Source organism: Amblyomma mixtum, chromosome 1, assembly GCF_055824585.1.
Source record: "Amblyomma mixtum isolate Tamu chromosome 1, ASM5582458v1, whole genome shotgun sequence".
Classification (NCBI taxonomy): domain Eukaryota; kingdom Metazoa; phylum Arthropoda; class Arachnida; order Ixodida; family Ixodidae; genus Amblyomma; species Amblyomma mixtum.
This window is the reverse complement of record NC_143012.1, coordinates 159,769,820-159,886,451: the sequence shown is the minus strand read 5'-3', so window position 1 is coordinate 159,886,451 and position 116,632 is coordinate 159,769,820. Positions and strand designations below refer to the sequence as shown.

The following is a 116,632-nucleotide window of genomic DNA, read 5'->3' as shown; positions in this document are numbered from 1 at the left end:
TGATACGGTCATGCTGACCGAAACTTGGTATACTGAACATAACAATGTATTCAAGCTTCCTTTGTACGACTCACACTTTATCAATCCCACGAACAGTCGCGGTGGTGGCGTACTATTGATGGCAAAAAAACATTTTCAATCCGACGTGCTGCATCAATTTTCTTTTGTCAACCCTGATTATGAAGTCATTTCTCTTATCATCGAAAGGAAGGTTGTGGCGGTTATCTATCACCCCCCAAACGAAAACTTAAAATCTGTTTTTGCCTTTCTCGAATTTTTCTTATCTTTTATAAGCGAAAACAAATACGATGTCATTTCAGGTGGTGACTTCAATATCAACTTCCTTGTAGATAAGCCCACAAAAATTGAATTTGAAAATCAATTGAATTCCTTCGCTCTTCAGAACTTGATTTCCAATCCTACACGTGTTACAGTGCAGTCTGAATCACTAATTGACCTATTTATAACCAATACGCACATGCCTGTCCTGAACGCAGGTGTAATAAATACAGATATCAGTGACCACCGCGCCACTTTTATGTGCATTCCGAAAAGTAAATTTCCTAATAGAAAAGTGACAACTAAATTATTTCGGGATATTTCAACAAAAAAAAACTGAATGCTTTCAAAGCCCAATTGAGGCTTTGGCGCGTCCGCGTCTTGTATTGTTTCTTTGGTGTGAATAAAGTATTTATTATTATTATTATTATTATTAAAGAGGAAGTTCATAGTCACGATTGGAGCGACGTCCTCAAGGAAACAGCTGCCAAAAGGGCTTATGCTTTGTTTTTAGCGGCTTTTTTACGTATATACAAGTGTTTTCCTTATAAACATGCGGAGAAACGTAAGAACATTACGAAGCCATGGATCACACCTGAATGGCTGAAGAAAATTCGTAAAAAGGATAGGCTTTACAATAAGTTTAAAAAAAAACACGAGACCCTGACCTATTTAAAGCGTTTAAACTGTTTCGAAATAAACTGACGACGGAAATATGGAGAGCGCGCGATCAATATTTTTGTGAGAAGTTTTGCTCTATGAATAAGTCAGATGAATTATGGAGGAAACTGAATCCACTGCTGGGCAGGTCTTCAGGTTGAAGCCCAATAACAGCAATTCAGAATGGGGGTAAGAAATTGACAGGCATTGACTTAGCTAATGCATTTAACAAACACTTTACAGATTTAACTAGTAATTTCGTCGATTAAAATACTCTTGATACTCGAAGCGAGAAATCTATGTTCTTAACGCCAATATCAGTCAGAAGTGATATCGGGTTTCATGGGCTTAAATAACAGTAAAAGTGCTGACGCAGACGACATTGAAACTCAGGAGCACAGAAACTCAGGAGCACAGCAATAAAACCAGTAAAGTATGTGATATAAGACATAGCAGGGTGCTTAACTCAAATATATAACCTTTGCTTATCTCAAGGAGTATTTCCGAAGCAAATGCAGCTTGCCAAAGTGAGTGTACTGCACAAGAAAGGAAGTAAGAATGAATTTACAAATTTAGACCCGTGTCAATACTACCAGTTTTTTCGAAAGGATTTGAAAAAATGATTCTCTTTAGAATAACGAATTTTAGTGAAAAATTTAATATTCTTCACAACGCGCAGTGCGGCTTCAGAGAACACAGATCAACAGAAATGGCACTGCTGGAGCAAAAGGAATTTCTTCTAGAATCTCTCGAAAACAAAGAAGTAGCCCTTGGGGTATACGTCGATTTCACAAAAGCTTTTGATTACTTAAATCACTCTATCCTACTGCGAAAAGTTGAAATGTACGGCTTCCGTGGAACTGTGCTATCGTTTTTGACATCCTACCTAAATGATCGAAATCAGTACGTATATTTAAATGGCTACTCATCCCATGCATTGCCCATTTCTGCAGGCGTGCCTCAAGGGAGTATTCTTGGCCCGTTTCTTTTTAACTTGTACCTAAATGACATCGTAAGCATCGATCCTACAGCGAAATTTCTAAGTTACGCGGATGATGTGACACTGTTGTTCACTGCAGCTAGCCCAGATGAGGTCATCACTAGAGCGAACAAAACTCTTCAGAAATTAGACATATGGGCTCAACTGAACCAATTAAAAATAAATGTTAGTAAAATAAAGGCTGTCCTATACCTTGCGAAGAATAAAGATATTAGCATTGACAGAGACATTAAGTTGAACAACTCAAAGATGGAGATAGTAAACACATTTAAAATACTTCCAGTGTATTTCAGTGAAAATATGACGTGGGACAATCACGTGAACCACGTTATGTCAAAAAGTGGGAGTAACGTACGCATCGTGGGAGTAACGTACGCAAACAGATATAGTCTACCTCCAAAGGTTAAACTTTTATTGTACAATGCACTACACATACAATACAAATAAACTATTGCCAACTAGTCTGGGAGAATAAAACCAAAGGAAATTTGCAAAAAATCCTGACATTGCAGAAAAAAAAAATGTTAAGAAATATTGAAAACGTGCCCAGAAGTCACTCTTCCCGCCTTTTGTTCTCGAAGCATTGTATAATGAAAATAGACAGCCTATACTTGCACGGCTTGTGTTCACGTTATAGGATTGAAATAAAAAAAAACACCCATTGTCTATTACGACTGGCATATCTTTGTAAAAGGACACTACCTTATGAGTATAGAAGCACACAGCCTTGGTTAGTAAAAAAGGGGAAAGACCGATTATGGACGACAAATGATAAACAGAATGCTACCACACTTGTTAAATATCTTTTATAGAAACGGTATTACTCACGAGTTAACTTCAAAAAGAGAACTGAAATTACTGTTCATAGACAACAATCTGTTCATATGATGGTGTATTCCTCAAATCCTGCATATGTACGCTGTATCCTTCCTTCAGAAACGCTTCTGTTCATGCGCATTGTTTTTCTTCGTCGTTTTCCTTTACTTATGTAACGTTCTTTTCTGTGTCAGACTTTTTCCGGCATGTACTTTCGGTTATCACCGGTGTGTCATGCAGTTCAATTATAATTATTTTCTTTATTTTCCTTGTACAAGCTGATCTGACTTTGTAAACAAAGTATTTCTGTATTATGATTTGTGCTGTTCTTATGCCGCTCTGAAATTATTTTATTTTATTTTTATCTTCTCCTCTCTTCTTTTGTTTATCGAATTTTTGTACTCTGGGGAGCTGGGAACTAGTCAAACTGAATTTTCAGCTTTTTTTCCCGCACTCCCTCACTTCATGAGGGAAATAAAGAATTTATTATTTATTACATATTGTTATTTATTTAAAGCAAATTCAGCGGCTGCACCGACGGGCGGGTGCGGTGGTACCGTCAAAATGTGCATAAGGGCAATGGAAATTCGTCACAGATGCAACGAACAACTCTGGCCACACCACTAGGTTACAGCGAACGAGCAGGCGCGGTACACTACCACGAAGTTGATGAGGTCACGCAGATGAAAGAGCGCCTGTCAACCTTCACTACATCATCATCATCATCACTAGTGCGACTACACCCACTGCAGGGCAAAGGCCTCTCCCATGTCTCTCCAATTAACCCTGTCATTTGTCAGTTGCTGCCACTGTATCCCCGCAAACTTCTTAATCTCCTCCACCCACCTAACTTTCTGCCGTCCCCTGCTACGTTTGCTTTCTCTTGGAATCCACTCCGTTACCCTTAAGGACCAGCGGTTACCTTCCCTTCGCATTACATTCCCTGCGAAGGTTAATGAAGGTTAATGTCATTAACTTTCACTACATCTCCCCGGAAAGATCATGGCGACCCAGATATGCAATTAAAAGGCGGCACTGCCGTCCGCAGTGCTAACCGGAAAGTCCGGCGTCCGGTAACATAGCAAATGTTAAAGTTAATATGATAACGATATGTTATAACTCTTTATTGAAACAGTAGGTAACCGCCGGTCAAGCCCGCGTCGATGGCCTACAAGGGCAATCATTGCCTACGCGTTCGCGAGCTGGGCAAGGCATCCTAATTGGAAAAGGTGTGGTGCGTGCGAGACAGCGGCACCGTCTAAGGTGAAGCTATACTGACCACGACCGTGGATGAACTGACAGCAGTGTTGTGAGAATATTGAAATTCTTGTTGCCCATTCTGGTCACGTGCTGTGCATAGGCCGCCGAGTCGGTTCCATCTTTTCCGCTGCTACCACGTGTAGGAATCGGCATACAGCGAACAGTTCAACTGATTCACTCTGCGCCGCAAGCACTGCACTACATCTGTGGCTTTATTGGCCCAGGAACGACAGATGAAGCTCGAAAAGACACCTGAGCAGACGAATGCATATTTCTGGCAGCTTCGTTGATCCATGGAAGGCCAGAGGCTTCCTCTGTTTACTACGCTCCTGCGGACCACAATATCTCAGAAGCGCGTGCTCTGATGCAGACGTTGAACGCCAAGTCCGACCACTCCCGTACTGCCAGGAATCTTATTTATGTGGCCGACCAACCACCAATGCAGTGGACACTTCAACGATGATTAGTTATACCCCGCCGCTAAATTTTACAGTTGGCAGGAAGGGTCCCGACAAGGAATAAATGGCCGCCCTCTACAACCTGGAAATGGCCGCGGCAGGCTCTGCTTTGCACTACTAAGCGCGCATAACGCAGTTTTATAAGAAATAAACGCCACTTTTAGCGGCCCAGCTATACTTGGCTGTTATACGAAGAATCGACTTGCAACGCACATCAGATTTAACAAAAGGAGCCTCGTGACTGTCATGTTCGTTATAAGTGGGCTCGAAGTGAGTTTCAATCAGCCGCAAAAACCTTTTTCACGCTTCAAACGTGGACTTTCCGTGTTAGGCCGTATACCTTCGCGCCAAGGAGACGTTTATGGCTTGGTCACTGAATTTCTACCTTTGCGAGCAACGAGAAGCCATTGAGCAATAAAATGATATTATTGTCGTGATTCTGTGCTCTTTTGGGACATGCTTAAGCAGTCTCTTAAAAACCCATTGGCATCATGCGTTTCATTATAACATTTATGTCTCCGTTGAAAAACTCCAGAATTCCGTGCGAACTTTATGTTTTCATAGAACTGTTTAGCGTGTGGGAAACTCGCACGATGGATGAACACGCACAAGTCACTGCTCAGACTACAGTGCACTATAGCACGGGAGGAATATGCTGCGCAAGTTGAGCTTCCTGTCTGGTCCTTCTTTGACGTGTTTACCGTCTGAAATTTTCATGTGTGGGCGGGAAAAGGGAGTCATGGCGGCGTGAGGCCTTTTGACGAGACCGCCGATTTAGACGCAGTCAAGTAAGGCATGAGGAGTGTCAGAGAGGTTCAAAATATTGTATGCAACAACTGTAAAAAGAAGCCTCGAAGATAGCCCAGTAGCATATACCATCTGTAAACAGAGCTTTTCTGTTGCGCCGCCACTGCTACGAATCTCTTTTAGTCGTCATTTTCGAATCTCTTTTAGTCGCCTCCTTTCCCAAAACTAGCTGCGCAGTGTGTGTGTGTAGGGGGGGGGGGGGGGAGGGGGGCTGTACGTTTAGCCTCCATTCTTAATGCACACTCTGTTTGTTGCACATCCGGGTACTCAAAGGAAAAAATGCACCTTCAACAACTTTCACTCACCTCCCCAACCCCCATCACCCACCTGTATCCGTTTTAGTCGGGACGGATTCTATCATTCTACATATTTCAGTGCTTTAATTCTGGCATACGTCCGTTCATACTGTTAGGTGTGGAGTTAAATTTTCTCTCATGAAAGAAACTTTAACTACGAAGACAAACTTGGGGCGCACTTAAGCTCAGCTTAAGGGTATGACGCTCTAGCTTTCTACACTTCAATGAGGTTCTACATTTCAATGAGGTTCCCCTTATGCAACCTACACAGTATTCTTGGTAATCATAGGTAATATTACCGCCATCGTAAAAATTATTACACATTTTTGTCAGAATTAACGGATGACGCAAACAAGTGACCCTAATTAATCAAGTGTTCCTATAATGTAATACAGCCGTTGTGCTGTGTGAAGTGCGCGTAGAAGGCCTGCACTTATCTCCTTCGACGAAAGTTCCTCAGAGCTGCTAAAGCAGCGACCCGGTTACCTCAGGTTTGCTGTTCGATTACACTTCATCCCACTTTTAACTTTCCAGCAAAACTGCTGTTCTATCTCACATCATTATGAATAGTGTATTCACCAATCAGCATTTTTCAGTCACGGCAGCACACAAGTAGGCTGTTACCGTAGAGCAGGTTATGAAGCCAACGCGTTCATAAAGTGAGACGACGAAAACTTCAACAGCCTATTGAATGAGTGCATATTTATTTAGTGCACATGCATCCTCTCGAGCTGTCAATTCGAATACAATAATGAAGCTTTCCTTTATTTTTGATCAGAAGAGTAGCAATGGCTTCGCCATCAAATTACACGTGGCAGCAACGTGTTTTAACCTGTTGAAGCTGCGATCATTCCTTCCTTTCTGTCTACTGTTAACTCTCAAACGACTTTTGAAGAAACCTTAGTGGTTGAAGGAAGAGAGGATACCAAAATTACATATTTCCAGCTACATCATACAAAACGCATAGCAAACACGAATGCCACATAAACAAACATCGCCTCATAAAGATGAGAAATGAGGTTTAAATGAAATGTTATAGTTACACGTGGCACTCACTAGCCCACTGCTTTTTTTTTCGGTGAGACCTACTGCAGGTGCTTTACACTCCAGATCGCGATGTTCGTTGCATTTACAAAACATTCATGTTTACTTTCGACTTTGTCTGACGCTTTTTTATAACCTATTTCAGTTACGAGCGCTTTGTTAGACAATAAACATGGTTCCTAGAGTGCGCCCTTCATTTCTGTCGCTGGTCACATTTTTAGGGCTCTGGTGCATTGCTTGTAGTGCCACAAAACTAGCTCGAAAAACAGTACTTGAAGTGAGACAATGCCTGACTCAAGCTATGAGCACCAGCTGCGGCGTGCCTGTGCTCGACAGCTGTGCAGCGGCGGTCGTACTTATCACGAAAGATGCGAGGACAATAACTGCCGACGCTAGAAAAACAGCTCTTCACCGCGACAAAATTAGCAATGAGTGGTCTCTGTGCCGTCACCTGTTTATCTTTCATTTGGTTCGGAGCCCGACTTACTGCAAGTTGTCCGCACCTCACAGCCTAGGACGGCGCAGTGCTGAAAACTAAGCACTCCGTTATTAACCCTGACACATGGAGAAATTTAGTACCAATTTCAAGTAGCATTCACCTTCAGTGTCATTCGCTCCGTCTTGTAGGGTCAAATTTTAGTACCATTCGGCGCAGAAAGCAGTCAGCGTAAATGGATAGGGTGAACTCACTCTATTCGGATTGAACAGCTTTCATCCCTTGCACTTGTGCAGTCGGCTTTACTCTCCAACCGTAAATCTACATTGTAGCTCCGTGCCTTCAGTTAGGGAATAAAATGGGGAACAGTGTGGGTGCGGCTTAGCCTCAGCAGCTGTGGGCTTGCGGTGTGTGGACACACGTGCCGTGTAGTAGGCTTTCGGAAGAGAGGGGGGGGAGGGAAGGCTTTGATCGCCTTCCTCTCCGAATGGAGGACTTTGTTGAAACAGACGCGTTCTGCTCTTTCGGTGCAGGTCTACGGGGAGATAGGTGGGCATCTGCGTGGGCTTAGAAGACACCATCTGTTCACTGTGTATACCCCCCGCAGTTCTTGCTGCTCAATGAAACGCCGGTTGTGCAGAGTTCCGCCTCGCGAAACTGTTAACGAGCGTGGGAATGAACCCGTAAGTCTATACTGAACTACATATTTCCACTTACAGGTAAGTAAATAAGTAGGTGAACTTTTATGAATAAATTCAGGGGAATGTTTATTGGGTCTTGTGGATGGAGTGCGCATTCAAGGGCTCCACTGGCTCGAGCTGGCAGGACCGCGCATCCAAACTGACATAATTCTACTCGACATAAGTGGCCTTAGACTTTCGTATCTCATAGACAATTAAAACCACAGAAAATAATCACTCTCCTTGAAGAAAGCGTTCGTCGAATTCTTAACCAGAACCTCACATGAGGTGGAGAGTTGGGGCGAGTGGAGGGTGCTGGTGGTGGACTAGGGAAAGGAGTCGCTGGGAAGTTTTACCCAACGGGTGATCAAAGGGTTCATGGAAAAAAGAATGAGTTTACTGAACGATAATCACAACGACACTTGAAGAACGCAAGAAATCTCATGATCGAGTGCAAAAGTTCAGTCCGCTCATATCTGCCCAACCCTTCAAAATACCTTAATCTCCAACCATCGACATTTCCACTACTAAAGGTATTTGAATTGGAGCCTCTTCTGAGCAGCTGAGATATATGCCAGCATCACTGGTGAAGTTGAGTCGTCTGAAGGTGACCATGCGCTACCCTTCCTAAAGCAAGAAATTTTTCACTAGATAATCGGTCGGGCTTTCATCTTTGCTAGCCATTCTAGAAACAGAAAGATGTGTGCTAGGAGGCAACGGGTGTGCTTGGGTGGTAAATGTTACTAAGAAATGAGGCAGTCCAGTGCAAGTCAGTCAATAAGATTTGCAGCCCCTCTCAGAGTGAGTAGCAAACTCAACAGGCAAAGTTGTAGGGTTTGGGGCTAAATGCACCCTCAAGCGCATTAACAACGCCACCGTGTTCAATTTGAAACTTGGGAAAGGCCGCACAAGCTTTGATGTTGCGCATATATTTGCGTTTGCGATATTGGCTTATCTTATTATCGCGATCTCGTAAGGTAGGATCTTTCGTGCCCTCTAACTTCTCGCTCTCTATCACGAGAGTGAAACAGTGAACCTTGACATTGTCCAAGCATGTTCTTGGGCTCGCCGGAACGTTAGATAAATTCTGAATATTTTGTCCGTAGTTGTGACATGTTAATAAATGGCTCAGCTACTGGGCACTGAGGGCGATGTAGCAACTGCCATGAATCACGAATCAAGCGCCACATGCCACGCCTTACGTAATGCTCAAGTCATAGAAGTTATCGCCTTAGCGATCGTTGCAGAGCTCTTGGTTTCTTCTTTTTCATTAAGGCTACGTTTTTCGCGCTGTTCAACAATCAATCGTAAACAACTTATTGAGTTTTCTGTTGTGTAAATGCATTGGAAGTTTTGCCCCACGTCTCTTTTGTTAACTCAGGAGTTTCTGCGCCTTCTTGCTGTAAGAACCGAGAAAAATGACCTACGCGGTACTAACGAGCTAGAATTAGATCTTGAGAACATTCCACGGTAGGATAACCAGGAGTTTCTCTCATCACAGTTGAATTTCTCTGCACCAAAAACACAGCCACGACAGTCGATGGCAACGGGTTGGCCGGTCGCAAGGCGTGTATATTTACTGCCGAGTTAGCGGAAGACCCTCTTCGACTCATGGTAACTGTCTCTAAACAACGCTTACCAGGAGACGAAATTATTGAGGTTTCGGAGCCCGCGCAAGAAGTCTGGAAAGCAGTTCATCATCATCATCATCAGCCTCACTACGCCAACTGCAGGGCAAAGGCCCCTGCCGTGTCTCTCCAATTAAGCCTGTCCTTCGTCAGTTGCAGCCAGCGTATCCCCGAAATTTTCCTAATCTCATCCGCCCACCTACCTTTCTGCCGCTCCCTGCTACGCTTGCCTTCTCTTGGAATCAACTCCGTTACCAATAAGGACCCGCGGTTATCTTGTCTTCGCAGTGCATGCCCTGCCCAAGCCCATTTCTTCTCCTTGATTTCAACCAGGTTATCGTTAACCCGCATTTGCTCTCTCACCAACTCCGCCCGCCTCCGATCTCTTAACGTTACAGCTATCATTTTTGTTTCCTTTGTTCCTTGCGTTGTCCTTACCTTAAGCTGAACCCTCTTCGTTCGTCTCCGGGTTTCTGTCCTATAGGTGAGTAGCGGTAGTGTGTAGTTTTTGTAAAGTAATTAAGGAAACCTAAGCGTGTCACTATAAGCACCCCGCATGACGCGGTAATGTGTGGTACCTAAAACAATGCAATTTTATTTTTCCTTCCTTTTTGATAACACTGCACCGAAAGATTAAAGCCATGAATGAATTGAGAATTTCTCTAAGGGTCTTTTCAATTCCTAGTCATCTACCTGCAAGCCAATAAGTATTAGCTGCTAGCGAAATTGTGCTCGCAAGTAAATTTCTCAACCCTATTTATGCATTCTGCCATCCAATGGAGTTCTTAAACTTCAGGGAGAATAAAACATCCACGACCATGCTGAGCATCGAACTGACACGTTTATTGCGGTGGTTGCACACTGTGCAGTAGTCCTTAATACGATACTTACTAACATGCGCCATTTGTAAAGGAGCGCTATGGTGCTACAGTTTGACAGAACAAATCTAGAATCCATCCTGCATTACAACGAGGCATACCACTTCAAACTCAGATAATCCTTACATTATTCCTTCCTACGTAACTGTTGATGGAAGAACGTGAGCAGACATGTCTGGAGCGTTCGAGCTGTTTTCGGCGGGGCAAAACATGAAATTTCATTCCTTGTAGATGTTTGTATACCTAGCCATCGCACTCAGACCCCTCTTCCATAGCTCCAAGAATGATAAAGGCACAAGGGCAGTCAAAGAACAAAGCAACAGCGATAAGATTTCACGCCATGTTCTACGCAGTACACTACTCGCGCGATCATAGCAAGCGGGCTTGCCTCTGTACACGCGAGCCCGACGAGCCCGGAAGACAAAAACGGAGCATGCGCAGTAGGCCAGTCGGTGAGCTTTATAAGCGGGAAGCACGCTAGTCACAAGCGCTTTTTGCAGAGTGACGCGGCTTTCGCTGTGCGGAGTGGCTTCAACCAATAAAGGCGCGTTGTCGGTGGGCACGAGTATGGACTAGAGCAAACACCGGAAAGCGGCCTTCTCAAAGCATAGGGCAGCGATGTTCCGCCGGCAGCAGCCACATTGCCTACTCAACCACTTGTCTGGGTGAGTAACCGCTAAACCTACCAACCCAAAGCATGGATCTGTCGCGCTGACTGGAATGTACTGCAGGTGCGGGATTGCTTTTCCACAGAACGGCCTTGTTTTATCTTTCCGTAATGCCGCTTCCGCTCTGCTGTCCAGAAGAGATCATTGTTTTCCAGTGTACTGCGTTATTCGCCCAGTCATATTCCAGCTGTCCTAAACCTTTCGTTCACCAAATCGCAGAAGCACGTGCTCTGTAAAAAACTCGACTTTGGCATCTTTCTTTTTTCTGCCTTAGTACCTAAGTCCTCATTCCATCAAATTTCGTGGTGTGTGTACGCCTCCGCCTGTGCCTACGTTTTTTATGCGCGTTTGTTGGAGAAGCCTTCTCATTAAGGCAGCTCCATGTTGTGTCTGCAACGCCGGCTGCCTAATATATGAAATGCATGTCTCAGCTACAAGCCTGCACCTACATCATTCTTCACCAATGTTCGTGCTTCAGAAGCTCCACACACTTCAGCTATTTTACCTTAAATCTCTTCAATCTCCGCTTAGCACCACTCTCTCATACTCTCCTGAAGCCTCCAGCTGCCAAATGCCCACGCAGCATCCGAAATGAAAAGCACCGGCAAAAGACATTTCAAACTTGCTATAAGCAACCTGTCATTCCCAGACGGCTCTGAAATTGTTCCACATCGCGCCAAATATGTGCTACTGTAAGCCGCGTTGGTTGGTCGCGATAAACGCGATACCACATTCTGAACGATTAGAGGCTCGCCTTTGCCCGATAACCATTCCTTTTCTAGGGGCTCTCTGACGCACTCCACGTGTCGCGCAAAGCCGCGCCTCGTTTACGACTTTATTGGCTCTTTTTCATTACACTCGCTTGAGTTCGTCGAACCACTCTGGACATCGGAGAACTTCATCGAAGCTCTCTGCCCACATGGCCTTTACAGATAAACACAAACGAACGGCACATACCAATGTTGGCTTAACGGCGCTGCTATGACGGGACTAGCCTTTTTCCATAGTGAAGGCGGGCCCGTGGCTAGCACCAAGAAAGGAGCGCGTACCACGCTTTAGGAAAGGTACCTGTTGACAATCGCCTGCGTCGGAACGGACCCGGCCTCCCTTCCAATCCCCTTGTCGGTGGCTTCATCTGAGGTGCGAGAACGCTAACGTGTGCCAATTCCCTCCTTCTTTTGTGGCATTCCAGAAATATTTCCCCTATCTGAAGCGCCGCGGCCTGCACCGCCTGACGGCAGCTTCACCCCACCGCAGCCATTGGTGTTAAAGTAACTAATTAGGCAAAGTATCTGGCTCCCGCAAGATTCACGTCTGCAAACAAGCGGACAACCGTATAGGTATCGGTGAAATGAAATGCACGCCGCCAACAGGAAGTGCGTCAGGCATCTGGGACTGTAGTAACTCCATATCAGAGGCAAGGGCAGCCGGCAGCCCAATTAACACAGCTGCATAAGAATTTCATTGGTTTATCGAAGCCTGAGCCGGGCCGCAGAGAATGACTGCTCCAATTTCTTACTAAGAAAACGAACGTGTGAAAAAAGCAAAGACGTCAAAATATGTGGTTACAAAAAATAGTGTTTTGGAGCCGTGCAAGATTCAGCGCATTCCTTTCCAAGTTTCGTTCTTCTCACGCACACCGCCACATGAGCAAAGCTGAACAAAGTTATCCCAGCACCTTTGCCTTAATATTAACGAACTCGACGAGGTTTTAAATTATGTCCTTTATTACGTGTCTTTCTCACGGTGGTTTAGCTGTCTTCAAGGACTCTCGTTTAAATGGCTAGGAAATTCAAGCGGCGTTTTCCTCTCTCGAAAACTCTCTAAAACTCTAAAACTCTAACCATCTAAATCTCTAAAACTCAGACCATAGTACTCAGCTACAAACCTGTTTTCACGCATTTCTGCTATAGTTTCATGTTTGCCTTCTTTATTGTTCCCATCGCACGCAGAACAAGACGAAAATTATCTCGTTCTAAGTTATTTCTCTTCGTTAAATAACCCGAGGTATTCAAAATTCTTTCAAAGAGCTACACTGCAGAGAACTTCCAACCAGTTGGTTTTTTTTTTTTTGCAAGCGAAACTCTTACCCATTAGCCAAACTTTTATTTTTCATTTACTGCGGCCATGTAGCAATTTAAGAAGCAATATAAACGCAACAGCAAGGCAGAATCAAAGCATGCGCATTCCTGCGATTTCTCAGCAAGAACGTGTTTCAAAAATCGTTAAACTCTTTTGGGAAACGGCAGTGTATATTTTGCGAGCTCCGTTGCCCTTTCCAAAAAAATTGGGCACGATAAAAAGATGAGGTCTGCCCAGAATTCATAGAATAACCGCCAAAGCCATTATTCAGCAAAGCTGGCATGGATTTGTACAAGGGGAAGAGGACGTCCTCCAGACAGGGCGGTGAAATGTATCAGGTAACAAGAGTCCCTTGAGGGTTGCAAACGTCGCACAGTCAGCCGTGGAGTTCAGTGCCGCGTTGACGAGATGTGAAGAGCAGGAGACGAAGACGGATATTCGGGAAAACTGTACGCCGTAGGATGCTCGTAAATTCACCATGCTGGCGGAATTGATTAGTGTGAACGGAAAGTCAAAGCGTGTTGATACCCTATCCAGACGGTCAGCACGATACCGCGAGCGGTGGTCCCGGCAAAAAAAAAGGCAGCGAAGCCCAGTGGCCGAACTAGTTCGACAAAGACAGGCTAAGCCAGGCCCCTAAACATGCTTGAAATAAGCAGACCAACGCCAAGTAGCTAGACTCGAAAAGAGAGCCGCATCGAAGCAGGTATACGAGCCTGTGTCAGGTTGTTGGTCGGATACGCAAAATTTCTCTAAATATTCTTGTTCCTTTGCTAATGCTGTTGTTGCATGAATGCACCAGACCGACTTTACCTTTTGCCGACTTTGTTCTAAGCAGCTTTCAATGAATAATGCGCTAAGCCTGAAAGCTTAGCTCTATTTTTTTTATTTTTGCGTCTCTTTCTCCCTTCTTTGGGTTCTGAAATACGTCTTTTGAACACGTTTCAGGATGATCGCGGCCCTTGTCGCCTGCCTGGCGCTGTCGAGTTTTTGTGCTGACGGTAAGCGTCCGCACATCATCTTCATCTTGGCGGACAATATAGCAAGTAACATCTATCCACACTTTTCGCTCTCCGCCAAATCGAAGAACTGAAAGCTATCGCTTTCCCGGTAGCACCCTCTAGAGCCAACCCGTATTTATTTGCCGCATGCGGGCACTCTCTAGACATGCTTCTGTAACATAATGCAGAGGAATAAACGAGATGTGGTAAGCAATGTGGACGTGCATGAGAAACTGCATATACTCTTTGTACGACGCAAGGAACAAGGAACAAGCAGTGAAGTAGTCATGTTGTAACATCAGTGGACGTAATACCGTTATAAGGGTACACTTACAAGGCTTGCTTTCAGTGTCAAAAGGTTAGGAACTCCAGGTGGCCGACATTTCCGGAGCCCTTAACTTCGGCGTCTCTCATAGCCTGAGTACCTTTGGGACGTTAAGCCCCATAAACCAAAACCAACCAACTATATTAGGAACATTGTGTATGCATAACGATTCACAAAGTATGACCAAGAGGCAATTCCCTTCACCTCTATACCTTTGGCATGCGCTATGCGTGTCGTTTCTCGCTGCGGCAGTTGTCGTTTAAGCAAGCCTCGCGAAATGGTGCACACGTCTAGGACTATCCAGAGCGTCCAAACGGCACAATGAGCTTCTCAGCCCAACGCAAAAATGTTGCAATTAGTAGAACAACCTTTCAAACTTCGGAACGTTGTCGGAGTGTAGAGTACACAAGTCTCCTCCGTCCGGAGACGGACCTCGAGAGTGCCTTTATAAAATTCTATGGCAACGCCGATCATATTTTTTCGTGCATATGGGGTCGAACGCAGGAATAAGAACAAAAAGATCCCTGATACTTCGCCGTCTTACTAAGGCTAGTGATCAGCAGTAATTGCGAGAGTTATAGCTCTATCGCACTCCCTGTGGTGGAAACTCTCCTCCATGACGGCAGCTAGATGCGATAGGCTCTACGTACCAGGAAACTGTGAACTGTAGGCCTACAGTTTTCGAGTTAAACAAACTGGCATATATTTCAGAGATATGCAGTGATCTATCAAAACATTTAAAAACCAGTTCAGAGCGTTGTGATTTCTAGAGTATTTTACTTTGATGCAATTTATCGAGGGCCTTCAAAAATTTTAAGAGAATATCTACCAGCCCAGGCACAACATTTATACCCAGCAAATCATGCACATTTTGAACAAACTGTGCAACCATGGAAAAGATTTATGAATCCATTAGGAGACGACAACAGTTTATTATCAGCTAAAAAATCATGAACGTAACGTGCAACAGCGTGCTCTAACAGTTTACAACCAGTACTTGTAATTCAAACTTTGCGATAATTATTTACAAAAAGCCAGTCACCTTTTTTATGAATTTTTGCAGCACGTGCACTGCACCAGTCAGCTGCTCTCTCTCTCTCTCTTGGGAGTCGACAAGTTGAACATATCGCTCAGAAAGCCCGAAACCTGCTTGGCATGACGTCTGTTAAATAAATGCACTTGTAATCGATTAGGTCCTGATGAATTCTTAGCATTCGGATTAAATGGCGCGGCATTGATACCTCGCGAATAATTAAGAGTGTTTTCGTTCGGGCTACCAGCGAATACCGGTAGCTATGTTCATTCTAGCAAAATATATTTTATATATACGAATACAAAATCTACTATTCCGCTTTCGTCACTTATAACTACATAAATAAAGTTTATTTTGTAGCTTACGCTACACCAAGTACTTTCAGGGTGAGTCCCAACAAACTCTACTAGTGTTCTGCTCATCAAATTTTGTCTGTCGTGTTTTGACCATGTTAGTGTTTTTTAGCCTTCGAAACGTCTTAGCTCATGAACGGTGAATGACCTTGATAGCTGTAGATTATTCGTTCTATATGCTGTAATTACACCTTTTCTGCTTGTGCGCATGCAGAAGATTTGTGCTCGGGCGCAACCCGGCGCAACGTCTTAGCAAAAATAACGCTACAACAAGGTTTGCTCTCATTATTACACTAGAGCCCTTAGGGCACCCCAAAAAATCAAAGGGTCCACTAAGGTGAGGTAAACGGTTCTCCTTACGGTGCAAAACTTTTGAGCTTAACGGAGAGTCAGAAGTGCTGCAATACACAGCAAGGAAGCAAACCCCGCTGCCTGGTTTCTTTTTGGCAAAGACTCTACGTCTTAAGAGATAAGGATGGCAGTGGCCTTGCCCATATGTAATATGGCCCAAGTAGATGAATTGTATACATCTCAATAGTAGCCAGAGTATTTTGCATGTCAATCATAATGCAAGGGGTGCGATAGAATACGACAGTGGATTGCGAAACAAGAAGCAAGCAAACTCTTACACTCCAAGAGAAGAACGAAAGAGGTGGGAGGCGATTAGGTGCAGGCGTATTTGTTGAATGGTTGTTAAAAAATGCGCTATACATGTCATCACCCTTCTGAACGCGTTGCATCGCGACCTCAAGCAGAGGAGAATATCTGAAAAAACACTAACGCCATTACCATCTTATTCCATAAGAAGTCGGACTTGCAAAATGAGATCGAGCAGACTATATTGTTTACAGGCATTCGCTAATCGCATGAGATGAACCTTGGACTTCAGTGCAAGAAAGAAGCAGGCTGGCTCTCCGAAAGGCTGCTCCACAACAAATCGTATTCATTACACCAATCAGGTGACAAATACATGCGCACAAAATAAACAACCTTTAAATACAGATTGTCCCAGCTAACTTTAACCAGGGTTTAAAAATATGTCGCGCTACTCAAAGACCGCGTGACTAAATGCATGGTGCCGGATACTGTATGAAGGCAGTCACACTATATTTTTATTTTCTGCTTAGTTGCATAATTAGTCGAATTCGTTAACCAAATTAACAAGCAATGAAGGGAGGCAATAAATTTTAATGAGAAAGTGTTTGAACGGTCCGCAAAACGTCTGATTGAACTGTTTCTAACTTTCCATTTATTGCGTATTAACTTTTCGCTCACTGCAGATATAACAAATCACATAATCAAATACCGAAAATGAAACCAGAAATCAGGAAGGGAGTCACCATCCGCCAAAAATTAAAGGAGTCACCATCTGTCAGGTATTATTCACTGCGTGCTAACAGGAGGAATTCAGAGCGCTAAATAGCCGTCAGTATAGAATAAAAGCTAATAAAGAATACATTAGCTATCTCATTGCCGTTTTCGGTGGCGTAAATGCACAAAATTAAACAGTGAATATCTTGTATAGAATGCACAGTTAATTCGCGTATGCTATGAATAGCACAAAAAAGCGCAGGCATAGCAGCTTTTAGCAGTTAAAATTGTGCGACAAAAGCTTGGGCACTTTTCACCTACTTCGCGAAGCTGCGATTCTTGCGCAGCGCATGTTTTATTGTCCCCAGGCTTTGTTAAATGCGGAATGTTTACTTTGTAGAGTATCTGAAAAATGAAATTCGAAATGTGTCACTAAGCCAATACCTTCTTTTAGGGTTTCTAGCTTTGAAGCTTTGACACTAGAGAGCGATCTGTGTTGACACCAAGCCTCACCTTCATTACCTTCTTCCGTGGCGCCTCCGATGGCCGCGTGAGTTCTGCCACGAGCTACCCGAAGTGTCCCCTGCTGTTCAGGCATCTGATGCGATGCGGCGTCGCTTATACTTAATGGCCGAGAACGCGGTTTGGGCTTGGTTAAGATATCGTGAGCGCCAGTAGAATATCCTAGAAACAGCGTCAGGCTTAAGCTTGGGTAGCTCACGTCGCAGCGACACAAAACTCACATTCACTACCAAATCGTCGAGCGCAACGATATCCGTGGGATCAAAATGCTGCTCACAACCGTTCATGCTACGAATCGAAAGAGGGGCCACAAACTTTTGTTCCGTTGTATGGAGCAACTCCTATTCTCTTGAAGTTTACTGTCAGACAGGAAATGAAAAAGGCAGATCTTTCCGTCATTACTCCTGCAGCCAGAGCGACAGCCCGTTATACAAGCCGCAGGCATTTTTCATTGACAGCGGCGGCTTGTTCACAAAAACACACACAAGAATTCAAAGACTTCCAAGCAGCCCATAGGCTAGGGTCATCAGCCTAGTTAAATTTCTTTTTGTAGATTTGCGTTCTAAGACACCCTGATCTAGCCTCAAAGAGTACGGCACTGCCTCTTGAGTTGTTACAGAACAATTCCTTCCTGATCTGCCTTTTCTTATTTCGGCAATTATCACACCATGTGGGTCGCACTTTGCCAAGTTTAGCTGGGGAACCCGTCTTTACCTATGGTGACCCCGCTGTTGATTAAGTGGGTTAATGTTAATATTTTGAAGCTGCAAGGTTCCTATAACAGAGCTACAAGGGCTAACTCAGACCGCTTTTCTGCATCCAGTCCACATCGGTTCCTTGTAGGAACCTGAGGACACATGCAGCAAAAATTTAGGCTCTAAGTGAGAAAAACCTCCTCATGTCCAAATAATGCTGCCCAAACTAAACTTCTGTGGGTCCTTCATCGGCCGTGGCAGGGCTTGAAAACAGGCACCCGCGCCTGCTTCCCAAATCGGTTCTTTGTAGTTATTTGAAGGCAGGTACAAAATAAATAAATCTACCCGTGAAAAACATTTCCAAGCCCCATAGAGACTCCTTACACAAAACTGTTATAGATCCCACGTATGCGGGGGCGGGGCTGCAAAAGACGCGTGCCCTCATGATGCCTAGATCGGCCTTTTCAGGGATTTGAGGGCTGATGAAACACGAATACGGGCTCTTCGTAAGAGAACAAGCGCCAAGCCCAAATGGGGCTGCCAATGCAAATATGCTGTCTGCCCCACATAGGCTGTAACATGTAACATGCATGCCTCCTTTCATTTCGCAAACAGGTATTATAAAGGCTTATCGCTGCCCTTATAGATCATTTGTGCCAAAATTTTGAGAATCTCTACTCAATCACAAAAATTACTAGGTTATAACTATTTCCGTTTAAACCCCTGTTTCTCCATCCTTGTATCTTGCATACTTACTGGTTAGTTTCATGGTTCTTTTTTACGCCACTGTGAGTCAGCGTTCTTTGTGTATAAGTATTTAAATACCTTAGCTGCCCGCCTGTTATAGCTCAATTTCCTAAACCGGAGCTTCCCATGTTCCGAACGATGCCCTGCGCATGCCCTCCTGTAGCGCCTCGCTAGTGGTTCTGGCATCGGCACCTAGCACTACTCTTTGAACAGCTCTTTTATTTCTAATCTGGATGAAAATTCTGCCTTCGGCAGAAAACCGCATTCCCGAAAGTGCCGACACCATTATTCGTTTTCAAATACCTCTCAGTAATTGTTATTTGTTGTGCCCTATAATGCCCTGTGTATCATTATCTTCAGCAGACTGTTCGTACTTTTCTGTGTAGATCTGTCGTTCATTTACTCATACCCCGTGATATTTGTAATAAGTGACTCTGGGTATTTAATGGCGCTGTATTGTGAGCACCTGCGAAATAATAACGTTGAGAATCACCAGACCTAAATTAGTTGCACTAACACTGAAATGTAGAGAGTCTCCTTCTGCTCCACAATAATTAACCAGTTTTCTAATCTTCCTGGCTACCTGCTGTGTTACATCGTCCGCATGCTTTAAACAGGGAAACACCTTCTGTATGGCCTGTCCGTCTAATCTGCACTGGATATTATAAAATAGATTACTTTAATGTAATGTTACTTTCATATTTATCATACAAAGCATGAGCAGCAGCGGTAACAGATGACAACCTTGCCTTAATTCATTGTGTGTCGCGACAGTTTACGTAAGTGTTATCCCTTCCCATGTAATTTCAAGTTTTTTATGTCGGTATATTTCATGTAGGAAGCAAATTATCTCTTGAACGATACTTCCATCTTTTAGTATGCTCCACAGGAGGTCCCTGCTCACACCGTGGTATGCACGGCTTATATCCAGGAAGGCTAAGTGAAGAGATTCGTTTTCCGCCTTAGCTATTTCTGTGCATTGGTTAAGCGCTAACAGGCTATCATCTAGGCGCCTACCGCTTCTGATCCAGTTCTTAAGTTCTTACAGTATATTATAACTTTCTACCCACAACTTCATTTTTAATTTCACCGCCTACCTCGCCACGCTGTATATAAAAGATATTATTGCAATCGTTGTGAAAGATTTTAAGACTAGTCAGTTAAGACTGGTCAGCTCCAAGCTGCTCTCTGTTATGCTGTGCTGTGCTGATCCCACACTGGGTATTGCCCTATTATAGCTTCTAAATGATTTAACTATACCGTACTGTACTTGACAGCGTCGTCTCCTCGACTGTGCCAGCACTGCCGCGCCGCTGTTTTAAGCCAGCGCACCAAGCTCTGCCTTAGAGATGCGGAGAAGTTTCATGACTTAGGTACTGCTTTAGCGCTAAATCGACTTACATATGATTCAAAGCCCTCCCCGACATAGCGGCCCTTTCGGAACAATACACTGCGCCAACAGTCCAAAAGCGTGCAGTGAGGATAGTATAAGCGCAGAATATTTTCTCCTGCTTTAATAAATACCTTGTAACCGATTCTTAGAGAGCGAACTAAACCCCTCATGTGGAGTGTGAGTTGGCTGAATATTTGCATTTTAAGGTTCCAGTGCGAGGTGATCATCTGCCACCCTAATGTGTCGAAAATCGTTTCAGAAGCATAAATCGAAGGATTTTCGTAGGTCTTTACTCAGATTGTGCCTGTCGAAGTGAACTGTCGTTGATTTGCAATGTACTATCAGCAAGAAATGAAACGCGAACCAGACAACTGAGCCAAGGACAGCAAAATAAAAAGCTGTGAGCCACGGGAAGCTGACTAAAAGCTCAGGTTATTTGAAATATCGAAAGCGCTAACAGTCTTCTTGAGAAATGTTAACCAATATCGCTTGCAGTTTCTCTCTAGGAGCTAATATGTTGGTGTTTTTGTGTTGCCACCTCAATTTTCCTGCTCGCGTTTCATTCGTTGCTGATAGTACACGCCGAGATAAGGAACTGACGCTTTGTGCATAAATTTCAGTGCTCTTTCTCGGGAGTTAACATTGAAGTTTATTTCGCGTGACGTATGGGAGACAGTCTTATGTCTGGTAGTGAAAGGGGAGTTGCATGATGCTTATATATCTTCAACGAGCTAGGTGTTATCCTTTTTACTCCTTTAATTGGTCCTCTCAGAAAATGTAAAATCAACATAAGAGAAAGAGATAGGAAGCCCAGATCAGCAATGCTTTGCATGGCTTAGAATCAATTAAAGATAAATTAAAAGGATCTAAATGCGAAAACAATAAAATTATTCAAAGGGAAGACTATACGAGTAAGGGAAACAAAACTAAAGGAAGCGAAAACCAAAAAGACAGCACACTGAAAGTCACAGTCACAGGTAGACAGTCAGAGCACAGGCTGCGTCTGGGGAAGTGGGGGGGGGGGAAGTGGGATTAAAAGACGAGACGTAAACGGACCCGAAACGGCTTATGGAGTAGTCGACCAGCGGTGAAGAGCTGGAGAGGAGAAGCTGCCGAAGGGACGTTGTCGTGGTGGACGTGAAAGGAGACGACGGGTCTCAAAAGGTGACATCCGGACGGAGGAAGTCAGAATGCCAATCAGATTGGTGCGAAATTTGTCGGCCCATTTCAGACCATAATGAAAACGCACAGATTATCCCTTCTACGTAACAGCCACACTGATGCATGTATGTTCTCCCTGCTGCACACTCAGGGATGGGCAGACACCTCTCTCTTCGGCGCCTGCCAGATACCAACACCAAACCTGGACGCCTTGGCTGCAACTGGAGCTCTGTTCAGCCAGTACTACACGCTGCCGACATGCACGCCGTCGAGGGCCGCTATCCTCACAGGGCTCTACCCAATAAGGCTCGGTGAGTGTGCGTCCTCATCGGCCCATTGCTGAGCTACTTCAATTCAATTTATTAATCCCGATACAAGAATGTATACTTGGGTCACTGACCACGTCGAAAAAGGGGGTTAGTTGATGTTTCGGAACCACTACAGGTTCCTTGTTCACAATGAATAACCGGCTGAATAAGATGCAGCGTATGTAGCTTTGACCAGTTGACGTAATGATTTTGCGTAAGCCGGGTGAAGATTTCTTTTGGTTCTGCTGATAGTGTTCGGCGTCGATAGTATTATCAGGGACTCCAAGTGGAGCCGCACTGATCGGTTTCTTTCTGTAGTAACAATTTCTACGTCAGCCAAAGCGATCTATGCAACATTCTACTATGCCACTACCTGAGCAGACGGGATTCCGTCAAACCCTGGATTACAACCCAGATACTACTGAGTGTTATTGCAGAAGGCGGCGATAAAAATGCTTAACATAAGAAAGAAAACTAGGAAACGCCGAAAAAAGAAAACAAAACTTTAAGTTATTAGTGTTTATTTCTTTATTTTATTTCACTATACTGCAGGCCAGATTGGCCCGCACTATTCTGCAGGCCAGATTGGCCCAGGCAAGAGGGGCATTCAATGCAATCATAGCAAACAATAATGTTTATGATCCATTGCATTTCACGCAAAGATTGCAAAAAGTATGAAAGGAGAACATTCAAAATTACGCAATAAAAAGCACCACAGCACGACAGTACAGAAGTTCTAGGAAGGTCTAACTCAGGAAATATTTTTGATAATCCCGAAAAACATTCAGGAAGCGCGTTCCAGTCGGAAATAGTTTGTGGGAAGAAACTGTGCTTGTATGCGTTTGTTTTGGCAAAAAGAGGCTGTAAAGAGAGTTCCTTGGTATGACGGGTCTTTCTAGTGCTGCAATGGCTGAGAAATTAAGAAATTATTCCGAGTTTACCTGTCACAATTTTATGAGTAAGGGAACTGTGGTTGATTTTTTAGCGCACATGTAGCAGCAGAGTTTTATCATCGTCCGTAAGTTTTGCTGGAGAGTCGGATCATCCGTATTCATTGAAAACAAAACGCACCACCTTTCTTTGAAACAGTTCGGGTTGATAAATAACTTCTGATATCATATAGCAGAAGTGTATTCAAGTTTTGAATTGTTAAAAGTATCACATACCATTAACTTTATATTACTAGGAGTGTGTTTCACGTGCGTCTTATTTATTTTTATTTATTTTATTTATTATACCCTCAGGGCCATTACGGCATTACAGAGGGGAGTGGTTACAAAAAATGAAATTTAACAAACAGGAGTTAGGTTGGTTGGTTGGTTTATGGGTTTTAACGTCCTAAAGCGACAAAGGCTTAATTAAACAGGCAAAGTACACACATGACTACTACACATACATTGTTATCTAAGGCGTTCAGGGAAAGAAAAAAAAACAACAACACAGTATAAAATACATCCTAGTTAAACAATGTTAGCTATGACATTCTTGAATAAATGATGATCGGTGATGGAGGGCCGTCGAAGAAGGAAGGTGGTTCCACTCATTCGATGTGCGTGGTAGGAATGACTGAAAAAAAGTTTTTGATCTACAGAAAGGGATGCCAACCTTATGAATGTGATCTAGTCTTAATGATACGTACTGAGTGGGTGAGATAAGTTCGGTATGAAACTGCGGGTGATAGAATAACTTGTGAAATAGGGAAAGGCGAAAAATTTTGCGACGTGATGATAAGGATGGTAAGTTAAGGCTAGATTTCATGGCACTGATGCTTGCTGTTCTGGTATAGTTAGAAAGAATGAAGCGAGTAGAGTTATTCTGAACCATTTCCAAAGCTGGTGTTAGGTTTGTTAGGCCGGGATCCCAAATTGACGCGGCGTATTCGAGTTTGGGCCGTATTAAAGTTTTGTAAAGGAGTAATTTTAATGAGGATGGTGCTTTAGAAAAATTGCATTGTAAGTAGCCAAGCATTCGATTAGCATGGGATATTATATGCGCGATGTGAACGGCCCATGTTAGATCAGAGGTGATGTGAAGGCCAAGATACTTGTAAGTAGTTAACGGATCTAAAGGTGCGTTATTAAGAGTATACACAGGAAGTTCATTAGCATTTCTTGACACACGCATAAATTTACACTTGTTAACATTTAATTCCATGAACCATAACTTACACCATGCAGAAACAGCGTTAAGGTCTGATTGTAGTCTGGTTGCATCGTCATCACAAGTTATTTCGGTGAAAATTACACAGTCATCAGCAAAAAAGTGAATGTGGGAGGAGACGCAGTAAGGGAAGTCGTTAATATAAATGAGAAATAAAAGGGGCCCAAGCACAAAGCCTTGAGGTACACCCGAGTGAACTGGACAGTGCTGCGAGGTTACGTCATTAACTGAGACAAACTGTGAGCGGTTAGTCAGGAAAACCTCAAGCCAGTACAGAATTTTGTTATCAAGGTTTAGTTGATGCAATTTATAGATTAATAAACTATGACACACCTTATCAAATGCTTTGGAAAAATCTAAAAATATTAAGTCAGCTTCTGAGGAGTGATCAAGTATTAGGTGCAGTTTATGCGTGAACGAGACTAGTTGGGTTTCACAAATAGTATGTTTTGCGAAAGCCGTGCTGAAATTGTGAAAAAAATGAGTTCGCTTCTAAAAAGTTGGCAATCTGAGAAAAGAGGATATGTTCAAAAATTTTGCATGGTATACTGGTTAAGGAAATGGGCCGATAGTTAAGTGGGCAATGTTTCGTACCTGATTTGTGGAGTGGAATCACCTTCCCAACTTTCCATTCAGCAGGCACTGAACCTTTGTCAAGTGATTGCTGAAAAATCATTGAAAGTATAACGGAACAATATGAGTTAGTGTTTTTCAGAAACTTTGGATTAATTAGGTCACAGCCAGGAGCAGATGAAAGTTTCAGTGATGTGATTACTTTTTCTACGCCGACTGGTTCAATGGTTAAAGGGTACATTACAGCAAAGTCGTAAGAGTGTGTAGTTGGATTAGTGGCATGGGTGGGTTTCGAAAAGTTGCTTGTAGAAACCTCATTAAAGATGGATGCAGAATCGGTAGGTGAAATGGCGTTTTCAGCGTCATCGACTAGAGTTATCATGTCGTAATTCTTTGGTTTAATGGTGCACCAAAACTTTTTCGTGTCAGTAGATAGCATAGATGGCAATGTGATTTTTAAAAAGTTATCTCTTGCAGCCCTAAGGGCTGTGATGTAGTCGTCAGATGCACGTTTGTAAGCTGCCCATTTTTCAGTGTTAGCAGACGTTTTAGCTGATCTATATAAGCGTTTTTTTGTTAGAAAAGCGCTTTATATGAGTGTTGTACCAGGGAGAAGCAGAGCTTCGTAAACGCGGCCGAGAAGATTTCAGAAATGTGAGCGCTCCAAGTTAGTCTGTTAGTAAGAGTGACTCCAAGGTATTTATAACAGGGAACCTCGCGAATATTACTGTTCAAAAGGTGATACTGGTAAGAGCTCACATTTTTCTTCCAAGTAATCCGCAGAAACACAGTCTTGTCTATATTAGGGTTCATATTCCATTTTTCACACCATATTTTTATCATGGGTTCTCGAAGCGTCTGGAGGTCTGCTACTGATATGTTTTCTTTTTGCCAACTACGCATTCATCTGCGAACAGTGTTAGAGATACTGGAGGAGAAATTTGATCTATTAGATTTGTAAGATTATTTATATGTATTCAGAAAAGTAATGGTCCTAACACGCTTTCCTGAGGGCCTCCGGAAGTGACAGCAAGTGTTTTAGAATAGGCAGCGTTTACCTCGACAAACTGAGTTTTGTTTCTCAGATAAGCTTTGATCCCCTCGACAAAATACGATGTAAGTCCAATCGGCTGCAATTTATAATTAAGTTTGGAATGCGGTAGCCTGTCGAAGGCTCCCGCCATATCCAGAAACAAATTCATAGCCTTTGACTATGGATCCGCTCAGCTTGGTTTATTGAAGATGTACCTGTTATGGCCATAAATAAATAATAATTATAATATATGGCCTACCTGCCCTGAATTACCCATGATGCTAAAGAAGTCAGCAACAGTTGCAACTAACTGTGTAATAGTAGACATGTCCTTCCTGAATCCATGCTGAGCCGGTGGTAAAATACACCTGTCATTTAAGAAACCGTTACTGAAGCCAGATGCGATATGTTCTAACAGTTTACAAGATGCAGAAAGAATTGAGACCGGATGATAATTAGACACCGTCAGTTTATTCCGTTTTTTTGTGAATGGGAACAACACGAGCCTTCGTCCAGTCATTCTGCTAACCACTTGTACGCAAGGAGAGTGAAAAACGCCTACCTAGATGCTCAGAAAGTTCAGACGCATACCGTTAAAAAAAAGAAACATTTGGAATGAAGTCCGCACCGTGGTCTTTCGAGATGTTTATCCTGAACAGTTAAGATAAAACTCCATCAGCGGAAATGAGATGAATCCCATCAGTGGCAACTGCTCGCTCCGGTACTGAAAGAGCCCTATCAGAGGTGAAGACACTTTGAAAATACTGATTAAATAGTTCTGTGATTTCCTCGGACACAGAAACTAGTCTCCCACCTTCACCCTTTATTTCTCGCAAGGTTTCCTTATTTTGACAAGATGACGCCAGAATTTGACGCCAGTAGAAATTCTAGGCTGTCAATTTGTTGACGATATTTCCGGCGTTTAAGGACAGCACGCGTAATTCCTCCATGCGGCTGGGTAACGGCATTCTCTCACAGCTAGCGCTGCGTCTGAGAGGCTCTGGAACAAGTGTATTTGATGCATCATCCCACACGTAATATTTGTCATCAATTTTGAGTTTATCATGCGTAATAAAAACTCGCTTGCTACTATGTTTTTCGTTTTTTGCACTTTTAGAAACCAATTCTCTTTGCAAAACAAAACCAACCCCTATAATTAGCCTTCATTAACACTCAGAGGAAATCTCAGAAGTCATGGAAGTATTGCCGAATGAGGGTGTAGAACAGTATTATTGAAAATACTTAAAGGTAACTATAACGTATGTACAGCTGCCATAGTCCTCCATAAAGTAAGCAATAAAATTCCAATAGGGAAAGGTGCCAGGAAGGGAGTCACGATCTCGCCAGCGCTATTCACTGCCTCTTTAGAGGAGGTATTCCGAGGCGTCGATTGGAACAGTTAGAGATAAGAGTTAAAATAGAAGACCTCAGCAATCAGCAGTTCGATGATGGCACTGCCTTGCTAAGTAACTGAGGAGATTAACTGGAAAACACGATCAATGAGTTAGACAGGCGCAGCAGAAAGGTAGGTGTGAAAATTCACATGCAGAAAACCAAAGTAATGTTCAACAGTTTCCCAAGGGAACAGCACTTTACAACTGGTAGAGAGCTGCTGGAAGTGGTAAGGAAATACGTGTACTTAAGACAGGTAATTACCGCTGATCCGGATCATGAGAGGGGAATAACTGGAAGAGTAACCATCGGGTAGATAGCATATGCCGGGTTGTGTCAGATCATGATGGCAGTTTAACAAGATCCTTTAAGAGAAAAGGATACAACAGCTGTATATTGCCGGTACTCACCTATGGGGCAAAAGCTATGAGGCTAACGAAAAGTGTTCGGCTTAGGTTAAGCACAACGCAACGAGCTATGGAAAGGAAAGTGATAGGTGCAACGTTAAGAGATCGAAAGAGGGAAGAGTGGATGCAAATAAAGAAACGATTATTTGAAAAAATTCTGCAGCTTAAAGAAACAAACAAACAATTGCACCCGAAGAAATCGACAAGTCCATTAGCCAGTAAATCATGAAATGGCAGATGGCCACATGGCCATCCTGCCTGAGATTTTCGCCTGAGGTTTTCGCGTGCCTGAGATTTTCGCGTGCTATTATGTTTGGCAGAATACAAAGACCTATCGCTTCGTAACAACCCAGGATTTCATGCACTACAGAACAATAAAGAAATATAGAAACGCACGGAGGCAAAAGCATTTTTTGCTCTGAGCGGCGTAATTTAATCGTTTCCCTCCGACTGAAAACAGCGGCGCGCTCCGTTTAGAAACGTTTCTGTGGACTAAGACTCGTCACATCGTTGTGCATTTTTAAAATTATGTGACAACAGAAAGGACACTTTCCTTATAGAAAGGTGAAAAGCTTATAACTACTTTTTAGTGAACATTACTTCAGTTGCTCTCACTCTCATCACAAATTTCATTCCACAGGGGCGAAGTCAACTTAGTTGACGTGGTTTAAAACTGGGGCCTGGTAAACTTGTTTTCAACTAGAAATGCTACGTATGCGTTCCGAGCTCTGGAAGCGCTCGCTTTGTAGCCTCACGCGGCAAACATAATACTAGCCACGTCGCTCCACTGTCCGCGTAACGCTAGGAAAGGCTGGCGGGTAGCGGTCGTTTTATTCTTTCTTTTCAGTACCTTTCGGTAACTTTACAAGTCCGCTTAGCAGACGACGCCCACTGTCATCTGTGGCAGACACGTTTCCATTGCCCACCAGCGCTCTAAATGGAACAGCTTTCCCGCATGGCCAGAGAACACTTTTTTGTTAAGTGCATTTTCTGTTTCTGTTTCCAGTGTTGCCTACCTGCGCGCCGAGAAGTCGTAGTCTTTCTATCCTCTAAAAACATCCTCCCGGTACGCATACAGTAGCACTGATCTGAAAATAGCACAGGCTCTGTGTCATTTTTTAGCACTCAGTGTTGGTGTATTTTCATGGCCCTGTATCTTCATTCCTGTCTTTGGCGATTTTTTTCCGAGCAAAACATGGCCCTAGCAGTAAAATCCCTGGTTCTCTTTTGCTACTGAGACAACGGAATTTTTACGCTTGTTCTCCACATTTTCGACCTCACATTAAGGATGCAGTCGACTAGTATACCATGCTACTTTTCCAACATTCTGAACTTCATTCTTACCACCTGTGCTGATTGTGAATCTCTTCTGTGGTATTTATCCTTTAATTCTTTATTAACGCTCATGTGTGCGAGTTCAGTAAAGCAGTGAAGAACCCACGCAATAATAGAAGAGCTAACTTCAATGCCCAGGTACACAGCTTTTAGTTTTATCGAATTTTTATTTCATAATTTTTCCATAGTTTTCTTTTGAAAAGTGACATTGAAACCTTTTTTTATGCGATGTTCAAGCATTCTTCCATGAGCAATACTAGAGTTGGTACTAGGACGAGGAAACCGTGACATTATAGCGCCCGGAGACGCTATAAAGCGCAGGCGCTGAGATCGGCGTTACCAGCTCGTGATAGAGGAAAATAAAGATGGACAGCGCGTGCTGGAAGCGCTCGCCCGGCACGGGCTGTTCGGAACTAGAAGCTTGCCACGCTTGTCATCTTGCTCTGGTGCTCCGCTGCGACCCCGCAATACCTTCAACGCCTACAGGACTGCCTTCAGCATCTGCACCCAGTGCCGCCTCACTCACCTGCCCATCAAGTCTTCGTGCACCTGGACCTTGCTTCCTCGACGCATGTTTTTCTCGGGCGAGACGCTGTACATGCGCCTCTTACCCCCTCATACGACGGCCCGTACCGCGTCCTCAACTGGACGGCAAAGTCAGCGACAATCCTGCTCAATGGTCGTGAAGAGGTCGTCTCTCTCGATCGACTCAAACCCGCGTACCTCGAGACAGGTCCCCAGGAGCTCCCCTCAAATGTTGCCGACCCACCTGCAGACCAGCTTGCCGCCGTGGCTACTCCATCTCTGCTCCGTCGGCCCCAGCTTGCCGCCGTGGCTACTCCATCTCTGCTCCGTCGGCCCGTACATTTCGCCGTTCCGTATAGGCGGGGGGGGGGGGGGGGGGCGTATAGCGCCCGCTGACACTATAAAGCGCAGGCGCTGAGATCGGCGTTACCAGCCCGCGATAGAGGAGAATAAAGATGGGCACGGCGTGCTCGGAGCGCACGCCCGGCACGGGCTGTTCGGGACTAGAAGCCTGCCACGCTGGTCATCTTGCTCTGGTGCTCTGCTGCCACCTGGCAAATATTCAACAATATAAAAGACGCGTAGACCGTAATAAAAAAAAAACGTTCTTTCTGTTCTTTTACACTTCCAGCAAGTGATAGGCGTTAGCCCGGTACGAAATAGTGTGAGAAGCTCCAGGGGCACTGATAAAACAAACTAAATTCCACTTGTTTATTGCACTAGCGTCTGTATGAAACCAAGTCCTGAAAAATAGTGGTGCGCAGTTAACCCGTCGATTGATCAGGTCATAATGATAGAAGGTCGGTCTTATTTGCAATACATGCGTGTCATTGAGCGACCGTGTATAACAATGCCGTCCGATAATTTCGCTCCCCGCTACAGTAATCTACAGCAACTTCCTGAAGACGCCCAGAATAATCCTTTTTCGTTTTAAGCGCATTTTAGTCAGTCGAGAAAATCCTTTAAGCAAGCAATTGGCGCAATGGTATTTGGTACTGCTTGGATAATAGAGAGTGTGGTTGCGCTGCGAGAATTCGGTGATAAAACTAAAGCTGCAAAACACAGACGCTTATCTCTCATCAGCACTTCTAAGTTATTGAAGCATGAAATTGTTTAGCGTTCATTTACCTTTTATCCTTTTTAAGTGTTCTCAGGTAGCAAAACTTCAGCTATTTGCAAACTAAAAATGCCTGCTTTTAAAGTATCTCTCTGACTCCGTGTTTGAAATATTTTATGAATTTTTATCATTTTCTACGATCTTTTGCAAGACCACGAAAGGATCCCGATATATACCAGACCGGGTTAGCCAATATGTCTGTTTCGAGGGTGCATGCGCCGTGGCACTCTGCGGGAGGCTCGTAGGATGATGCAGAAAAAACGACCTGTAAAGCTTAGCCCTTCCACTTTATCCTTGTGCACACTCCTTCGATGTCAGAGAACAAGCGCACTCTCTGCAATTTCTGCTTGCTGTCGCCTGCCAAACTAAAGCAGCGCTGACCTTCCAAACAGCTACGTTTTCCTCTTGCTCCACTAAAAGCGCCACTAAAAGAGAGGAATGAGCTCGACGATTACGTAAGAATTGTATCGCTGCTTTCAGAAGGAAGTCTAGCAAGACACGGGTATCCAGAAATTTTATCGCGCTGCAAACAATATACTCACGAGGTCGGCTCATATCTCCTGCAGGTCTCATATCCAGCAATCAGCGCAGCTCTTTTGGTGTCTTGCAGCTTTAAGTATGAACAAAAATTTGTTAACACCATTGTTTTATGCAACGACGTGGTGTATTTCGGCAAAGCCTACTTCACAAAGATTAAGTTACGTTGCCGATTGATTCCCTGTCTTCCTGCACAGTTTTCTTTGAGTATATATTGTATTTTGCAAAATTCGTTATAAAGGCATATTTTTTAAACTACTGCGAAGTTTTGAAGTCTAAAGTCCAGGAGAAAACAGGTTTCCAGATTATGAAGATTTTGGTAGGCCAGCCCAGTTACAAGGAACGTCCATAGATGACGCTAGCTGCCCAGCGTTGGAATTAGCCTGGAACGAAATGTGCAACTTGCTAGGATGCAAGGAACACCGTCGCGCGGCCGAACAGTTTGGAAAAATGACCTAATCAAGGACGCTCCACCACGGTAGCCTTCTGGTCACTGTCAAGAAAGCCTATAACCGCGGGAACTCGCCCCTTTTACTTCTATGCCATATACTCAACGCGCACGTCAGTAAAGTGTATACTAGTGTTGCATGTTTGATGAACAAAAGACTGTCGCCCAGTGAATTTTTTTCCCGCTGTTTCACAAAACCGGACTTTACCTTCACCCCGGCCGCTGCAAGAGATTACAAGGACGCTAAGATAAAAAAAAGGAACTGCATGTGTCCGCTTTGAATATTTTCTTTAAACCTTACAAGTTTCATTCGCCCCGGCAGGAAAGTAGTTTAAATCGCAGATGTAGGCCACAAAAGCACTTTACGATACTCGGGTTCATGCATTGTTCCGAAAGAGATTGAACGTACGCGCGCCACTTAGCAAACTTTTGCATGCTCTTTCACGCACGCTTGCTTTGTGCAGGTCTTCAGCATAATGTTATGTATGTCGCTGAGGAGGGCGGCATGAACGCCACCGTTCTGACCATGGCTCAGCATCTGAGCAAGCTTGGGTACCACACGTACGCTGTGGGGAAAGTAAGTTCATGTCCCTTATGCACATCAGCATTTCGATATTTACCATCTTTCTGCAGACGACGGCCGAATGGGCGACAATGACCAGTATAAGTGAACGTTTGTCAATCGGTGAGTTCCATCAGCAAGGATGGTAGTTCACGGCATATGTATCTGGCATGAAAGTAAGAAAAAGCACTACGGACTCAATCTTCAGTCCCTGGCTTTGTGGCGAAGCACGGTGTTGTTACACAGAATAAAAACTGGACAAACCATTACTAACATACGTCATATATTCGGGAGTTTAAGGAAGGAATATAGCGCATCCAAACAAAGGGAGAAAAGAAATAATAGGATTCTGTAAAACGATGGCAACAAACGTGTGTTCCTAATTCACCTGCTACAGAAATGTATACGGCAAAACATTATATCTTTCAGGGTGTATGCAGTGTCAAGTAGGAGTTTTTGAAAACTTGGAAGTGGGTGCTTGTAAACAGACCGTTTCACGCAAAGCACCGTAGCCTAAATTCAGCAGACAGTGTTGAACCGTGCTCATCCGCTACTAAATTTCATTACGCACATTACACGTATTGCGTACGCTTCTGCAACATGTGCAGTCTTTGTCAAAAGTAACCAGGCTGCACGGTTTGCTTCTCAGTCGTATAGTAAAGCTATTATGCGAGCCCTCAAGCTCTAAATCTCTGTATGGTAAGGAGAACCCCTGCCCTCACCTTCACAGGAGTTCTTGATCTTTAGAGAAGACGTGAGGGGTCTACTGTACGAATGAGAAGCAAACCATGCAGCCTGGCTACTTTTGACAAAGACTGTACATCAGTATCACGGAGGACATAAACCTCTCTGTCGTAAAAGCTAAAGGTGCCGGTGATAATAGGAATCGCTTCTTGAGTTGTACCCTTGGAGACGTTGTGATTGCCCTGCCTACAGTGCCGAAAGGCAGTCTCTCAGCCATGCGCTGGAGTATAGATCCACGCCCACTGATGGAAACGATTCTCGGCCACTCGCCGCGGCGATCGTCGGCGGTGAATGCCTTCAAGGCACTGCTGCGCTTCTTGTGAACTTCTGGCCTGCATGATAGGCATGACTTTAACGAACGCTGGCTTTTCATAGTAACTTCAGTTTTCTGCTACTCTCTTTTCTTTTACATTTTTTTATCCTCTCGCCCCTTTCCCCCCATGTAGGGTAGCAAACCGATTATTCTTCCGGTTAACCTCCCTGCCTTTCCTCTTCTACCTCCTCCTTCTGGTTTGGAAAACTGATGGTATATCGATTATCAAGAAAGTGCTGTCGTGTCGGAAGTATCTTTGTTTCTTGTTCGAAGTAGATTGTTTACGCGGCTATAAAATAACCATTACTTTAATGAATAAAAAATTTGCAGTCTAGTTATACAATGTACAGCGGTGCCGTAAATGCAAACATCAGGAGCTCATTCAATCAATCAATCAATCAATCAATCAATAACTCAGTCAATCAATCAATCACTCAGTCAATCAATCAATAAAATTAATATCCTTTCCTTCATAGCTTCTTTCATCATTGTCCAACGTTTACACAAATCACATTGTGCCTAGATCACCTGCAGAACAAATAGAGTGGCTTTAGTAGCAGTCCTGGTGAACAAATAATTTGACGACGTTAAATTGTTACCATCAGACTGGCTAGTAGTGCTAGAACTTATCGAATCTATGGAAAACATCGGGGATTGTTCCATCTTCATGGTTTTCCTTGGCTTCAATTACTGTTGCCGTCTTCTTTATGAGCAACGCAGCAAGCCCCTGATTGCCGAAGGCTTTTGTGCTTGAACACTTAACGAGGGTCTAGGATTTAACTCTACTGATGTCACGGATACACCCTAGGCGATTTTTGGTCGTTCCTGTATTAAGGACGACCATTGCCTCCCGGAAAGGACGGTTGTTGTCGGTTGCTGGAAAGGACGGTTGCTGGAATAAGCATCCCTGTATGGATCTGATCGGTTAAGTGCTTCTAGCTATCTCCCAATGAGACGAACCGAGAGAGAAGAATTTTGGCCCCCGTTGTTCAGTTAATTGCTGCTGTTTTTGAGAGGACGTAAGTGACATGCGTTGATGCTTTATCTGTTGCTAATTAAATTGTGGCCTGCGTTTTTGTAATAGATTTGCGCACGCAGACGCAACAAGAGAGGAAAAACGGCACAAGATGTTCATGAAAAAAGCCCTGTCGCCCTCCGTGCGAATGATAGACTCTGCTGAAAGGAAGGTCTATAGACATCACATGGAATGACATGTTGGGATGCTGAGATGCGTACACGACGCTTTTCGGAACGTTGACAGGATGGATTGCTTTATTACACATTAAAGACAGGTGCAATTGCCTTTCTTTGCTGCAGTATTGCGAATTCCACAGTGTAATGGCTACTCGGTGCCAATGGGCCTATATCTGACACCCCCTCCCCCCTTGCCAGGAAAGGAACCTAAGAATTTAAGAAATGTAACGTTCAACTGCCAGTTACTCAACAGTGGTCGCATATTCTTCTCCAAAAATGCCAGCGAGTACCGATTAATAATTGCGCGGCCGCGAAGAGCTTTGCGTCAGTACAAGCACTGCTGCAAAACTATTTTGTGCGTGGCACGCCATTACAATCGCTACGTCTATGCTATCAGGCTTCCAAAGCATTCTGGAAAAGCATGGGACGCTTATGTAATCGCACGTTTGGAGAAAACAGCAACAATATTAATACAACACAATCATCTTGCATGCCCTATCTGTAAAACATCTCTTCGGCCACCTGTTCTATATCTTTTAGTCTACTGGATTATATTATTTCAGGGACTCGGTGACAAAGAGAAAAAAGTGGGGGTGGTCTAGGCTGTAGTATGCTCGACAGCTAACCAAAGAGTGAAAGGTTCGGTCGCTATTTTGGCTATTTTGGCCTGTGTACCCTTTGCTTGTTATGGACGAAGGTATGCACCGAGACTGGAGACTGGAGACTGGAGACTGGAGACTGGAGACTGGAGACTGGAGACTGGAGACTGGAGACTGGAGACTGGAGACTGGAGACTGGAGACTGGAGACTGGAGACTGGAGACTGGAGACTGGAGACTGGAGACTGGAGACTGGAGACTGGAGACTGGAGACTGGAGACTGGAGACTGGAGACTGGAGACTGGAGACTGGAGACTGGAGACTGGAGACTGGAGACTGGAGACTGGAGACTGGAGACTGGAGACTGGAGACTGGAGACTGGAGACTGGAGACTGGAGACTGGAGACTGGAGACTGGAGACTGGAGACTGGAGACTGGAGACTGGAGACTGGAGACTGGAGACTGGAGACTGGAGACTGGAGACTGGAGACTGGAGACTGGAGACTGGAGACTGGAGACTGGAGACTGGAGACTGGAGACTGGAGACTGGAGACTGGAGACTGGAGACTGGAGACTGGAGACTGGAGACTGGAGACTGGAGACTGGAGACTGGAGACTGGAGACTGGAGACTGGAGACTGGAGACTGGAGACTGGAGACTGGAGACTGGAGACTGGAGACTGGAGACTGGAGACTGGAGACTGGAGACTGGAGACTGGAGACTGGAGACTGGAGACTGGAGACTGGAGACTGGAGACTGGAGACTGGAGACTGGAGACTGGAGACTGGAGACTGGAGACTGGAGACTGGAGACTGGAGACTGGAGACTGGAGACTGGAGACTGGAGACTGGAGACTGGAGACTGGAGACTGGAGACTGGAGACTGGAGACTGGAGACTGGAGACTGGAGACTGGAGACTGGAGACTGGAGACTGGAGACTGGAGACTGGAGACTGGAGACTGGAGACTGGAGACTGGAGACTGGAGACTGGAGACTGGAGACTGGAGACTGGAGACTGGAGACTGGAGACTGGAGACTGGAGACTGGAGACTGGAGACTGGAGACTGGAGACTGGAGACTGGAGACTGGAGACTGGAGACTGGAGACTGGAGACTGGAGACTGGAGACTGGAGACTGGAGACTGGAGACTGGAGACTGGAGACTGGAGACTGGAGACTGGAGACTGGAGACTGGAGACTGGAGACTGGAGACTGGAGACTGGAGACTGGAGACTGGAGACTGGAGACTGGAGACTGGAGACTGGAGACTGGAGACTGGAGACTGGAGACTGGAGACTGGAGACTGGAGACTGGAGACTGGAGACTGGAGACTGGAGACTGGAGACTGGAGACTGGAGACTGGAGACTGGAGACTGGAGACTGGAGACTGGAGACTGGAGACTGGAGACTGGAGACTGGAGACTGGAGACTGGAGACTGGAGACTGGAGACTGGAGACTGGAGACTGGAGACTGGAGACTGGAGACTGGAGACTGGAGACTGGAGACTGGAGACTGGAGACTGGAGACTGGAGACTGGAGACTGGAGACTGGAGACTGGAGACTGGAGACTGGAGACTGGAGACTGGAGACTGGAGACTGGAGACTGGAGACTGGAGACTGGAGACTGGAGACTGGAGACTGGAGACTGGAGACTGGAGACTGGAGACTGGAGACTGGAGACTGGAGACTGGAGACTGGAGACTGGAGACTGGAGACTGGAGACTGGAGACTGGAGACTGGAGACTGGAGACTGGAGACTGGAGACTGGAGAGACTGGAGACTGGAGACTGGAGACTGGAGACTGGAGACTGGAGACTGGAGACTGGAGACTGGAGACTGGAGACTGGAGACTGGAGACTGGAGACTGGAGACTGGAGACTGGAGACTGGAGACTGGAGACTGGAGACTGGAGACTGGAGACTGGAGACTGGAGACTGGAGACTGGAGACTGGAGACTGGAGACTGGAGACTGGAGACTGGAGACTGGAGACTGGAGACTGGAGACTGGAGACTGGAGACTGGAGACTGGAGACTGGAGACTGGAGACTGGAGACTGGAGACTGGAGACTGGAGACTGGAGACTGGAGACTGGAGACTGGAGACTGGAGACTGGAGACTGGAGACTGGAGACTGGAGACTGGAGACTGGAGACTGGAGACTGGAGACTGGAGACTGGAGACTGGAGACTGGAGACTGGAGACTGGAGACTGGAGACTGGAGACTGGAGACTGGAGACTGGAGACTGGAGACTGGAGACTGGAGACTGGAGACTGGAGACTGGAGACTGGAGACTGGAGACTGGAGACTGGAGACTGGAGACTGGAGACTGGAGACTGGAGACTGGAGACTGGAGACTGGAGACTGGAGACTGGAGACTGGAGACTGGAGACTGGAGACTGGAGACTGGAGACTGGAGACTGGAGACTGGAGACTGGAGACTGGAGACTGGAGACTGGAGACTGGAGACTGGAGACTGGAGACTGGAGACTGGAGACTGGAGACTGGAGACTGGAGACTGGAGACTGGAGACTGGAGACTGGAGACTGGAGACTGGAGACTGGAGACTGGAGACTGGAGACTGGAGACTGGAGACTGGAGACTGGAGACTGGAGACTGGAGACTGGAGACTGGAGACTGGAGACTGGAGACTGGAGACTGGAGACTGGAGACTGGAGACTGGAGACTGGAGACTGGAGACTGGAGACTGGAGACTGGAGACTGGAGACTGGAGACTGGAGACTGGAGACTGGAGACTGGAGACTGGAGACTGGAGACTGGAGACTGGAGACTGGAGACTGGAGACTGGAGACTGGAGACTGGAGACTGGAGACTGGAGACTGGAGACTGGAGACTGGAGACTGGAGACTGGAGACTGGAGACTGGAGACTGGAGACTGGAGACTGGAGACTGGAGACTGGAGACTGGAGACTGGAGACTGGAGACTGGAGACTGGAGACTGGAGACTGGAGACTGGAGACTGGAGACTGGAGACTGGAGACTGGAGACTGGAGACTGGAGACTGGAGACTGGAGACTGGAGACTGGAGACTGGAGACTGGAGACTGGAGACTGGAGACTGGAGACTGGAGACTGGAGACTGGAGACTGGAGACTGGAGACTGGAGACTGGAGACTGGAGACTGGAGACTGGAGACTGGAGACTGGAGACTGGAGACTGGAGACTGGAGACTGGAGACTGGAGACTGGAGACTGGAGACTGGAGACTGGAGACTGGAGACTGGAGACTGGAGACTGGAGACTGGAGACTGGAGACTGGAGACTGGAGACTGGAGACTGGAGACTGGAGACTGGAGACTGGAGACTGGAGACTGGAGACTGGAGACTGGAGACTGGAGACTGGAGACTGGAGACTGGAGACTGGAGACTGGAGACTGGAGACTGGAGACTGGAGACTGGAGACTGGAGACTGGAGACTGGAGACTGGAGACTGGAGACTGGAGACTGGAGACTGGAGACTGGAGACTGGAGACTGGAGACTGGAGACTGGAGACTGGAGACTGGAGACTGGAGACTGGAGACTGGAGACTGGAGACTGGAGACTGGAGACTGGAGACTGGAGACTGGAGACTGGAGACTGGAGACTGGAGACTGGAGACTGGAGACTGGAGACTGGAGACTGGAGACTGGAGACTGGAGACTGGAGACTGGAGACTGGAGACTGGAGACTGGAGACTGGAGACTGGAGACTGGAGACTGGAGACTGGAGACTGGAGACTGGAGACTGGAGACTGGAGACTGGAGACTGGAGACTGGAGACTGGAGACTGGAGACTGGAGACTGGAGACTGGAGACTGGAGACTGGAGACTGGAGACTGGAGACTGGAGACTGGAGACTGGAGACTGGAGACTGGAGACTGGAGACTGGAGACTGGAGACTGGAGACTGGAGACTGGAGACTGGAGACTGGAGACTGGAGACTGGAGACTGGAGACTGGAGACTGGAGACTGGAGACTGGAGACTGGAGACTGGAGACTGGAGACTGGAGACTGGAGACTGGAGACTGGAGACTGGAGACTGGAGACTGGAGACTGGAGACTGGAGACTGGAGACTGGAGACTGGAGACTGGAGACTGGAGACTGGAGACTGGAGACTGGAGACTGGAGACTGGAGACTGGAGACTGGAGACTGGAGACTGGAGACTGGAGACTGGAGACTGGAGACTGGAGACTGGAGACTGGAGACTGGAGACTGGAGACTGGAGACTGGAGACTGGAGACTGGAGACTGGAGACTGGAGACTGGAGACTGGAGACTGGAGACTGGAGACTGGAGACTGGAGACTGGAGACTGGAGACTGGAGACTGGAGACTGGAGACTGGAGACTGGAGACTGGAGACTGGAGACTGGAGACTGGAGACTGGAGACTGGAGACTGGAGACTGGAGACTGGAGACTGGAGACTGGAGACTGGAGACTGGAGACTGGAGACTGGAGACTGGAGACTGGAGACTGGAGACTGGAGACTGGAGACTGGAGACTGGAGACTGGAGACTGGAGACTGGAGACTGGAGACTGGAGACTGGAGACTGGAGACTGGAGACTGGAGACTGGAGACTGGAGACTGGAGACTGGAGACTGGAGACTGGAGACTGGAGACTGGAGACTGGAGACTGGAGACTGGAGACTGGAGACTGGAGACTGGAGACTGGAGACTGGAGACTGGAGACTGGAGACTGGAGACTGGAGACTGGAGACTGGAGACTGGAGACTGGAGACTGGAGACTGGAGACTGGAGACTGGAGACTGGAGACTGGAGACTGGAGACTGGAGACTGGAGACTGGAGACTGGAGACTGGAGACTGGAGACTGGAGACTGGAGACTGGAGACTGGAGACTGGAGACTGGAGACTGGAGACTGGAGACTGGAGACTGGAGACTGGAGACTGGAGACTGGAGACTGGAGACTGGAGACTGGAGACTGGAGACTGGAGACTGGAGACTGGAGACTGGAGACTGGAGACTGGAGACTGGAGACTGGAGACTGGAGACTGGAGACTGGAGACTGGAGACTGGAGACTGGAGACTGGAGACTGGAGACTGGAGACTGGAGACTGGAGACTGGAGACTGGAGACTGGAGACTGGAGACTGGAGACTGGAGACTGGAGACTGGAGACTGGAGACTGGAGACTGGAGACTGGAGACTGGAGACTGGAGACTGGAGACTGGAGACTGGAGACTGGAGACTGGAGACTGGAGACTGGAGACTGGAGACTGGAGACTGGAGACTGGAGACTGGAGACTGGAGACTGGAGACTGGAGACTGGAGACTGGAGACTGGAGACTGGAGACTGGAGACTGGAGACTGGAGACTGGAGACTGGAGACTGGAGACTGGAGACTGGAGACTGGAGACTGGAGACTGGAGACTGGAGACTGGAGACTGGAGACTGGAGACTGGAGACTGGAGACTGGAGACTGGAGACTGGAGACTGGAGACTGGAGACTGGAGACTGGAGACTGGAGACTGGAGACTGGAGACTGGAGACTGGAGACTGGAGACTGGAGACTGGAGACTGGAGACTGGAGACTGGAGACTGGAGACTGGAGACTGGAGACTGGAGACTGGAGACTGGAGACTGGAGACTGGAGACTGGAGACTGGAGACTGGAGACTGGAGACTGGAGACTGGAGACTGGAGACTGGAGACTGGAGACTGGAGACTGGAGACTGGAGACTGGAGACTGGAGACTGGAGACTGGAGACTGGAGACTGGAGACTGGAGACTGGAGACTGGAGACTGGAGACTGGAGACTGGAGACTGGAGACTGGAGACTGGAGACTGGAGACTGGAGACTGGAGACTGGAGACTGGAGACTGGAGACTGGAGACTGGAGACTGGAGACTGGAGACTGGAGACTGGAGACTGGAGACTGGAGACTGGAGACTGGAGACTGGAGACTGGAGACTGGAGACTGGAGACTGGAGACTGGAGACTGGAGACTGGAGACTGGAGACTGGAGACTGGAGACTGGAGACTGGAGACTGGAGACTGGAGACTGGAGACTGGAGACTGGAGACTGGAGACTGGAGACTGGAGACTGGAGACTGGAGACTGGAGACTGGAGACTGGAGACTGGAGACTGGAGACTGGAGACTGGAGACTGGAGACTGGAGACTGGAGACTGGAGACTGGAGACTGGAGACTGGAGACTGGAGACTGGAGACTGGAGACTGGAGACTGGAGACTGGAGACTGGAGACTGGAGACTGGAGACTGGAGACTGGAGACTGGAGACTGGAGACTGGAGACTGGAGACTGGAGACTGGAGACTGGAGACTGGAGACTGGAGACTGGAGACTGGAGACTGGAGACTGGAGACTGGAGACTGGAGACTGGAGACTGGAGACTGGAGACTGGAGACTGGAGACTGGAGACTGGAGACTGGAGACTGGAGACTGGAGACTGGAGACTGGACTGGAGACTGGAGACTGGAGACTGGAGACTGGAGACTGGAGACTGGAGACTGGAGACTGGAGACTGGAGACTGGAGACTGGAGACTGGAGACTGGAGACTGGAGACTGGAGACTGGAGACTGGAGACTGGAGACTGGAGACTGGAGACTGGAGACTGGAGACTGGAGACTGGAGACTGGAGACTGGAGACTGGAGACTGGAGACTGGAGACTGGAGACTGGAGACTGGAGACTGGAGACTGGAGACTGGAGACTGGAGACTGGAGACTGGAGACTGGAGACTGGAGACTGGAGACTGGAGACTGGAGACTGGAGACTGGAGACTGGAGACTGGAGACTGGAGACTGGAGACTGGAGACTGGAGACTGGAGACTGGAGACTGGAGACTGGAGACTGGAGACTGGAGACTGGAGACTGGAGACTGGAGACTGGAGACTGGAGACTGGAGACTGGAGACTGGAGACTGGAGACTGGAGACTGGAGACTGGAGACTGGAGACTGGAGACTGGAGACTGGAGACTGGAGACTGGAGACTGGAGACTGGAGACTGGAGACTGGAGACTGGAGACTGGAGACTGGAGACTGGAGACTGGAGACTGGAGACTGGAGACTGGAGACTGGAGACTGGAGACTGGAGACTGGAGACTGGAGACTGGAGACTGGAGACTGGAGACTGGAGACTGGAGACTGGAGACTGGAGACTGGAGACTGGAGACTGGAGACTGGAGACTGGAGACTGGAGACTGGAGACTGGAGACTGGAGACTGGAGACTGGAGACTGGAGACTGGAGACTGGAGACTGGAGACTGGAGACTGGAGACTGGAGACTGGAGACTGGAGACTGGAGACTGGAGACTGGAGACTGGAGACTGGAGACTGGAGACTGGAGACTGGAGACTGGAGACTGGAGACTGGAGACTGGAGACTGGAGACTGGAGACTGGAGACTGGAGACTGGAGACTGGAGACTGGAGACTGGAGACTGGAGACTGGAGACTGGAGACTGGAGACTGGAGACTGGAGACTGGAGACTGGAGACTGGAGACTGGAGACTGGAGACTGGAGACTGGAGACTGGAGACTGGAGACTGGAGACTGGAGACTGGAGACTGGAGACTGGAGACTGGAGACTGGAGACTGGAGACTGGAGACTGGAGACTGGAGACTGGAGACTGGAGACTGGAGACTGGAGACTGGAGACTGGAGACTGGAGACTGGAGACTGGAGACTGGAGACTGGAGACTGGAGACTGGAGACTGGAGACTGGAGACTGGAGACTGGAGACTGGAGACTGGAGACTGGAGACTGGAGACTGGAGACTGGAGACTGGAGACTGGAGACTGGAGACTGGAGACTGGAGACTGGAGACTGGAGACTGGAGACTGGAGACTGGAGACTGGAGACTGGAGACTGGAGACTGGAGACTGGAGACTGGAGACTGGAGACTGGAGACTGGAGACTGGAGACTGGAGACTGGAGACTGGAGACTGGAGACTGGAGACTGGACTGGAGACTGGAGACTGGAGACTGGAGACTGGAGACTGGAGACTGGAGACTGGAGACTGGAGACTGGAGACTGGAGACTGGAGACTGGAGACTGGAGACTGGAGACTGGAGACTGGAGACTGGAGACTGGAGACTGGAGACTGGAGACTGGAGACTGGAGACTGGAGACTGGAGACTGGAGACTGGAGACTGGAGACTGGAGACTGGAGACTGGAGACTGGAGACTGGAGACTGGAGACTGGAGACTGGAGACTGGAGACTGGAGACTGGAGACTGGAGACTGGAGACTGGAGACTGGAGACTGGAGACTGGAGACTGGAGACTGGAGACTGGAGACTGGAGACTGGAGACTGGAGACTGGAGACTGGAGACTGGAGACTGGAGACTGGAGACTGGAGACTGGAGACTGGAGACTGGAGACTGGAGACTGGAGACTGGAGACTGGAGACTGGAGACTGGAGACTGGAGACTGGAGACTGGAGACTGGAGACTGGAGACTGGAGACTGGAGACTGGAGACTGGAGACTGGAGACTGGAGACTGGAGACTGGAGACTGGAGACTGGAGACTGGAGACTGGAGACTGGAGACTGGAGACTGGAGACTGGAGACTGGAGACTGGAGACTGGAGACTGGAGACTGGAGACTGGAGACTGGAGACTGGAGACTGGAGACTGGAGACTGGAGACTGGAGACTGGAGACTGGAGACTGGAGACTGGAGACTGGAGACTGGAGACTGGAGACTGGAGACTGGAGACTGGAGACTGGAGACTGGAGACTGGAGACTGGAGACTGGAGACTGGAGACTGGAGACTGGAGACTGGAGACTGGAGACTGGAGACTGGAGACTGGAGACTGGAGACTGGAGACTGGAGACTGGAGACTGGAGACTGGAGACTGGAGACTGGAGACTGGAGACTGGAGACTGGAGACTGGAGACTGGAGACTGGAGACTGGAGACTGGAGACTGGAGACTGGAGACTGGAGACTGGAGACTGGAGACTGGAGACTGGAGACTGGAGACTGGAGACTGGAGACTGGAGACTGGAGACTGGAGACTGGAGACTGGAGACTGGAGACTGGAGACTGGAGACTGGAGACTGGAGACTGGAGACTGGAGACTGGAGACTGGAGACTGGAGACTGGAGACTGGAGACTGGAGACTGGAGACTGGAGACTGGAGACTGGAGACTGGAGACTGGAGACTGGAGACTGGAGACTGGAGACTGGAGACTGGAGACTGGAGACTGGAGACTGGAGACTGGAGACTGGAGACTGGAGACTGGAGACTGGAGACTGGAGACTGGAGACTGGAGACTGGAGACTGGAGACTGGAGACTGGAGACTGGAGACTGGAGACTGGAGACTGGAGACTGGAGACTGGAGACTGGAGACTGGAGACTGGAGACTGGAGACTGGAGACTGGAGACTGGAGACTGGAGACTGGAGACTGGAGACTGGAGACTGGAGACTGGAGACTGGAGACTGGAGACTGGAGACTGGAGACTGGAGACTGGAGACTGGAGACTGGAGACTGGAGACTGGAGACTGGAGACTGGAGACTGGAGACTGGAGACTGGAGACTGGAGACTGGAGACTGGAGACTGGAGACTGGAGACTGGAGACTGGAGACTGGAGACTGGAGACTGGAGACTGGAGACTGGAGACTGGAGACTGGAGACTGGAGACTGGAGACTGGAGACTGGAGACTGGAGACTGGAGACTGGAGACTGGAGACTGGAGACTGGAGACTGGAGACTGGAGACTGGAGACTGGAGACTGGAGACTGGAGACTGGAGACTGGAGACTGGAGACTGGAGACTGGAGACTGGAGACTGGAGACTGGAGACTGGAGACTGGAGACTGGAGACTGGAGACTGGAGACTGGAGACTGGAGACTGGAGACTGGAGACTGGAGACTGGAGACTGGAGACTGGAGACTGGAGACTGGAGACTGGAGACTGGAGACTGGAGACTGGAGACTGGAGACTGGAGACTGGAGACTGGAGACTGGAGACTGGAGACTGGAGACTGGAGACTGGAGACTGGAGACTGGAGACTGGAGACTGGAGACTGGAGACTGGAGACTGGAGACTGGAGACTGGAGACTGGAGACTGGAGACTGGAGACTGGAGACTGGAGACTGGAGACTGGAGACTGGAGACTGGAGACTGGAGACTGGAGACTGGAGACTGGAGACTGGAGACTGGAGACTGGAGACTGGAGACTGGAGACTGGAGACTGGAGACTGGAGACTGGAGACTGGAGACTGGAGACTGGAGACTGGAGACTGGAGACTGGAGACTGGAGACTGGAGACTGGAGACTGGAGACTGGAGACTGGAGACTGGAGACTGGAGACTGGAGACTGGAGACTGGAGACTGGAGACTGGAGACTGGAGACTGGAGACTGGAGACTGGAGACTGGAGACTGGAGACTGGAGACTGGAGACTGGAGACTGGAGACTGGAGACTGGAGACTGGAGACTGGAGACTGGAGACTGGAGACTGGAGACTGGAGACTGGAGACTGGAGACTGGAGACTGGAGACTGGAGACTGGAGACTGGAGACTGGAGACTGGAGACTGGAGACTGGAGACTGGAGACTGGAGACTGGAGACTGGAGACTGGAGACTGGAGACTGGAGACTGGAGACTGGAGACTGGAGACTGGAGACTGGAGACTGGAGACTGGAGACTGGAGACTGGAGACTGGAGACTGGAGACTGGAGACTGGAGACTGGAGACTGGAGACTGGAGACTGGAGACTGGAGACTGGAGACTGGAGACTGGAGACTGGAGACTGGAGACTGGAGACTGGAGACTGGAGACTGGAGACTGGAGACTGGAGACTGGAGACTGGAGACTGGAGACTGGAGACTGGAGACTGGAGACTGGAGACTGGAGACTGGAGACTGGAGACTGGAGACTGGAGACTGGAGACTGGAGACTGGAGACTGGAGACTGGAGACTGGAGACTGGAGACTGGAGACTGGAGACTGGAGACTGGAGACTGGAGACTGGAGACTGGAGACTGGAGACTGGAGACTGGAGACTGGAGACTGGAGACTGGAGACTGGAGACTGGAGACTGGAGACTGGAGACTGGAGACTGGAGACTGGAGACTGGAGACTGGAGACTGGAGACTGGAGACTGGAGACTGGAGACTGGAGACTGGAGACTGGAGACTGGAGACTGGAGACTGGAGACTGGAGACTGGAGACTGGAGACTGGAGACTGGAGACTGGAGACTGGAGACTGGAGACTGGAGACTGGAGACTGGAGACTGGAGACTGGAGACTGGAGACTGGAGACTGGAGACTGGAGACTGGAGACTGGAGACTGGAGACTGGAGACTGGAGACTGGAGACTGGAGACTGGAGACTGGAGACTGGAGACTGGAGACTGGAGACTGGAGACTGGAGACTGGAGACTGGAGACTGGAGACTGGAGACTGGAGACTGGAGACTGGAGACTGGAGACTGGAGACTGGAGACTGGAGACTGGAGACTGGAGACTGGAGACTGGAGACTGGAGACTGGAGACTGGAGACTGGAGACTGGAGACTGGAGACTGGAGACTGGAGACTGGAGACTGGAGACTGGAGACTGGAGACTGGAGACTGGAGACTGGAGACTGGAGACTGGAGACTGGAGACTGGAGACTGGAGACTGGAGACTGGAGACTGGAGACTGGAGACTGGAGACTGGAGACTGGAGACTGGAGACTGGAGACTGGAGACTGGAGACTGGAGACTGGAGACTGGAGACTGGAGACTGGAGACTGGAGACTGGAGACTGGAGACTGGAGACTGGAGACTGGAGACTGGAGACTGGAGACTGGAGACTGGAGACTGGAGACTGGAGACTGGAGACTGGAGACTGGAGACTGGAGACTGGAGACTGGAGACTGGAGACTGGAGACTGGAGACTGGAGACTGGAGACTGGAGACTGGAGACTGGAGACTGGAGACTGGAGACTGGAGACTGGAGACTGGAGACTGGAGACTGGAGACTGGAGACTGGAGACTGGAGACTGGAGACTGGAGACTGGAGACTGGAGACTGGAGACTGGAGACTGGAGACTGGAGACTGGAGACTGGAGACTGGAGACTGGAGACTGGAGACTGGAGACTGGAGACTGGAGACTGGAGACTGGAGACTGGAGACTGGAGACTGGAGACTGGAGACTGGAGACTGGAGACTGGAGACTGGAGACTGGAGACTGGAGACTGGAGACTGGAGACTGGAGACTGGAGACTGGAGACTGGAGACTGGAGACTGGAGACTGGAGACTGGAGACTGGAGACTGGAGACTGGAGACTGGAGACTGGAGACTGGAGACTGGAGACTGGAGACTGGAGACTGGAGACTGGAGACTGGAGACTGGAGACTGGAGACTGGAGACTGGAGACTGGAGACTGGAGACTGGAGACTGGAGACTGGAGACTGGAGACTGGAGACTGGAGACTGGAGACTGGAGACTGGAGACTGGAGACTGGAGACTGGAGACTGGAGACTGGAGACTGGAGACTGGAGACTGGAGACTGGAGACTGGAGACTGGAGACTGGAGACTGGAGACTGGAGACTGGAGACTGGAGACTGGAGACTGGAGACTGGAGACTGGAGACTGGAGACTGGAGACTGGAGACTGGAGACTGGAGACTGGAGACTGGAGACTGGAGACTGGAGACTGGAGACTGGAGACTGGAGACTGGAGACTGGAGACTGGAGACTGGAGACTGGAGACTGGAGACTGGAGACTGGAGACTGGAGACTGGAGACTGGAGACTGGAGACTGGAGACTGGAGACTGGAGACTGGAGACTGGAGACTGGAGACTGGAGACTGGAGACTGGAGACTGGAGACTGGAGACTGGAGACTGGAGACTGGAGACTGGAGACTGGAGACTGGAGACTGGAGACTGGAGACTGGAGACTGGAGACTGGAGACTGGAGACTGGAGACTGGAGACTGGAGACTGGAGACTGGAGACTGGAGACTGGAGACTGGAGACTGGAGACTGGAGACTGGAGACTGGAGACTGGAGACTGGAGACTGGAGACTGGAGACTGGAGACTGGAGACTGGAGACTGGAGACTGGAGACTGGAGACTGGAGACTGGAGACTGGAGACTGGAGACTGGAGACTGGAGACTGGAGACTGGAGACTGGAGACTGGAGACTGGAGACTGGAGACTGGAGACTGGAGACTGGAGACTGGAGACTGGAGACTGGAGACTGGAGACTGGAGACTGGAGACTGGAGACTGGAGACTGGAGACTGGAGACTGGAGACTGGAGACTGGAGACTGGAGACTGGAGACTGGAGACTGGAGACTGGAGACTGGAGACTGGAGACTGGAGACTGGAGACTGGAGACTGGAGACTGGAGACTGGAGACTGGAGACTGGAGACTGGAGACTGGAGACTGGAGACTGGAGACTGGAGACTGGAGACTGGAGACTGGAGACTGGAGACTGGAGACTGGAGACTGGAGACTGGAGACTGGAGACTGGAGACTGGAGACTGGAGACTGGAGACTGGAGACTGGAGACTGGAGACTGGAGACTGGAGACTGGAGACTGGAGACTGGAGACTGGAGACTGGAGACTGGAGACTGGAGACTGGAGACTGGAGACTGGAGACTGGAGACTGGAGACTGGAGACTGGAGACTGGAGACTGGAGACTGGAGACTGGAGACTGGAGACTGGAGACTGGAGACTGGAGACTGGAGACTGGAGACTGGAGACTGGAGACTGGAGACTGGAGACTGGAGACTGGAGACTGGAGACTGGAGACTGGAGACTGGAGACTGGAGACTGGAGACTGGAGACTGGAGACTGGAGACTGGAGACTGGAGACTGGAGACTGGAGACTGGAGACTGGAGACTGGAGACTGGAGACTGGAGACTGGAGACTGGAGACTGGAGACTGGAGACTGGAGACTGGAGACTGGAGACTGGAGACTGGAGACTGGAGACTGGAGACTGGAGACTGGAGACTGGAGACTGGAGACTGGAGACTGGAGACTGGAGACTGGAGACTGGAGACTGGAGACTGGAGACTGGAGACTGGAGACTGGAGACTGGAGACTGGAGACTGGAGACTGGAGACTGGAGACTGGAGACTGGAGACTGGAGACTGGAGACTGGAGACTGGAGACTGGAGACTGGAGACTGGAGACTGGAGACTGGAGACTGGAGACTGGAGACTGGAGACTGGAGACTGGAGACTGGAGACTGGAGACTGGAGACTGGAGACTGGAGACTGGAGACTGGAGACTGGAGACTGGAGACTGGAGACTGGAGACTGGAGACTGGAGACTGGAGACTGGAGACTGGAGACTGGAGACTGGAGACTGGAGACTGGAGACTGGAGACTGGAGACTGGAGACTGGAGACTGGAGACTGGAGACTGGAGACTGGAGACTGGAGACTGGAGACTGGAGACTGGAGACTGGAGACTGGAGACTGGAGACTGGAGACTGGAGACTGGAGACTGGAGACTGGAGACTGGAGACTGGAGACTGGAGACTGGAGACTGGAGACTGGAGACTGGAGACTGGAGACTGGAGACTGGAGACTGGAGACTGGAGACTGGAGACTGGAGACTGGAGACTGGAGACTGGAGACTGGAGACTGGAGACTGGAGACTGGAGACTGGAGACTGGAGACTGGAGACTGGAGACTGGAGACTGGAGACTGGAGACTGGAGACTGGAGACTGGAGACTGGAGACTGGAGACTGGAGACTGGAGACTGGAGACTGGAGACTGGAGACTGGAGACTGGAGACTGGAGACTGGAGACTGGAGACTGGAGACTGGAGACTGGAGACTGGAGACTGGAGACTGGAGACTGGAGACTGGAGACTGGAGACTGGAGACTGGAGACTGGAGACTGGAGACTGGAGACTGGAGACTGGAGACTGGAGACTGGAGACTGGAGACTGGAGACTGGAGACTGGAGACTGGAGACTGGAGACTGGAGACTGGAGACTGGAGACTGGAGACTGGAGACTGGAGACTGGAGACTGGAGACTGGAGACTGGAGACTGGAGACTGGAGACTGGAGACTGGAGACTGGAGACTGGAGACTGGAGACTGGAGACTGGAGACTGGAGACTGGAGACTGGAGACTGGAGACTGGAGACTGGAGACTGGAGACTGGAGACTGGAGACTGGAGACTGGAGACTGGAGACTGGAGACTGGAGACTGGAGACTGGAGACTGGAGACTGGAGACTGGAGACTGGAGACTGGAGACTGGAGACTGGAGACTGGAGACTGGAGACTGGAGACTGGAGACTGGAGACTGGAGACTGGAGACTGGAGACTGGAGACTGGAGACTGGAGACTGGAGACTGGAGACTGGAGACTGGAGACTGGAGACTGGAGACTGGAGACTGGAGACTGGAGACTGGAGACTGGAGACTGGAGACTGGAGACTGGAGACTGGAGACTGGAGACTGGAGACTGGAGACTGGAGACTGGAGGCTTGTCCTGCTGTCTCGCAACTTTCAAATTCTTTGACGGAACACGTCTAGCGCAGGCAACGCAATGTGTGCCGCACTCACTATGCTCGCTTTTTGATTGAGAAGGCAAAATGTGTCAGTGCATTTTCAGTCACCAGCATGCGGTCTCCTAGTCAGAATCGACGGCCCGAAACCGCACCAAAGCTCTTTCTGCAAAAACTACATACGATAGTTCCTCGACCGCCCTCATCGGTGCAAAACGCACGTCGTGTTGGCGAACAGAGTCGAATTCAGAGAGTACCTCCGTACTTCCGCTAGCCTTGCAAAGCTGTGGACGTGGGGCGTTAGAATGTCGCGCCCTCTGCTACACGGGATGGTGGCGCTTTTCTTCTGTCTTGTTGGGTCGCATTGTTCGTTTTTTTTAGAGAAAGCAATACTACTCGTAGTTTGAGCCCTTCACCGTCGTCCCAGCGGTGTAACCGCGTTTGACCTTTAGCATGACCGCCGCTGTGACGTCACGCCAGACGGGGAGAGACAGAGCCCCAACTCCTCTCGTCGGGGTCGTCCCAGCGTTGCCACGTTGCGGCGAGCAGCAGCTCAGCGCCGCTGCCGCGAGGAGGCGCTCGCTGAGATCACGTCACGCCAGACGGAGAGAGACAGAGCCCCAAATCGTCTCCTCGCGGTCGTCCCAGCGTAACCACGGGGCGCCGAGCAGCAGCTGCGCGCCTCTGCCGCGAGGAGGCACTCGATATGATGACGACAGTGAAATGAGTTAACCGCTGGAGAGGAAAGAGGAAGCCATGAAGCTGGTGGAATATGGAAATTAAGGAGGCCATCGAACAACGAAGGGTGGCTTCAAGCGAACATAGAGAAGCAAAGAGGGCGCAGTTATCTGTAGAGGAAATAGGATTAAAATGGGAATCTTAGCAACAAAAGAAACAGCAGGTTCAGGTCCTAGTCGAGGCTAAAATAAAGCAGTCCTCTGATAAATGGCTGGCTGAAGTTCGCGAGGCAAATAAAGGGGGGCCAAGAAAATTCTGGAACCATATAAGCTGGTTGGGAAAAAGAAATCAAAGAACGCAGGAACAGATTATAGATGCTGAGGGAAAATGTTTAGAGGGAGACGATGCTGTGAACTACATTACGTCATTTATAGCTGCGTCTTTTAGCAACGGCAATGGGGTAATCTCCCCAAGTGAGGCGGCAACACAGGACAGCACAAAAGAGAACACATTACAACTGACTAGTCTTAACTGGGAAAAGACGGAAGCGAATATTCCTAAAACCACATCCACAGGGATAGACGAAATTCCAATTAAGCTGATTAATGAACTTGGCCCAAGAAGCAAGGACGCGCTGATAAAAGCATTGGAGGCAGTCATAACAAATCAGCAAATTCCGCACAGCTGGAGACAGAGTAAAATGAATTTGATTTATAAAGGGAAAGGAGATAAGATGAACATAAAATCCTTCCGTCCGATTACGATAACATCTGTTATGTACAGGCTGGCAATGCAGGCGGTGAAATTAAAAATGCAGTCATGGGTAGAAGGGAATAGGATACTCGGAGAACTTCAGAATGGGTTCAGAAGGGGTAGGCGGTTAGATCATAGCCTGTTCGTGCTTACCCAATGCATAGAAATAGCTAAGGCGGAAAATAGACCTCTGTTTATAGCCTTTCTGGACATAAGCGGTGCATATGATAACGTGAACAGGGAACTCCTGTGGAGCATATTGAAATATTTAGGTATTGGTGATAAGGTAATTGATTTTCTACAGGAAATCTACCGAGATAATGAAGTTGAAATTACATGGGAAGGGAAAAAAAGTACCACAACTGTGGGGGTGCACAAAGGATTAAGGCAAGGTTTCCTCTATCACCGCTGCTGTTCATGCTTTACGTGATAAATATGGAAAGAAGGCTAGAAGAAAGTAATCTGGGTTATAATATATCGTACAGATTAGGCGGAAATGTAGTTGAGCAGCGACTCCCGGGTTTAATGTATGCGGACGATATTGTACTGTTAGCAGATAGCCAGGAAGATTTACAAACTTTGGTTAATTGCTGTGGAGACGAAGGAGGCGCTCTAGGATTCAGTTTTAGCGCAACTAAATCGGGTGTGATGATTTTTAACGATACAACTGATCACGTGCTTACAATACAAGGCCACGAAATACCCAAAGTGGCCGAATACAAATACCTCGGGATATGGCTAAACGAAGGGCAGATATACACGGAAATGCATGAACAGGCTCTTAGGGCAAAAGGACGAAGAGACGCCGGGATAATGAAACATAGGGCATTAGGGGGGTACAACAAATATGAAGTACTAAGAGGTATTTGGAAAGGAATAATGGTGCCGGTGCTTACTTTCGGCAGTGCGGTTCTGTGCTTAAGGGCAGAAGTTCAGTAGAGATTAGACGTAAATCAGAGAGCTGTTGGAAGATTACCACTAGGTGCCCACGGCAAAACCACAAACGAGGCAGTACAAGGGGATATGGGCTGGGCATCGTTCGAGGCACGGGAAGCTAAGAGTAAAATACTATATGAAGAACGCCTGAGGAAATTGGACGATAACAGATGGGCAGCTAAGGTATTTAAATATTTATACAGAAAGAACGTTGACTCACAGTGGCGGAAAAGAACTAGAAAACTAACCAGTAAGTATGCCGGTCATGAGGACGGAGAAAGAAAGAGCATTAAACGACAGGTTAAAAACGCGGAAGTTAAAAATTGGATGAATTCAATGGAAAAGAAACATAGTGTAGAACTATATCGATTCTGGAAAAGGCAGATCAGGAAAGAATTTTTCTATGATGACTCAAGAGGCAGTGCCCTACTCTTTGAAGCTAGATCAGGGTCTCTTAGAACGCGCAGCTACAAAAAGAAATTTAACGAAGAAGATGACACATGTGCAGTGTGTGGTAGATCTGTGGAAACAATTGAACACCTCATAATCAAATGTGATGGTATCCATCCGGATGTCGATGCAGGCACAGTCACTCTTTCTGAGGCCCTAGGGTTTAAAGAGAACAATGGTCATGTAAATAAATCTGCAGTGGAAGTCAGCAAAAAGCGATTGGAGGATTGGTGGCTGAAAAACAGAGATGTGCCATAAGGTTAGAATTGTAGGAAACCGTAGGCAAAGGTGATGAAGAATCTTAATGAGAATTGCCAACACAGTAAACAAAAAAAAATAAATAAAGAAAAGCTGAGCATGGTGGCAATTGCCACCACCCCGTTTCAATGGGGGCGCTCCTATCCATCCATCCATTCATCCATACACGCCAAACGGAGATATATCGGGCTCCGACCCGGCTCGTCGCAGTCGTCCCAGCGTAACCACGCTGTGCGTTTCAGCCAGGCCATGTCGTCCGACATGCACAAGGCAAGGCTGCAACGATTCGCTCAATCTGGGAAACGACGGCGGGCTTAAGGAACGGATGAAGTTGCTTTCTCAATTTCCCGGCTTAACCAAGCTGAGCCTCTGCCAATTTTTTCTGTTTGTACGTGCTGTTATCTTTCTTTTATTCCGCCAGCCGTACCGCTCTCGAGCGTGGGAGCCGGTGCAGTCCTTGTCCGCTCACCTTCGGTGTTTAAGTATATGCATTTTTTCTCGATGGCACAACATAATGCGGGACTGAAGGGGCTATACACGTGACCCGTCAACACAATCGAACAGTAACTGCACTAAAAGGAGGAGAGTTATGACCGGAGTAAATTTAGACTTGCAGGCGGCCAACTGGTTGTAGTGAGAGCTGGTATTTCAAAGAGAGGGACGAAAAGACACTCTTTAGCTGTACAACTTGGTGCGCACGCTTAATTTCATCAGATGCTTAATGAGGAATGATGAGTAATTTCTTGCCGCGAAAGTAGTTTGATTCTTGTAGGTATACATAGTTCAATGTGGACATTGCGGTAATATAACAAAGCACGGTCATTTCTTTTTATTTATTTATTCAGGTTACCCCTAAAGGCCCTCCCGAAGAGGGTATTACATAGGGGGGGGGGGGTGCAATAATAAGTAATCGCGATTTCGTTTACAAATAGGTGTAACAAAAAATGTTAATTAAAACATTAGGCATCACACAAAGAAAAATTGAACACTACCAAAACAGCAACCTTTTGCACATTTCCGTCACAGCAAAGAAGCTCTTGAAATTTTTTATTATCAGTTTTTGTGGCGATAACTGATGGAAAACTATTCCATTCAGTGATAGTACGAGGAATGAATGAATTGGCATAAGACGATGAATAACAGTTATCGCGTTTAACTTTGAGAGAATGATCACGGCGTGGAAAGATAGAATCAGGTGACTGAGACAAATCACTGCGAAGGGATGCGTGGTGATAAACCTTATGGAAAAGGGTTAAGCGAGCAAGTTAACGGCGATATGAAAAATCTAGTTCGGCACGTTTTTTGAATGCTGAAACACTCGTGAAGGGTGAGTAGTCTGAAAATATGAAACGAACAGCACGGTTTAGCAAGGATTCAATGTTAGTAGTAACGTAGGCTTGAACAGGGTCCCAAATGGCAGCAGCATATTCGATTTTAGGGCGTATTAGAGTTATATAAGCAAGTTTTTTAACGTGTATAGGGGCGTATCTGAGGTTACGTTTAAGAAAACCAAGTGAGCGGTTAGCAGATGCTAGGGTGAGGTCGATATGGTGATGCCATGTTCGGTCAAACTGAAGGTGCACCCCAAGGTACTTGTATGTTGATGTTAGTTCCACAGTATTGTCATTTAGTACATAAATGGTTGGAATGTGAGCTGAACGGCGAGTGAAAGATGCCAGTTTAGTTTTATAAACGTTTAATGTCATTAACCATGATGAGAACCAAGAGCTTACTGCGTTCAGGTCAGATTGTAGGGATTGGCGGTCACTATCTCTAGTAATGTTACGGTAAATTACGCAGTCATCAGCGAAAAGGCCAACTCTAGATGTTACACAGGCAGGTAAATCATTAATATAGATTAGAAAAAACAAAGGCCCTAGTACGCTTCTTTGTGGCACCCCAGATGTCACATTAGCAGAGGAAGAGTTAGAATTATTAACGGAGGCAAACTGAGTTCTAGATGATAGAAAGTCCTTAATCCAAGCGAGCAGGTTAGGGTGTATATTAAGCTGTGCTAGTTTTGAGACGTCTGATGAGGAACCCGATCGAAAGCTTTTGAGTAATCCAGGAACACTGCGTCGACCTGAAAGCCCACGTCAAGTGATAATTGTAAGTCATTAATAAAGCCAACTAATTGAGTATCACAAGAAAATCCCTTGCGAAAACCGTGCTGATAACTGAAAAGAATGTTATGATCTTCGAGATAACTGATGACTTGGCTGTGCATGATATGTTCAAGGAGTTTGCAAACATTGCTGGTTGACGACATGGCTCGATAGTTTAATGGAGAGGAAGGCTCACCTGATCTAAATATAGGTATTACTTTGGCTACCCGCCAGTCATGAGGGATTAATCCGTGTGATAATGGTGACAACACAACGCTAATGCTTTGAGATGTATTCTTCAGCAACTTATTGTTGAAGCCGAGGTGATCCGAACTATTAGTTATTTTAAGATTCTTTAATAAAGCGAAAACACCCGTTTCATTAATAACTATTTCAGGCATGCAAATATCTTGGATTACATCTAAGTCAGGGAATGAGCTAATGTCTTCTTTGGTGAATACTAATGAGAAGGCGTATACAGTACTAAAGGGCGGGCATGTACTGTGCTATCGTGGATTAGCAGATAGGCGAGAACTGGGTGTGGGATTCCTCATTAATCAGGATATAGCTGGCAACATCGAGGAGATTTACAGTATTAACGAGAGAGTGGCAGCTATGGTAATTAGGCTTAATAAGAGGTACAAGCTGAAGGTGGTGCAGGCCTACGAGCCTACATCAAGCCTTGATGACCAGATAGTTGAAAGCTTCTATGAGGATGTGGAATCGGCAATGGCCAAAGTAAAATCACAGTGCACTGTACTGATGGGCGACTTTAATGCAAAGGTAGGTAAAAAGCAGGCTGGAGACAAGGCGGTAGGTGACTATGGCATAGGTTCTAGGAACAGTAGGGGAGAGTTATTAGTAGATTTTGGAGATTGCAATAATTTACGGATTATGAATACCTTCTTCCTCAAACGAGTAAACAGGAAGTGGACGTGGAGGAGCCCCAATGGTGAGGCTAAAAATGAAATAGACTTCATACTGTGTGCACACCCTGGCATCGTAAAGGATGTGGAGGTCCTCCGTAAGGTCCGTTGTTGTAGCGACCACAGAATGGTAAGGTCTTGTGTTAGCTTAGATATGAAGAGGGAACGGAGGAAACTGGTGAAGCGAAAGGCTATTAATGAGTTAGCATTAAGAGGGAAGGTACAGGAATTCAGAATGTCGCTGCAAAACAGAATTTCCGCTTTAACTGAAGAAGACGACCGTAGTGTTGAAACACTGAATGATAGTCTTACAGCTATTGTTACAGCGTGCGCCGCAGAAGTAGGTGGTAGGATGGTTCGGTTTGGTTTATGGGGTTTAACGTCCCAAAGCGACTAAGGCTATGAGAAACGCCGTAGTGGAGGGCTCCGGAAATTTCGACCACCTGGGATTCTTTAACGTGCACTGACATCGCACAGTACACGGGCCTCTAGAATTTCTCCGGAGGTGGCGCACTAACTATTATGTATTTTCTAGAGCCGAAGGTTGGTGCTCTTTGATCCGAATTTTTAAATTCGCGGCCGCGGCCGAGATCGAAACCGCGTCTTTCGGGTCAGCAGCCGAGCACCATAACCACTGAGCCACCGCGGCGGCCGGTAGGATGGTTCGACAGGATACCAGCAAGCTATCTCAGGAGACTAAAGATCTGATTAAGAAACGTCAAAGCATGAGGACGTCTAACTCCACAGACAGGATAGAACTAGCAGAGCTATCGAAGTTAATAAATAAGCGCAAGGTAGCCGACATAAAAAAGTTTAACATGGAGAAAATCGAGTGTGCTCTAAGGAACGGAGGTAGCCTAAAATCAGTGAGAAGAAAGCTGGGCATAGGTAAAAACCAGATGTATGCGCTAAAAGACAAACAGGGCAATGTCATCAGCAATATGGATAACATAGTTGATTTAGCCAAAGAGTTCTACACAAACCTATGCAGTAGCGAATGTAATCATCAAGTTACTGAGGGAGGCAGTCGAGCAAAGCAATGGGACATCCTGCCAGTAACGAAGGAGGAAGTAAAGAAAGCCTTAGGAGCAATGCAAAGAGGGAAAGCAGCTGGTGAGGAGCAGGTAACAGCATATTTGTTCAAGGACGGAGGAGAGATTGTGCTACAAAAACTAGCCACCCTGTATACGCAATGCCTTGTGACCTCGATAGTACCAAAAGCTTGGAAGAACGCTAACATTATCTTAATTCATAAGAAAGGAGACGTCAAGGACTTGAAGAATTACATACCAATCAGCTTATTGTCCGTTGTCTAAAAGATATTTACTAAGGTAATCGCTAATAGAGTCAGGACACCCTTGGACTTTAGTCAACCAAATGATCAGGCAGGCTTTCGTAAAGGATACCCGACAATATACCACATTCATACTATCAATCAGGTGGTAGAGAAATGCGCAGAATATAACCGACCCCTATATATAGCCTTCATTGATTACGAGAAAGCATTTGACTCATTGGAAACCTCAGCTGTGACGCAGGCATTGCGGAATCAGGGTGTAGAAGAGTGTTATGTGAAAATATTGGAAGATATTTGTAACAATTGCACAGCTACTATAGTTCTCCATAAAGTCAGCAATAAAATTCCAATACGGAAAGGTGTTCGGCAGGGAGACACGATATCGCCAATGCTCTTCACTGCCCGCTTAAAGGAGGTATTCCGGGCACTGGAATGGGAACAGTTGGGGATAAGAGTTAATGGAGAATACCTGAGTAATTTGCGATTAGCTGATGACATTGCCTTGCTAAGCCACTCAGGACAAGAACTGCAAAGCATGATCAATCAGACAGGGAGAGCAGAATGGTGGGGCTAAGAATTAAAATGCAGAAAACCATAGTAATGTTCAACAGCCTAGCAAGGGAACAGAAGTTCACAATTGGTAGCGAGGTGCTGGATGTAGTAAGAGAATATGTCTACTTAGGGCAGGTAGTGACCGCAGACCCGGATCATGAGAGGGAAATAACTAGACGAATAAGAATGGGGTGGAGCGCATATGGCAGGTTCTCTCAGATCTTGAATGGTAGCTTACCAATATCTCTGAAGAGAAAAGTATACAACAGCTGTATGTTACCGGTACTCACCTATGGGGCAGAAACGTGGAGGCTAACAAAGAGGGTTTAGCTTAAGTTAAGAACAACGCAGCGAGCTCTGGAAAGAAAAATGAGAGGTGTAACATTAAGAGATCGGAAGAGGGCGGAGTGGGTGAGGGAACAAACGCGGGTTAATGACATCTTAGTTGAAATCAAGAAGAAGAAATGGGCTTGGGCAGGACATGTAATGCGAAGGCAAGATAACCGCTGGTCCTTAAGGGTAACGGAGTGGATTCCAAGAGAAACCAAACGTAGCAGGGGACGGCAGAAAGTTAGGAGGGCTGATGAGATTAAGAAGTTTGCGGGGATACAGTGGCGGAAACTGACAAAGGACCGGGTTAATTGTGGAGACATGGGAGAGGCCTTTGCCCTGCAGTGCGTGTGGTCAGGCTGATGATGATGAATGAGAAGGCGTCGTTGGAAACCTGAGCACATTCAGAATCTTTAATTATGACGCCATCGCTGTCGGAAAGCAAAATGTCGGGTTGAAAGCCAGGATTTATGATGCGCCAGAATTTACGACGGTTGTTGGTCAGCAGAGATTACAGGTCATGATTGAAAATGTGACGTGGAGTGGATTTCAGTAGCGACTGGTAGTACTTCTCGCATTTCTTCTACTTTTCCCACGCGCTTAGAACACCATTTTTCACTACCTGCCGGCAAAATCGCTTTTTCTTGTTATTCGCACGTCGCAACTTCTGAGTAAACCATGGTGCATTGCTGCTACATCTAATGGTCAATAGAGGAACGAAGGCTTCGATAAGTTTGTTAAAAGTACTCTTGAATAAATCTCAGTTTTGCTGAACAGTGCGCAATAAACATTGATTAATGAACTTGGTGGAAAAAATTTATAATTCGGAATGTATTTTTTCATAGTTAGCTCTGTTGTAACGTCTGATTTGTTTAACAGTCGTTTTCTTCGCGTTAAAAGAACCAGCAATGCGTCCTGTTATTACGTCATGATCCGAAATGCCATCTAAATGAATACCGGAATGAATTACCGGAAGATAATCAGCTGCAATTCTTAGATATTAGATTGGAGAAAAAGGTGAATCATGTTTGTTCGTCCTTCCTACAGCGGTCGGAAAACCCTTTGCTAAATTATCAGTCTGGGTTTTCGAAAATGGTTAAATGCGGCATAGCAGTGTCTTGTTAAGGATCTGCACTTAATAAATCATGTATTTATACTTTAGGCAGTAGTTTCGGCTTCCACAAAAATGTGATAGCGCTTGCTAGCAACAAAGTCCCGAAGAAGATGAAGTTGTTTGGTAGACATGAAGCACACGAAAATTCCGGTAAAAATAGGACGAGGTATGCGGTAATACCCTACATTCATCAGTTATCCCATAGGCTTAAGCAGGTTGGCACTACATATGGGGTTAAAATGCTCTTTTCGGTCCCTAGTAAACTAGGCAAGGTTTGTGCTATTGTTGACAAAAGAGCCCGGGAACAGAAGCAAAATAGAGGCAAAAGAAAAAATGCATGCCAGGTGGATCATGAATCACCGTTTGTGCCATGTGCAGAGGGAGTGGTATATGACATACCTTCTAAATGCGGCGAGAATTGCATTGGGCAAACCGGGAAATGCATAAATACACGCTTACGCTAGCATAAAACCTCTTTGAATGGTGCTCCTTCATCAAATCTGTCCCTTCATTACAGACATTGTCATCTGAACAAACCCGGTGTGCCCAAGGTGTCTAATAAAAAAACATGCTTTTAACTGCTTAACAGGGCTAAGATTAAATTTAGACATCAAGATCAGCTGACTAGGGTGTTGTGTGAAGCCTATCACATTCACAAGAACAGCGACACGTGCGTTAGCGCACCATCTGTAAACATACATGAGTAAAATTTTGTATCTAGATTCGTAACTTTCTTTTGCGTGCATTTTGCGGGAAGCACAGGCGCTTTGGGTTGTCAGTTGTGTGCATATAATCTGTTGTTTTCAAATAAACTTTCATTTGTTAGTAGCCCTTGTCCTTGTCCTTCCTTCTGTCTTTGTTCCTCGTCGCAGTGCTGGTGAAGTTTTCTAACTGAATAATGTCTGAACAAATATCGAGATTATTTGTTAATATTAAGTCTAGAATGTTGGCAGTACTCGATGTGCGACGTGTGGGGTTGGTAATGTGTTCCTATAGTGAAAAATCAAGACATGATTGAAGAAACATGTTAGCTTCAGTTTCACTCGCTGTGACGGATTGTGTGAACCAGTTTATACTAGGGAAGTTAAGGTCTCAAATATGAGTATAGTACAGTTAGGGAAACGCGTACATATTTCACACAGATTTCGGTCAAATTCATAAGAAAAGCCATTAATTATGTTATGAGGACGATAAAAAACACCAATAATTATATCAATAGAACAACACTTAAAAGAAACTCATGTACACTCAAGAAAAGAACTAATCATGAGAGGCACAGTTGCCAAATCATCCCTTATCGCCAAGAGTACACCACCTCCTCTCCGGTACGGTCGGTCGCAACGAAAGATGTTAAAGTGTGTCTGGCTGACAAAAATTGAACAATCAGGACTAACATCACTAAGCCATGTTTCGGTTAGCGCTAATAAAGATGCGCTAACCATAGAAGAACCACTTGCAGCTATGTGCTACCTATGTATTTTGTAGCGATAGCTACACTATGCCAGTTGCTTCGCGAGGTCATCGTGGCTGCGCGCTGAGCCGTGGCACCACCGCAACTCAGCCTGTGCGCATGTGCGGAGAGACGTCATAGCGTACAGCTGGAGTGCGCGCCGGGCACCTCGCCCCTGCGCCGACGGCGGTGTAGACGCCTCCCGGCATGCGCGAAGGGACGTCAAATCACGCATCTAGTGCGCGACGCGCGACTACGTTATGCTAGCATGTCCAACCTTCAGTGTGGTGGTGCCGTGGCCACCGTGGCTGGTCACGTTGAGCGGAGGAGCTGCCAGTGGCGCGGCGCGCCGACGAAACCGAGCGGGGGTGGAATGGAGAGGGGGGAGTGAGTAAATTCACCTCCAGGGAAGGAGAAGATGAAGCAACGCCCTTCTAAACTGAGCGGTGAAAGACTGGTTTTGCAATTCGACTGAGCGAGTTCCACTCGACCAGCTGTAGCTATCGCGTCGCTCCAGGTTTAACCACAGATAAACCACAGCCATTTTTTTTGCTCAAGGAATGAGGGACGCCGTAGTGCAGGGCTCTGGATAGTTTAGACCACAGGGGTTTCTTTAAGGTGCACAGACATCGCACAGTACATGGACCTCTAACATTTCGTGTCCATCGAAATTCCACCGTCATGGCTGGTATCGAACCCGCACCTCGAGCACGATAACAACTGAGGCACCGTAGCGGGTTACCCCTCTGTGAAGTGGCTTAACAGCACAGTACTTTCCAATGTGCTCACCAAAGTGTGGCTAAGCAGTTGACCACAGGCATTGAAGTAGTCGCAAAGTACACGCAATACACAGATTCTTATTTCAGCCTTGTCGCTATTCGCTCGCCGAGAATATGCCTAAGACAGGGGGTCGACATCACTGCTGCGTGCTATATGCACGTGTAACACCAAAAAAGGGAGCCCTACAAACGAATTTTATATAAGACTAACCGGCAGATATCATGCACTGCACGGAAATATGCTATGTGCAGGGAGGGCCAGACTGGTGCTGCATCGCAACAAGACATCCCAACTGATGGCTGAACGAGAGTGATGTTTGTGATGTCGAGCTTATGATTGGGTGTGTTTCCTCGTGCGGTCTTGGGAGCCCCGCTTGCCCACTTGCAGGGCAGTTCCTGTCTCTCCCGTGCCGTCGCAGCAGTGGTGAAACACTGCGTGACGAAGCAGCGAGGCATTACAGCAGATGGCGTAGCGTCGCGGATATTCCTGACGTTGGTCCGCTTCTATTTTTTTCTTTGACACTGATGTTGTTAATGGTTGTGGTGTTTGGCTACTAGTCGCAAGGGCGTCCGAGAGAAATCGGGCAGGGACGACCGCATTCAGATAGAGGCGAAAGGCAAAAAGGCCAGTACAGGCTCTGCTACGTTATTGCACCATGAGGCAGTCTTTATCGTAACGCGAGAGTTCTGAGGCCCCGTTACCAAGAAAATCAGGCGTCGGCGTTGCCGGCGCTGAGAGCGAAAACTCACGAGCATGGCTTTGGCATGTGGTGCCCACAGAGCAATCTATAGGAGGCACGTGGGCCGCAAGGTCACGTGACCTTGCACCGAGTCATCGCAACCTGCCCATCGGATAGTGAGTAAGCTGCTCACCGTGGAATTTAAATTAATGACGGGTCGCTCGGGAAGAGCAAACCTGGGCGGCACAAGGCTTACTGCTGGGAGCGCCTGCCATCGCAGTCCAGTGGCGCATCGCTTAACCGCTGCACCACTGCGCGAAGAGGGGTATGAGGACTTCCAGGCATCTATGAAAGTATAGAAACGGATCGACCTTATGTATATAAGGGATTAACCTATTACGCTATCGCATCATAGCTTTAAGGCGGAACTTGTGTCCTTGATTTTTTTTTTCGTTGAGATGCCGCGGTCTAAGGGGCTGCAAACATTGCGAATTGCGTGGTTTACAAAGACCCGGAAGGACAGATCAGCTATGATCGATGGTCGCTTTGAAGGAGGGCTCGGTTATTTACAAATTACATTGTACAATGCACTGCCGTTTATGTGTTCTGCCTCGATCAATCGAAATACTGGGCCGCGGGCGAGATCACCAGCCGAACGTGAAAACCACGGAGCCGGTCCGGTGGGTCGCCATAAATATTACGCGAAAGTTATGGCATTATGGAACTTTACACGACAATAATTCAGGGAGTTTCACCTAAGAACTTGAGCAACTTTAAAATATATGTTTTTGAGTTAGAAGAGCACTTTTTTCAGCATACCAGTGCGAACAGTCCAGCGCATCAGAATACATCTGAAACGAGCTAACTAGTAGGTTTGGTAACTAAAATCGGCTTTTAACGTTTTAGCAATTACTGCTAATCTCCTTATTTATTAAGCGTGTAGGCCACCGTAGGTAACATTCCTATCAGTTTTTAAAATTTCTAAAAGGGACTCGGGGTTGCATTCCCGCCTATAATCAGTTTTCAGTGCGCGCCCTCTGTCCCTGTGATATAGTGGTCGCTGGACACTTAGAAAACGGATTTCCTTGCCGCTCTTTTTCCTTTTTTTTCCTTTGTTCCCCTCCCCAAGTCTAGGGTAGCCAACTGGGCATCGCCTGGCTAACCTCCCTGCCTTTCCGTCCTTTTCTGTCTCTCTCTCTCTAAAATGCAGTTACTCTCGGCGCCGTGGCCCACCAAATTTCGGCTATTTCACCGAGAGGCTTGTACTGGAGGGGTTGCTTTGCTGCGCGTGTATTTTGGTCCGATGTAGCGTAAATTTGTTCGGCCACAGCGCCGAGGGAAACTGCACTTTCGAAATTCTAAAAACGTGGTGCGGATATTACGCAAAGCCGAAAGTTGGTCAAGTTGGATGACGTTCATGGTGTAACACTAGCGCGAACACAGTTACGAGTCTGCGCTTGTCTGCGTCGTTTCATTTCCGTTCCTCTCGTTCCATTTGCTCTATTGTTACATCATGGATATTACTTATGGATCGCTACATGCCTCTCAATGAATAAGGATAGACAGTAATAGAGGTTCCTACTCAGTATTAGTTATCTATCCTTCTAGCTAGCACCTCCTAGCTCTAGTCTGATGCGATACACCGCACACAATGTTGTGCCGAAAACAGCGCACTTCTAACTGAAAAACCTTTTAAAAATTGCAGAACATCTGAAGTGAAACACCCGTTACAAGAAAGTTAGCGCATGTGTGTAGCACAAAAATTCGATGTCTCACCACGGATAACACCTTAAAAAACAATATAATCGTAAGCTTCTATTAGTCTGGTGTGCTTGAAGTCTCCGCAATCGCTCTTTGCGGACGACGTTCGTGTCTGCTGCCTCGATTGGGCGGTAACATTTTTCGATGATTGCTTAGCTCCGCCAGCGGTTGTGTGGCGTGGGCCGGCTGCTTCACTTGTTAGTAAAATGTGTGCTTGGCTCTAGCGGAGGGCATTACGAACGCTGACTCACGCAGGATATCGTGTGATCCCGAATTGAGCTGACAGCTTCTACAAATCCGAACCGTCAAGCCTTACCACTAGTTTTGGCGATGCGCAGTGGCTAGATTCAGGAGATGATGGCTTTGTATTTAACCCTTATACCGCTTCGGAGCGCTGCAAATAAAGCAGCAACCCTTGATGCCACGTTGGCCTACGCGGCTAGTTGCAAACTTTCGCATGTTTAGCGATTGAGGTGTGAGCTAATGTTATTCGCAACAGGTGCGCTCGGTAACCGGAAACAGCCGTGTAAACCGGCTGACGCGCATGGAGTCATTCTTCGGCAAATGCTCGACGTAAATGTGGTGTGCAACGTAAATTAGGACGTAAAAGACCCACTTTCGGCAGTGGCGCAACATCGTACCACTGGTGCGAAAAGAAGTTCCGAAACTGCCGAAGGTGGAGGGCTGTCATACAGAAGGAAATGAATAATTAGGCGTCGTTTAGTAAGTTCGCGCGACGCCCGTGATTTACTAATGAGCTGTAATTGATAAAGTTGCATTGGCAGCCGTGTATATTTGACTAATAGCCCAAAGACAAAGCATTAGCTGCCACCATTTCGATGCGAGGAGAGCATTACGTGAACTTACAGGGAAGGGGCGTACCTCGCTTTTTACGTGCATATATACACATGGTTCTAGATATTGTTTTTCAGCTCAGATAGGGACATATAGGGTAATGCACAGATATGACCATATATAAAATCTGTATTTACAATTACTGCGATATCTGATTTAATTTCCAGATACAGATATATAGGGAATCGGGTAGATCAGGCCGTATATGGTTCATATTTGACCAAATATTTAGGGGAATCCCCCAAGGTGGAGTAGATTTGTAATAAGGGAGTAATTACTCATTGACGTCCACCCGAGCGCAGCCATACGGCCACATACCCCGGACCAGGACGAATTTTTCTTTAACTACGAAGTTTCTGTGAAAGCTGTATAGCTTTCCTTTGTGGCCGTATGGCTGCGCTCGGGTGGACGTCAATGAGTAATTACTCCCTTATTACAAATCTACTCCACCTTGGGGGATTCCCCTAAATATTTGGTCACACTTCGAGTTATAGATCAATTCGCTCTCGCCCTACCATAAGCTTGCCGTCCCGGTTAGCTCAATTGGTAGAGCGACTGCTCCGGTGTGGCGGTGGTTCCGGGTTCGCACCCCGGACCAGGACGAATTTTTCTTTAACTACGAAGTTTCTGTGAAAGCTGTATAGCTTTCCTTTGTGGCCGTATGGCTGCGCTCGGGTGGACGTCAATGAGTAATTACTCCCTTATTATGGTTCATATTTGCGTTTACTACCACAGATGACCTAAATCCAGATGCGAATATATAGGGAATTGAGTACATATGGATATACGAGGCTGCATATATAGGTTATATGCCCAAATATACCCAATTCTCTATCTTTATAAAGATTTTCTAACAATGTCTTATTGGTCATTTTCGCACTGCAGCGATCATAAAACACTGCAGGCATGTGTACATGCCCCAGAATTATCTTGTCATTCACTTCAAGCAATAATATCACACTATACTGCGATCGATAGAATGCATTTCTAAACGCAAGCTAGTCTGCCACTGCGGAAAATCACATAAGCGGTTGTTGGCCATGATTAGAATTCAAGCTGCTGGTATGTGTCAATGAACAGGACAGAACAAATCTCACGACGCTTAACCTACCCTTAACAGTACAATGCGAGACCCCTCCTGCGCAAAAACTCTTTCACGGATTTATATAATGCGGGGTGTCCTCATACGACTACTGTCGCAGCGCTGCAGCGGTTAAGCAATGTTCCACTGCCCCGCCAGGTGGCTGTTTCGAACAGCCACTGGAATCGCTTGTGTCGTGGGTTGCTCTTCCGGATCTGCCGTAAGGATCATATGTACATACTCTTTGGGAGTCTGTTTTTCTATCGGGCAATCAGCTGATGTGCCGTGCTAAGGTTGTCACCTGCTCGCTGTGAGCAGTCTGCTTTTTGTGAAGCAGATGGAAGGACGCAGGCTTCCCTCGTGAACGCCAGCTCTGATTAAAACAACCTTACAGAAATAGGTTCAAAAACTATATTCACTAAAGTTCACTGTTGAAAGTAAGTTACGACTACACAGAGAAGGTGTGTTTTTTCTTCAAAACATGCATCCTCAGCAGATGTCAAGTTGAATCAAACCAACCAGGCTTCTTGATAAAAAAAAGCTTCAATGATCGTAGCTTATAAACTGCGTCGTACTGTAGATGAGTCGTATTGTAGATTTCTGGCAATGGACAGTAAGATTGCCACTAATACTACTGTAGCGAACCACGACGGCCGCGCCTGATACCGCCTAGGCCGATCGCTGCCAGAGCTCCGACGACGACGAAGCGTCGCTAAAAGACGAAGTGCCGCCGCGCTGCACGAGATCGCTTGAGTCGGACTGGCCGTCTTCTGCGCTGCCCGCCGTTCTGCTCGCCGCTTTGTGTCGCCTGCCGTGAACACCACGCCCTGTACCATTTGTGGAGAAACCCCCTTTCACTTGGTGGAGGTGCGGATTTACTGCCTTCTTGGCACTTCAAGGCCGTCCGCTTCCGAATTTCACCATGCCTCAAGATTCCGAACAGCCGCCGATCCTTCTGCCACACACTCCTGCCCCACGCTGGTGTGCTGAAAACATTCAAACGAATTTCTCAGCGCTACTATTGGCGCGGCATGTACGCCTATATTCGAAAATACGTCCGATCGTGCATCGCCTGTCTGCGGCGGAAGACATCCACTCCCCGAGTGACCGGCCCCTTACAACCACTCCCATGCCCAGCACGTCCTTTCGATCGCGTTGGCGTTGACCTTTACGGACCGCTTCCCTGTACGGTCTCTGGGAACAGTTGGATTATCGTCGGCGTCGACCACCTCACCCGGTATGCCGAGACAGCCGCCCTTCCTGCTGCAACTAGCCGCGAAGTTGCTACGTTCCTGCTGCACCATTTCGTTCTTCGTCACGGCGCGCCGCGCGAGCTACTCAGTGACAGAGGCCGCGCCTTCCTTTCCCAAGTCGTTGAAGCATTGCTTGCCGAATGTCGCATCGTACATCGGACCACCACTGCCTACCATCCTCAAACTAACGGGCTGACCGAGCGCTTCAACCGTACTCTCGGAGACATGCTCACGATGTACGTCGCCGCAGATCAGACCAACTGGGATGCCGTCCTCCCTTTCGTGACATACGCGTACAACACCGCCACGCAGTCCACCACCGGCTTTACCCCTTTCTTCCTTCTGTATGGGCGTGAGCCGTCGTCCACGATGGACACCATATTACCTTATAATCCTGACGCCTGCGAGTGGACGCCTCTCTCCGAAGTCGCAAAGCATGCAGAAGACTGCCGCCAGTTGGCGCGCTCTTTTACCTCCGAATCCCAAGGCCGCCAAAAGCATCGCCACGATAACGTTAGCAGGCAACACGTTTTTCCGGTTGGATCCCTAGTATGGCTATGGGTTCCCGGCACACCACCCGGATTGTCATCTAAATTTCGCACAGAATACCACGGGCCTTATCGCGTCGTCCAGCAAACGTCGCCAGTCAACTACGTCGTGGAGCCGCTGAACCCCTCTTCGGACCTGCGCCAACGCGGTCGGGAAACCGTCCACGTCAGCCGCCTGAAGACTTACTACGACCCTCTCCTTTTGCCCTCGCCATAAGTCGCCAGGGTGGCTCCTCTTCGTTCCCGGGGCAATTGTAGCGAACCACGACGGCCGCGCCTGATACCGCCTAGGCCGATCGCTGCCAGAGCGCCGACGACGACGAAGCGTCGCTAAAAGACGAAGTGCCGCCGCGCTGCACCAGATCGCTTGAGTCGGACTGGCCGTCTTCTGCGCTGCCCGCCGTTCTGCTCGCCGCTTTGTGTCGCCTGCCGTGAACACCACGCCCTGTACCATTTGTGCAGAAACCCCCTTTCACTACCTTTTACTAGATTTAGATAATGTAGCGCTCTTTCATTCAAACATAGTCCTGTTTAGCCCATCTACACTTTTTTACAACCCAGGGGAATACTGCAAACTTTTTTCTGCAGAAAACTGCCAGCTGAAATACTGTCAGCAGGGAAAGCAGACATGCGTATCCGCTTGGCCTGATTTGACACTATCGTTTAATATATGTAGGCGATTGTTATTTTTTTCCAAGGCGGCTTAGATGCAATTCATAGCAACCACATGTTTCTCTTTATTTTAGAATATGAGCTGTTATAAGGGAGAAGGGTATTTTGTGACCAAGGGTTGCAATACTATAGCTGTGGTTGTCAACGAAAGAAATTCTCCCTTCTAAAAGTATCAGTTGTTTACGCATGGAAATTCGTACGTGAATTTTAAGCCTCCTGCAGCGACCTTAACAGCCGTGATATCGTCGGGAACAGCGACGTCAAAGAGGAAATATGCCCGTTGTGTAGAGCCAGCAATTTTCGATCAATATCAATACAACGTTAACGCTTTTTCTGGAACATGCAAGTAGTGAAAAATATGCCCGATGATAAGAAAGAAGTCTGCGCTGCGCAATACGGAGCACGTCACGAAGATCACAAATATCTGTCACAAAGGTTTTTCAGCATTCCCATTGCTTGTAACAAAGTCTAGATTGCCCAAACAGGCTGATGTTTGAATGAAAGCTCTACTAAACTTCAATCGAGTGAAGGGTGGTATTAATGGCTTGCTAGAAATGCAGATATCAACAAATGTGCAGTGACATGCAGTTTCCATGTTACGCCAATGACAAGCTTCAGCGCGAAATCATTAAAGCTTTCTTTATCAAAAAGGCTGATAACTACGGCAGCACGCGTTCACTATCGTAGCTTGAAAATGAAATGGCTTTTTTTGTGCAGACATGCCATTAGATTCTACGTCAAGAGAAGGTAGTTAAGCGTCAAATCTTTTCAAATAAATTCAGTTCACAGTGACAACATTAACATACAAGGGATGTCACTGCGAAATCTTTAAAAGGCATGCCGATAACCACAGGAAGCCTGGTAAACTCCCGCGGACATCCCTAGCATGTTTCGGCCGCGCTTTCTGTATTCAATGGAGGTCCGTAAGAAGTCCCCGAGGATTTTATAGCCATTAACAAGAGCATATTAGACATATTAGTCAAAAAATCTAAGTTGCCCTCTGTATTTTTGCAGGCCCAATAAGCAAAAACTTGCTCTGCCCACGTGAAAAATAATTCCAGAATCATTTGCATTTTCTGTTGTTTTAGACCTGAAGCCTATAACTGATTAAAATAGTGTTGGTGCCTGGCCCGCTGCTGACAGTTTTAGGGGTAAAATCTGCATATCATTAGGCGCTCTCACGTCGTACATGTTGAAAAAGAAACATATGTTAAACACAGATCTGGCTATAGAAATGCTACAAGCAGAAGCCATGCAGCACCAACATATTAGCATGTATCCACAGAATGAAGAATTTCCTCAAGATTATATGCTCCAGATCCCAAGATTCATGTTAATCTGATTACACAAACAAGAAATGAAAATGAGCGGACTACGTTGAAGGTATCTTCTATCAGAAAAAAAACTGAAAGGTCCAGGCTGCTATCTTAGTAGATAACTATGCAAGCATAATGGGTCGTGATTAAAGCAAATGTCTGATATCACCCGAACGTGATATCCACCGGATAATACGACAGGACATCTCTAACAAGAGCTCATTACCGACATCCCTCACAAGTATTAAAACGCGTTTGGATATTTGGCTCCGATTCTAATACCCACGGGATGTGGTGTTTTTAGTAAGTTGAAAGTGCAGTACCATCGCGTTGTGTTTGCTCCGGCTCTTTTGCCTCCGCAACGCGCATGCAGCAGCGCGAGATGGAATGTTGCTGACAGTCGGAAACTTTAACGCGCCGCATGCAGAATGGGGCTACCCAACTAGCAGTAGAAAGGTAACTGAAATCTGGGAGACTGCTTAGCCGCAAGGGCCCACCTCACTCATCGACCCTGAAAAACCTACGCGGATTGGTAACAGTGTAACCAAAGGACACGTGCCCCGACATTGCCTTTGCAAAAAATACCGCCGATGTTACATGGGAGAATATCAACATCACCACAGGAAGCGACCACTATCTGCTGTGTACCACTTTCCAAGCGACGTATTGCAGAATGCGTCACCGGGAAGTGAAGCACACGAATTGGGACGCCATCAGGTACGTCCGCTCGCAAAGACCGACGGAGGGGGTAGTAGATTTACGACAGTCGACGGAGCATCTGCTTCAAGATGCCGCCGACACCTCGAAAACTGACGAAGGAAGAGAACGGTCCCATTCCGGATGCTAAGCTAGTACACACGATGGAAGCACAACGCAGTATACACGCTCGATGGCGTAAAAATAAGTATAACGGGCGCTTAAAAACTCCACTAGCCTGATTTGAAAAGGATATCTGGGCATACATGTGGGAGCTTAGCCGAAAGCAGTGGCATCAGACATGCGACCGCATTAATGAGCAACTGGGCAATAAGAACATATCGTTTCTACTCAAGCATTTACTCGATGCTACGAAAACTAAGACCGAATCTCAAAAGACCCCACAGAGGATCGCGCAAGCTTTCCAGGGCAGCCATGAAGAGCGCATGATCACATAATAAAATCAGTACGTATACACCTCCCCGGATATACACACCCCTAATGGGTATTCAGCGTTGGATAACGCTCACATGGATAAGGTTTTTACCGTAGCCGAGGCGGCTGCTCTTAATCAAATTAACACCACCTCGCAGGCGGGGACGATCGCATCACCAATAAGATGTTCCGCAACGTAGAGGACAAATCAGTAGAGGACCTTACGGACCTTTTTCAACAGATATTGGACAAAAGGCAGCAACCCCGACGAATAGAAGCACCCTTAAATCATTTTCATTCATAAACCGGGAAAAAGACTCGGGATTGGGAGCCTCCGCCCGATTCGCTAACAACATGTCTAAGAAAGGTAATGGGGCATATTGTCTTAAACAGGCTCCAAATGCACGCAGGCGCAGAAGACAAGTTTGCCCCGTTCGTGATTGGGTTTCGAGCAGGCCTGTGGACTGAGGACATCACGTGGCAGCTACAACAAGACATTCTACATCTAAATCGCATAAGAGCAACGCGTATCATCCTGGGGTTCGATGTGGGTAAGGCCTTTGACAATGTGTCGCACGCGTCCATCGTCTCTCGCCTGTCACTGATGAGCGTAGGCAAACGGACATACGATTACATCGCCACCTTTCTGAACCAGCGCATGGCTACGCTGCACATCGGGGACAAAAGTAGCAACAAAATTACACTCGGCACCAGAGGAACCCCGCACGGCGCTGCACTTTCCCCGTTTCTCATAAACCTTACAATGAGTGGCATCCCACGTCTGCAAGATGGTATCCCACATAAACATCATTCTATATGCGCCGGCCTCACCATACGAACCAACTCCAGATCCGATGGAGAGATTGCAGAGTCATTACACCGAGCTATCTACACGGTACACTCTTTCGTGCAGGGGAACGGCCTTGCGTGTTCACCGGCTAAATCCGAACACTTCGTTAGCAGGAAAAAACTAGCCTCACAGGCAGCACCCGACCCTCGGGAACCTATCGAGTTGCACATTGACAACCATCCAATACCCCCGGTAGCCACGATCAGGGTACTTGGCATGTGTATTAAGAAGAATACTCTCAACACGGAAGCGATCCACCCTCTACGCGTAACGGCGCACCAGATACGCGGGCTGGTGAGGCGCATTGCCGCCCGTCACAGGGGCATGAGAAAAGCCAACTTGTGCCGGATCATGCAATCATTCATGATAACTCGAATCACGTACGCCTGACCTTACTAGCACCTGCGTTACAGGGACGAATACGCTCATAATAGCATCATTATAACGGCATACATCGCGGCCCTTGGCCTGCCGGCATGCGCCAACTCAGATCAAGTGCTGCAGTTGGGCAATATTTTCACACGCTCGCTCCATAAGCTCGAGAAGCTCCATAAGATGGCACAAATGACCCGCATTTCGCGCACTGCTGCGGAATACGTAGTTCACGACAAACTCCACATCTACCCTGCTGAGGAGGTATGTGCAACATCACATTTATCTGTCGACATTACCAAAAAACTAGTTGTTAAAGCAGTAGCGAAGAACATGGTGCCAGACAAACACGACACCCGCAGGAAAGCAGGGGCGCAGGCCCTTGTGAAACAGTACGAGAACGAACCGCGAGCTGAACATACGTGGCATGTATGGCCACTCCAAAGCCCGGCCTCGTGATCGCCACAACCTTTCACGCTTGCTCAATACGCGAGACAGGAAGTAGCTCTCGCACTGGCCATCGCGGATCCCGGCACCAAAACGATGCTAAGCGGCTCTAAGGGAGCCTTTAAAAATTTCGCCAAAAACAATTAAGCGCGCTCGCAATGCGAATTCTGCGCAACCGGACTCTAAATCACGACATCAATCTCGTATGGGTTGCGGCTCACGCGGTTAACTCCGGAAAAGAGACAGTCGACTGTCTAGCCCAAGGTTTAACCAACCGGAGGAAGGGATACATCTCAGGAACGGACGCCCCCGCCGAGGCGCCTTGTTCGTACGCGGAGGTTACAGACTCTTATCGCGAGCAAAGATGCACGTACCCCGCCCCTCACCCTGTCCTGGACAGGGCGCAAGCCCCGACATTCAGACGCCTAAAAAAAAGTAATTCTTAGCCCCTACCGATTATGTCTAATCACTAACGGTGATTATGATCCTGTATGTACGCACTGCGGTGACGGGATGCACACTACCCAAGACCATATTTTATGAAAATGCGCTAGCAAACCCCATCCGACGACACTTTTGCCAGCTCCCTCAGCAGACGAATGGGGGCAGGTTCTCGGTCAGTTCAAGAAAAACAACCACTCTAGCCCTCATCACGCAAGGTCAAGAGGTCGCCCCCGACTGGAGGCCAACCTGTACTGGCTCCAGCAGCAACTAATCCCTTCCCTTTTGTGGCAGTAAAGTTGTAACCCCCCCCCCGTTTGCGCTTCATTTGTGCTGCGAATTTTTCTATACTAATTTAGGTGATGAAGATGCAGAAAATATGAAAGGGCCAAGTTTTCCCACAGAAAGATTGCATCCCTCCTACTTCAGCTTGCCACTCGCTCTAAGAAGTCATCTTTCACGCGCAGGGGCTCACTGAGCCTGCGTGAAGCCGGCTTAAAGTCATCTCTACCGACAACTGAAAATTCAAGGCAGCTACGGCAAACACGACAGTAACTTTGCGCAAGATTGATTTCCGCGGTCCAATTTGACGAGGTCGTGAGTTCAAACCGCAAAAGCTATACGTACAATCAACCACAGACTGAACAAGAATTACGGAGCGCGTGGTCCGGACTGCCGTCGGCGCCCCGAAGAGTTAGTCATCGGTGCGGGATAATGCTCTTTGTATGTTCGCGGTGGCTGACGTCAGCTGGTGCGCAGCTCGCTTTGACTGCTTTTTCGATTCTGCCTGATCGCCGCGAGGACAGCGCGTTCGTCACGGGGGCGTTTCTGCCGTTTTTGCTCGCCGACACGGCCTCCCCGACCCGCAACGCTCTTTGCAGTTTGCTCTTCGCCGGTACCAAAAATTGCGCGCTATGCTGCCGCGGTTCGCACCAGCTATCGTCAGCCACAGTAAACTTACCGACAGTATTATCTCGCACCAGATTACTATCACTCCGAGCCGCTGACTTCAGGCCAGGCCATGCGTTCCGTCATTCACGTTAAGTCTGTGGGCGGCTCTACCACGCGACCAATACGCCCGCGGCTTTTCGAATCTGAGCCGGAGTGCGACATCGGACTGCACGACGGCGGACGCTCCCTCGAGCTACTTACGACTGCAGTCGCAAACAGCACACGGAAGTCAACACTAACAAAATGAAATCTGGGGTTCTTCGGGCGTCTTACACGCTGAGAAATACAGTATTTTTACGGAGAGGACTTTGAACCCCGAAAAATGAGAAAGCGGTTTAGTAACGGTCAGGACACGAGCCATTAATACGAGGCGTGAACCTCACTTGATTAGCCGCGTACTTAGGAAATAAAATACAGCTTATACCGCTGGTAATGACTGCCCCAAATGTGATTGAAGAGCAGGAACAGTAATTTTGTAGTGAAATCGCAGTTCCACGCGCGTTCAGTTTGTTTACAACGAGGTAGCCGTCAACAAAGTTGTGGGTGCAAACGTACTTGATCTCGAAGTTGTGGGAGAACAGCTACTTTTGTCTTTAGAACACTGCATAAGAATGAAATAATGTATTGGACAGAACCATCGGCTTACCACATCTGGACTTGAGCTGAGCGTCCTCCTCGCGAAGCTCCTCTTCGTGCCCGCGCTGCGCGAACACCGACTTTGTACTGGCTTGACGAGGGGATGGCGACTGGAGCGGGACGCTGGGCGGACGATGTCTCATGAATGAGTAACGCGCGAAATGGTTGAGGGGCGTTATTGCAGTGAACGCAAGTAATCACGGGAAAATAGTGTGCCAGCTACTTCCGGTTCCAATTTTCGCCCACTCACTACAGTCGCCGCGCGTGACGGCATCGTTTATTCACTCATTTATTTGTGCTGTGACATGGTTCATTGTACAACATCGTAAGATCAGCGCGTGCTGAGTATGTGCGTGTCCTGAACGCCCACCTATCTCTGGCCTTCCTCCCGGCTCCTCTAGTGCGCTGGTGGCTCAAGTAGACACGGGAAGAGAGACGGGGGTCTGCCTCTCTTGTAAAAGTCATGCGCAGTGCTTCTTGTCAGCGTTTCAGTGAGCCATCTGTTTTTGCTCCCTTGAGTGCGCTCATAATTGCCGCCGGGCGTGACGTGTGCACCCGGACCACCCGCTCCACTGGCATGCTCCCCGGACGCGTCACAATGACGCTGGCAGTTGCCGAGTACGGATGTTTGAAAGCATTCCCGATGCGACATCCCCATTTCGCGCGAGTCAGTGTGAGCGTTCGAGCACTTCCCGCACGATTTATCGATATCGGAAGCTGCACAGAGGAGACGCAACCTGATCAACATCACCGCTTTGAGCGGGAGCGATTGTGGGTTGCAAAGCCACGACAGAACACGCTTATCTTTCGGGATTGTCGCTTTCTGCGTTCAGGACACGCACATATGCAGCGCGCGCTGAGCTTACGATGATGTACAGTGAACCATGTCACAGCACAAATAAATGAGTGAATAAACGATGCCATCACGCGCGGCGACTGTAGTGAGTGGGCGAAAATTGGAACCGGAAGTAGCTGGCAGACTATTTTCCCGTGATTCCCAGCATCCCGCTTCAGTCGCATCCGCTCGTTAAGCCAGTGCAAAGTCGGTGTTTGCGCAGCGCGGGCACGACGACTGCGGAGGAGCTTCGCGAGGAGGACGCTCAGCTGAAGTCCAGATGTGGTAAGCCGATGTTTCTGGCCCATAGGCTATTTCATTCTTATGCAGCGTTCGAAAAATAAAAGCAGCTGTTCTCCCGCCGCTTCGAGAAAAAGTACGTCTTCACCCACAACCTTGTTGACGGCTACTCCGTTGTAAACCAACTGAGCGCTCGCGGAACTGTGTTTTCACTACAAAATTACGGTTCCTGCGCTTCATTTACCTTTGGGGCAGTCATTACCAGCGTTATATGCTGTATTTTATTTTTTAAGCACGCGGCTAATCAAGTGAGGTTCACGCCTCATAGTAATGGTTCGTGTCCTGACCGTTACTAAACCACGTGGTCATCCTTGGTCATGACGCCTCGAGCGACGGCGCGAGTTGGGCCCCCGTTTTTCATCTGCTGTGACGTCACGCATCACGTGGTATGACATGGAGGTCACGAAAGGTCAATGGTAACGACACCGCCGCGCTTGAGGAGCTGGGTTGGGATATCTTAGTATGCTTCGCATAACAAACAATGCGACACGAGGCAGAAAAGCGCCACAATCCCGTGTAGCACACTACGGCCGCAGCTTTGCAAGGCTCGGGAAAGGACGGAGGTACTCTCGGAATTCGAATCTGTTCGCAACACGACGTGCCTATTGCACCGATGATGTCGGTCGAGGAACTTTCGTGTGCAGTTTTTGCAGAAAGAGCTTTGGTGCTGTTTCGCGCAGTCGATTCTGACTTGGAGGTAGCATGCGTGTGACTGAAGATGCGGCGACACATTTTGCGATCTCATTCAATCCGAGAATCGTGACTGTAGTACAGATTGCGTTGCCTGCGCGAGACATGCTCCGTCAAAGAATTTAAGTTTCAAGACAGCAGGACAAACACGTCGTATTCACCTGTACGATGCGGAGCCAACCTTGTAACGATCACTTCAAATCATCTGTCGTTGAGATCTAGGGGTTGGTAATTACAGCGCATTGTATCCCAAAAAAATTGCCCTTCTTCGACCATCACTGTAGGATCGGTCTCTTGGCTCGTCGAAAAGAACGCGAACATCTTCGTACGAGCAACACTAAAACTTTTCTGCCGTGGTCCGAAACTCGTCCGGAATCATTTCTGGCTGTCGCGCTCATCCCGCGAGGCGTCCAGATCGCGGAAGACGAGGCCCATGACAAAGGCCGGGCCAAAGAGGCGACGCTGAGCAATTGTAAAGTGGCGGGGAGAGAGATCGAGTTCCTTCATTGCCGCAGGCGTTGTGTGGTGCTGGGTGGGCTTTCAAGCTATACAGATGTTGGTACAGTCCCTGCCTGGAAGCAGGGTTAGTCGAGTGAAAATGTCGCGATTGAAACGAAGTATTTCTCTCAGTAGAAGAGCTGGGACTGGCGCCAGTTATGCGTCATTTTAATATCAAATTGAAGCACCCGCTACTCACGTTCGTGAACGCTTTTGAATCCGCAATTTAGTATGGTTGTCTTCAGTGCAATGAATCGGCTCTATCGCATTGACATTATGGTAAGGGTAATTGAATATAGAATTGACATCCGTTCCGTAATGTTGAGAAAGAATTTGAAGGTGGTTTTTTTCGACAATGCGTTCGTGCCGGTATACTACAATAGATGCATCGCTATCCAGCGCTGACGAAACGAGGTAATGATTCTGTGCGACGCGATGCGGGATGGCTTCGCGCGGTGGCCTGAGGGGTGCTATCGCTGATGGCTCCGGTTCTCCGGTTCTGTGGTTGAGGAAAATATCAGCCACTGTCCAGAAGCCGCTCGCGAGGCAGAAAGCATTGCGGCTCTCCGACTTCCGATCTAGGTTGCGAGGAAAGTTCGTTTTTCTTGCATAGTTTCAGCGGAACGCTGCCTGACGCTCGCTTCGTCGCGAGCATGGGTCCGAGGGGTTGCAGTTTTCTATATTGAATTGCCGACAATTCAGTCGACTTTCTTCGATGTTTATTTCTGAAGGAATATTTAGTTGAAACTCCGGTTTTTTTTCTCGCTAATATCGCTTTCTTTAACTCTATGTTCAAATAACTTGCAGTCTATCATGACCTTTTTATCATCACGAGTAGTCGATTTTAAAGTAATTAATGCTCAAAGGGTCTTACCTACAGCTGGGCTTCCACACGAGTGTTATCGATATGTTAAAGGTGATGAAATAATGCTGATAATAATGAAAGTGGAAGTTTGTTTTCTTTCTTTATTCAGAGGTACCCCGCTTGGCCAAAGGGCGTATGAGCAAGCAGGGGTTACAAGTTGGACAAAAAGAAATCTTCATTAGTACAGCAAACTTCTTTATAGGACAATCGATTGCACTCTGCAAAAGTTCTTGCGAAAAATGAATTAGCGTAACGGTTCGTTCTAGTGCGGTATTCTCGTATTTTTTTTGCTTTTAGTTGCTTTTGGATAGGCAGTGTGGTTGATGAAAATATGTATTTTTGTAAATTTCGGTCATGTTATAAATTCGAAATAGTAACTTCAAGCACAATTTGCTTCGGTACGAGGACAGCGCTTCCCATTCCAACTTCCTTTTCATTTCACTGCTGCTCTCCCCTCGCTTGTACCGTCCCATAACGAACCTTGCTGCTCTGTTCTCTGCTCTTTTTACTTGATCAATCAATGTTTTCTGGTGACGATTGCAAGCACAACACGCACACTCCAGGATCGGTCGAATGTGTGAAATATACGCAGTGTTCTCCAGGAAAAAGGGTGAGGCATTGAGATTTCGCTGAATGAAATATAGTGCTCTGGCAGCCTTTGAAACAACATTACTGATATGGGCACGCCAGGAACAATCAGATAGAAAGGTCACTCCCAAATATTTATAAAGAGCTGACTTGTTAATATTCTGTCTTGAAACAATAGCAAGCGTCAATTTTTTTTTTGTGAAGGACAGATGGGTACGCTTTTTGTAGTCAGTCGCATTTTACACCTCTCACGCCATGGGACAGTTTTACTAAGGTCAGTTTGTAAATCGATTCCGTTTACTTCAGATATTCAGTCGTGATAAAATTCAATCAGTACTTTGGTTTGGTTTGGTTTGGTTTATTAGGGGTTAAACATCCCGAAGCAACTCAGGCTCTGATGGATGCCGTAGTGGAGGGCTCCGGAAATTTCAATCAGTTGTGTATTACAGAATAGCCAATTACCAAACCCTTGTTGCTCTTAAATTAATAACCCGAGCTCTAAGCAATGTTTGATTATTTCCTTCTATAAAATGTGTTCTAGTATTTTGCAAGACATTGATGGTAAGGATATGAGCCTATAGTTGCTTACGTCTTTTTTTTGAACCACCCCCTCGTGAACTGGGACTAAATGTGCCAATTTCCAATTGCCCGGTAGCAAGACAATAGAGAGATTTGGTGCATATAAGATAACGGTAAGATCCGAGTAGTCATGCACCGCGCTTTCAAAACGCGGGTAGAAATACCATCGGGACCGAGTGGCTTCGTTTCATCTATTCCTTTTGGCAATGATTCATTTCCACTCGCACTAAGCTCGACAGGGGGCATTAATGGCGCAGCACTCACACGTGAATCCTAAAACTTATTTTCTGGAAAAATACACAATGAAAATAAAGGTTGCCTTAGCTTATCATCAGACAGGACTTCATTATTGTGAACGATTTCATTTATTCCAGACGATTCAGATTCAAATCCTTTCACATATTGCCAGAAAAGCTTGAGATCCGTTCTGATATTGTCACTGAGCCGACTGAAGTACCGTTCCTTCGCACTGTGTACTTTAGTTTTGTACTCATTAGTTACTTGTGTTAACCTTCTGAATCGATAATTACTGTGTTCTTTTGAATGTCAGTTATGCTCATCTTCTCTTCTTTATTAGACTCAAGGTATTTGGTGTCACCCATGGCTTCATGCAACTTTTTCAGCCTAACTGAATGAATGTACGGCCCATACTTTTCTCTCAGTTCTATCATTTTTCTTTTAAAAAATGGCCACTGTTGCACAAAAGTATTAACGTAAAAGGCATTCGAAAGCCGACAAATGATCAAGTACGCGAGAAGTGGCGGAATAATCACGCTTATGAAAAAAAATATTCCCTGATTTGCGTATCTTCATTCGCTTGATCTCAAGTTTAATGCTAGCTACGACAGCGAGAGGTCATTTATTCCTAGGATGCAAGTGACAGAATCTGGCAAATTAGGCGAGTTACAAAGCAACAGGCCCAAAATGCTGTTATTGCGTGTAGGTGTACTCACGTAGTGAGTGAAGCCGAATGTGTCAACGAAGTTTTTCCTCTCAAAATGTTTGCAGCAGCCAGTGAGTTGTAAAGGTTCCATTAGACGAGTTCAAGTACAGTAGTTTTAAATCTCCGGCAAGAATTATCTGATCCGGTGTTTTAGAGACAACCTCGTACAGACGTTGCAACGTAGTTGCATCAGAACTTGGAGGGCGACATGATCCAGCAATAAATGTTGTATTATCCGCAAAAGTCACCTTGTACCGGATTGATTCCATGTTATCGTATCCAATATCCAACAAAGTTTAACGTAAAAAAGAATGAACTAACAAAGACACCACCACCCGTTCGTGCCCTCTCATTCCGATGAGCTATAGAGGGATTAGGAAACAGCTCACTCTCATTGATAGACGGGGATCAGGCACGATTCTGCTACAAACACCATACCAGCCTTCAGTGATTCTATGAGGCCCCCGAATTCGTTTACTTTGTTCACAATGCTTCTGCAGCTTACGACAACAGCCGTTATATTGTGCGAGGGAACAGCCTTTTTAGTAGCATGGTGACCCTTTTTTAGGACAGGAGCCACTTTCTCTTTTTCTTTGTCCCAAGTGAATGCTTTACCGTCAAGAATCAGCTTGTCACAGCTTCGATTAACCTGACTGGTGCTGTCCGTTGTTTGCGCTTTAGCATATTTCCATAATTGTTTCCGGACATTTTGTCTGCGCTGCGTAGTCCTGGTCTACACTCTATTCAGACCCCTTTAATTTTTTTGGTGTTTTTAAGAGCAGTCATTTTTCCCTTCTCGGAGAGAAAATTAACGACAATCGCTCGATTGAACTTATTGTTGAATTGACCGACACAATGCGCTCTTTGCACTGTCTTCAGTTATCGTGCAAAATGGTGTGACAGATTGCTTTAATCAATTGCTCTGACTGATCCCACCTTTCTGCCTCGTCATCTTCTACACCACAAACAAGATCCATCCTTCGACTTATGTTTTCAAGACGGACACTTCTTGTTTGCAGGTATAGACTTCTTTAAGAGCTGTTCAACTGCAATTCCTTGGTCTTTTAGTGCATCATCAAGAATTGCAATCTGACCTTGAGTTCCCATTTTTGAATTTAGCTCTGCGAGCATAGCTTCATGTTTAGCAAATTTTGCTTCGATGGCATCCAGCTTATTCGTGATTGCGCTCTGGCCGGCCTGCAAATTTTCAGCAATTCAAGATCTGCTTCACTGAGGGGGCCAGGATTAAGCTCCACATGGCAGGAAAGTAACAATAGCAAAATCAAGAATAGCACTAGGTTTGCAAAAAAACAAAACGCAAACACCTGCGGAGTGACTGCTCTCTGTTGTGTACCACAGCCCGACAAAACAAAGGCTGCTGTGGCATGTGTTTTATTGTAAGAGCAATGATGTCATGTTATATTTATGATGACCAGGGTTGGGCGACAGTACGATACCTAATGTAGTCAGCGTGTTGACGGCAGTGATGAAACTGCCACTCGACTGTTGCGATTGCCTGAACATGACACATTCAGGAGAGGTGCAGTGGAAATCTGGTTAATCGAGTAACTGCCCTAAGCGCGCTCTTAAAGTTAAAGGGGTAAAGACACCTAATTTTTGTGGTATGTTTTCTTTCGTGTAAAACATGTGTAAGACATTACTATTCATTACTACCGCCTTCGCGATGGCAAAGCGGTTATGGTGCTTGGTTGCTGACCCGAAATATGCGCTTTCGATCCCGGACGCTGTGATCTCGATCTGATGGAGGCGAAATGCGAGAGACACGTGCACTCTGCGATGTCAATGCACGTTGGAGAAACCCAGGCGATCGAAATTATTCAGTCTTCTACTCCAGCGCCCCTCATAGCCTAAGTCATTCTGGAACGTTAACTCATAATCGGAACCACGCATGAACCACCATGGTGGTATTCGCCTAAGGCCGCTGAATAATTTATAATAAAAATTTTCTCCCATCCTGTTTCGGTTTTAACGCTCTTGAATGGACACTAATGACAACGCTATCAATTTTTTTTTGTTAGTAAAATCTGATAGTTTGGCATCTTGTGGCTGTCCGTTAACCAAAGGTGCAGTTATTGCTAAGAGGTTTGGAATCGAAGTTGAAAGCTTTTTCCCGCCGATACGATTCAGACTCGCTTCTCTGATGACGACATAGAGTGGCGTAACGAGGCGGAAACAAATACGGACTCTGTGATTGCTGTCGCCAGCGAGCAACCGAAATGAAAACTACTACCGGCCGGACGATGAAGGCCTTTGTGAGCCGTCGTCGCTTCGTTTCCATTTTCACGAACGTTGCGACGGATCCCGATTCCAACAAAAAAGTTCTCTGAAAGAACTGCGGAGTGCATTCAGCGAAGGCAACGCCATCAAGCATGCGATGCTTTTGAGGACTGAGGCTGCGGGTGTTGCAAGAAAGTCCCTAGCGCCGATGAGCCAGCGTCACAACTGATGTGTAGCGACTGGCACATGAGGGCATATTTAATTTCTCTAATATTCCTCATATTGCTGGTCATGCATCTTAGCGTCTTGGTACGTGTAGCAGAGCCGAGCAAGTCTGACGTCACTCGCTGCAGCATAATCTGCGCATGACTGAGTACGTCAGCGCACTGTATATATATATGCCATCTTATCGGGAATAAACGTTGTTCATCACCCGATGCCGGCCCGTACACATGGTGGCAGCGGTGCCCATTCACTATGTCCGCCCCGTCGACACTGCTCCCAGCCCCGAAACCACTGGATACCTCGGGCGACGCATGGACTGCTTGGAAAACATGGAAAAGTGAGTTCATGCTGTTTTCCACGGCCACCCAGTTAAGCAAACAGCCTAAAGAAGTGCAAGCAGCGACGTTACTTGTAACGATTGGAGAAGACGGCAGGAAAACTTATAGCACTTTCAAATTCGACGGGGAAAAGGACAAGAACGACGTCGACATTTTGCTTGAAAAGTTTGAGGAATTCTACAAACCATCGACGAATCTGACATTCCATGAGTTCCGCTTCGGATCAAGAGACCAAAAACAAGGAGAACCTTTTAACGACTGGCTGACAGACCTAAAGCTACTAGCAAAAAACTGCGAGTTCGGAGACTTGGAAGACCGCTTGCTCCGCAGCCGGATTATCCTGGGAGTTCAAGACAGGCTTACAGCAAAAGCTTATTGCCGAAAACCCGTCGTATGAGAAGACAGTTACAATATGCCGAGCCCACGAACAAGGAAAGGAGCAGTTTAAGGAAATCAGGGACGGCACCGAAACAGCAGGCGACGCAGTAGTCCATGCGGTCGGGCCGCGAAAACTGCCTTGTAGTCGTTGTGGTTATCTAACTCACCGTGGCGTGATGTGCCCGGCTCAAGGGAAGGTGTGCACGAATTGCGGTGGGCGTAATCACTTCGCTCAAGCATGCAAAGCACTGGCGCCCCGTCAGGACAGAGGTTCGAAAAAAGAAGTGCGCCAACTGCAAGACGACGATGACAGTGATTTCATTTTGCAAACTTTGACCGTCGGTGCCCTAGCCTCAGACCACTGGAGCGCGACAGTTTACATCGAAGGACGCCCATACACGTGCAAGCTGGACACAGGAGCTAACTGCTGTGTAATTTCGAGCAAGGATGTCGACAAACTGCCGAGCAAACCGCACCAAGAGTGTCGCGTAACGTTAACAGCGTTCTTCGGCCATAAAACATTGGCCAAAACAAAAATTAGGCTGCATTTGCGCGCAAACGACAAATTGCACGAAGAGACGTTTTTCGTGGTCGACCAACACGTGCCCGTGACTCTCAGTGGATCAGTTGCTGAACGCCTCGGTTTTATTTGTCGCGTGCAAAATGTGCACGCCGACCCGTTGCACCCAGCAGCACAATCGTTTGAAGATGTTTTCAGTGGACTGGGGCAGTTAAAAGGCATTGAGTACGCGATGAAGCTAAAGCCCGGATCCGTGGGAGTTGTCGTGCCGGCGAGGAGAGTTCCGGTGGCCCTCCGAGAAAAAGTCAAAGAGGAGCTCCAGCGCATGGAAGAACAAGGAGTCATATCCAAGGTAAATGAGCCAACAGAATGGTCCAGTCATATGGTCACGGTGCTTAAGAAAGAAAAAGTGCGCATCTGCCTAGACCCCACAGCACTAAACAAAGCTTTGCTACGAGAGAACTACCCTATGCCGACCCTTGAAGATGTTGTGCCTAGGCTTGCCGGAGCAAAGTTCTTTACAACTCTAGACGCAGCGTCAGGATTCTGGCAAATCAAACTAACCGACGCAAGTTCGAAGCTGTGCACAATGAGCACACCTTACGGACGATATCGCTTCCTGCGCATGCCTTTCGGAATTGCCTCAGCCCCGGAAGTGTTTCAGGCAGCGATGCATCGCGTGCTAGAAGGTTTGCCAAACGTTGCAGTAGTAATGGATGACATCCTATTATGGGGCAAGACAAAAGAAGAGCACGACTACCACTTACAGCTTCTTTTAACACGATGTCGCGAACATAACTTGAAACTGAACTTGAAGAAATGTTCATTTTTCCAGACCGAGGTACGCTATCTGGGACACGTGCTCACTGTGGACGGCCTGCGAGTAGATCCACAACGCGTGCAAGATATTCTGGAAATGCCAGCACCAAAGAATAGTAAGGAACTGCAAGTTTTTCTGGGCACAATAAATTTTGTGCAACGTTTCATCCCTAACATGTCTGTAGTGACCGCCCCTCTTCGGTCTTTGCTGCGCAAAGAAATTGCATGGGTATGGACGGAAAAGCAGCAAGAAAGCTTCGAAAAGTTGCGCCAGGCCCTGATAACAGCCCCGATCCTTCGTTATTTTGACCCCAAGAAAGAAGCTACCTTATCAGTTGACGCAAGTCAGTTCTGGGTAGGCGCCGTCCTGATGCAAGAAGCGCACCCCGTTGCGTTTTCGTCACGGTCACTCACAGATTCCCAGCAAAGATATGCTCAGATAGAAAAGGAAACTCTCGCGATAGTGCACGGCTGCACAAAGTTTCATGATTATCTATTTGGACAGCATGCAGTGACAGTTGAGACAGACCATCGGCCACTGGAGGCCATATTCAGTAAACCACTATACCAGTGCCCGCTACGCTTGCAACGCATGCGACTGACGTTGCAACGTTACCCCATCATCGTGACTTATAAACCTGGAAAAGAACTGTTCCTAGCAGATGCTTTATCCCGTTTTCCCAGTAAGGCATGCATGGAAGAACACGAGAAATTTCAAGTCAATGTTCTTGATTGCGTTTCAGCCTCCGAGCACTGTTTGAAAGACCTGCTTGCAGCAACCGGTGACGACACCAACCTGACAAAGCTGCGGGAATATGCAGAGACAGATTGGCCTCTTCATAAGCTCGAAGTCCCAGAGCAACTTCGGACCTACTGGGGGTACCGCGACGAGATACACGCGCAGGATGGCCTCGTGTTTCGCAGCAACAAGGTAATGATACCGGAGTCAAAAAGAAACGACATAATCCGCCTCCTTCACGCGGCACACGCTGGAGCGGATAAAATGAAGGCAAGGGCAAGGAACGTAATGTTCTGGCCGAACATGGCAAGCGACATTGATCAATTCTGCAAAGGCTGCAAGGTGTGTCTCAAAAATCAACCGCGAAACGCCAAAATGCTCCTTTTAAGTCACGACGTTCCCACCCTACCCTGGCAAGTTGTTGGCATTGACTTGTTCTTTTACGAAGGTCGCGAATTTGCCCTCATTGTCGACTTTTACTCGTTTTTTTTCGAACTGCGGGAACTTCGCACCACCACAGCAACCTCGCTGATCTCCTGGTGCTCTGAAATTTTCTCTGTTCATGGCTTGCCTGTGAAGTTATGCAGTGATAATGGACCGCCCTTTAAGAGCCGTGAGTTTAAAGATTTTCTGAACAGCCTAGGTATCGCCCAAGTCACGTCAAGCCCCTACCACCCGCGGTCTAACGGCATGACGGAAAGAGCGGTGCTGGAAGCCAAGAAGCTTCTAAAAAAATGTTCCCTTAAAACGCCTGCATTTCAGATGGCTTTGCTGGAATGGCGCAATACACCGCGCGATGATGTGCTACAGTCCCCTGTGCAGAGGCTGATGGGACGCCAAACACGGACTCCTCTCCCGGTGCCTACAAGCCATTTGGAGCCACAAGCTATACCCAGCAACGTGGTCCACAGTCGGCTTCGTGAGATACGCCAACGCCAAAAGATGTACTACAACCGTGGCAGCAGGTACCTGCCACCTGCGAGGCCAGGCCAGCAGGTCACCGTGTATGACACAATCAACCGGACCTGGTCTCCAGCTGTCGTCCTCAGGCCAGCTAACGAACCTCGCTCGGCGATCCTCAAAACGGAAGACGGCAGGGAAATTCGACGCACACGAGAACATCTACGACTGATGGGTCCGCAACAGGAAACCAGTTCCGCCCCTCAAGAAGACCCTTGCACAGAGCCCGGCCAAGAGCTACGTCGAAGCACAAGGTTGCGACGTGAACCTTGTCGGTACCCTCTACCGGAGCGACGCTGAACCCGGTTTGTTCGAAGAGGGGAAGATGTAGCAGAGCCGAGCAAGTCTGACGTCACTCGCTGCAGCATAATCTGCGCATGACTGAGTACGTCAGCGCACTGTATATATATATGCCATCTTATCGGGAATAAACGTTGTTCATCACCCGATGCCGGCCCGTACACAGTACGCTGACGAGGCGAAGACTCCGAGCGGTGCATTTGCTAAACGGAGACCCGTTGAAAACTGGCTCTAGACAGCTTTTTTTTCTTCCTTGTGAATTCTTGTTTTTCCTTGTGGCGTGCTGGTCCACGAACTTCGTCCGAGGGGCACTTGGAAGCCCTCTGCTGCTTCTTCCTTGTAAATCGAGGTGCTAAGTAAACCATGCAGAACGCATAGCCGTGAGACACCGAAACTCAGCTGGCCGCCTGTTGCGCCGCCAATTGCAGGTTTTCTTCGACTTCTAACATTCAGGTTGTTTTCCGTGTTCCTCGTGTGATAAACGTGCACTGGTGGTTTCCAAACAAGACTTATGTTCTTCAGTATCGATCCAACACGTAACCTTCATGCACCTTCGTCAGCCTCAGATATCTGCGGTCTGTGTTATTTCATCACCACGCTTGTACTTGGGAGACTTGTCTGTGGCGGCTATACCTGTACTTCAGGTCTTGCTGTTTTCTACCTTACAAGAGCTTTGTTTTCACAAATAAGTGGTATTGTTCTGTTGAGGTGCTCGTAATCTATCGATACAAGCCAAGTTCTGTTTCACCTCAGTGTCTTTTTTAGTCGGGCAACATTATAGAAGGAAGCTTGCAAGGGTGGAAGAGCGGGTTAGTTGGTAGTTCATCTTGAGGAAAAACACAGCGCACTCCTAAGACACGGACAAAGAAAGGCAAGACGATAGAGCGCTGACTTCAACTGATTATTTTATTGTGGAGCAACATATATATACGTTCGAAAAGTGGGCAGCAAGACATGAGTAACATCTGCTGTGTTTGCACGCGACTGAAGGATAACAAACTACAATTGAAAACAACATAAGGGCAAGGGTGACCCTTGGAGGCAACAAAAAAATGAAAACTAGGCAAGATAAAAAGACAAGTGGAGGGGCGATTAAACGGATCACGATTAAAAAGATGACGCTTAAAAGGATGACGCAAGCAGGCAGTACAAGAGACAAAAAACACTAGGAGATGACAAGTGAAAAAATGTACTGAAAGGCCAAGAAGACCATTAAAAAATTTTTAAAACCGATAAAAGAACGAAAAGGGACGTTAAAAGCAGAAGACAGGAAACAACCTTGTCCAAAACGTAAAAAAAGGCTAAAAGACGTATTTCGGAATCCTAATCATTAAAGTTGCTCTATGCCTCGCTGAAATCATCTAACTCACGTTTCGTTAGCGCTATCGAGTGTGTGCTAACACAATCTTCACCTAGCTTTAGCATACGGGCGGCGTCTATAATTTCGCGTGTGGATTGATGCGCGTTTCTCGCGATGACCGAGCAGTCATGAAGGAAAGGCTCGCAGAAACCGGAGGGACACTTTAAACAGTGAACACTCACGTTTTTCTTGGCGGTGTTAGAAACATTATTTGAGTGCTCCATAAGACGCTCATTGAGGCAACGTCCGGTTTGACCCACGTATACCTTACCGCAGCTCAAGGCTATCTTGTAAACTACACCAACCTCGCAAGGAACAAAGGGTGCACGGTGCCTAACAAGGCAGGCTGGCTCTCTCACAGGCGGGGCATTTACTCTGCGACAAAGCTTGGATAGCTTGTCGGGCGCCGAGAACACCACTCGGACACCTGCCTTGTGTCCAATTGTTTTGAGCCTGTGAGAGAGACCACGCAGGTACGGCACCACAGCGACTTTGTGTTGGTGGTCTGGGGCAGTACTCACTTGGCTTCCTTTGAGTTTCATGAAGAGGGAGCCGGCTACTGAGATCAGAAAAGTCGAAAACACACCAGCAACACAACCTCATAAAGCTCGTACGCACATCCGAGGCCTCCCCGCAGGAACTCCTCGAGGAGCTTCGTGATCTATACTTCCCCACATATCCCTCCGCAGACCACCCTGACTACAAAGGCTCACCCAACGACCTCCTCGACCGACCGATCACTGAGGCGGAAGTAAGGGCAGAACTTCAGCGCCTCAACACGTCCTCAGCTCCTGGCCCCGACGGAGTGCACAACAAGGCCCTCCGCAACCTTGATTCACCCTCCGTCAAAGCCCTAACCGACTACTTCAATGAATGCTGGATGCGCGGTGCCCTCCCACCTCAGCGGAAAGACGCCAAGGTAGTCTTTATTCCCAAATCCGGCAAACCCCTTCACCCCGTTAACCTTTGTCCCATCTCCCTTACTTCGAGTGTGGGCAAGCTCATGGAGCATGTTCTCCACACCCGGCTCAGCCGATATCTAGAGAATAACAACCTCATGCCTTCGCGCATATTTAGTTTCCGCCCAGGCTTATCTACCCAGGATGCCTTTCTACAACTCAAACACCACATCCTTGACTCCCCCGCGGGCGACACCAAGGTTATCCTCGGCGTCGACCTGACAAAAGCTTTCGACAACGTTACCCACGCAGCCGTCCTAGAAGGCCTTCACGCCCTAGGCGTAGGTCCGCGGATGTACAATTATGTCCGCGACTTCCTCTCCAAATGCACAACCATACTCACCTTGGGCGATCACCAGCTCCCCGCTGTCTCTCTGGGAGCACGGGGAACGCCTCCTATTTATAGCTGCGTCTATTTATAGCTGCGTCTTTTAGCAACGACAATGGGGTAATCTCGCCAAGTGAGGCGGCAATACAGGACAGCAAAATAGAGAACAGCTTAGAACTGACTTGTCTTAACTGGAAAAAGACGGAAACAAATATACCTAAAACCACATCCGCAGGCATAGACGAAATTCCAATTATGCTGATTAATGAATTTGACCCAAGAAGCAAGGAAGGGATGATAAAAGCATTGGAGACAGTCATAAAAATCAGCCAATTCCGCACAGCTGGAGGCAGAATAAAATGGTTTTCATTTATAAAGGGAAAGGAGATAAGATGAATGTAAAATCCTTCTGTCCGATTACGAAAACATCTGTTATGTACTGGCTGGCAATGCAGGCGGTGAAATTAAAAATGCAGTCATAGGTAGAAGGTAATCGGATACTCGGAGAACTTCAGAATGGGTTCAGAAGGGGTAGGCGTTTAGATGATAGCCTCTTCGTGCTTACCCAATGCATAGAAATAGCTAAGGCGCAAAACAGACCTCTCTTTTTAGCCTCTCTGGACATACGCGATGCATACAATAACGTGAACAGGTAACTCCTGTGGAGCATGTTGAAAGATTTAGGTATCGGTCATGAGGTAATTGATTTTCTACAGGACAACTATCATGATATTGAAGTTGAAATTACATGCGAAGGCAAAAAAAGTACCACAACCGTGGGGGTGCACAACGGATTAAGGCAAGGTTTTCCTCTATCACCGCTGCTGTTTATGCTTGATGTGATAAATATGGAAAAAATGCTAGAAGAAAGTAATCTAGGTTATAATCTGCCGTAAAGATTAGGCGGAAATGTGGTTGAGCAGCGACTCCCGGGTTTAATGTATGCGGACGATATTGTACTGTTAGCAGATAGCCAGGAAGATTTACAAACTTTTGTTAATTGCTGTGGAGACGAAGGAGACGCTCTAGGATTCAGTTTTAGCGCAACTAAATAAGGTGTGATGATTTTTAACGATACAGCTGACCAGTTGCTTAGAATACAAGGCCACGAAATACCCAGAGTGGCCGAATACAAATACCTCGGGATATGGCTAAACGAAGGGCAGATATACACGGAAAAGCATGAACAGGCGCTTAGGGCAAAATAATGAACAGATGCCGGGATAATGAAACATAGGGCATTATGGGGGTACAACAAATATGAAGTACTAAGAGGTATTTGGAAAGGAATAATGGTGCCGGGACTTACTTTCGGCAATGCGGTTCTGTGCTTAAGGGCAGAAGTTCAGTCGAGATTAGACGTAAATCAGAGAGCTGTTGGAAGATTAGCACCGGGTGCCCACGGCAAAACCACAAACGACGCAGTACAAGGGGATATGGGCTGGGCATCGTTCGAAGCCCGGGAAGCTAGGAGCAAAATACTATATGAAGAACGCCTGAGGAAATTGGACGATATCAGGTGGGCAGCTAAGGTATTTAAATATTTATACAGAAAGAGCGTTGACTCACAGTGGCGGAAAAAAACTGGGAAACCAACCAGTAAGTATGCCGGAGACGAGGAGGGAGAAAGAAAGAGCATTAAACGACAGGTTAAAACCGCAGAAGTTGAAAATTGGATGAATTCAATGGAAAAGAAACATAGTGTAGAACTATATCAATACTGGAAAAGGCAGATCAGGAAAGAATTTTTTTTAGGAAAGGGATGGTGACACGCGCGTGTCAGCATCCACGTAGGGGGTCTATATCGCTCGTGACACGCAGATACCCACGTGACAACATAATTAAACAAAAGGACGCATAAAATCAACATAAACCTTTTGTAATATTCAGTTACAGCTTAAATACTCACCTATAATAGTACAACTGTTAGGTTTTGTTTTAAAATTTGGTCGAAATGTCTTTAAAGCGCATGAGTTGAGGCGAGGCGGCGGCCATGGCTTGCGGCGGAGTTCGCACCGATGAACTGCAGGAAATGAATTGAATTCGGTTCGACGGCATTTAGATCGCCCATACGGAGATACTCGATCGATACTGCGATGGGTCCTCGATCGGCCCCATCGCAGTGAAGAAAGGTCTGCGCCAAGGGTGTCTGTCGTCGCCACTCGTATATTCTAATGGCGAGCATCGAGCGAGAGCTGCTTAGGTCGCAGAATGGTTCAGCTGGCATGGACGACGACCGCCGCGGACAATCTAGTACTGCCTGTGTAATACCCCCCAAGGATTTGCGATTTCTGCTAAACAATTGCGGGAATGTGGTTACTCGTCTGAACCCGCGGCTCAGTTCCAAGAAGACCGGTTTTCTGTTTGGCTGGAACAAACACGGCGGACTAAGAATTAATTCTGGAAAATAAGACCTTCGCCCAGAGTTTACAGTTCCCATGTCTGGGAGTGGAGATGCTCGCTGGAAATCCGTTACGGCCTTCACAAGGCTACCGACAGGCTGCCCTTACCTTCCATGGCGCCGATTTGATCAGGCGATATGCCGAATGTGTGGGCAAGCAGACAAAACTGCGGAACACTTGGCTGTCTCCTGCCAAGGCCTTTCTAGTCCACCGCGGATGACAAATTCTACAGGCGTTTGGGTCTCCATTTCCTACCCGGCTAGAGGAACTGGATCGCGATTACAGCAGCAAACGTAATGTCCGAGCCCCAGTGGAGACCATCGAGAAGCACCTTGCTGGATGGTGGGTGCTCTGTACCACGATACTAGGAGCACCTCAATAAACACTGGTTGGGGGTGTCATGTGGCAGCAGTCACTGAAATGGCCACCAAGCTTACGATGTGCTGCTGTCATTGCTGTTCCAGTTGTGTGTGTGTGTGCGCGTGTGCGTGTGTGTTCATGCATGTGCATGCATTCTGTGTAGGGAGTGACTAGTTGTGTGTGCTATGTGTACGTGTTTGTGTACTCTGGCTGGGCACCACAGCAGCTGTGCCCATCTGATTCAAAGGACAAGGCCACCGTCATCATCAGGCTGTCTCGACTAACTCAGCTATCCACTGTTCCACAAGGGGGAAAGAATTATCATGCAGGATCTCAGAAGATTTGGCGTGCATAGCAATTTCATCGAGTGCAATTTCTAATTACATACAGGGCTTCGATGCCGCACTGTGCTCGATGCCACTCCGATGCTTCAAGCTATTGAAAGCAAAAAAAGTTCCCTGTGCCCGGCCCTCAAAATTGTTTTCTTTCTTTTTGTTGGTTATGAAGATTCCATGAGGCCTTCAAATACAAAAGACCTGAAGTGCTCTGTAGCCAGACTGTTTGTCTGGCTTCCATTGGTTACTGTCACATAAAGAGAAGTGCATGTCTGCGCATGTTTCTGTAAATAAGCTCTCCAGCAGTGTGGCCTGGAATAAAAGTCTCCTACTATTGTTTTTCAAACGAACAGGTCAGCTTCGATGGCCAGTGCTCTAGAGCACTATGCTGTCGGCACAGCCGATCACGCCTCGTGTTAAAGTACAACACACTCTTGCACTATGCACTGCATATTGTCATCTTCATCAGCTTCGAGGCGTGAATAGATCGGATCACCTTAGCCTCCATCAGAGCTTAACCTCGTCTAATATCCTTGCCAGACTTGCCGACGACCTAGCAAAACAAAACCATGAGCCAATCAGGCTAAACACTTGCTTTCACATGTCTGTTCAGGTGAACTATGCGAAAACCCTATCGTTCTTCGTCTAGAATTAGATCATTATTTACGCCGTGTTTAAACGCCGTGTTTAACGCCGTGTTTAAAAATATAGGGAAACTAAAAGGCTCTGGCATTTACATTCAGAACGACTACTCTCAGGAAACTTTACGAAAACGCAAGTTGCTTTGGGAGTCGGCTCGAAAAGAGAATGATGACGGCCATAAGGTGAGATTGGTACACGATAGACTCATTGTTGACAAAGAAACGTTTGTCTGGAACGACTCATCGAATAGCCGTACTAAAATCGCCTTGGTCCCCACAAGGAATTTCGACTGACTACCCGCATCCACTCCTTCGAACTATAGACACCTAACTATTCTTAACCTAAATGCTCAGAGCATAGTCAATAAAGCAGAATCGCTCGAAGTCTTACTGATCACTCATAGTCCCCACATAGTTGTGATCACTGAAACTTGGCTTCACTCTGGCGTTAGTGACGACTGCGTTTTTCCTCCCTCTTACCATGTCTTCAGGCGTGATAGGGGTTCCCGCGGTGGTGGCGTCGCTATCCTAATAAAACATGATATTAAAGGTGAGGTTTTGCAGCAAATAGATAACCATGAAAGTTTATCCCTAAAGGTTAATTACGTTGGTCACACTTTCATTCTGAGCGCGTTGTATAGGCCTCCAGATTCTGGTTCTGACTATATGCACAAACTGCAGGATCATATGCATTCATTTAGGAACAGTAAAATCATTATTTGTGGCGACTTTAATATTCCAAATATGAATTGGTCTACTGGATCTTTTGAAACTTCTGAAAATGCAGACTTAATTTCAGACCTAATGATTGCTCATGACCTTGTACAAGTTGTAACTGAGCCAACAAGGGTGCGAGGGATGAGCAGTTCTGTTTTAGACTTAGTATTTGTCAGCCGCTCGTTTTCTGTGCACATGTCATCTGTATTGGAGGGAATATCAGATCACAGGCTAGTACTTGTTTCTCTGATATTTTCTTCTTGTAATAAACCATGCAAAAATTTGTTTAAAGTCATAAAAGACTTTTCACGTGCAAATGATGAATCAGTGCTTGATTATTTAGACATTGCTTCCGACAGATTTGTGGGTGAAGATGTCTCGGTTCTGTGGGATACCTTCAAGGAGCACTGTGAATTTTGTAAGCTGAATTTTATTCCAGACAAAAAGAAACGTGTCAAGAAAAAGAATCCGTGGATTAATCGCCACATTATTCATCTCAAACGTAAAGTCAAGCGCCTAAAACGTTCGAAACGGCCAAACACAGATCTTTTAGCAGAACTTGCGGCTGAACATTCTTCAAATATTAGATTGGCCAGGAAACGGTACTTCACAGAATGTCTCCCGCAATTCATAAAAAGTAATCCTCCTAAGTTTTGGAATCATATCAGAGAATCTCATAAGCCGATCGAAAAAATAGTCATGAATGGATGTGTTGTTACGTGCCAAAAGGGCATTGCCGCAGCTTTTAATAATTATTTCCAGTCTGTTTTCTCAACTGACCAAGGTGCAAATATTGACGGTTGTGTTTGTGATTCCTTTCAACCTTTAGACATTGTATCTGATGAAGGTGTCATTGAAATGCTACTCCGATTAGATACGAAGTGTTCTCCCGGCCCAGACGGCATTCCTAATGCATTTTTGCGGCGCTATGCTGAATCATTGTCTCGTTTTTTGTCCAAAATATTTCGTGTCTCCTTATCTTCTTGCTCCTTGCCGCCTGACTGGCTCACAGGGAAGGTTATTCCTGTCTATAAGAATGATGATCGACTATCTGTAAACAACTACCGCCCGATCTCTCTAACGTCATCCTGTTGCAAACTTATCGAACATATCATTGCCAATCATATACTTGCAATATTAAACAGTAATAATGCCCTAAACCCAGCTCAGCACGGCTTTAGGAAGGGATTCTCTACCACTACACAACTGATAATAGCCATTCATAATTTTAGTTCAGCTTTAGACAAGTCAGGCCAAATTGATGTTTTATTTCTAGATTTCGCCAAAGCCTTTGACAAGGTGCCGCATAACAAGCTTCTTTTAAAACTTAAACTCATTGGTGTACCACCTCCGCTCATTGCTTGGATTGCAGCTTATCTACAAAACAGAACACAGTTTGTGGAGATTGGCGGTAGTTGTTCTTCCCCAATCCCTGTAACCTCTGGGGTCCCTCAGGGAAGTGTGCTCGGTCCCCTGCTTTTTTTAATATATGTAAACGATTTAGTTTCAAGTGTTAATTCAGCTGTCAAGATTGCTCTGTTTGCCGATGATTGCATGATATATACTCCCGTATCTTCCGTTTCTGACCAGGAACATTTAGATAATGCTCTTCTTAGTGTCGTTTCCTGGAGTGAAAAATGGGGCATGGAAATCAATACTAAAAAGACAGTGCTCTTGCGGATAACAAGGAAGAAAAATCCGTTTTCCTTCAGCTATCGCATTAATGGCGTTTCAGTTAAAGAAGTGCCAAGGTATAAGTACCTTGGCATTGTTCTAAACTCGCAACTAAAATGGAATGACCATATAGACCACATTAAATCCTCAGCTTCGCGTAAACTTGATTTTCTTCGCCATAAACTTAAGGACGCACCTAGCAAATGCAAACTATTAGCCTACAATACTCTTATAAAACCAAAACTCGAATATGCCGCCATCGTTTGGGACCCACATGCAAAAAAAGACATAAGAGATTTAGAAAAAATACAGAGGCGCGCAGTACGTTTTATATTTCATAAGTACAACAGAACTGATTCCCCATCCTCGTTAATGGCAGCAAATAATATTAAACCTCTTCACATCAGACGCAAGATAGCCCTTCTATCTTTCCTTCACCAACTAATCCACGGAAAACTAGGCATCTCTCCAGCCCCCTATGTGCAGTTTTCTGAAACGCGTAGAACTCGACGTCATCATAATCACACTTTAGCACCATACTTCGCGCATACTAACGCTTTTAAATTTTCTTTTTTCCCGAAAACTATTGACGAATGGAACGCCCTGCCTCTACAAGTGATATCGGCTGTTGATTTTGACAAAGCACTTTGTGAGCTATTTTAGATTGTATATGTGCTACATTGTTGTGTGAATGTGTTTTTCTGCCCTCCCTGCCTGGACCCAAATGAGGGTCTGCAGTATTGTGAAAATAAAATAAAAAATAAAAAATTTCTTGTCTGACAGAGTGAGAACTGCAGTTGGAAATGGTGCATTGTATATCTTGGTTGCATATATGAGGATATATGCACTGATGTAAAATGTGTAAACTGGGTGCAGATAGCTTTGGGTTCTTTTTTTCGAAATGCTCGAGCAGATTCTTGTAGGATATTAACAAGGTAAAGATATTTACCGCATTTTCCTAGCTTTGTCTTTGCAAGTTTTTTTCTTTCTCGAGTCCTTTTTGCAAAATAGTTTTTCCTGCTGCTGTTCTATCTACTCCTCCAATTTGAACCACTAGGTCAGCGGCCTTACCGCGGCATGTGGCTAGGTCAGTATGACTTCAGTCAAGGAGAAATTCAGAAATCCTCAATTGCTGGGCATTGCACGTGCACCCTAAAGAACCCCAGCTGGTCAAAGTTAATCTGGTGTCCACCGCTGTGGTGTTCCTAATAGCTCACGCGTCGCTGAGGGATGTTAAGTCACATAGTTTACAATTAAATTTTTTTCCAATTTCTAGGGAGCTGTTAGTCTTGTGAATCCTAACGTATATTTCTCTCCATAGGAGAGTAGGGAGACATTTACACCCATTCACGCTTAATTGTTATATACGGTGGGTGATTGGTGCCATAGGTAGAGCACAAAACTGCATGGAAACACTTAATTTCATCATCCTCATTATCCTTTGAAAGGATAGAGCAGACCAAAAAGACGCCTGAAACATCTGTGTTCTAAGGCACTTTAGCTGAGTCCCAGAGCCAAAAGTAGTGTGCTGATATGACTTATTTTGCAGTGCTTATAGTCACTTCAGTATGCCTGCAGTGCCAAATTTAAGAGAAGAATCTTGCTCGGTTGGCGGAAAGATTCTTGGGAAAGCTGAAGAAAAAGGCTACGCCTTCCCCTCAGGGGCACCAGGAAGAGACACAGAAGAAGGTCGTGTCCATCTTGGTATCTGCACGGTGTCTCTCATCGTCTATGATAGATCGCAGCGTGACACAATGTGGAGGCAGTGTTCTCCGCCATTCATAAAGTTTAGAAAGTGTTTGCTGCAGCGAATAAGAGGCTGGTACCGGCCTCTTACAGAAAAGAGGTTCAAAGGTGCACTGTGTCGCATGCAGACAAGTTCATTAGTTGCAAAGAAGGGGTGGTGTTTAGGGTTCCTTTGTAATGCGGTCAAACGGCTAGGTGCTGAAACGTCAGATTGAAAGAGTGTGAAAAATTTCTTCACAAGGAAAAAATCCCCTTCTTCCAACCTCGTGCTACACTGCTACGAATGCAAAGAACATGAAGATCATCTTTGCGTGCGGGACTTACATAAAACGTCTATAGCATGCAAGAGTAGTAACCAGATAGGCAAGCAAATTTTCAAAGCATGTTGCATCGCTAAGAACTCGTACACGTGTGTAGCAAAACCATCTGTTGCTTTTGCAGAGAAACGAGACAGCATTCCTTATAAGTGTCTTTCCTGTGCAGTGTAATTCTTGATGTTTTTCTGTTTTTCTTTCGTTTTAAGTTTCTTGCGTTTTCACCTTATATATTTTCTGATTCTTCCATTAAACCTTCAATTGTTAGACAGTGCCCGTGTCATCTTCTCTTTTGCCGGTCCTTTGTCTGTTTTGGGCTCGTCTTCAAGATGAACTGCATCCAACTCGCCCAATACAGCGTGGTGCAAATTTAAAGCCTGAACAATTTGGCTGCAGAAGCAATGTTTTTGTCGGGCTCAGCCCAAATTTACGGAAACTCGGTGCCTTCAGGAACGCACCAACAACCCACAAGTCTACGAACACGAAGCAAATTTTTATTTTGAAGAAGTGTTGATGTCTATAGAAAGAAAATCTTTGAGTTCACAATACCATTTTGTAATTGCTGTGTCAAAAATAATGATGTGATGTGACGAAAATAAAATGCTGTTTTTTTAATTTAGTTCCATCCCGCTTCCTAAAACAAAAATCACACCTGGCATGAAAAGCACTCTGCACCCCATTGGCATCAGTTGTTACAGAAATGGGCATGGGCCAAGCAGTGGCAGACTTATGGGTCACTGTTGGAGGAGGTGGTTTGGGGGGAGAATCCCATTTGGACCATGTATTTACGGGCACTTTTTGTCTAAAAGATAGGGTTCAGTTTGGCTTGCCTATGTGAAATTTCTTGCTTGGGAAAAATTTTCCTCCCCATCGCGGCATAAATCCGCCCTGGAGCCCAGTTTATGTGAACAGAGGCAGTTCTGGCGATTTCAAAATTTTTGGGCATCAGCAGCACCCTTTAGCCCAGATCACTTCCACCTTCTAACATATTGTGTGAACTGTGGCGGAGACCATCCAGCTTATTGTTGTCGATGTTTAGTGTGGAAAAAGGAAGACAATACAATAAGCCTGAAAGTCAGAGAAAACGTTTAATTTTGCTAAGCACGCACAGGCACATCACACAGTCTTCAAAACGTGCCTCTCGTGATGTGTTCATGTGTATAGTATAGTAAAGTGGCCCAGGGAGTCGGACTTTTATTGAGATCAGTAGTGTAGCGTAGCTGGCAAATATTCTGAACTGAGCCATGAAAACCAGATAAGCTATTTTCCTCAAGAGGAAAGCATGATATTGTCACGTTGTAGTGACGGCAGTCCAGCTGTCAGGAAGACACCAAGAAGTCTTGTAAACGAAGCTCTTTATTTGGGCTGACTTGCGCCCGCAAAAGAACTGAATCACTCGGTGGCGGCGTAAGAAACAAGCGTGCTCGTCAATCGTCGAACTACGAATGCCCGCTGCTCGCGGCATCGTTCAATTTAAAGCCGGCAAGGAAACTTCGAGATAACAGGTCGAGATCATCTAGAGTAATCTAGAAACAAGTGGATGCAGCTGTTCATGGCTGTGAATAATCGAGATTAGTCCGGTCGCTTCTCGCGTCACGAACAAAAGTGATAACAACCCTTTCCTGCAGGCTTGACAGTGAATGAACTACAATGATACGTGGCATTACCCCCCTTCCAAAGAAGCGTCGCCTCGACGCTTAAAAAATGAAAAATAAATACGGACAATGTAAACATCGAGTCCATTAGCGTTCATAGTAAGGTTTAAGGCGTACGACATGTACGACTTCCGGGCGTGTGCGTCATCGTTGAGATGCTGTGGTGCCGTCGGGGGTGACTTCATAGTCGAGGTCACCGATGCGACGGAGAACCCTGTACGGGCCAAAGTAGCGTCGAAGCAACTTTTCACTCAATCCACGGCGGCGAATTGGCGTCCATATCCAAACACGATCACCTGGCTTGTAGTTCGTGTCTCGTCGGCGCAGATTGTAGCGTCGGGCGTCGGCGTGCTGCTGGTCTTTAATGCGAAGCCGCGCAAGTCTTCGGGTTTCCTCGGCGCGATCAAGGTAGGCGGCGACGTCGTGGTTGCCTTCGTCTGAAACGTGCGGGAGCATTGCGTCGAGTGTTGTCGTGGGCTTCCTGCCGTAGACAAGCTGGAATGGGGTAAACCTGGTAGTCTCCTGGACGGCAGTGTTATAAGCAAAGATCACGTACGGCAGAATGGTGTCCCATGTCTTGTGTTCGGCGTCGATGTACATGGAGAGCATGTCTGCGATAGTCTTGTTGAGACGCTCTGTTAGACCGTTGGTTTGCGGATGATAGGCAGTTGTCCTCCGATGGCTTGTCTGGCTGTAGTTTAAAATGGCTTGCGTCAGCTCCGCTGTAAACGCCGTTCCTCTGTCTGTGATGAGCACTTCCGGGGCGCCGTGTCGCAGGAGAATTTGTTCGACAAAAAATTTTGCGACTTCTGTTGCGGTACCACTAGGCAATGCTTTTGCTTCGGTGTAGCGGGTCGTGTAGTCGGTGGCCACGATGATCCACTTGTTTCCTGATGATGAAGTCGGAAAGGGGACGAGGAGGTCCATCCCGATTTGCTGAAAGGGCTTAGTTGGCGGTGGTATGGGGTTCAGGAGTCCGGCTGGTCTAGTCGGAGGCGTTTTGCGTCGCTGACACTCACGGCACGTTTTCACGTAATGGGAAACGTCGGTAGCTAGCCGCGGCCAATAGTACTTCTCCTGGATGCGGTGCAACGTGCGAGCAATCCCGAGATGCCCTGCAGTCGGCTCACCATGACATGCCTGCATAATTTCTTGCCTGAGATTTTTGGGCACGACAAGAAGATGCACTGTCCTGTTGGGCGCGAAGTTCTTCTTCAGAAGGACATTATTGTGAAGGACGAAGGACGACAGTTGGCGTTTGAACCCTCGGGGAGGCGATGCGGTCTTGCCTTTCAGATAATGAACTAGGCTTTGCAACTCAGGATCCGAGCGCTGCTGCTGCGCGAAACTGCTGGCGCTTACCGGTCCTAGGAAAACGTCGTCGTCTTCCTCTTCCGGTGCTGCCTCTACGGGGGCTCGCGATAGGCAGTCTGCATCGGAATGCTTGCGGCCAGATTTGTAGACTACAGTATGTCGAATTCTTGAAGACGTAGGCTCCAACGAGCAAGGCGGCCGGAGGGATCTTTCAAATTGGCCAGCCAGCACAGAGCATGGTGATCGCTCACAACCTTGAATGGTCGTCCGTACAGGTAGGGGCGAAATTTCGACGTGGCCCAAATAATGGCGAGACACTCTTTCTCGGTCGTCGAATAGTTGGCTTCGGCTTTCGACAGTGAACGGCTAGCGTATGCGATAACTTTTTCCTCTCCACCATTTTTCTGAACGAGCACCGCTCCTAAGCCCACACTGCTTGCATCGGTATGGATTTCGGTTTCGGCGTTTTCATCAAAGTGCCCGAGCACAGGAGGTGACTGTAAGCGGCGCTTTAGCTCTTTGAAAGCTTCCTCTTGCGGCATTTCCCATTTAAAAGGCACGTCCCCCTTGGTAGGTTGGGTCAAAGGTGCAGCGATGCGCGAAAAGTTCTTGACGAATCGCCGGTAATAAGCGCACAATCCAAGAAATCTGCGTATAGCTTTCTTGTCATTAGGCTGTGGAAATTCTGCAATCGCAGCCGTCTTCTGGGGGTCTGGGCGAACTCCATCCTTGCTTACGACGTTGCTTGCTTGCTTAACAAACACTACAATGATACGTGGCAATATCTTGTTTGCACTCACTGATGAGGGAAAAACTCTGAGAGTGATAATGAGGGTGGTATGTTAATTAAGGACAGCGCAGTGAAGCATGGAAAGTAACATGGCAGGGCAAAGATAAAGGGTTTGAGGAGATCCCAATGAGTTAGGGAGCAAGTAGGAGGTAAGGAAATGCTAGCTGAAATCAAGGAAATGTACACAGTTAGTATGTGGAGGACGGATAACTGATGATCCATTATACTAAAGGAATAGATTCTGTTGCAAGAAAGACATAGCAGAGAGTCAGGTGGGCAGATGAGATTAGTTTGATTGCAGGGATAAGGTGGCCGCATCTAGAGCAGGAGGACATGGTTAATAGGCGGGATATTGGAGGGCACTTCATCTCGTAATAGATGGAGTTCACCAAGCGATGTTACATCAGGTGCTTCTAAGGATGAAAGTTATGTGCCTTGAAAAGGCATGCTTCCTTGTGCTAGCTTTACTCGTTAGCAATGGACGCTCTGGGAAGCAGATGATTTCAAGCATCAGCATTTTAATGGCACAAATATAATAAGTTTCATAACTAGCCAAGTTTGACATTGAAAAGGCAACTGCATAGGTTTCAGAAATTTGAAGAGCTTAAAGGGGGTGAATGTATGAAACTTGAAGGTAAAACATGCAAAGTCCTTTCGGGCGAGTATTTGAAATGATGATGTAAATGCTGTCCGAAATCCTGACGTTGTTGATGCTTCTCCGCAGCGCATAGCGCCAAGTTGGGGTGTGCATCATGATGTCATCGAAGGTACCGCTACATTTCCCGTGCATCAAGGCTTGCTTTCAAGGAAAAAAAACCTAAGGTCGTGGAAGGCAAATGTCGCCTACCGTTGTTCAGCAGCACGCAACAAGGCACGTCAGGGTGTGGTCGACGACAGTGAAAATTTCAAATCTTACCTTCCGTGACGCCACACCAACCTTCTTTGCACTCCTCCGGTGTTGTGAGGAAAAGGCTAAAACTTAATCTTTGATTATGTCAATATTTTACATGCTGATGCAAGAACTGTTGGCATGGTTTACCTACAGCTTGCAAAGATTTGAATCCTTGAGTAGCTTGGAATTTTCAAAAAGTGGTGCAGTTGCCCTTTAAGACCAGATACATATCAAGCATGATTTCGAGTGTACTCTAAACACAATATGAATGCTATGCTTATAAAAGAGTCTAAATGTTTCACATTGTTTGGTAAGCACGTCAGAATGCGTTATAATTTTATATGAAAACTGCACCAAAACTCTGTATCAGTCTGATGCTTGCCAGTATCGGCAACATGAGCGGTATTGGTTTGACCAAATAATTAGGGGAATCCCCCAAGGTTGAGCAGATTTGTAATAAGGGAGTAACTACTCATTCAATGAGTAATTACTCCCTTATTACAAATCTACTCCACCTTGGGGGATTCCCCTAAATATTTGGTCAAACACTGTTCCCACTTCGAGTTATAGATCAATTCGCTCTCTAGGGCTGCACGTGGGCCGCTTGAGGCTGCAGAAAAAGCGTAGGCTCTTGCGAGTGGCGCGCTTGCTGTGTCCACCACGAGAATAGGAAGAAACAGAAAGACCTTATTAATGCGTAAACATTACTTGCTTGATGCGTATCTTGAGCAGAATGTGTCCGCAGAACCAGAATAAAGAATACAAGAAAACAACATGCCTGGCGGTCGGTTTCCAACCAGCCACCTACCGCAGCCGAAGCGGATGCCCTAAACCACTAGGCCACGTCTACGATTAACGGTTAACAAGTGAGGATCACAAAACCAGGTAACAGAAGTGAAACAGTACCATTTAATGCTTACGCATTCGCACCACGTTAGAAGACTTAAGTTCTCTTAGTGTGTTCCCTCTATTCTGGTACCATGGTCACCCGTAGTGCACCGTCGATGGGAGAACGCTCACATGTGAAGACAGCAACAATTTATGTTCGGTGGCGCGCGCGCGCGCGGGTGGCGTTAGTTCGCGGATTAAGTAGAATCTATAGGCCGTGACGTGTTTCCGGGAGCAACTTTCACGTAGTGTCCACTCTTTATAAAAGAAATCGAAAGGCCGTGATCCTTGACCGCCTGAAACACATGTTTCCTCGGACACAGCGTTTACAAATTGTCATTTTGTAGCAGACGCGCTCAATTTCTTTAACCTGCTACAGCCTGCATTTTGATTCCAGCATTCCTTTTACTTCGGTCACTCTATAATTGTAACAGAGCACATTATAACTACTTTAACTGTTTTTTTCACGCATGAAAAAGATGTAGCCTGTGGGTTTCTACGTGGACACAGGCCACCAACCACCGCGGGTTCGAGCTTCGCGCGAGCCAAGGGCCCCGATCAGCATTCACCACACACACACTGGGACACCGATGCGGTGCACTCAACCTCCGCTGGGAGGAGAGCGATTCGACGCAAAGAAATAGGCCTCCAATCTCACAAAGGAGACGTTTATTCACGTCGTCCTCTAGCAGATACACAAACACTCAATAGTCACGCCGTCCCGGGGGCGCGCGAGGAGCAAGGCTCCGCTGCGCGCACGAAGCGACTAGAGCAATGCGCGCCGCTAACACGCCGCTGCAGGAGAATGTCCCCGCGGCAGTGCTGTGATCTCTCTCTCGTGTCGACCGTTGGGCCGGTTGCGAGAGAGAGTGGGCATTCAACGCAATGTACGCCTGTCGGAGGTCGCTGGACCCCGCTGGACAGGCTCGAGCCGCTGCAGGTCAGAGGACACGTGCGGGCGAGCTCGAGTATGCACTGGTCCGAACGGCAAAGGCCGGCACGGACAAACAGTAACCTACGCACCTTACGCTGTCTCGGAGGGATCCCTCTCCGGGCCCCGCTCGGACGGTCGCCCGGTCGCGGCCGCCCAAAGCGGGTCCCGAATTCCCGCCAAAAGGCGCCAATGGCAAAGGCCCTTGGGGAGCCGGGGCGGAGCTGTGGCTAAATGACAGTGATTAGTCACCCAGCCGCCTCTCCACCGCCTGAGGCGGGAGCAAGGGAAAGAGGAGAAACAACGCGGGAGGCCGGCACAGCCGCTCAAAGGCAACGGCGGAAAGGCAGGATTCCCACATCCCCGTCTCCTTAAATGACCTCCTACCCATCGGCAAAGCACACGGCGAAAATAAAGAAATCAATACACAAAAAAACACGGGCCAGAAATGAGAAAAGGCGCGCTGTACAAACGACACCTAATCCAATCTATTCCTTGTAGAAGGTAAGAGCAAGCACGAGCGGGCTGAAGATTGCCAATGTACATACAAGTCTGGTAAAAAAAACTGAAGGCCAACGCAAACGCATGTTGCCTATGTACATCTCGGTACATTAGAACGAAAACAGACGAGCAAGCAGGAAACGAAAGTGGCTAGAAACTGACTAAACAAAAACAAATAAATAAATATATAAACACGCAAGGCTGGAACTGAGCATGCTGCAAAAACAACAACAAAAAAATATCACACTGTGCTTCGCCTAGGTAGGGCCTGACGAGAAAGCTCGCCAGCTAGTTTAGGCTGCGTGCCTTCGGTTGCGGAAAAGTCCGCCGTCCGGCATCAATCACACCGGTGACCGTCGCCTCAGATTGTACCGGTGCTCCGTACGCTTGCGTTCCGCAGCACCAGTTGTGCCTTTGCGCTTGCCTTTGATACCAATGGGTACCGGCACAAGCTCGTCAGACCGTGACGCGTAGGCCTTCAGGTCTGCGATGTGGGCACGGCTGGTTTTCCCCGTAAGGGGATCCTCCAGCAGGTACGCGAGTGGCGACCAGACTCTGACCACTCGGTACGGACCAGGCCACTTAGGAGCGAGCGAGGCTGAGAACCCCTTGCTCGCATCGCTAAGAACGTGGTTGTGCTTCAGGACAAGATCACCCACCTGAAAAGTCAGGCGGCGGTGCTTGCGGTTATATTGAGCCTTCTGTTGGGCTCTGGCTGCCGCCAAACTCTGCCTTGCTCTGTTGAGAGCCCGACCAAGCCGGTCCCGAAGCGTCGACGCATAAGCAGAGCAGTCTGCCCGCGTCTGCTTATCCCCGAGCTGGCTCTGCACGACGTTTGACATCGGATTCGCCAGCTCCCTCCCGAAATTGAGGAAGGCGGGAGAGAAACCAGTTGAGCGATTCTCAGCTGTTCGGATGGCGAACGCAAACTCGCTCAAATGGTCTGCGCAATCCTTTTGACACTCGGCAAAGGCCGCAAGCATTGGCTTGAGCGTTCGGTTGATTCGCTCGGTCAAATTGGACTGGGGATGGTTGGGTGAAGTGGTGTAGTGCTCGATTCCGAGGGAACGGCACGTGTTACCGAACACCCGAGCGGTGAAATAGGACGCATTGTCCGTGATCAGTCTTTCCGGAAAGCCGAACCGACAGAACACTTCCTGGAGTTTATCCAGCACCGCTCGTGATGACACTTTCCGAAGGGGGTACAACTCAACCCATTTGGAAAAGTGGTCAGCGACTACCATGAGGTAAATGAACCACTGCTTGCTCCTGGGGAAAGGCCCCATCAAATCGCAGGTTGCCATCTGCCACGGACACACACTGTCAATTGGTTTCATCATTCCAGGCGGCTTGCCGCCCCGTGGCTTCACCGCTTGACAGACATGGCAGGAACGGCAATAGCGGAAAATGTCACGCTTCATGCCGGGCCACGTCACCGATTGACTCAGTTTTGCAAAAACTTTGGAGCCACTCAGATGACCGGCCAGTGGTTCGTCATGAGAATCTCAACAGTGCGCCTCTCAGACTTTTGGGGATAACCACCTTAAACGCGTCGATGGACTCGTCATCGGTGGCTATGTACTTCAGCACGAACCCGTCATGGTCCAGCAAATATGAATCCCCGGGGTTCGCCGCGACACACGCTGGCTTCTGCCCCCCTGCGCCCGCTACAATACCAGTAGCGTCACGGCGCTCCGTCTCCCTGAGACCGGCGCTCACCTCGCGACAAAAGGGGTCATTTTTCTGGGCTTTCAGTAGCTCTTTAGGGCTGAAAACGATTCCAGTCATCCCAGAGGGGAGCATGGTCTCGTCCCCACTCAGGTTTGCAGCCAAAATTTCCTTTCGCGTCGGCACCTCTGAGGCGCTCACGAAGAGCTTTGCCTCTCGTCCGCTTTGCGAAGCGCTGCTTGCCTGGTTAGCGGAATGGGTTAACCCGTTTGCGGGCTCCCCCTCCTTGCCGCCCGGCGGCTCGTCCGCTGTTTCGCCCCCTCCGCTTACAGGCGTCAAGGCGCCGCTGGCGAGTGGGGCACGGGATAGTGCGTCAGCTACCACGTTCGTGCTCCCCTTTCGATACTGCACCGAAAAGTCGTAATGCTGTATCAGGAGAGCCCAGCGCGCCAGCCGACCCGCAGGCTCGCGGAGCCGCATCAGCCAACTGAGCGCACTGTGGTCTGTCTGCACCACGAATTGCGTTCTATCAAGGTAGACGTCGAATTTGCGCAGTGCAAACACGATGGCGAGGCACTCCTTCTCGGTCACGGAATAATTCCTCTCCGAGGGCAGCAAGGAGCGGCTGGCAAAAGCCAGCGGTTGCAGCACGCCATCGAATTCCTGTAGGAGAACTGCTCCTAAACCCAGATCGCTCGCGTCAATTTGGACTACGAACTGTCTGGTCAGGTCGGGTAGCCTGAGCTGCGCTGTCTCGGCAATGGCACTAGACAGGAGGCGAAAGGATCGCTCTTGCTCGGGCTCCCATCGCCACGCGGCAGTCTTTCCCAAGAGCTTGGTCAAGGGTGCCTGCACGCGGGCAAAGGACGATAAAAGTTGGCCATTCCCACCCAACGGCGCAGGCCGCGTACGTCCTTGGGCGCGGGAAATTCGAGTATGGCTCAAAGTTTCTCCGCATCTGGCTCCATGGAGCCCCGGCCTCAGCGACTGCGCCCCTGCCTCAGTGGAGGCTTGGGCGGGCTGCACGAACGAGGGAGGCAAGGCTCCTAGTTCGATGAGCGGCGCGGTTTCCACAGGGAACCGGGCCAGCGCCTCGCCGTTCCCAGAGCAGAATTGACTGCTCGCGGGGCACGGCTGCTGCTGTTCGAAACTGCCGGTTGCGGCAGCGTGACACGAACTGCTTTCGCACTGGGCGGAAAGCATGCACAGCTGAGGCATGTGACCAGCGGATGCACCGCAGGGTCCTCCCGATACAGCTCCAATGGGAGCCGCGTGGTCGACATTTTGGGTTGTGCCGCCGTAAACCCCAATGGGGGCCGCGGCCAACCACGGTGTCTAGCTATTCGAAGGAACAGCAGCCAGCGGATCAAACGACGCTACAATTCCGTAGGGAGCCGACATGTAGCTGCCGAGTGCCCCGCTGGGGGTGGTAGACATGGTGCGCAAGCGTGATCGGCAAGGCGACGTGCTCGGCTAATGTGCCATCAAAGGCGTAAACACCAATGACTTAGCACGTTGGGCGCCAGTTGTGGGTTTCTACGTGGACACAGGCGACCAACCACCGCGGGTTCGAGCTTCGCGCGAGCCAAGGGCCCCGATCAGCCGTCACCACACACACTGGGACACCGATGCGGTGCACTCAACCTCCGCTGGGAGGAGAGCGATTCGCCGCAAAGAAATAGGCCTCCAATCTCACAAAGGAGACGTTTATTCACGTCGTCCTCTAGCAGATACACAAACACTCAATAGTCACCCCGTCCCGGGGGCGCGCGAGGAGCAAGGCTCCGCTGGGCGCACGAAGCGACTAGAGCAATGCGCACCGCTAACACGCCGCTGCAGGAGAATGTCCCCGCGGGAGTGCTGTGATCTCTCTCTCGTGTCGACCGTTGGGCCGCTTGCGAGAGAGTGTGGGCATTCAACGCAATGTACGCCTGTCGGAGGTCGCTGGACCCCGCTGGACAGGCTCGGTCCGCTGCAGGTCAGAGGACACGTGCGGGCGAGCTCGAGTATGCACTGGTCCGAACGGCAAAAGCCGGCACGGACAAACAGTAACGTACGCACCTTACGCTGTCTCGGAGGGATCCCTCTCCGGGCCCCGCTCGGACGGTCGCGCGGTCGCGGCCGCCCAAAGCGGGTCCCGAATTCCCGCCAAAAGGCGGCAATGGCGAAGGCCCTTGGGGAGCCGGGGCGGAGCTGTGGCTAAATGACAGTGATTAGTCACCCAGCCGCCTCTCCACCGCCTGAGGCGGGAGCAAGGAAAAGAGGAGAAACAACGCGGGAGGCCGGCAGCCGCGCAAAGGCAACAGCAGAAAGCCAGGATTCCCACAAGCCCAAAAGTAGCCACATAGCCAAAACGAAATTTCTGACGCCAACTCGGACAAAAAGTAGCCCAATTTGGCTATTAATAGCCTAATCTGGCAACCCTGGATGAAAGGCACAAAAAACTGTATAACACAAATTCAACGAGGACTAGCGAGTGCCAGCGTGTTTTCGCAGCTACCTTCATCCCTTGACACTCAACCCAACCGCAGGAAAGAAAAACCTGTTCCAAACAAACGCGACCAGACACAGTGAACAAGTAGAATCGGAGCCCCCTCTTCACTTCATGGAGCGTCGCGGGGAGTGTGGTAGGAAGGCGGCTTAAAATGTTCGGTAGTGGGCTGTAGAGCCTCCTCGCCATTTTGGGGAAGGGGGCTGGGAGGGACAGGACAGACACAAAGGAGACCTCGGGGAAGGAACAAAGGCAGATAGAAAAAAAACAGGGTTGAGCAGGTTTTTTTTTTTTGAGAGTGGGCCCAGGAAAAGCAGGGAAGGCGGTGGTGAGAGGAAAGAAAAAAAACGTGAAAAAAAAGTGGAGACTGGAGACTGGAGACGTTCGACACATGCAGACACTCCAAAATGCAGTCTGGGTTTGCTTAAACTTCAGCCCCTTCGTTTCGGTCCTGCGCTGCGACCGGGCAAACTCGGTAATTGGAATCAGCTGTCACCTGGGTCGTCACATTCAAGTTGCTCGCAGCCATGTAGAGTTGAAACAGGCGTGCTGGCGGCCGCGCGGCGAGGCTTGTCGTCGTTACTAATAGGCCTTCACTTGCGACAAAGAAAAAGAGGAAGTGGCTTCAGTCCTAAAAAATTGACACCCTGCTAGCAAAAAGGCCGTTGCCTCACAATCTAACGGCTGTTGTCGCAAACTGCAGAAGCATTGTGAACAAAGTAGACAAATTCGCGGGCCTCATTGGATCACTAGAGGCTGATATTGTGTTTGGAACAGAATCGCAGCTGATCCCCGACCATCAATGAGAGTGAGGTAGTAAAGTTTCACAGGTTCCCTGTCTTCCTCGCACCAGAGGTGCCCCGTCAGACGGTTTGTTCCAACTGGAAGACTCAAGCTTGATCTCTGCACCAGGGGTGCCCCGTCAGAGACGCTCTCACGATGAGTAGAGATGTAGGGAGAAAGGGAATACTTATGTACAGTTTATGTACAGCTATTTACAGCATATACAAGTTAGATACAATGGCAAAAAGACAAACAACCAAAAGGCGGATCTGGCTAACACTAGGGGAGGCCCCTACTCGGCGCAGCCGAAGATGCATAGCATCTCACCTTAACCCAGCACCTCCGCTTCCGGCTCCGGGGCCCGGTTTTAAAGCCTTAAAGGCCCGGCCCACATTTGGTCGCTTCCAATCATGTTGCACTGCTCACATGATTGGTTTACCGAGAGCATGGCCAGCCCTCCAGCTTCAGTAGGGCAAAACGCCCTTTCCACAAACAAAAACGCACGGTCGTGCCAGCACGTGCGGAGTCGGAACATTCTCTCCGCCACAAAATAAAAAAAAAAAACACAAATCAAATATACATTCGTGCCCGCACGTGCGCGAATCGGACCACGGGACGCTGGACACCCGCAGTTCCCGGCGCGTTCGCAAACGGTCGCGTTCCAAGAAAGGAGACGCTCCGCTTTGAGCACCCCTAGCTGCGTTCCAATGGCCCCCACGTACACTGCCGATCCCTTACACAGGTGTTTCCTAATCCCTCTACCGCTCATCGGAATGACAGGTCACGAACAGGTGTATCTTTCTTAGTTCATTCTTTTTTACTGTCAACTTTGTTGGATATTGGATTCGATAACATGGAATCAGTCTGGTACATAGTGAGTTTTGCCGATAATACATCATTTTTTGCTGGATCTGTTGCCCTCCAAATTCATATGCAACTACGTTGGAACGTCTATACGGGATTGTCTCTAAACCATCGGATCAGATAATTCTTGCCGGAGATTTAAAACCACTGGACTTGAACTGGTCTAACGGAACCTGTACAACTGACTGGCTGCTGCAAAAATTTTGAGATGAAAAACTTTGTTGACACCTTCGGGTTCACTCAATACGTGAGTACACCCACACGCAATAACAGCATTTTGGGCCTGTTGCTTTGTAACTCGCCTAATTTGGTAGATTCTGTCACTTGCATCCTAGGAATAAATGACCACTCGCTGTCGTAGCTAGCATTAAACTTGAGATCAAGCGAATGAAGATATGCAAATCAGGGAATATTTTTTGATAAGCGTGATTATTCCGCCACTTCTCGCGTACTTGAGCATTTGTCTGCTTTCGAGTGCCTTTTACGTTAATACTTTTGTGCAACAGTGGCCATTTTTTTTAAAAGAAAAATGGTAGAACTGACGGAAAAGTATGTGCCGTGCATTCATTCAGTTAGGCTGAAAAAGGTGCATGAAGCCATGGGTGACACCAAATACCTTGAGACTAATAAAGAAGAGAAGATGAGCATAAATGACATTCAAAAGAACACAGTACTTATCAGTTCAGAAGGTTAACACAAGTAACTAATGAGTACAAAACTAAAGTACACAGTGCGAAGGAACGGTACTTCAGTCGGCTCAGTGACAATATCAGAACGAATCTCAAGCTTTTCTGGCAAGATGTGAAAGGATTTGGATCTGAATCGTCTGGAATAAATGAAATCTTTCACAATATTGAAGTCCTGTCTGATGATAAGCTAAGGCAACCTTTATTTTCATTGTGTATTTTTCCAGAAAATAAGTTTTAGGATTCACGTATGAGTGGTGCGCCATTAATTGCCCCCTGTCGAGCTTAGTGCGAGTGGAATAGAATCGTTGCCAAAAATGATAAATGAAACGAAGCCACTCGGTCCAGATGGTATTTCTCCACGCGTGTTGAAGCGCTGTGCATGGTCAGTCACCTCTTATCGTTATCTCATATGCACCAAATATCTCTACTGTCGTGATACCCGATAACAGGAAATTGGCACCTGCAGTCCGGATTCACAAGGGGGGTTAAAAAAAATCTCTGCCTCGTCCGTAACCGAGAGTAGAGTAAGCATGAAATGTTTACGTGTATAACACATTGGTTGTAGATCGTACTAGTCAAAATCTTGAAATGGGTCTAGTGTTCAAGACACCACACCCTTCTTATTGCGCCTAAGCGATCGCCGGCAATAGAGCTGGCTTAGGCAGGCTGGCGCGAACCATGGCGGCCTTGTCGCTTTCGGGAGCGGCAGCATAATCATGAAGTTGTCGGCAGGGGCGAGCGGTCTTGTGCTGTGGCGTATCACTCGCAAAGCGATCGCTTTCCGCAAGACGCTTCCTAACTCTCCTTTCATCAGGCTCCATTGCGCGGCTTAAGCAGCTGTGACGGTGGCGGCATTGAAATGCAGGACGATGCAGAAGCGTACGCAGACACGACGAGACGCAGGGCTGACAAGAATGTATGTGCAGCGCGTTCGAACACTCCGCGAGCGTGTATACATTTGCCTGCCAAAGGGGGAACCGTCATGAGCTGAAGGCCCAGCGGCCGGTCTTTTACATGCGTGAGTGTGGGACCGCAGCGCCATCCTTGGGGACGGCGCGGAAGCAGTTTTTTCCGCCCAAATCCCTTCTCGCCCTGGAGGTCCCCTCTTGCTCTAAGCGGCCCTCTCTCTTAGAGAGTCTCGTTAAATCTCTTGCGGTGCCCGTATTCTCTCGTTTCAGTGCCCGGGTGAGTGGAATTCAGTGCCCGGATGTTTTATCTCGGTCTCGGCGTGACGTCACCACACTGCCGGCAACGGGATCTCAAAGCATTTCATGCTTAAAAAAGACGTAAGCAACTATCGGCCTATATCCTTACCATCTATTTCCTGCAAAATACTAGAGCATATTTTATCGGAGGAAATAATGAAATATTTGGTAGAGCACGGCCTATTAATTTAAGAGCAAAAATGGTTTCGTAAAGGCTATCTTGTACTAAACAATTGATTGAATTTAATAACGACCATCTCATCTGAGGTGAACAAAAACGGGCAAACAGACTGTTTTTTTAGATTTTGAAAAGTCCCTCGACACGGTTTGTCGCCCATTTCTCCTTCACAAACTTAAGCTGGCAAATATTAACAGAGAAGTGGGCAACTGGACTACCAATTACATATCGTAGCGTTGAGAATTGTTCATTCTAAACGGTGGTACTTCCCTTTGGGTTGAAATAACATCGGGAGTCCCTCAAGGCTCTGTTTTAGGACCGCTAATATTTTTAGTTTATATCAACGATATTAGTGCCCGGATACCCTCACGTTTGCGTTTGTTCGCTGACGACTGTGTCGTGTACAAAACGAAAATGAACAGGATTCTATCGATTTACAAACTGACCTTAGTAAAATTGTCTGATGGCGTGAGAGGTGAAAAATGATACCGAATGCAAAAAATGTACCAATCTGTCCTTCACGAAGAAAAAAAACAGACACTTCCTATTTTCTGAAGACAGATTACTAACAAGTCAGCTGTGTACAAATATTTGGTAGTAACTTTTCCATCTGATTGTTCCTGGCATGCCCATATAAGTAATGTTGGTTTAAAGCCTGCCAGAGCACTAAATTTCATTGAGCAAAATCTCAAATCCTCACCCTTCTTCCTGAAGAACACTGCGCATATTTCACACGTGCGACCGGTACTGGAGTGTGCGTGTTGTGTTTAGAATCCTGACCAGAAAACCTTGATTGATGAAGTAAAAAGAGCCCAGAACAGAGCAGCAAGGTTCGCTATGGGACGGTACAAGCGAGGGGAGAGCTGTAGTGAAATGAAAAGGAAGTTGGAATGGGAAGCGCTGTCCTCGCCACGAAGCAAATTTTGCTTGAAGTTACTATAACAACATGACCGGAATTAACAAAAATACTTATTTTAAGCGACCAAACTACAAATCCAAAAGTAATTAAAAACAAAAAGTTTCACAATACCGCACTAGAACGAACCTTTACGCTACACTGCAACCATTGCAACAAGTGGCGTCCGTAAAGTACTTGGGTGTAACACTTACTAATAACCTCTCTTGGAACTCTCACATAGATAACATCTGTTGGGACCCTTCCTGTCCCAACTGCCCCTGTATTTATGCGGACCTGGCCCATTGCCTCTTCTATTGCCCAGCTGCTCAGCAGTCGGGTTCCTACCCCCCATCTTCTTTACCCAACACCACCTGGCTCGACTGGCTTGGCGCTGAAGGGGAGGAAGAACAGCGACTTCTGGTCGCCCAGGCGGTCGACATGCTCGGCCTGTAAAATTTTGACCGAATAAAGGTCTTGTACTACTACTACTTATACCTCGCACAACTGTTCAGTAAAATGTAATGCCTCAAGCACATTCGTTTTGTGAGAACAAAAGAGGGCGACGGGATCTGCATAGGAAAGTCTTAATTTCAGATTGCGCCAGGGAGAAACCGCTGATAGTTGCGCAGTTAATAATACTGAGGCAAAGGTTTTCAAGATATAGAGCAAACAACAAAGGCGGTGATGAACAGCCTTGGCGAACAGATAATTTCAGTGGAATAGGTTTGGTTAGCTCTTGCTTAACAATTAGCCGCGTGTAGGACTCCTTCGAGCAGAGTGTTATGCCCCTAAGCAAAACCAATATTTGCATGCTCTAAGGCCGCAAACCAGAAATCATGACGAAATTTATCAAAGGCCTTGGCAAGGTGAATCTCAATTAGAGCTACTTGTCTGGTCTCATCTGGTGCCGTCTCCAATACTGAGCGTGCAATATGAATATAGGTTTGAATGCTGTGGCCTCTGATACCGCAGATCTGATTCGTGCCTATTAAGTGAGCGACAACAAGGCGCAGACTATTGCAAAGAACCTTTGCAAAAACTTCGTAATCTACATTACAGAGGGAAATTGGACAATATCCCTCAACTGTTTTCAACAGATTTGTAACTGTGCTTTTTGGAATTAATATAGTACACCCAGAATAGCAAGTGTGGAGGCAAAAAACCGACATCGTAAGAAGTCTGGAAAACCTTTCTCCAAGCAGACGCTAGGCAAGTGGAAATTATTTTACAGAACTTGCCAGTAATGTCATCTGGGCCAGGAAATTTCTGAGCCGTCAAGTCAGAAATAGCACATTTAATTCCGTACAAAATGATGGACCACTCCACTACAGCACGCTGCTCATCGTCAAGTCGGGGATAGGCTTTGAATAAGTGACTGTAACCTGATTTGACATTTATGCTTGCACATCCGCCAAAAAACTTACGATAATATTCAAAGAAAGCATCAGTAATATCAGGACCATCGCTGCATGTGAAATCACCATAGTGAATTTCCAATATTTCTTTATCAAGAGCAATCTGCCTTTCATCACTCAGAGCCCGTCGAGAAGGTTGTTCATCCAGAAACCTACCGGTCGAGTCCTTATCAAGGCTCCTTCCCTGTTGTATCTTTTGGTTTCAAACTGTTGAAGCTCTGCTTTTACGGCAGTGCTATCTTCTACATAGGCACCTGGGCTAATTCTCTCTTAACTGATGTAGCTCAACCAAAGTACAGCCGAGCTCTCGAAGATGGTGCCTCTTCAAAAACTCGACTCTTGCTGAGGCTTCAACAACAATCTTAATGTTTCTTGTTTAAATGAGTCCGATTTTAGCAAAACTGAGGGACCGCCACGTGACCATGTCTCCTTCAAGCAAGTAGATACAGCACGTTTGAAGATTTCATCTGAGATCAGACAGCTATTCAGCTTCTGCAGCTCCCATCGATGGTGGAGTATGTGCCGACTGTACCTCCCTATCTGAAGAAACACCATGCAGTGAACACTGAAGGATATGGGCCACAGCCAGTAATCAAAAACGCTGGCTAGCATGTCTGCTGAAACGTAAATCCTGCCAAGCCGAGCACTACAGGTGCACAAAAAATGAGTGAAACGAATGTTATGTCCCTTATCTTGGCGAACATCCACCAGGTTGTATTCGCATGCCAAATCAGTAAGTAAAGCAGCCCTAGAGTCATAACGCTCACTTAACACTGCTCAGTCTTCATCGCTACAAACACAATTGAAATCACCCAACAGCATAATTTTACGATCCGTGCACAACTGGTCGATTTGGAACAGGAAAGATAGCCCTCTATCATGCTGCTTTACAGGGGCATAAGCACAAATAAAAATTCGCCTCTTTGGTGCACCCGAAATTGCGAGGTCATAGCAGATAAGTCGCTTGTCAACATCTGTGTGATACGACACGGCAGTAATCCCCAGTGTGTTGGCCATGAATAGCATGCACCCACCAAATAAATCTCTCGATTGATCAACGATAACATTTAAATCTGACAAAAAAGGCTCGACACTTCGATATTCGAAGCTGTATAAATGCGCGTCTAGTGAATGCAAAGTTCTTAAAAACACATCTTCGAGATAACACGTGTATTAAGGCCTACATAAGTAATATGAGCATGTTAATTACATATGCAGATATCAAGCGAGTACCAAATTTTCTCCGTTTCCGGTGAATTTCCTTCGTGCTTGGCGTGTAGTAGAAGCGCCATCGTTCGACACCCACTGAACGTCCCTCTCGCAGTGTACGGCGCTAGCCCAGCAGATGGCGCAGGTGGCGGACCGCGCACAGCTTCCGCGCCGCGAGATAACGAGGGGAGAAAATCTAAGCGGGCGGCCGAGACACCCAGAGAACGGGAGGAACGTCTCGCGAAGACACTGCGCCAAGCTGCTGTACGACAGCGACGGCGTGTCGCTACCGAAATGTCAGCAGACGGAACTGCTTTCGCTGAGTATATCCTGGCCGAGCTGAGCTAAGCCACTGCCAATTTTCGTTTCCTCTGCTCATGCTCGATTAGATGTATCCTGCAAATTTCGGACTATCTCTTCAATGATACATTACGGTGAATGGAGGTGCACTGGAACTTTCTGCGTGACCCCCCCCCCTTTAGGTTTGCCCGGCCGAAGTCACTTCGAGAAACTAAGGCGTCTCGAGTTCTGCTGTGAGTTCTTCGAGTTCTGCGGAATAATTTCACCTTATTATTCTCTGCACGCTCTTCCCCCATCGACACCCACACCCTCTCCTTTTGGGAGACCGCTCTTATAACCGTGGTGCCCGGCGATCAGCTCCAACAAATAGAGCGGGCCATGCAGAAGGGCGCTGCCGCAGGACTCTGGACTGCCGGACTGGTCTTTAATGCGAAAGCATTATGTGGTTCATTGACGAAGAA

At 47.7% G+C, this 116,632-nt stretch overlaps 1 protein-coding gene across 1 annotated transcript; it reads left to right on the top strand.

The window, feature by feature from the left end:
- Positions 1-20,540: 20,540 nt before the first annotated feature.
- On the top strand, positions 20,541-86,664 carry LOC149369526 (uncharacterized). Its single transcript, XM_089575835.1, has 8 exons — positions 20,541-20,549; positions 21,685-21,844; positions 31,833-31,945; positions 32,002-32,053; positions 83,828-84,198; positions 84,682-84,781; positions 85,409-85,596; positions 86,227-86,664. The coding sequence occupies exons 1-8, from the start codon at positions 20,541-20,543 to the stop codon at positions 86,662-86,664; spliced, it is 1,431 nt and encodes a 476-aa protein (XP_089431961.1).
- The last annotated feature ends 29,968 nt before the right edge of the window (positions 86,665-116,632 follow it).

Coding starts and splice junctions, on each gene's coding strand:
- LOC149369526 (XM_089575835.1), top strand. Junction 84,199..84,681: donor AACAAGGAGTCATATCCAAG/GTAAATGAGCCA, acceptor TCATTTTTCCAG/ACCGAGGTACGCTATCTGGG. Junction 85,597..86,226: donor TCGTGTTTCGCAGCAACAAG/GTAATGATACCG, acceptor TCCCCTGTGCAG/AGGCTGATGGGACGCCAAAC.